Genomic DNA, 144,179 nt, shown 5'->3' on the forward strand with positions numbered 1-144,179 from the left:
GAGATAGCTTTGACATTCCTTGTAGAATGCCAGTATGCTTTAAGCATCCTTGTTTCTGGTGATGACTGGGTTTTACTGGTGCTCTAGTTCCTACCTATATTGTGTCTCAGCAAGTCAGCTCTCAAAGCCATTGCTAGTGAAGAGCATTTTAACCAATGCTCTGGTCCATGATGCACTTAAACTGAGGGTTACATTCTGGCTGCAGAAATCCTGTTGGAGAAGGTGAAAAAAACAACTTATTTGTAGCTGAATGGTTTGAGCACAAAGTTGTTGTACTGGTTGTTTATTTGCTATGTAAACTGAGAAATATGAATGCCTGAGCTCTGCTTTTTTTCTTCCATGGTTGTACTTTTTTAGCTGTTTTGCCAAGCTCTTTTGCCTGCACCTGACAGGGTGTACTCTAGTGTGGGAGGAATAAGTCGGAAATGCCGCCCCAAAATATCCCTCTCTGTCAACATGTAGCATTTTTTCAGCAGATGCAGAAAACTGCCCTGTTGGGAAGGAGAGCAAATGGTCCACCCTAATTTTTTTTCTAACTGAGGGAAACATTGAGGGGGAAAAAAAGTGCCTGTGCAAAGGGTGTGGGGGGGGGTGAGGGAAAAGTGGGGAGTGAAACAATTCATATATTTACATTCTGGGATGAGGAAATGAATGATATTCCCCAACACTCCAGTTGATAGTACCACAGTGGTAGCTGATTAGAAGAGGAAGCATTTATGTTAATGATCTTATTTTGTGATTCAATTTCTTTCAAATTCTACCATCTGTTTTAAAATTCATGTTTCTCTTAGGACGCTAATAAGTACACGTGGTTTAATGCTGCATGCTAGTCACCAGTAGCTCTTGCTGATTTAAATGAAAATTGTATTTTGCCTGAATCTGGTCTGCTAGATTTGGTCCCTGTTGGAATTAGAGTTTCTGGAAACTGCTGGAGAGAGAAAGATTTATAGCAAGATATGTTTGCATGTCTCTTCTGCTTTATTTGGAAATGGTCTGTCGAAAGTGAGACTGAACTTGGTAACGTTTGGAACTGTGTTTTGGGCCAGGGGACTCATTTATGGTAGGCCAGTGTCTGGCTTTCTTCATTAGCTGCTGCATGGCAGTTTTCATGATTAAAAGTGGCACTGTTTGGGTATTTGTTTTATAAGTGAAAATTTATCTGGCCATTACTAAACACAAGTCATCCAAAATGGAAAGACTTGTGTTTAGTAATAGCCAGATAATTAATTTGTTGGTGAATGCGAAGTTTCTTCCCAAGCAAGGAAAGAAGTCAGTGGTTTTGAACAGTTTTGTGAAACTTATCAAAGAGGTGGGGGTGAATGCTTTGCATTCAGGTTTTATACAAAACTTTTAATACCTAAGACCTTCGATGGCTATGACACAAAACTAGTCTGATGGTGGAAGTTTGCAGCAACATCACACCCCCTCCCTTGAATCTAAGAGTTTAAGTTTTCATTTAAGACTTTTCTGCAATAAAAGAGCTTCTGTGAATTTGTGTGTGAAGCATTTATTTATGCAACTGTTCAAACTGATGGCAGGGAACAGAAGCAAATTATGGGGTCCTCAGCTCAGCCCCACAACAGAAACAGAAATAGAAACTATTTTTTGTAGCCATATGAATGGCCATCACTTTATCTAGAGTCTTCAATAAGCAAAGAATACAGTGAAATGCTGAATTTGGCTGGTTCCTGCAGATCTCTATGACTCACCTCTGCTAAAATTAGCCAATCTTCATTTGTAACTTCTTCTTGTAAACACAATTAAAAACCCCAGAAGACCAATGAACATCAAGGGAAGGTGACTTTTTTTTTTTTTCTTGAATGCAAACTTGAAAATTAATGCCATTTACTGGTGTCTCTGCTAATGCAAAAAGATGGACTGTGGATGAGCAAGCTGCAGTATTTTGTATCTCTCCCTGGTGTCACCTCAGACTCACTTCTGCTGGGTCATGTGTGAGAAGATAGAAACCCTAAACAGGAAATTTTGCAGCAGGTTTAAATCCCAGTAGACAGTACCTCTGTTCTATAGCCAGAGTAAAAATGTAAAAGTTAACATTAACCTTGCCATTTGAACTCATAGTGACAGACATAATCATTATTAGTTTAACCAAAATAAACAAACTTCAACAAGTTCCATATATATTTAAAGTTTATGCGTTTCTTTTAGTTGTTTTCCTGTACAGCCTTTCTCTCTTTGAAGATGATTATTGAGATAACAGTTTTTTCATCTGAAATAAACACTGTACCAGCCAAGAGATTTTTGTGCTACAGAAAAATAGACACATCTTCCCGAAACTGTGGATTCTTTTTCCTAAAAGAGTGACCCTTAACTCAATTTTAGCTCAGTTCAATTCATAGTTGGACATTAATATTAAGCAGCTGAAGAAGATCCCAAGATTTGCATTTTTGTCTTTTTTTAGAACCAAAAAAATCATCATGAATAATTTCATTTTGAATGTAGTAATAAAACTTAATCAGAAATAACTGTCCTTAATTCTGAATGCTAGAAATCGTATACAAGTCTTACATCTTAAAAAACCTCATTTGCTAAGAGGATTAGATGGGATCTTCTCATTCCATTTAATCTGCTTTACTAATAAAGTATAAATACTCATTTGAATTATGTCAGGCTCACTGTGCACCTCATCCCAAGGGATGCTGAGTGTCTGGGCCCATGTGGACCACCACAGATGTCCTGCTCCAGCATCACTCCTGCATCATTCCTGCTTTCTGAGCTGCCTGCTTTAGCCAGAGCTCTTCTGCTCTCTCTAGTCCTGCCTTTGGTCATATGCAGTCAGTGTTTCTTCCAAGCTGGCCTCCAGCACACTGCAGTTCTTTTGATGTTTGTGCTGGAAAAGGATGTTGCAGCAGATTTCACGGGGCAACAAGGCTGTGTGGGCATGTCTGTACTTGGGTTTCTACTTTGTGTATTCACTTGGGCCTTACATGTGTGCAACTAATTCTGTGTTTCAGGAGGCATTGTATAACATGAAGTGAGATAAAAACTGCAGGTGTTTGTGTCCTGCTGGCAGTCATGGGTGGGGAGAACAATCACATGCACAGAAAAATCTGGGATTTCAACGCCAGTACTGAGTGAGTCATGCAATGTAACTACAGCAAAAATTTGGCCACTCGAGGTGTCACCAGCCCCCACCATTTGATAATATAGAATGTTGGTGGAAAGGGTGAGAACTCTGCTTTGGCATGTGTCATAGTCAGGGGTTTGCAAATTATGACTAAAAATGATACTGTGAGGTGAGACTTGAAATGGGTGTGGGTGGGGAAACAGAGGAAGAGAACAATGTATTGGGGCACCCAGTGCAAATGGGACAGTGATGGCATGAAACTGCTGCTGCTGCCTCTGCAGTGAATTCAGTGAAGTGCACTTTCATCCATGATCAGGAGTAGAGAAACAAGCTGAAAAGCATATTTCAGGTAGCTCCATCCAAGCAGTTTTCCCTTTAGTGGTTTTTACATCACTACAGTACAGCACTGTGCCAATGAATGAGATTGATAGCTGGGTTCCTGGAACATGGTGCCTCAGCAATTATCCAGGATAGCTTGCCAGTTTTCCTGGGTCTGCCAGAAATAGGCTCTGAGCCACATGTGGCACCTTTGGAGCAGCAGGACACCCTGGAGGCATCTGACTGTACAAACAGAGGGGCACATCCAGTCATGGAGTGGGGAAACTGAGGATGTCATGAAGGAAGGAAACAGCTGGAAGTTGTTTGCACTGAAGAAGAGCTCACCTGATATACCATTACCACCAGTCTCCCCTCGAGATTTTCATTAAGAAAGTGGGAGCCGTTGCTTGAGATGAGATGGGCAGCATTGCTGGAGAAAGTCTGGCGTGTCACATTCATATTTTCTGAAAAATCCCTTCGTCCAGAATTTTTCTCCTGGGAAGCTGAGAAGCCTCAGAGAAAATGGAAAACAATATTATCTCATTTGATTCTTCTATGTTTTGCTCCTTTGGAATGTGTTTGGAGATTGTTTACCAAGAGGTGGTTGTTTCATTAGTTTCTGGTGTGAGTTGTTTTCACTCATTGGCCAATCAGTGCCAAGCTGTGTCAGGACTCTGGAGAGAGTCACGAGTTTCCATTATCATCTTTTTAGCCTTCTGTAAGTATCCTTTCTGTATTCTTTAGTATAGCTTAGTATTCTTTAATATAATATAGTGTCATAAAATAATAAATTAGCCTTCTGAGAACATGGAGTCAGAGTCATCATTCCTTCCTTCATCTGGGGGCAAGGCAAATACAATTCTGGTGGTGGCAGCTGCTCCTTCTTGGGACAGGCTGAAGGGAGTCATAGGTTTGGAAAGTCAGTAGCAGTGCCTTTGCTGACTGGGGCAGGTTGAGCCTGGGAATTTCCTCTGTGTTTGTGTGTCTCTGCTGCTCCATTTGACAGATGGCTCTGCTCAGACAACTTGTAAAGACAAATAGAAAAATACCCAGAGAGTCCTGTGTTCATCAAACCATGCACCTACTGCAATATTACAAACTTCTGAGACACCTCAAATTGTATTAAGATACTATACAGCATGCTTGATAAAATTTTATTTCTCTTCTGGTTTTTGAGATGCCAGAGTTCCCCTGAGGCATATTTACAAGTTTCCTTTGTAACTAGTACAGTAGGAAAACATTCTTTAATTAGTTAGAGAGGTTTGGGTTTTTTTTGCTTCAGTTGCAAAAGCTCAAAGCAAACGCCATCACAGAAAGTTTCAACATATTGATAAAAGCTAGTGGTGTTGGGGTTTGCATCAATTATGTATGCATTAGGAAAAAAAAAAGTTAGCCCTTTTTTTTTTAGTGAAGGGGGATGGGGGCAAGATTACTGCCTGTGAACTTTCAGTGAATAGACAGCTATGTAAACTGCCTCAGGAAGAGCACAGAGGAGTAAAACTGGCCATAATTAAACCTTGGTTGGAAAGTGTGAGAAAGTCCTAACTCAGAAGCACTCAGCTCTGGGACAAACCCTTGTCATGGTAACTGAGCAGTGGTGGTCAGCAAGAGGAAGGGGATTTGGCTCATGGAAGGAACAGATTTGGGTTCACTCCCTTCGCTAGCATCCTTGGAGCTTTGTGGTCTTCCTAAAAAGAGAAACCTCTACCGTGGCAGCTCTCTGGTGCCGCTTGTTTAAAAAAAGCAAAGAGCTGCTAAATCAAGTCAAAAATATTTTAACTGTCGCATTTTATCTCCATAGTAAGAGATTGAAAGTTTCCTTGAGATACAAACCAATAATGATCTATACAGTACTTAAATAGGTATCTAATAAAAGATATAATTATGTTTGTTAGATTGAGTCTTTTGTTAGCATGTCCCACATCATGCTGGGATGTGATCAAGCACGATATCAGGAGATGTGAAAAAGCCAGAAGAAAAATATTTTTAACCTGTTTAATTCTAGTTTGTAGCTCTGCTGTTGTTCTGTGTTTAAAGCATTAAATACTTCAAAGATTTCTTTTTTTTCTGGTCATATAAAACAAATATTCTTTGGTTTAGCCTGTGAAATAAGCAAGTGGATTTCAGCTAAATGAAGACTTGCACAATCACTTGCCACAAATTTGAGTGTAGTAAATGCAATTAATATTGTGATCTGGCTCAGAAGTGACCTTTCCCAGCCCAGCACACAGGCTTGCTCTCACAAATGTATTGCTCTGAAAAGCCAATGTGTGTGCTGGACACACTAAAATGAAAAATATAAGCTGATTTCTCCTCACCCCAAGCTGTCACCAAGCTATAACAAGTTATTACAAAAAGTGGTGCAGGTCTTTGAGCCTTCAGGGTTGAGGTGTGCTGCTTGCTGGTGTGCCAGCCTGCTGCAGGGACACTCTTGCAGCTCTTTAGATTGTGTCCTCCACCGGAAATTCCACACAAATGGCAGCACTTCCATGTTGCCAACTCTGCAGCCCTAGAGCACTTAGTCTGGAATGCAATTTATACCTTTCAGATACATTAGGAGGAGTACACAAATGCAATTTTACATGGTGTCTTGATTTTAAACATTGTGACACTCATTTTCATTCAAACCAGATTAAGATTAAAGCAAACAAATATTTTACATATGAAGCTCAGAGTTTACAGAGGTTTTGGAAGATGCAGGACAGAAAGGAAACTGCATGCAGACAAGATGTCACATGAGAAAAACTTTAAAGGTTTCTCTTCCCACAGCCCAGTGAAAAGCAGACTTACTCCACATGCATTGCCAGGACTCCTGTTGTACTGGACATCCTTTGTCCTTGAGAAGCAACCTTGGGAGCTGTCTCCAATGGGGGGCAAAGGGGTGCCTGATGGTTTTCCTTCCTGTGGCTTGAACTGAAGGGCAGGATGCAAGGATATCCCTCAATCTCACACCTTTCACAAATGTTTTCTTTCCAAACTTTGTTACCCTCTGGAAATGCTGGTGATGCTGGTCATGACCAGCCACTGCCATCCTCCATCTGGATAACCAATGGATTTTGATTGGCTTTTCTTCTGTGCTTGGTTTTTCTTCTGTGTGACCTCATTCAAGTTAGATGGGAGCTCTGGAGATCTGTAACTCAGCCTTTGCTCCAATATGACCAACATTTAAGTCAAATCAGGCACTTAGGATCTTGTCCAGGGGAGTTTTGAGTACCTGCAAGGATAGATTTGACATGTTCCCCAGGCATCCTTTTGCATCCTTAACTGTCTTCCCTGGAGGGGAGGGGAAAGAAAGGTTAGTTGGAATTTCCTTAGTGCCTACATGTCACCATTGCTTCTTGTGTTTTCCCTGTGCACCTTTGAGAAGGACCTGCCTGTCTCCTGTCCAGCCTTCCCCATCCTTGTGCTGGTGGCAGCCACTCCCCAGCTCCTGCCTCAGGCTGAGCATTCCCAGCTCCCTCGGTGGCTCCTCGTGCCCGGAGTGCTCCAGCACTCGCCCATCACAGGAGCTCCCCTCTGAGCCCCCTCTCTCCTCTGCACACACAGACAGCGTGCTGCAGCTACCCAGCAGGGCAGCTGGTCTCCAGGTTTTTGTGGAATCCTCTCCCCTACATGCTGAATCCCTTTTTGCATGAGCCACATTTTCCTCAGTCACACCCTGCATGGGTAGGCAAGATCAGCGCCTGCATCTTGCTGAGGGTGGCACTTGACAGTAGAGAAGTACTTCAGAGTAATATTGGGGTAATTTGGGGTGAATGAGCTCCTTCATCTTCTTGTTGGCATTCTATGTGTAAATAATATACATTTGACCTACCATTCTTCTAAACACCGGTTTGATGATGTTCTCTCAGCAGATCCAAAGGCTGTGATTTAATGTCTTTCCTCATGTAGCCAACATTTGACAAGTTATTGCTGAAGATGCATACTCTTTATAGTTTTTCTTATTGTTTTACTATTTAGCTCTGAACTCAGGGTGACTACTGACAAAAATAGCACTACTTTTAAATGCTCTCCAGTAGGCTTCTCCTATTTTATTTTTTTCCATAGGAAGTTTAAAACAGTTGCTTGTTGCCTTTTCGGTCGGGGGCAAAAAAAAAAAACACCAAAGAGCATATTTCTAACCCAATACCTCATCAAAAATATTAATAATAAAATGTCAGCATTGAAATACCAGCTCACTGAAGTCAATGGCAGCAATTTTCTTGCTGAACTTTTTTACACTCCTTTTCCACTAAAGGAAGGGGGCTGAATAAGACAGAAATGTGAGTATGTTGCCTGTGGGGAATTTAGTTTAATTCAGTGAAATCCTTCCCTGTGACAGAATAATGTCTTTCCTCTTCTTTTGAACCCATTTTCTAGCCTATTTCAATTGTATGTATGATCTGAGATTATGCAAGTGTGGTATCAGAGAAACACCTCCACAGTGGCAACACTTTGACTACAGGGTGCTTCCATTGATAAACTTGGCTGTCACCACTGGAGTGGTTCTATCAGGCTGGAAGTATCTTTTCCAATTCCTTTAATGAATCAGAGGGGATTGCCTGGAGGTAGAGAAATAGTGCAGGATGGATCCTGCCACAGGAAGCAATCTTAGTCCTCTTTCCTTGTTGCTTGCATCCCATGAGTAAACTCCTCCACGGAGTAGCAGTGGCTGTCTTCTGCCACAACTGGATGGACTTCAAGGCTGAGGAGAGCAGGCTGTGGACTGGGGAAAGGAAAAGAGGCAGGGGTAGGCTTTCCCCTCAGACAACAGCTTGGATAAGTCTTTGGTAACCTATTTACAGCAGACTACACTTGTAGAAGGGGAGGTAAATTATTAAGGGCACAGAGCTATGACTCGCCAATACTACTTACATCCAAAGGCTGAATTTGCAGCATCTGTGCTAAAACTTATCAATCAAACCCTTTTGGCTTGGGTAAATACTCCTGATGAAATGTGGGGGGCAAGAGGCACAGGAGATGGTGCTCATGCTGCAGAGTTATCCCTTGGGAGCTGCTTCCTGCCCCTGACCAGAATAAGCAGGCACTTTGAGCACAATGGTGTCCTGACCAGCACCCAGGGTGTGCCTCGTTTTTCACATCCCAGGCTACTGCAAAATTACAGCTCATCTGTCTGGGTCAATTAAGTCTGATATTTAGAAGGCTGATAGGTTTATTTTTTTGCTTTGTTTTGTTTTCTTGGTCAGATGAATCTTTTAGCCAAAGAGATAGAATCACTACTTTTCACATTAATCTTTTAAAAGTTTATTATCTGTGCCTATGTGTTGAGACCTCAGTTCAAAGCAACAGCAGTGTAATAAGTTGTTCCTGCTGGAGAGAAGCCAGGGCAGTTATTCAAAATGTAGTGAGAACTGATAGAATTTGGCTGCCTTAGTGCCTTGAAAGGCAGTCTTAATTTCTTTTAAAATTGAAAGCTAACCAAATCCCTACCTTTTGAGCATTCATTTTGCAGTTGTGAGGTTTTCCTCACAACTTTATTTATTGTCCCTTGGGCTCTCACTAAGGCAGGTATTTCCATGGAGCTGCCCTTGGCTGCCTTGGAGACCTGGCAATGGCAGCATCCCCAGGCCCTTCTCTGTGCCCTGGGTTTCACCTGTGTAAGGACATTGCTGGCACTGTTCTTTCCCTTGGCCTTTTCTAGTAAACTCATCTTTAACAGAAAAAAAAATTTAAAATGATAAAAAATCTTCAAGCAAAGCCTTGTTTCTTTGCCCTTTGCCTGGATATTTTAGGGTATGGAAATGTAAGCATATGTCTGAGGTTCATTAGGTGTGAACATTTTTCAAATCCAGATGTTATTTTAAACATTTGACATTGAGTTTTGGCTTGGGAGGTGTTCTACTGCATGCAGGCTCTGGTCCATCACAGATGAACAAAGCCATGGCAGACTTGAGACTGATTCTGTCATCCTTTAGGGTTAGTGAATGATAGGCATTGAAACCTGATTCAAAACTTGCTAAAACTGATTAATTAGTTGTAGAACAGAGTCTTTGTCCAGTGAAAACCTATTCTGAAATGTTATCAGTGTCTTTGATTATTGTCAAAGTAATCAAAGTGTCTTTGATTACTTTGTCAAAAAAAAAAAAAAGAAACATAAGCTTATATTCACACGAGTCTTTTTCTTGAAAGCCTCTAAAATTCTTCCTTTAGTATCAGGCATTGCAAAGTTGGAGAGAAAAGTAGCCAGCATTAAAAAAAAAATAGACATCTTTCATTTCATAAAGCTGTATGTTAATTGAAAAATCAGAGCTTTCATTGTCTCCCTAATTTAAATTACCATTTGTCATCCTGTCAGCATTGGCTGATATGAGCAATGGCTGTTACATATTGCTCTGCCTGCTACCTTGCAGGCACAAGGATTCATTATGGTTCCATGTTTCACCTCTCACATAACTGCTGCTTCTAGTCCTGCCACTGAGCTTAGCTGCCTTCAAAGCCTACCTTGAGCTACTGACTTTTTGCCATGATTTCCATCAGGATTTTTTAAAATAGGAACAGTGTGGTCATATCAGAAATTCAGTTTAATGGTAACAAGGTTTTGAAAGCTATGCTGATGGAAAAAACTAGAAGATGGGCTTTTCCCCTCTCAGGCTTGCACACACATTCTTCTCAGCTGAGGTCTGACATGCTTTTTCAGCAGTGGTGTGAAGTTTCTAAAAAAAAAAAAAAACAAAACCAGTAGAAATTTCTGGAAGAACCTAACAAACACAGAAATCACGAGCAAGTCTGTTTTCTAGGGTTTTTTTCCCCTATGTTATAGGATAATTGCTCAAGACTCTAGGACATGATTCAGATGGGACTTTAGAACTGGCTTTTCATGTTTGGATGGGATATGTAAGAAATCAAAATCTTCATTTTGTGCTCCAAAATTTTGATGTGTATCTACTGGAAAAGACAATTGTAGAATTATCACTTTATCTCTTACTAAATTAATGCTTAGGCAAACATTCATGCTTAGCTTTCAAAATCTTTTCTCTAGTCCCTCTAGAACTACCACTCCTTTTACACTTTTCTCCAAGCTATGTATAAATGTCTTTGTTTCGGATTATTTTTCCTCAGAGGTAACATTTTCATATTTTCAGGCCAAGGCATCATGTTACTGTCTGTCCTGCAACCTTCAATTTTTCTCATTGATGACTGGAACATTTCCAGGTTGAGGACATTTTGTAGCCCTAATAATGCCTTTATTTTATAATTTAGGACAGGATTTTAGATGTGTGTTACAAATAAATAAATGTACCAAATATTTACTTCTGCTTTGGGTTGGTGCTTGCTTTAAATCTTGCTTGTTTGCAGCCCTTTTGGTTCTCCACTGCCTAGCAGAACAATTACAGAGGCTGATCTACCTTGAGGGCTGGCAAGGGCTTTGTTGGCCCTCTGTTATCTCTTTCAGCAGGGGATCTGGAATTATCCCAACTCCTTGACACCCTGTTTTCCTGCAGTCAGATACTTGAAACCTCTCTCTGAACTCCGTGGTGCATCACAGACTGTGCTTAACCAGATCTGGGTAGTCCAATGCCTCTGGGCATCAGGAACCATCAGGCTTGTCCAAGAATACTAGAAGCTAAAAAAGAATGAAAATGCAGAGGCAAAACCAAGCATGTTTTAGTGTGTATTGAATTCTCAATTTGTACATTAGACATAAAATCCAGCTCTGACTGACTGGACATAATGCAGGAATGGGTGTGAAATAGCTCAGAGATAGAGTGTTGCTGCTCTCACCTGGGCTGAGCAAGAGACCAGCAGAGGCATTTACACTGTGCCAGGGACAGCTCAGGCAGGTGAAGCTCTGCAGGATGGAAGGGAAGCCTGCAATGAAGGAAAGGAAATCACCACCAAGCTTTCCCTCTTCCATAACCAGGAAAGATCTTGCCCTACTGGCCTAGCCCTGCATCTGCTTTTGAAAAACTTCAATTGACTATTACTTAGAGGTTGATTTTATAGGAGTAAAGTTCAGAATATAAACCTAAATGGCAGCTTCTTTCTGTTACAAATTCTTTAAAGCCTGACAGTCCTTCATCAAGTTGGTTCTCTGGAGAAGGGATTTCTGTTGTGCAGCAAGAGCTTTTTATTGAGAGCAGCTAACCTGAACACTGTGGAAAACAGGGTGTGTCCTGGGTTAGGGAATGCAGCCTGGGACTGATTGCAGTGAACTGGACTTGCATGGTCTGTGTCTTTCTGCTTGAAATCTCATTTCAGAAAGCTGTTCTTCACTTTGGGGATTTTTACCCAATATACCTCTGCCACTTGGAGACCAATTTAATCATGAACTTTCATATACTTCCTCTATACCTTGATTCTAACTTCTTGCAATCCCCTACTTCATTTTCAGTAGAGACTTTGGCTGCCTTTGACCTGAATTTGTGTTTTACATTCCTCCATCCACTCCTTGTATCTTCCAGAACTGTCCAGATAATGAGCACTGAAAGTTCATCAGGTGCTTAATCAATTGTGTTTGCACACTTAAAATAATTCTACAGACACTGTACTACCACAGTACCTGTTTATAACATACACTAATACAAAATATTTGCAAAGATCACATGGGACCATTTTTCCACTTGCCAAAGACTTACAGAAGTGGTAGATGCATTAAGCTCTCCATTTGTAAAGCAACATCTGTAAAAGATTATTCACCATGAGAACTAGATTACATCCGATATTTTGCAGAAATTTGTAATGTAAGCTTCCAACAGCACTCTGTTGCAGACTCTCAAGGATATGAGAAAACATAACAAGCAGCAGGCACAGCAGAACTGGCAGGAGCCCATGTGCTAGTGATGCAGAATTCATATTCAAAGATATTCTGGTACCTTATCTCAAAAGCACTCTTAAAGATGGACATAGTCTGTTTGAATTAGTCTGAGAGAATATTTAGATATGAAACAGTGTAACTAAGAGATGTTGACACTGGTTTAAGTAAAAGAATCAGAATAAATATGCTCGAGGACTGTGCTGGGGTTTGCTTTTCTTTTTAAAGAAAAAAACAATGTCTGTAGACAAGGGAAAACTATCAAATAGTTTTCACTTAAATACAGTAGTAGACTGAAGCCTGTTGTGAAAGGGTAATCAAGGATCAAGGTCAGGCTGGATGGGGGCTGAGAAACCTGATCTAATTGAAGATGCTCCTGCTCATTGCAGGGCAGGGTGGGCTAGGTGACCTTTGAAAGGTCCCTTCTGACCCAAAGCATTCAATGAATCTGTGACACAGAAAAATATCTGAGGGGGGAAGAAATGCCAGGAAAGGCCCACAGAATTATGAATAGCAATGAGGAAAGGAGAATTTAGAGAAAGCTGATCAGAAAGGCAGTTTGGGGTTCAGCCTGCTGAACTGTCTTGATAATTAGGCCAAAAAGAGAAAACGTGCAATATAGTGAAAAAGCTGATCATAGTTCAATTTCAGAAGCTGTAATATATCCAAGTCTTATCTACACTGACTTAGATTGTTTGGGTAGGCTATTCTCATTTATAGTCAAACATCTGCTTTATCCCAGTATTATGAATCCTAATAATCCAACAGGTTTTCAAACGTTATGAAATAGTTATCCATGTAATGCAATTAAAAAAGGCCTGGTGGTACCCTAGATTTTTATCCCTACTTTTCTCATATTCTCTGCAATTCCCCCTCATTCAACAGTAATTAATTTTTTTAATTAACTGTTAAACTACCCAAGAATATGAGTAAACTTTAATTAAAGTGGAATTTTAAAAATGTTTCCCAAAAATAATTCATAACATTTTTAATACCATTCTGACATGAAGTTTCCTTGAGTTACATTGGTTGTCCTCCTCAGGCTCCTAGTACATGTATTTTTCCTTGATTTGATGCCTCCCCTATCTCTTCAGATCCCTGTTTGACAAACACTAGGATGTTAATACACAAAAAAGAAATCTTTTGAGCCTGGCAAACAAAAAGGTTTTTAAATTACTGATGGTTAGCTTTTAATAATGAAATAATGAGGCTGTTAAAACCTTGTGGGATGTCTGATTAGGTTGTCCTCTGTACTGAAGGCTTTCACTATCCAGAATTGTCTGACATCTCCCTGTCTCAGTGGGTTCCTTAAAACTTAAAGAATAGCTTAGAAAAAATGAAATCATACCTCATACAGGAGAGTGACTTCTTTTCATTACAAAACGGTGATATATCAAGCAGTTGAAATGGATTTAACAAGCTCAAATTCAGCATGAAATGGAACAACATACTTTTCTGGCAAAGAATTCTAGGGTAGGACAGCAAAATTCAGCAGACTATTGCAGCAAAAATCTTCTGCTAGCCTTACACCAGCCCTAAAAGCAGCCATGCCTGCTTGATTTTATCAGGTTTTATAATATGGGTGAAGAAAACTGGAAGCTGAGCTTTGAGAAGGCTGCAGCACTAACCCATCAGCCAGCTGTGTACAGAGGCATTTGAGGGTTCCCTAAATGCCTGCCCTAACTGGCACAGCATGCACGGTACCTCCCTCACCCCCTGGCATTAGAAGAACCTAAATAAGAATTGTTTGCACAAATGACAATATCTGAACTCTTAAAGAATTCCTCTTCTGCATTAGGATGAAAATATTTAATATTCTTAGATTTTTTTTTAATACACTAATTTGTCCAGATGACTTTCTCAGGCAGCCAGGCATTTTGTCCTGTGAATGCCTGTATCCACACTCATCCTGAACCCTCCAGTGAGAGCACCTGGCTGCATTCCTCTCAGAAACCTGAGACCAGTGTTCCCACCAGCAGCTCAGCCCCTGAGGTCTGGTAAATTGGAGGCCACATCCCTCCTTCAGGTGAGAGAAATCAGGATGAGGGGAGCAAGCTCTGCTAACACCCAGCTCTCACCAGGACCAGTTTATGAACGCTGCTGCACAGGTTCACCAGGGCTAAATAGATTTGAACTCTGCTCCACGGCTTGCTGGAGTCCCCCTATAGTGCTATTAAGTTATTCACTAGTTACTTATTTAAGAGCCACATGTAGTGGTGAAAAGGAAAGCAGGAAAATACAGCTGATAGCTATTACCAGTATGTAGAGCCAGGTGTACTAACAGGTGGTTTAGAAAATTTCTTAAGCTCAAAGCCAGAGTGCACATCAAGAGCTTAGGAAATACCCTCTGAATGCTGGAGAAATCAGGTATTTTTGCAGTAAAGTAGTGCGCCTGTTTAAGTTAGGACACCCTGATCCAATTTATATTGCAAGATTCAAGTCCTTGTGGACTTTGATGCCTTTCTGGAAGCTGGGCTTTCATCAGCCAATACTGAGCTTGCTCCCGGGCTGGATGTGAAATGGGATGGTGCGTTTGGAGTGCTGGACAAACTGGGCGGTGTGACTGCTTCCTCTGGCCTCATTCTACTGCTTCCATAGCTTAAATTCTTGACTACAATGAATGGATAAAATAAGTATGATTTCATGGTAGCTGAAAACCATACAGATTTTTTAAGGAAAAATATGTAGTGAAAGTTTCATCAAAATAGATGATGCCTTAAAGAATGTTCAGGTAGTTTTCTCTCATGAACACTGCTTTAGATAGCCAAGGTGAGCTTTTTTAGGATGTGGGCGTTGCCTTTTTTACATTTTTGTCTACTTTAAAGAAAAAAACAAACCCTTTCATCAGTGCTCCTATGATCATTGTTTTCACCCTAAGACTTTGAAAGATGCTCACCACCCCTCCTTACAAGGCTCATGCTACAAAACAGCTGTTAAACATTTTCTGACCTACCTCTATCTCTGGCTTAAAAACCTCACATTAAAAACCAAACATTTTGGATTCCATGAAGAATATGACCATCCATTTTCTTCAAGAGTTACCTGGAATTTGGCCCTTAGACCTTTTTGTATGGTCCTCCAAATCTGCTGTCATCCTGTAGAGATCCTGAGATGGTTTGCTGTTTTTTACTTGTGCCCAAGGTCTTCTTTGCTATCAAAGTTTCTGAAGCATCTCCTCCTCAGTCAGAATTAATTCCTGGAAGATTGATTGTGATAACTTCCTGCCCTCAGCCCAGATACACTTTCCCAAGAGATGCTATTCTTCCTTAATTATACTGAAATTGCCAATGTTAAATTAGGTACATACAAACAACAGAATGTCTGAATCCACCCTCCTACTCTTGTGTTTCCTAGGAATGTGCTGCAAATACTAATACCTGTGAAAAGTTATTGGGAAATGTCTTCACCTCCCTTGCTGTGAAAGCTGTAGAGCAGAGACAGAAAGGCCCGGCCACTGCAGGGACCACTATTCGCATGAATTTTGTTTTCATATACTAGTGAATACTTCCCTCTGCAGGAAGCTTTAAGCTGATAGCAGCCACAGTCTCTGGCAGTGTAGAAAAATATGCTCAAAGCCTGAAACAGGATCTTATAGAAGATATTTGTGTTCTTATATTCTTGAAATTTCACCCACCTTAATGCAATACCTAAGATTTTCTCTTCATTCCCATGAGCAGCTACTCGTATTCTAGAATCCTAAAAATTCGACCTTGTTTGACAGTTGTTGCATTGTTAAATGCTTCTCCATGGTAGTTGTGCAGCATCTGTATTTTTGGAAAAGGCTTGTCCCATCTGGGTCATTCCTGATAGCAGGTGCCATCCCACTGGCTTGAGCACTTCTTTCATGGCAGCGAGGGCATGGCTCCTGAGGTTAAGGGTTACTGATGCTCTCTTTGATTAAGCCATTCACTCTTTCTGTCTCCTAAATCTGCCACAAACAACTTGGAATGACTTCTAGCCATGGGGCTCCTTGTCAGTATGGTGAACAAGTGGCTGGCAGAGAAAGGAGCTCTCAATGGCTGCTTTAAACCTTCCCTTTGCCTGGCTGTTTGGGGCCTGTCCAGGCTCTAAATGCAGGAATGTGTTTGAGACTGCTGGATCATTACCTGTTTTCTTTCCTTTCATCTAGGTTGGACACTAAACAGTGTGAAGAGATGATAAACTGATCATTCTTTGTTATACATGGCAACTGCTGTCAAGAAATGTGCTGAAAGAGAGGACTTAGAACAACTGACTTCTTGGGGATTGCTTTTACCTCAAGAGTGTGCATTAACCCAGTATCTTCCAGGTGACTTGCTCTTTAATGCCGTTTCATATTTAACATTTTTTAATTTCCATTAATTTACTAACTCTTGTTGATTGTTAAATAGGACGCTAACTTTGGTTCCCCCATCCCAAACAAGGTAGTAATAATATTAGAGGGAGGAGGGAAAAAAAGGCAAAGAGATGAAAATGGTAACTGTAAGAATAATGACCTCCTTTTCTTATTTAGGGCAAATTTTTGATGCGATGGGTGTAGCTCAAAGTAAAAGAAATTTGCTTCACCAAAGTCAGTGACCTCTACTTTCAAAGAGGGGCTTTTAGTTTCTACACCAGTTACAGAAGAGGGTCATACACCAATTTACTTTTTACATTATACAAAAGTATGTTAAAAAAAAAAAAAAAAGGCAACACTGTGTTCACTGTGTTCTGTCACAACCTTTTTAGAAGAAATACATGGTGGTTTATTTTCCAAAGGTTAATAAGCTCCAGTGAGATTTTTATAAGCATGAAAAATATGTTTGCAATTTTGCACACTGATTAGAGATTTCTAATGATGTGTTCTATATAAACTTCAAAAAGCCTGAATTACAGCAACTGTGTGCTACTGCTGCTTCAGCTGCTCATTCCTTTCACCACTGTTCTTAGCTGTAGAACAAAGACAAATTCTGCCTGAGGGTTGTATTTGGCTGGCAGCAACCTAGCACTCATTACACTCAAATACTTGATAATGGTTTAGTACTCACATATGTTGGCAATATTGAAAAGAGTTGCCACAATAAATGCTCGTGTTAATAATAATGGATGGAATTTGCTAGTTTGTAGCAAAACTGGGGGGGGGGGGTTTGCCTCAGTTGGAAATCTGATCAAGAAGGGTGTTACACACCTGAAAAATGCAATCCCCTGGCTTTCTACAGTACTGGGCATGCCTCCTTTTGTTCACTGAGGAGACACTTTTGTTTGCATCTCTCCTTCTGGTATTCACTGGTATTATGCAATTTTTGTGCACCTTGGGCCACAGCTCCCTTCATTAGCTAACAATAACAATTTTACCTTGGTTTGCTGGGTCCAGATTTCCATGAGAAAAGCAAAAACCTAAGTCTTCATCAAGACACTTGAAAAATAAAAGGAAGCTTATTTCAGCAGTCTGTAGACTAGAATTCTCAGGCTACCAGGAAAATACTTTTAAATTACCCACCCTGTATCTTACCAGCCTTATACTGTATAATTCTATCTCAAATTGATTTTTCTCTTGGCCTTAGGAACCACGGATTAAACAAGTTCCCTGCTGCCTTTCCTCATGAGTCTTTAGGAAATCCTAACCTGTTAACAACGTTCACATGCGATAAAAGCTAATCAACTAACCTGCCTTCCAACAATTACTTTTCTTTTTTAAGTCCTCACTCAGCCCCTTAATCACTCTTTCTTTTGTTCAGGAAAGCACTGGAGCTCTGGCCAAAGGTTGTTATTACAGAAGGCAAAGCGAATTCTGCAAAGTAAGTTTGTGAAAGTACCATGTGTAAAATAATAATTTATTTTTCTTTTACACACACCAAGTATGAACAGCATAAATTTAATATAAATGTTAATTCGCATACAGAAGTCAAACACATTATTTCAACATTAGAAATTGCAACATGTAAAAGAATTATTAGGTAGCTAATATCAAATGCAAATGAAATGAAACTGCTGTAACTGCATCTAAATTAACAGCAAAAAGGACAATTTAATATGGTGATGAAATACACTGAACCAAAATACATAGTGGACCACAACAGTTGATTGCTTTTAAGAAAAATTATTCAACTTGAAATCTTTCCATTGCATTGTTTTCTGTCTACATAATATTCCTTTCTGACAAACAATTTTCAGATACAACAGCTCACAAACAATACTTGCAGAGGTGAGGCCCTTAGACATTTTAACCACCTGGTCCATTCCTTGTCAATGAACTGAAACTAGGTATAAAATTCCAAAAATAAGAATGGTCTATAGTATTAGTTTCAGATTGTTAAGAAGGTTTAAAAAAAGGTTGGTTTATTTTGTCATTCAATAAATAAAGCATTTGACTGAGAAATGCCAAATAGTCACAATAAAAATAAAGATGGCTCACTCAAAATGAATTACATATATCTGATTTTAAAAATCAAAAACTATTTTCAGTTTAATGCTGAACAAGGTTTTTTAAGAAGAACACGGCCTGATTAGAAAGTGAGCAAGCTGCTGTTCCACATGGCTACCACAGGCAAGCACAGGTGCTGGTTTCAAGGGACAGCCTGGATCAAAGTAAGGCCTTTGTGAATATGAAAGCACACGTTTGTCCCAACAGGGAGGTGCTAACAACAGGAAACACAACCTAGTGAGCTGTACATAAAAGCACATGTAATCTCTATCTGTCAGGATTTTTTTTTGCCTGTTTTTGTCTCCAAGAATTAACTAAGGTATTGAACCTTAGTGCTACAACTACAGCAATGTAGCCTGATGGTACAGTCATGTAAAGTCCTTCAAAATACCAGTTTTCCATCAATGTACTGCTAGAGCAGATGCAAAAATTTTATTAGACATGTTCTTCCTATCAAATTTTGCATCAAGTTAATGGAAGCAAACTTGCAGATGGTGTTTAAGTCTCATATTATGCAGGTTTATGATTGCTAGAATGGTGTTCATTGTTTTGTTGGTGGGATTTTTTAAGATTTGCTTAAGATTTATTACATACAATAGAAGCTGAAAAAATTCTGTGTGAAAATACAAGAATAGGAATTGTGGCAAATTGTTTCAACACTAAATATAAATTACTGCTGTATAGGCTATTACAGGTAATAAAAATCTTTAAAACAAATTATATTTCAAAACCCAAATTTAATCAAACTAACCAAAACAATTTAACATTCAATTTCACTAATCTTTAAATTGAAATGCTTAATACACATGCTTTGAAGAATTATTCATCAATAAACATGGAATGTGAATTTCCAGTAATTATGTATCAGTGGGGTGTTCTTTTTCTTTTCATTACAAGATCCAAAGCAATAAATTCCAAACTCCTCTTCTTCAGGGATATTCAAACCAAGTAGGGTGTACAGTTGGCTGTGGAAAGAGAGGGGAGGGGGGGGAAAGTGACTTTGATTTCAGCAAACATATTGCATTATCAGTTTCAAGATAGACTTAATAGTGAAGATAAAGGTACAACAAAAGCATTCAGAGTCTTATACCAATACTGTGCTCTTCCCTTTCCTCTGCAGCACTAACACTAACTCAAAATAATTAAGAAACTGTTTAGTCAAATGCTCAAAGGGTTTTTTTTCCTGAGAGCTTTATAGTTTTAAGAGACCCCATTCTTCAGGACTGAATGCATTTTCTCCCCATAGACACACTCACGCACACTTTTAAGTGAACTAAAATAATAACCCTTTGTTTCACCTTCACTGAGTGCAAAATATTAATGCAGACAAGTGCAGATTAGGCCATTGTTCTGAGCTATATTAGCTACGTACATTATACATGCCATAGCAGCTGTCATTCATATTGCCTATTTACCATATTTAGGTCAGAGTCTACACTCAGCTAAGCACCAAGTTCTGCCTGATGTACTCTGCACAAACAAAACCCAAATTCACTGTGATCATCAGTGCAGTAGAAGAAAACATGTTAATTATATCCTGCTTTGAAGTGACTGACTCTACGGAAGGCAGGTAAGTTATTTCACAGATAAAGTCAGTCCAACATTGTTGTGTCTGTCTAACTTAATTCTTTTCCAAGTTCTCTTACACAGACCAAGATTTCCAAAATCTGTGTTCCCTGCCCATTAGCAGCAGCTGAAAAATAACTGAACCTTTGGGAAATGTTTTGTGTGCCTGGGATTAAAAACTTCCAGCAGTAAAGTTAAGACACATCCATTAATCCACATTAAATGGATTTAATGCCATTTTCAAACTGCTTTGTAAGCATTCTCACAGCACTCCAAAAAAAAAAAAATATAGGGAGGTCTCAGAAGTGACAGATATACATACTTAAATTCATCCACAATAGCATATTCAAAAAAAAAGTCAGAGGAGACAATAGTATCTTTTACATGAAACTGTGTACCACTTTTGTACATAAACTTATGTACCACTTTTGTTCATAAATTTAAACCCAAGCTGGAAAGGCAAATAATTAAGAAATGAGTGAAAAAATAACTCAAGAGTCATTTTAGGAATAAAAGCCATGACCTTCTTTGTGCTGCACAACCAACAAGACCACCAGACTGTGTGATCCTTCAACAGGTATAGGAGAGGTATGGTCTCCTTTGGAAAAAGCAACAGAGAATCTCTGCAAGCCACTTTAGAGCTGTGTCTGTGAGGAAAGTACAACTTCTCTAACAAATTGTGCAGCTAAGACAATGTCTCTCAGAGGGTAAAAAGCCACAATGAACAATCCTGAGAGGTTTACTCACCTTTACTATCCCACCATGCTGCATTCAGGGACAGCAATGTTATATATGCTTGCTCAGGGGCTGTAAGAAAAACCATTATGTGTAAGTCATCTGATAAACATTTCAGACTTCTAAATTCATACTGTTAAAAAATTTCTTATACTACATTCTGAGCTTTTCTAAAGATCACAAAAAACTTCCAAACCATGAATTACCACTTATCATCTCTATTTGTTAAACAAAGCCAGCAACTTCTGTATTCTTTCCAAACATCCTACCATTTGTGGCTGTTGACTGTTCCCTGACAGCACAGTTTTCTGCTGTCAGGGAACAATCATGTTTTCTAAAACTATCTTTTTCGAAATATTCAGGTGACACCAAGTGGTTAGTTGTTGTAGTGCTGTCTGCTCAGGTCTGCTGTGTACCAGTACTATATAATACTTGGTAAAAATCAAGTATTCTGTAATGTGTGAAAGGAAATACAGAAATACATACCACAAAAAGAAAAATTAAAAAAAGCCAGAATGCCTTGAGATTATTAATCAAAGCAGCCCTTTCTCATTTACTTACCTTAGAACATCTATATTCTTTAAAAAGAAAAGTAACAGCAAAACCCAACCTCCTGTACACATCATCAAAAATTAAGTGGCCAAAAAATTAGGCTCCTGTAAGAGAAGTTACTTACCAAAAAGAATTAGCCCCCTATATCATCTTTGTACACTCATGTTTATAGTAAGTTGCTTCCAAGAAACACACTCAGACTTTTCTCAAATCACTGCTAGTTATCAAAAAACCCACCCCAGACAAAACCCCCAAACCCCAAAGAAAAACCATAACCCATACATCCATCAGCAGCATCATTCAACACTTCCATGAGAAGAAGGACTCTGTCACATCTAGCAAATCATCTTTACCTGCAGATATTCTTTCAACACAGAATATACATTGAACTGGAACAGAGACAACTTCTTTAGATTAGATTGGGAAAGGAAATTGTACTTCTAGATTCCCTAAGGCAGCATCACAACAATGCCAAATCAAAAAGGGTTTTTTTAATCAAAGATGTGTATCTTTCAAAAGTCAGCTTTGTACACATTTGCAACAAATCAGGGTTCTGCATACTCTTTGCAGGCCCCAAATCTTCACAAACCAGAATGCACAGAGGCCATCAAAAGAAAAAGTGTTATTCAAAGATAACATGACAGCACTACTAGCACTAGGCCATTAAGCAGACAGCTGTAAAAAGCAAACCTGGTATTTGGGAATTCTGCTAAATACAAACTCACATTAACTGTGACTGTATGGCACAATCATGTGCTAAAAAGCTTTAGAATTCTATTAATTTAAATCCACTTTAAAACATTTTCCCTACAGTTATAATTTGTAATTATAACTGAGGAGATAAAAATCTCAACACATACTTTCTTCATTTTTTTTAAAATGGTCTGTGTCAGGATTTGCCCACAGCTGTGAATAATCACTCCTAATCTAACTTTAATTGTTCCCTTGATTCTTTCCCACAGAAGTACAGGAGAGAAAATAACTTTAGGTAATGAAAGAAGCAAACTGGGCAGGTACATTTGGTCAAGAACAAAACCTGCAACTGTCCTTATTCTTCTTTTAAGAAGAGCCTCACATCACTATTTTGTGTTTAGTACCCTTTTTATCTTTGTGTTTAGGATTACATGGGTTATAAAGGTGTGGCCCTAATTTTCCTAGCTAGAAAAATATGGAAACAGACACTCAACTAATCAAATGCTGTATGTACAAAACCTGACACAGATACTTAGTCACTTATTATTCAAAATCACTTTGTCCATCTGAAAGCATCACCTTCTAGAGGTGTCCCAATAATGTAAACCAACTGCTGCTGAAGTGGACACAATGTATAAGGCTTTGTGCTTCAGAGCTTCTTCTTCCTCTAAGACCTTTTGGCCACACCAAATCCAAAACCAAGGAGAAGAAAGAATGTAAGCAAGAAGAAAAACCTTGTTTACATTTTAGTCGTGCATTGCCAAAAAGAAAGGCATCACAGCCAAGCCTGAAATAAGTCTGCTATGAACTCATCCAAAGGAGCAAAGGAGAAACCTCACCACAGCCTACATACATCTCAAGAGACTTGAAGAACAAGTGTTAAGTAGCAGTATGAGGAAGAGAAGAATGGTAACACTATTTTAACAGTGTACTGCAATCACTTTTCCAATTCACCAAAATTAGAGCAGGTGAGGGAAAAAACCCAACCAAAGAAAAAAAAATCCCACCCCCCTGCCCAATTTTATAATGGAAAAACTTTCCTCTTCTAGTAGTTGCATTCTGATTTTTAAAAAATGTAACATATATAAATGAAGATGCTAGAACACAGACTTTCAAAAAAATTTTCAGCACTGTAATCATCTCACAGATGACCTTAAACCTAAGTTACTTACATGTCATCTAATTCTTCCTTATACATCATTCCAGTAGATGAACGTAAGCAAAAATTAGCCTGGACTGTTTAGATACTTTGAGTGTTTTCTCAGTGCTTTCATCTCATGGTCCAGACTCAACTGACACAAGAACCAAGCCTTCTGCAGACTACTTTATACAAAACACACCTGTGCACCAAGATATGTATGCCAAGGACCATTTAAAAGTAACTTTTCTAGCTCCAGTTCTTCATATATAATCAAAAATATTTATGCTTACCTAGATGTAAAAGTGTGAACTGTGCTGCCAATTCCTTTGCATCTTCTACTGTTGTACAGAGTTTTTCTGGCATGAAATAACTCTGGGAATCGTCTGCAATACTAGAAATGAGCACCTTGTACACCAAGAGTATTTTCCCATCCTGACTTGTGGTTGAATACAAGCAATATTCTGGTGGTGCCCAGCTATTTTTATGGCAAAAATAATCCAGATGCATTACTGCAGAACTGAAGTGACTCAGCTTTAAAGAATACATGCTAATTGGAGTAAGCTTTATTCCTGGAAAAATGGGATATGTACTTCTTTCAACTTCAGGAGGGCTTGGACTGTGCTGACCATTCAGACGAACTGAAAGACTTGCTGGTTTCCCCAAGGATTTCTGAGTACCATCTTCTTTGTTAGGAAACCCTAAGAGGTTTTCAGAGCTGGGACTTATCTGACCATTAAAATGCTGCTTCCAAGAACTTTCTTTGTTAACTGGCTTTGCCAGGGTTACCTCAATGCTAGCTCCATCAATGCACTTTCCATTCATTATAGACATAGCAGCAACTGCATCTTCACGGTGGAAAAAATGAACAAAAGCATAGTCCCTCAACTTCTTCACACGTTCAACTACTCCTGGCTTGAACTTGTTGAATTCAGCTTTGATCTTGTCCTCTGTAGTAGATATCATTAGATTTCTCACATACAAGACTTTGACTCTCTGCATAGTTTCTTCATCAACTACTTTCTCAGGATCTGCCCAGTCTACTTGAATAGTATGACCCCAGGGCTGGAATGTTCCTACAGCAAAGAAGCATTATATAAATAAGAAACATGCAAAGGAAAGCGGAATCATTCTTATCACCTATCTCTACAAAAAGAAAACATGATGCATACCACTAGAAACTGGGTTTTGTTGCCTATATCTACTAAATTTATCTGAAATTGTTAAAGTAAATGAGACTCTGCAAAAATGACAAGTGCTCTGTTACTTTGGGTTCATTAAACACCATAAGCTGTCAAAACAAAGACTTTGTGACATGCACATAGAGACACACAAAAGGAGATCAAAAGTAATGGATTTACAAAGCTACTAAACACAGCCTCTTCAATAAAACTACCACTTTAAAAAGCATGGGCAACACTTGGAAATAGTAATGTAAATGTACAGCTTCAGCACAACCCTTACTCTATGTTGCAGCAGATGCCAGAAAACTAAAAGAAAATAAACCAAATATGCTTTGTTACTCATGTCAACCCATCATTTCGTGTATCATAGTGGTTTATTTCTCCATTCAGTGATCTGGAGGTATTTCACCCACCACTTTGCAGATATATAGATACATTAAACATACCAATTACATGTTGAATATATTCCATATTATTACAAGTATTATATAGTATTAGGATACTTGTAATATATTTGATATTTTGTATATTGTATATACTTTTGCATATTTATTTTCTCTCTTTTTCTGTCAAAATTATTTTCTAGTAAAATACTAAAGACCTACCTTTTTTAAAATATGAAACATTCATGTATTTCATAGTGATGAAAAAAACATTACTCATGACAACCCACAGAAAATATGAGGCACATTCAAGGCATTATCCTTTCCGAGCTCACTTTTAAGAGAATTTGAATGCAGAGCCTTGAGCATGTAAATGAAAACTGAATGTGTGCCCATGCAAACACATACTGGCATAAACACCTAAATTACATTAAACTGATGTCTATTTTTTAATTGTCAGAACTACCTAAATTATAGCTTCTTAAAAAAAAAAGCTTAAAAAACCCCACAACTACAAAACATAAAAAATAAACTCATCCTTAGCCAACAAGCAATACTGCAGTTTTGAAACTCTCAAAACACCTTACAGAATGGAAAACAGATATGATCCACCATGTCATCCCCCCCAATGTGGAAATAGATACTCTCCATAAAAACTCAGTTTAATTGCAAACAGGTTTACCTGGGATTAGTCGTCTTCTAGCCATTGCAGCTGCTCTGTGAGATTCATATTCTACAAAGGCAAAGCCACGATTTTTAGTTTTGTCAGTGGCATTTGGATAAACAATGACATCCACCACTCCTTCTGTAACTTTTTTCATTTCATTCAGTATTTCTTCTTTCTTCTTATCTTTAGGGATTGCTCCAATAAACAGTCTGCAGTTGTCCAAGCTTACGCAGACACCGATAAACTTCCCTGGACGAATTTCATAATTGTTAAGAATCTTGATGGCCAGCTGGGCTTCCTCCTTAGTGGTGTACATGACAAAAGCATAGCCTCGGTTCTCCCCACTGAACTCCATCATCAGTCTGAGCTCATAGATCTTCCCAGCTCTCTCAAAAACAGGAACCAGCTCATCTTCATACATATCACGCGGAATCTTACCCACAAAAACTTCACAGCCACGAGGTGGTGGAGGACCTTCCCAACCTTAAAATAAATTGTCCAACAGCAACCTTAGTACAAATGTACATTTCCCCCATATCCACTTTGAATGTGGGAGTTATTTATTTGTGGTCTCAGCAGAAAACCAGCACATTCTATTATGTCTTATTTATTTTATGTTTCAATTTTTAAAAATGACAGAAACCCAAAGTTTGCATTTCTTTAAATTCCATCTTCTAGGCTTTTTTCCAATGTAATCTGTATGACAACACACTGAACATGTTTATCAAAAACACTGACAGGTTTACCGAGAATCTCTACTTCAATAATTTTATGCCCCTTACACTTTTATTTCAGTTATTAATAAAACTGATATACCTAAGAAAGATACCTAGGTAAGAACTTCAGTTTTATTTTCTACTACAATGCCTTAAAGTTACAAAATGTTTCTCTGCACTTCTTGCCCCATATTTTTATAAATTTTACTAAGGTCCCCATTGCAGCACTTTTTTTTCCTCCTTGACATAATTCAAAAACTCCAAACATTTTTCTCCCACCTTCATTCATCCAATAAAATGAGACTCCCTAAGAAAAGCAGGATACAGAGCCAAACTTTCTGCAACAGCCAAAAATATGGAACACTTTTACTCTAGAAACAGACCACAGTTTTCACAGGCAGTAGTGGATGATAGGAAAAAAAGAAGCAAAAAAAAATTTCCACAGAACAAGTCAGTCTCTGGTTGACACCCAAAAGCTGCAGAACATTTGTGCTTCTCTCCTTAAGCTAAGGACATTAAAATATTCTTTCATATCTCTGCCATACATACTGAAAGATATGTTCAAGAGATAATGTAAAGGTGTATTTATGCATTTAATATTATGGAGTTATGGTCTTCAAATGCAGCACTCCATTTTCCCAAAATAATAAAAAATTTAAAATGTTTGTTTGGCTTTGTTTCTTTTTTTTTAATTAGACAAACAACTCCGGTAGAAGTTTCAAAGGCAGACACTCAAATCATGACTAAAAGCTTTTTCTAAAAGTTTGGTGAGGAAGGTTTTCTACAGGAGAAAAAGCAAGGAGTACAAAGATGGTAGAAAAAACTATACTAGTGTGAAATGACAAAGCATAATGAGGCAAGGTGAAAAAATAATTACTCTCGACAAGTTAAGACAAGAAGATAATTAAATAACGTACTTTGGTTTGAAGTTCAGAATAAATTCATATTTAGATTATTTTGTAATTAACACTTTTTCCTTAATGTATTGTCAGAGAGTCTGTAATTTACTTTTGAAAAAAATTAACAGAATTGAAAGATTTTTGCCTTCTCACAAAATCATTTTGCATCTGTAAACCGTACAGAAAGAACTACATGGCACACAGGGAAGCTCCCAAGGCATCAGAACTGACATGCATTTTGGAGTCACACTCCATGACCTACCCAGGAAAAAGCCTGGCTCTGTTCCACACAGCATTCCAGATTTTTATCATTTTCACCTTTATAAATATCTCTGACCACCCGAGCTGAGGTCTGACTGGACATGGCAGCTAACACCATTTGCAGGCCAGTACTGCCATCACTCACATCGTGCCAGTCCCTTCCCACATAAAAACACAAAACAACTGTACAACATTTAGGAGCTCCATGACAATGGCAACTGCACACCCCAGTAGAGCAAAAACTGTGCAGGAGTAATGAAATTAAATAACAATCTATTTATTTATTAACTAGATAAACTTTTACCGTCCCTCTCAGCCCAGTAACTGATTGAACAGTGATTCTCAATAAGCAAAAGCCACTTACCACACAAAAATCCCCCTTTCATTTTAAAGCTGCATACTAACCCAGCAGTACAGCACATTACTGCCAACTGGAATTAGCCTCTGACTCCTGACTTAAAAAAACTGGTCTGTGCCACAGCTGCTGTGAGGGACATGTACTTAGCAGAGCACACATGGAAAGTCAGTCAAAAGCATTCCCACAAGTAGCTGACAGAGCTTCCTTGACCAGGTACTTGATTCACTGCTGCACAAGAGAAAATGGGACTCCTATTTTTGCAGCAGCTCAATCAACATTAGACATAATCCTCCTACTGTTAGTGTCCATGTCATCTTAAACTTCCATGTAATTCTAATGACTCACATGCCTAGTGACATCACTGGGTCCACTGCTTAGATGGCAGCAGACATAAAACTATGAAAATTCACTTTCAGCTTTTTTTTTTTAAACACTGTACAGAGACATTTTTCATAAGTGGCATACACTAAAAAAGAACTGCATCAGGTAAAAACCTGTAAATTTTTAGGGCAATTTTCAGCCACATCTGCTGAGAATAGAGCTGACAGGGAGACTATCCTTTGACAGCAACACAACCTTATAGAAATCACATCCTAAACAAGGAAAATTCATACTGAAACCCTTCATTTATAAAGGTACTGCCATTTTCTACAAGCCATCTCAAACATCTAAGCCTCACCTGGCCCACAGCCATTTATAGTAACTCAGAGTAATTGCCCACTTAAAAAAAATGCATTTTCGATGTCCTATGAAAATACATGAAGATTTGAAGAAAAGATATATGCCTATGTATGCCTAACATCAATGATTGATGGAAGAGGTACCTTGTCAAACCCATCTAGTTTCAGAATATATTAATAAAATTAACTTTGCTAAACAAACACACTGAATACTGTCTAATGCTCTAATTAAAAGACATTATTAAGTAAAAGATGTATAATAATTTAAGAACAGGCTGAAGTTAGTGATGTCCTGCAGTTCTTTTTCCAGTGCCATTTTCAAGAGTTTCACAGGGCTTCCTTTTGCTATTTTATATAGGCTTAGTAAAAGTACAGACAAAATGTAAAACAGAAAAACCCAGAGAAATAATTTTGAATTAATTTCCAATTTTAATGCAGCTCTAACTTAAACTCCATACAGCAATGAGTAAATAAAGTCCATGCTTATGAACATAACTTATAAAGACCACAAGTGAGAATGAACTGAAAGAGCAGCACAAAAATTTTCCTTCTTTCTGCTTATCTAAGTGCATAATCTGATTCAGAAAGAAGAGTTATTGTATTCCATATCATACAACCAGGCTTAGTAGCAAAATTCTTGTACACTGCTGATGTCAGCAACACTGGAAAAATTATTCAAAATAAAAGAAATATTTTATCATCATCTCTGAAACAAAATGAGTTAATCTTCACTGGTGCTCTCTCAGAGAACAAAAGTTAAAAAAAAATGCTTTGGCCAATGCAAGTGGTGAGGTGTAAGAGAAGACAATAAGTAGGTTAGGCCTCTGTCACCAACTTGTTTTTCCCTTCTATGTCCCTAAATGTTTCGAAGCATGTTCTCAGTCATATGGAACACACACTTGGCTTTGTGAACTCCACATCTGTTGTGCTACCTGCCAATTTAAGGTAGTTTTAAAGGTGTGATTTTTAAGTCCACCAAAAGCAAATGTTCCACACAGTCTAGCTCAAGAGATCTTAAATTGTTGAAAATTGTAAAACACACCAGGACCCTTCCGATACGTGTTGAGTTTCTTAGACTGCTTCCTTAAGCTTCTACCACTGGTCACTGTCAAGACACACAACACGAGGCTCCACCAATCTTCAGTCTCAAAAGAAGAGCTTACCTGGTGGAGGACCACCGAATTTTCTTTGCCCATTTTGCTGAACCATGCTGTATCCAGTCTTCTCCATGAGGGCAAGTAAAGCTGCCCCATTTTGAGCACCGCTTCGGATCTTGCCACATCCATTTGCTGCAGCTTTACTCTCCTCATGCATATCTGCAACAGCTTCAACAGAATAGCACAAATATTCCAATTCAGCAAATGCTGAGTGGTTGCGTGCATACAGAAGCTACCAAAATACAGAAAACCACTCATGCTATACTTGCCTATTCACTGTAACTTTGTTTAGCATGAAGCTTCAATCCTACACCCAGCCACTATCTCCTGGGTACTTGCTTTCAGCTCGTTGTTCCGTAGCTGGGATAATCTGGACCTTTACCCAGCGACAGAAATATGTCATGTAATCGATTATTACACGATCTGTGCTCAAACTCTCTTAAGTGCTATCACAGCTAGCACAACATAAGTAGCACAACTATTTTTAAGAACGCTGCCCTTCAAGTAGAAGAATGAATTCTTTCATAAAATACGTCATCACAGTTGTGTAAGGGACCAAAAAGCTACTCGAGGTGACAAGTTCCAGTTTCTTATTATAAGAATTCCTATTACAAGAATGCCAACTATTTCAAAATTGTATTTTAGTATTGATACACTGGAGGAACACCTCAAATCCATGCCAAGTCACTATAAAGAAGTAAAAGAATTCATGAACATAAATAATTCTGTTAATACCAATATATAATAAAATTAGGCAGAACAGTCTGGCAAAACTAAAGATTTGAAATAATCCTGTCTCTGGAATCACTGTTCTCATGACTTTATCCATTTTCACAATTTCAAAAACTAAACCTTATCAATATGGTTGCTGCTGCCCTATCTCCTATTTCTCTGGCATGCCAAGATCTCACCCAACAGCTTTAGGTTTCTGTCACCCAAGTGATGAAAACAATCACACCACTTGGCAATTACCAATTTTACTAGTCAAGCCAATAAAAAAATCTCAAGTCAGATGTTTCTTTCATTGCCTCTTTTAACTTCTTATTTACTCTTTTCCCAAAATTGTCTTCCCTAAGGTCTTCTTAGGCAAGCAATCTTTTTCATCACTTCAATCCTTTGTCCAAATGCAATTTCCAAGTGCTATGCCACTTCTCGAGAAATGCTGCCCAAAACATCATCACCAGAAAAATAAAGGTTCCACTGTCTGTTCTTCAGTGCCCCTTACACTTTCTTCATCTGCAGGCTCAGACTCCAAAAGACAATGTCCTGAGACATCAGCAGCTTAGATTTTATAAGAAAAAAATTTAAAAACAGCTTAAAGCTCACACAAACATTTTTTAACAACCCAGTACTATCTGCTCAACAAAACTGAAGTTTTTAAATATATTGTAGACCAAATTTATGGAGTGATGAAGTGCCTGTTCCCCTACTACATTTATGGATGTTATGCAAGGATATTACTATTGAGAAGTGGGGCTGCAGCTTATTCTCCCCCTCATACCCCAGCTTTAACATTTCAAATGTGCTTTAAATCAATGTCATTACTTTTAAGTGGATTTTTTCATAACAGCCTTCACATGACAGACCTCACAAATCCTTCAATTAGAACAGTGTTAACAGTTATTTTTCCCACCCTTGGAAAAAAATACTTTTGGTGGGGATATAATATTTTGTCTTTTCATCAAGCTAGTATTCACTTCAGAGAAGGAATCCAAGCAAGTAACCACTCTCAAGAAGTTTAAATTGTATCTGTCACAGGGCACTAAAAAAGCCAAATTTTTAACAAAACTCCTGGCTTCATCAAAAGTAGATTCCAGAAAACAGCAGGGCAGAGCACAAAAAAAAAAAAAAAATTTAAAAATCTCCCACAAGCACAAGCAAAAAAACAGTGTCCCATCTCCTTTCAGCAAGTGAATTACACTTACTGTGTTTCACAGCCTACAAGCTGCACAGTGATTCCGTAATTAGGAAACCTTTCGGCAGCTTCAGGCCTAACAAGGTATGGAGATGACAACGAAGCTGGAGCGAGGGGGAGGCAAACTGATTTACTGATTTTCCCTTTGTCGTCGTTATCTGCAAGGGCAGCACCGCGGGAGCTCAAAGGAGCCAAGCGGCCCCGAGGAGCTGCCAGAGGCCCATGCAGAAGCAAACCAACCTCGGGCACGCCTGGGGCACAAACGCCAAGGACGCGAGGAGGCACGGCTGCATGTGGGACACTAATGGAAGACAATAAACTCAAAACACACACGCACACCCCACAATGCCCCCCGGAATCTCTCTGCGCTACTCCCGCCGACTCGCACTTTCTCTACACCGCTTCACCCTCATCGCGCTGCCTCCGCCCTTCCCCACGGCACGGCGAGGACCCGAACCCACCACTATCGCCAGGCAGACGAGGCCAGGGCATGACTCCCCGCTGTCCCGTCGGGAGCCGAACGCCACAGAGCGCTGCCCGGCTGCCGGCGCTGTCACCGCCTCATGCGCCCGGCCCCGCGGGCACGCATGGGGTTTCCCTCGCTCTCAACCCGCTCGGCCAATCAGCGGGCGCGGAGGGCGGGCACGGACACAATTGACAGGCGGCGCCAGCCAATAGCAGCGGGGAAAACGTGCCCGGCACGCGAGAGCTCTTTAAAGCGGGCGACGGTTGGGCGAAGAGGGGGGGATGTGTCCGGCGCGCGCGCGCCGCAGCCGCCGCTGGAGCCGTTGGGACGGCGCGCGCCGCTCCCGCCCTCAGGGCGGGCACGCGGCGCCGCCTCACGGCCCGGCGTGCCATTCCCGCTCCATGGCGAATGGGGCCGGGTCGTGAGCGCGCCCTTAACGTTTTCAGAACCTGGCTGGTATATCTTTTTTTGTGTCCTGAGGATTTTATCTACTCCGAAGTGGCATATTTGGGCCTTTAGGATGTGATCTGGCATGCACTCGTTCTTTAGGGAGTGTTTAGTCTTGTTCACGTCTGTGTTGATAAGTAATACCAAAGTGAAGTATCACTGAATTAAAAAAGGAAGAGACCTCTGGAAAAGCCAAATCTAGCCTTGGAAAAGACCTCTGGAAAAGCCAAATCTAGCCTTGGAAAAGACCTCTGGAAAAGCCACATCTAGCCTATGAACCAGCACCATCATGTCCACTTGACCGTGGCACTAAGTGCTGCATCCCGTCTTGCACAGGGATGGTGTTGATGACCTCCCTGGACATTCTATTCCATTCCAATATTTGATCCCTTCTGTGAGGAAATCCTTCCTAATGTCCAACCTAAATCTCCCCTGGGTGCAGCTCGAGGCTACCTTCTCTTGTCCTGTCTCGACGTGTCTGGTTTCAATCCCTGTTGGCTCAGTTAATGTTTCAGTCTCTTGGAAATGAGCCCCATGAGCCTCACAACAACTGCAGCCGCTCCAAGCCAGTTGGGTTGGAGGCCCTGCAGTTCTAGCCCTGCTCTTGAGCTCCCATCACAACTCCTTAGGGCTCATGTAGCAGGGCACACATCAAATGTACCAGGGTTAATATGGTTTGTGGGATTAGTTTGCAAGTTCTTCAAGTTGTTATCATAATGTTGTGGCCTCTTTCCCCCATTTAGCAAATTAAAGTCTAAAAACCAATATGCTTTCACCAAAAACTTCTCCCCCTCCCTTTTCCTAAGGTTTACATGCTCAACTGCACTTAGTAATAAGGCAGAGAATCCCTGAAATTTTACCTTCAGGACATGCAAATTCATCTTTATTATGAATATGTTCTGGAGCTTTTAGCAATCTCACTTTAAATCTGAACTGCCACAGAATTGCCACATTGTCATATTTGACATTTAGTCATTTGAGTTTGCTTAATTTTCGAAGAGAATGCATGTTGTGCTTTTATTAATAATGGCATGTTACACTAATTGTGTAATTTACAGATGGTATGTCTCCATTTAAAAGTTCTGAATGGCCAACATACCAAAGCTATTACCTTCAAAATTAAATTTCACCACCTTTTCATTTGAGGTGCCTGTTTGGTTATTTTCTCCCCCTACATCTAAATCAGCCACAAAGCCTCTCTTAGGAATCAGTTTGGGGTATATTAAGTCAAATGTCAAATTTGTGACATTTTGACTGCAGCTGTGTGTCCCTGTTACCTTAGAGACTGCTCAATCCCTGGCTGAAAACTCCATGTGTCTCAGCTGTTATTGGTGGTGGGAAATACTGAAGGAATGCAGGCAATCTCTTTTAGATGAAAAAAAAAAGAAAAACACCAAACCCACGATTCCTCAGCATTTTCTTTGTATTTCATAGAAGTGACACCTTACTGAATAAGTTGCCATGTACAGCCATTTCTGGAGTACAGCAGAAGGTCTCAAGGAAAACACACAAATTTGCAATCAGGTTTTTCACTTTAAGGCATGAATAAAAGAGAATGTAAAAATCACCGAAAAGTATTCCATGTTTATAATCTCTTATTAAACATCAAAAGTGAACATAGGAGCTAAAGACCCTTCCCTTTCTGAAAGAAATTAATGATCCTTTTCTTCCTCTGTTGCCCATGTGCTAGTTGGGTATCAGAGTTCTCACTGCACCCTTGCCCACAGGTGTGAGCTGCTTTTCTTTGATGATCTGACTGTTCACTATAATTAGGCTTTACTAAGGACAACTGTTTATAACCTGTATTTTTCTTGGATTTTGCCGTGACTCATAATAAAATCTGAGCTGAATATTTGAACTCTTTTTCTTAGTAAGACATAATTTACAGGGGAATGTAATATTTTTTACTAAATTAAAAACTATATCAGATAACATCGGGTCTTCAGAAGAGATTTTACACAACTGAAAGTTTTATTCACTTGTTTTTCCTTTTATGAAAGGATGGGAAAAAAGAACCAGGCCCAAAACATGTTTTAGTATTTATCACAGCATTTTTTTTATTCCTCTATTGAATCAGTACCTTAGGACATAGCTGTTTAACTTTCAAACCTGATAAACAGAAACTTATTGTAGGATTATTGTACAAGAATTACAGCATAATTTACCATTATATTATTATTGCAAATAATATACTGTTTGCCCCAAAGCTTTATACAGTTCCTTTTAACACTGAGTTTGTTTCCTCACTAATGTCTAGTTGAAACTCTCACAAATCTGATGGATGAGGAATAAGGGCAGAGTCTTGCCAAGATTATGACATAGATTCCTTTGGCTAGATTTGAAAATGTGAAAGAGGTCTTTTTCTTACACATTTTATTTTATAGCACTGCACCAGACAGTGCTTTTCCTTCTAAGTTATTTTAGGTAGCTGTAACACAGAAATCCTTGATATTTAACTTCTGTTTTATTGGAATGCTAGCAAGTCCCACCATATATATTCCTGGAGTGGGTTATTACTGCAGTTGTAATATACTTTAATAGAAGCATTAGATTTTTTTTGTCAGAGTAAATTTTACTATGGCCTGGAGCAGAAAAAGAGGGTATGTAGTATTTCTCTGCACCCTGACAGGTTTGATATGTAGGTAGGAGAAAAGGAACCAGACATCCTTTGAAGTTTAGACAAAGGTCTCTGTAGAAAACCTAGACATAATATGATTGTAAATCTAATTATAGTAAACTGTCTGGAAAAACTTCATTTCAGTCAATCAGTCCATTTTATTTTGGGTTTCACTTTATCAAGCACTGCAGTGCTTGTTTATTAGGATCCTCCTAACAAGGCATCCTAGTGCCTAAAGGGTCTTTTTTCTTGAAAAACACGTTTTGTTCTCATTCAGCTTTCTGCCTTAAAAAGTTGGAATATTTTTTAATAATAAAATTACAAGATCTAATATTGCTGAAATGAGCATCTGGAGGGGGGAACAGAATATCAATTGTAGAAAAAAAGTAATACAGATTTTCTTTTTTGGTAAACCACTTCAAGACAGATGCCACATGATTTTAACATGCAATGTTAAAGGATATACAATGAAGATGAAAAAATGGATCCTGGAGCAAGTTCTTTCTTCACTTTGATAAGTACAAATGTCAACAATTGCACTGATGTAAACTGAATTAAATCAACTTTAACCAATATTGCTGAGTGTGGAGTGATGTAAAATGTGCATTAACAAAGTGTATCAAATCTTTTGTCTTGTTTTTCCCCTCATTACGTCCAGAACCGTTGCTTTCTGTTTTCTCTAAACACTTGGGCCCTTCACAACAAAAGCCGTGCCTTTATCACTGAGCAAAATGGCACTTTTCTGGCAATACAGCTAAGCCTGAGAGGGAAGGAGCAGAAGGGAACTGCTGAAAAAGTAACCACAAAGAGTTGGTAGAAAAAGTGGTGAATGCCAGGAAAGTGGAGTGAGGAAAGGACAGGAAGCAGGGAAGGGCCAAGGGAGACACAGAAAATCCTGTCCTACAGCGCTGTGGTCTTTTGATGTTCCACCATCACAGAATGCTTTCCAGTCTGCTTTTTAAGCAGATGTTTCAAAAGCATTCTGAAACAAAGATATATCCTCTTCACCTCTGTGGAGGATGAATTGAAGAGGATTGTCAAGGAAATGGCTACTGCCTCAACAAGCTTAAAACTAGAGTTTTCTTCAGAGAAAGATGTGAAACACAAAGAACTACAAAGCAGGCTTCCTTCTTCACACCACTGGTGTCTCAGTCCTCACCGAAGGGATTGGAAAGTTCAGACACAGTTCCCTGCTCAATGTTTTATTTCTCTGAAAATATTGCATGGCAGTTTCTGTGAAAATCTTAGAGCACATCTCATCACTGAAATTAAATAGGTGTTAAACTGTAAAGTCTTTGGTCATGCTGGATCTAACCTAGACATTAGGTGGAAGTTTATCAGGGAGTCTGAAGACTTTTATATCACATTAGCTTTTGAATACTAAATAATTATGGAAATAAATTACATTGAGTGCAACAGTGGACAACAAGATTTCATTGTACTTTTCCTAAATTTAAATATTTAAAATATCTCTTGACTAATTTGAAAAGTGGAAAGAGTTCAGTGTTTCTTTAGGTTGCTCATACTTGGCTTTGAATTCCTGCTTATACTGAGAATCCTAAAAGGCATTGATATATCCAATTCACATTTTCTAAATTTGCAGTCCAGCTGCTGTGAGCTGCTAGGTAGTTTTTAAGTCAGGAAACTCTGGACTGTCAATACCAATTGTAGTTGAACAACTTACAGTGCTTCTGTGTAATTTTCTTTGTTAGAGATATAGTGGTCTGCTTGGAGACACAATTAAGAAAGCCTGAAGCAATGTTAGCTGTCATTTTGGGTGTTTCTTTCATTTATATATATACACATTTTTATATATTTGTCTCCTACACACACACAGAATACCACAATTTCTCTTTAAGGTTTCTTATGGTATTAAGTAGAGCTAACAGAATGATTTTTAAATGCTTTTCTGTATCTAGCTATTGCCTGTCCTACAAAACCTAGTGACTCAACCAAAACTGCGGTGAAAAACCCTAAGAATCACTAACTACATCGTGGGCTATTATATACTATAGTAATACCTATAGTACTAACTATAAAATCAGTGTTATGCAGCTTAACTGTTCCTTCCCGATTTCTGGTTAGATGGTACAGCAGTGAAACAGGAATTCAAAACCAACCTTCCTAGACCTACTGAGAAATTATATCGACTTAGTAAATATCTCTCTTACTCGTTCTTTAAATGCGGGTTCCACAGTTAACTTCTCAATTTGCTGGAGACGGTGCATTTTCCTGATTCTTAAGAGAGCCACTAGGTGGGAGTGTGTTATCTTAAAAGGCGCTTGGTCAGCCGCGGCAGTTGTCCTTTTGGAGGAGCTCCGCTCCTCTTTCCCTGGCAGCCGGGAGATGCTGCGACTCTCTTCACACCTCTTCAAGTTGGTGGTGATCAATTTGCCATTCTTCGACGCTCGTCTCCACACTGGACGCTGGGGAGACGCGGCCTGCCTCGCTGCACCCTCTGGCCCGGCAAAGGCAGGCAAGGCAATGAGCTGGGGCAAGCAAAGGCAAAGACTTCATAGAATCACAGAGAATCCTGAGTTGGAAGGGACCCACAAGGATCATTGATTCCAACTCCTGGCCCTGCACAGGACACCCCAAGAGTCACACCCTGTGCCCGAGAGCATCATCCAAATGCCTCTTGAACTCTGCCAGGTTTGGTGCTGTGACCGCTGCCCTGGGAAGCTGTTCCAGTGCCCAACCACCCTCTGGTGAAGAACCTTTTCCTAATGCCCAACCCAAACCTCCCCTGACACAGCTTCAGGCCATTCCCTCAGGTCCTGTCACTGGTCAGCACAGAGGAGAGATCTCTGTGTCTGCCCCGCCTTGACCACTCACAATGAAGATATAGATCACAGTGAGATCTCCCCTCAGTCTCTTCTTTAGGCCAGCCTAAGTGACCTCAGCCGCTCCTTATATGACTTCCCCTCCAGATCCCTGACCATCTTCCTGGCCCTTCTTTGGACACACTCTAATAATACTACAAGTGCCATGCTTCAAAAAGTCTGTCTCATATCCAGACAAAGAACACAAGCTAATTATGTAGAAAACCCCAAGGACCCTGGGGAAAATAGATTCAGAGGATCACCTTGCTAACATAAAAGCTAATAATAACATATTTTTTAAAAACCTTTGTTAAAATATATTAAAAGCTAGGCATTTGACAGAGATGGAACTGAAAGGTAAAGAAAAGGTCTTTTGAGGAATTAGGCTATAGGAAAAAAAAAGGTTGTAGCAATATTCAACACAAAAGTGATAGAGCAGTTTTCAAAGTAGGCTAGTTCTTTTTTTAAAAGAACAGAGCCTCCCATTAGTTCTAAACTGAGAATACAATAAAAGGTACTTTAGCACAGATGAGTAAATTCCAAGTAATGACTGAAGGATGTGTGTGTTCAACTCTAAAGACCCAGGATGATACTGTTGGACTAAGAAGTATAATGGGGAGTAAATTTTGGAGGGCAGCCATGGTACTAGAAAGATGGTGCCAAATGAGCTGTTTCCCAAAGTACAACTTTGTGGAAACAGCAAAAACTCTGATTTTCACATCAGAAATATCTGAGCTGTAAGACTGTAAGTGGAAAAATGTACTGCAAATGATTATTTATTGTTCCCTGTAGTACAAGAAGGGGAGGGACAACAAATTTTTTTAAAAGTGCTTTTTCATATATCATAATTTGCCTTGCCATAGAGCCTTTCATTTTAGTTTATCAGGCTGATAAACTAAAAATGAAGTAAGGTACATTCACACAGGGTAAGAGTATTAAACGTGATGAAATGAATGAAAGCTCTAAAGCTGGAAGTTTGCAAATTGTAAACTTCTGAGAAAATATCAAGAATCCATCTGTACCTGTACCGTGTCCTCAAGTGTTCACTGTTACACATCCATGGAGAATGATACTTTGCTGAACTGACTTCCACATGTTGCCAAGATCATTCCCAGTTTCCTCTGAGGGTAAAAATCTGGTCCTCATCTATAAGCTCGAGGTGCTCAAAGGTAGCAAAGTTATTAACAGTGTTTGCTTGTCTTGCTGCAGCTCTGGATTGAAAGTCCAGTTTTCCTAAATAATAATGGAAGTAGGTTTGCTCACAGAAAAAAAATCTCAGAAGCCACATGAAGGGAGCATTGCCTAGACCAACAGAACATTAGGTAGAAATAATGGTGGCAGTGCAAAACCATCTGTAGACAGCTAACTGTAAAGATGTGAAAAACTACAAAGAGAAAAAACAAAGCTGCAAAGTTTTTGATGTGTATGATTCTTCAAATCATAATTCTATGTAAAGTTAATTATTACTAGGGGTTCATTTCTGACCATAGTATTAAATTTTCACAGATTTTGAAGAAGTCAGGGAATTGGTGGCAATATTTCATATTTAATTTTGCTCTCCATGAAGACAGTAACAAAGCTCCTATTGGTTTCAGCTGGAGGAAACATAACCCAGTGATGCTGTTGTAGCAAGCCTGTAGTGCTACTTAATTATAAATGTAATGCTATAACTTTTAACTGTGCAGTCCTAATTATGCAAGGTTTTTAAAGGAATTTCTCTCATGATTTTTTTAATTAGGGTCAAATATTTTTTGTAAAAATAGATATCTTGTTCACATCCCATGTTCCCCTCCTGCTCAGTTATATACTGAGCTCACAATTAATGTCACAACTCCACTGTCTTTCCCATAAGAACAGACTGTTGCAAGCACAGATTTGTATTTAATTGCAGCATTAAGTACTGTCTGTTAGAGAACTTTCAATGCAAACATTCCACAAAATGAAAAATGCAAACTAGAAAATTACTGAGGGAAAGTAACTTCTATAACTGGTTTGGGTGGATATTTTCAGCTTGCTAGTAAAAATCTCTTTGCAAGTCATAAAAACCTCATTATAATTTTGAAATACATTTCATGACTATGCACCAGCTCTACTGCCTGTGCAGTTCTCAATGCTTTAACAGTCTTAGTTACTGGAATTGCTCAAAGACATCAGAAATAGAAATGCTCTGTTCCTTGCTGGAATTTCAGTTTATCAGCCAAGCAGAATTACTGCTTTCTCCAGGCAAGTTTTTGAAAAGACATTATACCGTGTCTACACCCTGTCTGTCAATACATGATGAAGTTGTCATTCTAAAATAGTTTCTTGTACACTGGAGTGGCTCTTTCTTGCATACAGTGCAACCAAACGTCCTTGCTGCCAGAAACTGGGAGTAGTAACTAAAAGAATACAAACAGCTGTCTTTACCATGCAGTCATCCCTGATAAATGACTGAGGTACTGGATGAAGAAATGTTATTTTTACCTATTTGTCAAGGTCATGTCCTAGTTTATTACACATTTGGATTTCCAGAGGAGCTGAGGTTTGTTTACATCCCAAGGTTGATGAAAAGATGAGTAATGGGTTGTAGTAACATGACTGTGGATATCACAGGCTACATCTTCATGTATACTTCAGGCCATTGCAACCTTCCACACTTGACAGTCTGAAATGATCTGCAGCCCTATGTGAGACCTTCAGGCTCCTCTTCCAAAATTTGAAATACTTTGAAAAGGACTCCTGAGATACCGTCAGAGCTGCAATCTGTGTAACTCACCCAGGAATAAAATGAGGCTTGGGATGGAATTGAAACAGTCTGAAGTGTATCTGCACGATTCAGATCTCCTGCTTCAGGTGAGCAGGTGTGACTGCAATGCAGGACAGGGTCACGAAATGGTATCTGCTCAGGCTCCAAAAGAGACAGAGCTGGGATAGATGGTGCTGTACTGAACAGTTCCCTCCCCCTAGGGCTAAGTGCACTGTTCCTTTTTTCACAGCCATGCTGTTTCTGGTTCTGGAGGCAACCAAGTCATCCTTAGCTCCAGGCTACGTACACAGTGCATTATCATGTCATTTAGACACTAAATGAAGCGGTTGAAACCAGGTGCCTCCCTTCTCCTTAATATTTACTTGGAGCTACCTACAATCCAGTCTACAAATATAAATAGCAAGTTACTCTGTTTAATATCTAACCCTAATATTTCCAGCAGGAGTCTGGGAAACTCGTCATTATCTTCACACCCACATTTCTTCATTTTTTATTAGAACTAATTATTAATTTTTTTCCTTCCATGTAGTAGTAGCAGACCCACCCCTCCCTCTGTTCATGTGCAGTACTAAATGGCATTGTGCAGGTACTTTCTGCAAAACTACAAGGAACATGGGTGCAAATCTCAGCCTATGCACAAGCAGAAGGTGGCTTGGCAAGTTAAGCAGAGCATTACCTTTCATTTGAATGTATTCTTAATTCCATACTATAGTATGCCTTCTTAGCCTCACAGAGCTCTGGTTTCACAAGCACAGAAAATGCCTTGTGAGGAGGAACCATGCATTTTATTTATTAGGTATGTCCAATGCAAAAAAACCTACAACTTTATGCAAATATCAACCAAGTCCTGGAAGCAGCCAGAAATCAGAGATGATTATTTTCATGGTTATAGAAATAGGAAAGAGTTAAAAAAGAGGCACTGTAGCCAATAGTTTGGGAGGTACAGCAGGTTATCTGCTTTAATTAAGAGGATTTGTTATAATAAAAGCAACAGTGCAGTAAAGAAGCAGACCTCTGATCTAACATAATAGTCTCTCCCTTATTTTTTAGCTGAAAATGTTATGAATGACTTCCAGAAATGTCCCAGGCTTAGCAGTTTCTGACTGCATCTAGAGATCTGTTTCCCATTCTGAACATCATGGGGGCCAATAGAGAAGTGACACCCTGCTTTGGGGATCCCAGAGGAGCCTGTTCCAACACAGAGTGGACAAAGAACCATTTTGCCCTTCTAACTCAGTCACAGGTGTTGCCTGAGTTGTTAAAAAAAGAAAAAAAAATCAGTAATCACTGTTGTAACGATGAGACCAAAAATTTAAAAAAGTGAAGGGTAGCCACCCCATTTTAAGGGAAGGTAAGTTAATCCTTTTAATCTCTGTTCTATCATGCAACCCCCGTGCAAACCTTCTAAACTCCAGCTGGGCACAGGAAGGCAGACACAACAATGTGCCCTACATCTGAGTCTTCAGGCACGCGCTTCTGCATTCACCACACTTAATATGCCCTGCCCTTGCAAGTAAAATAAACCTGCATTATCTACCTGCCACATTCCCACTGCTTTGATCAGACCAGGCACCAAGTTGTAGGTGTTGTGATATAGTTGTAGGGGACTGTGCAGCTGATTTGCTCCAAATCACACTAGCACAGAGCAGTCGCCAACAGTTTTGCAGTTTACAGACACACAATACAGAAGAGGCAACTTCTGAAACAAAAGCTACACAGCTAAACAAAGTTCTCTTATTTAAAGGGAAAACTTAAAAACACTACAGAAAGTCTAACAGAAAGTTTTCTACCCTGTGAGACACAGAAGCAGTAACTCCAAATCCCCGGTTTAGTGACGGACAGAACTGTGGCACTGGAATCAATGTAATTCTGACTTAAGCCTCCTAAAGGTTTCCCAACTTGCCCCCCTTCTCCCACAGTCTCTCAGCTCAGGACCATATCCTAAATGTTTTCTTGACTTCCGAACTGAAGCTACATCACACAAGACACCAGAAATTATGCCTTTAAAAGCTTTCAAATACTTGTAGTGTTCCATTCCTGCAGGAGAGGAGATTGTTTATTCTACCAGCACAATGCTCTGAAAGATTTTTGTAAAGCTGACAAGAAACTGGAATGCACTACAGCAAAGAGCTTCAAAACTACTAAGCGTTTCTATCTTCACTTCTCATTGGAAAGCTCATTCATGACAGCCAAGTACTCAGGTGAATCAAGTCCAAAGCTATTACAAAGCATAATGAGGAAATGCTCCGAGTCACCCGAGAACTTCAATTTCAGTGGATAAAGGAGATGCTAACTAATGACTGTCTAACATAGTTCTGTATCATCCAGTGGTATGTGATGATTTATTTAATGTGAGAACATGCAACAAGTAATACAGCACCACATAATTTCTAGACATCACAGTTCTTATGTTTCTTGTTGCTGCATTTTGCATTCTAAAACCTGTCTGGACGATGTCAAGTCACACACAAGTTTAATTCCCTCTTCCCTACCCCTCAGCCTTTAACAAGTATTACTATGATTTTGTTTTCATTAAAAGCCTCAACAGTATTTATATGTAGCATTCTCCTTCAGCACAGGAGAATGCAGAGTGAAATCAAGCAGCAGATGACTGTTCACCACAAAATGAGTAATCATTTATGTTCCAAACTAAAATAAATGTAACAGAAAACCAGAAAGCACAATGTTCTAATGTCTTCATTTAGTAACTTACCTTTTTCGTTCATTTCTTTTAAACAAGGATTTTCTAAAAACATTTTGAACCTTACTCATTTTATTTTTGTTTTCCTTGGAAAGCCTGAAGTGAAACATCTATCCTTTAACCCTGATGTCTTCACTACTTGCCTTTTCCAGTGGCACAGAAATACTCCTTCACTCCTCACACTCCTTCATTACGTATTCTGGTTTAACCACACAGCTTTTCAAAACAGTCTCGACTATAATGAGCTGTGGCTCTGGATTTACACTCCCCATCACCATCACTTACAGTTACTGATGAACAATTTCACTTCTAAGCACACACATTTCCCCAACAGCTGAACTGCTCCACAGTCTTCTGTGTTTTTCTTATTATAACTAGCTCCTTCATTTCAATGGCATCACAGTTGAGCTCAAGTCTGAAATGCAATGCTCCAGCTAGTGCTTATTTTTACTCAAGTAATTACAGAAAAAAAAGTTGACACTGACATTTACCAAAATATTTCAGAGCACAAACACCACCCGCTGAGCTGAACACGAAAATTCATGCCTGCTAGTCTTGTTTTTCTCCTCACAGTATGACTGATTTGACTCATGCCTGACTTTAACAAAATTTCCAGATCTTTGCTAGAGCTACAGTTGGTAGGAAAGATGCCTAAACATGCAGCTGAATTTCTGCTCCTATGCCATTATTACTTGTCTTTGATGAAAGGATGCAGCAAGACATTCTAGACCATTTCATAAGTTTAAAACTTTATATGCTGAAGGAAAATTCTCTACTAAAACATCTGAAAGCCTGCAAGGAACTGCTTTCATTTCTTTTGTAGACACCTATGAAAATCCCAGTTTAGTCAATCTGGATGCTTTTTTCTCCACAGTGTTAGCAGTGCAGGAGGACAGGTCCTTTGATACCGAAGCTAGAGCAGGAATATTTCTCTGCCTTCCAAGAGTCCCATGGTGTGATTCGGTTACTGGTCATGACCCTGTTGTTTATTGTATATGTGGATTGTAAGAATTACTGGAATTCTTATAAATCTCAATTAAATAAAAGGTAAAAGAAAAGCCCACCTGTAATCAGACACCATGTAACTGCATGTTAATGGCTTGTTCAGTGCCCTACCGGGATACCTTAGAGTAATGCTACAGCATTATACTCAATTTCAAGAGGTCAGTAGACATTTTTAAATGAACAAAATTTATATAATTACAGTTATGACTACAGCTCATGCCTTATTCACAGCAAGTAAAAAAACCACATTGGGGTTTATGCAAATATTACTAATGCATGTGTAATGAAAAAGTAACTCATGTTAATTAAAAAACACCTTAATTTCAAAAGTTTACCAGAAACAGTTACAGTGAGCATTGCAATCTTTCAAAGCAGAATAGAAGTTGTTTACAAGGATCCAGCAGTAATTGATATCCAGCTGCTCGGAGCTGGGCTGCCGACTGAACATGTGAAAGCTGGGCTGAAATCCCCTATTTGATGGCAGCAGGAGTCATGCTGCTCTTTCCTATGAGCTGGAATTTCACCCCAGTCTTTACATTCTTTGTCGAGAATGCTGGTGGAGCAGCCAGAAGATGATGATTAGAGAGTAGCTAAGTACACTCTCAGTTCTAAAAATCCAACCTTCAAGCATCTGTAAGGTCTAGGGGAAGGAGGAGGGGGTTTATAGCACAGTTAAAAGGAGTGTCTCTAAAAATGGGCAAGTGGCCATTTCAGCAACAGAGCTGATGGCAGGACACTGCACACCATTAGAAGAAGTAAATCTGGGGTTGAGTCTTTAGTGAAGACACCATCATATTGGCCTTTAACTAGGAAGGAAGGCAAGCACAGCATGTGAACAAGTAAGCACACGTATGCACACAAGGCATTCCAGGAGCTAAACAATTTCTCTGCATACATAAAAAAACCTTGCTAAGAAAAAAAAAAAAGTAGCAAAGGTTTTTAGCATTTAAATAGTTGCCTACATGAACTCGATTTCAAATCCAACAAATCCAACTTTACACATTCTTGATAAACTGAAAGGCCTCAGCATTGAAGATGAAATGTTTCTAGCACCAGCTACTGCCTTGAAAGTGAATACTTACAAGAGATGAGTATAGGAAGACATGTTGTCTTTCACTGAGAAAATGTTTTAAGGCAATATCCAAAATGACAATACAGCCACCATAGAAACTGCTCCAAATGATCCCTGATACTTTACAGCACCTATGCAGGTTCCACTGCTGAGGAAAGATCGGAACTAAATTGGTGCCTGTCCTCCTCCTCCTCCCTGCCATGTGCCCTGGAATGCTGGAAATGTCCCAACATCTGTACATCACTAGTTGACATAAAGCAAGCAAATTTCTTCCTATAGCTCCTAAATCCCTCAGTAGCCACTTATATTAACCACTATCACTGGCAGGGAAACTGGTGAGGAATTGCCCTCTTTCCTTATCACTAACCCAATTAAAAAGTTGCTCAATAACGTAGCAAGTGTTTACACAATTAATGCAAATGACAGATTTCTGAACATTTCCCCAAAGGGAAACTAACTGGTCTGGCCAAATGTGCTCCCGCAGCACCCAGCTCAGGGTTGGTTTTTCTTCTTTGCTCTCAGAAAAGAGTCAATTTACTTGCATTTCCACCAAGGAGTATTTTAGGAATGGAGACAGTAATTTCTGAATATACACTATATCTATAAAAGGAAGAGGTAAGCAGTTTGTTCTCCATTTCCATAATTTTGTGGAACTCCATCATCCATTTTTATTAATAGTTATGGCACCCAGGTATGCAGCTAAACAACTGAAGAACATGAAGGATGTTATTAGAATCATTTTTGGCTAATGATAAGGAGCAGAACTGCATCGCAACCCTACTTTTTCCATGATTTAAAGGTGTGTTAAAATGTACCGAGATTTTCAGGAAATCTGTTATTTGGCTTACACAGTAAGCTATGCCTTATGCACCGTGTTCTAGACAAAGTTGTATTTTAAAATGGTGCACAAAGTTAAAAAACTTTACATGATGCCAGTGAGTAATGTGTGCTTTCATAAATACAGTAGTATACATCCTATTTACAGACGCTGGATGGAAGACTCCAGGAAGGCTGTTAGCCAGCCATCCACAGAAAAAAGGGAATGAAGATGGTGGGGAGTGTGGTGGAGGGTGCCACACCTAGGCAGACTATTGACGCTAGTCCCACAAGCACCGACGCGAGGACGCTCCTCTGGTCCCGAATAATCATCTTCACGGTCTCACAGAACTGGGAAAAAAAAAAAAAAAAAAAAAAAAAGGGCAAAAGATGAGATTGAAAGAGGAAAGCTTTGGCTGCAGAACTGTCAATACCCACTCTCTCGGGACAGAGCAGCCTCAGCTCTCACACAGGTTCCCCGGAGGGAGGGGAAGAGCTGGACTGGCACCGCATCACCCCCAGCATCAGCCCCGGTACTGCCTGTGGCTCCGGCTAGAACCTGTAGCTTCAGAGCATTTTAGAAGCGTATTAATTGTTCTACTAATTCAGCTTCGCTTTTCTCGCCGCTTGAAGCCAGCTGAGGCTAGGCTCGCCGCCGTCCCGAGCAGCTCGGCGCCGGCGGCACTGCCCGCTGCGGGCAGAGCGGCATCAGCGGCGGCCGGGCCGGCGGGCGGGACCGGCACCCCGGCCCGGGGCCCGGGGCCGGGCCGGCTGCGGGGAGCGGGGCCGCCGGGGGAAGGGCAGCGCCGCCGCTGGCCGGGCCGTACCTTGTCGGTCTGGAAGCTGACGGGGGCTCCGTATCGGCAGTAGGTGACGAAGTGCTCGCAGTTGTTCCAGAGCAGGCTGTAGGCCGTAGCGCCCACCAGCTTCTCCGCCCGGCGGGCCGCCTCCTCGCTGCCCAGCACCTGGTCCTCGAAGAGCCGGTCCATGTGGTTGACCAGGATGCTGCCGCCGTAGGCGAAGTCCTCCACCGTGTCCACCCGGACGCTGGCCGTCCTGGCGATGACGCCCAGGATAAGCCGTTTGTTGGTCACCACCTGCTGGATCTGCCGACGGTCGCCGGTGATGGAGGGCAGGATGTCGGGCATCAAGTGGGCGACGCGGTTCTCGCCCAGGTAAATGCCGAAGTGGATGAAGAGGGTGCGGGGCACCTCGAGCAGGTCTCCTCGCTTGAAGCAGCTGGTGTCGTAGTAGCCGGGCGCAGGCGGTGGCGTTTCCCCGCCGGAGCCCGCGGGCAATGGACGGATGTGGACGAGGAGCAGCAGCTTCTCCAGCAGCAGCGAGGCCGCTTGTGGCACCGGATTCTTCATTGTCGGCGGGGAAAGCCTCGGTACCTCCGAGCAGCTCCTGGCCCCCGGCGCCGCTTTTCTAGGCTACCGGCGGGGCGGGGCGGGGCGGGCACCCGGGCCGGCCCACCGGGAGAGGGGCGTGTGGGGAGCGCCCGCCCCGAGGACCGGCGGGCTTCACTGGCGGGCGCGGCGGGCACCCTCAGCCGGCCCGGCGTCCCTCGGGGACTGGGGATGGCGCGGTGCCCGCAGCCTGGAGCCACCCGCAGCTCCGCCCCGTCTACGGCCCGCGCTGCCCAGGTAGAAGTGCACGGAAAAGTGCGGGTGAAGCCCTTCACCCGCCCCGGGGAGAGCAGCGAGGGGCTCCCGGGACCACAGCCGCTCCGTGCACCTTCCCCCGCCGGCGGGACCTGAGGGGCTCCGGGTGCCTGCCCCGGCCGTCGCGGGGGACAAGCGGCGACCGGATCGGATCGGGGGGGCCGGACGGGCGGCCGCGGTGCTCGCACGGCGGCGGGACGGGGGAGGGAGCGTCTGCCTTTCCTGAAAGGAAACAGGTCTCCGAGGATAGCGGCAAGTCACATTTATAAATGAACTCGCCCCAAAGGTCCGCCAGCTAAGAAAGAGTGGGAAGCGGCGGAGCGGCATTCCCGTGCGTTCAGTTTCATGCTAATCCATTATGCAAATGGGTAAATCCTGGCAACGGAGCGCACAAAAGAGCAGCCCTGTCAGGTCAACAATGCCGCCAGATCGGGGCTCGGAAGTTTCAGTAACCAAGCAGGTTCCCGCCCCCTCGGGGATGGCGGGATGATGGATGGGACAGACATTCATTTTACCTGGAAGATGACAGGGCGCGGAGAGTGGCAGGGGAGGCGGCCGTGGCTGCAGCCTTTCACCGAGTCCCCGCCGCCGCGGCCCGGCCCGCTGCCATGGATCTTTGTTCGTGCCGCTGCCGCTCCGGCTGCAGGGGGGAGCTTTCGCCTCTGAGAAACGCGGAGCGGGTGGAGGGAGGGGGAAAGAGAATATGTGTGTAAGAACGCTGGAGAAGTTTGGTGGAGCACCTTCCTTTAAACTCGGGCAAACACTGCAACCTCAGGATGCCAAATACGAAACGGGGAAGCGGGAAGAGGAGCGATGGTGTGTAACAGCTTGGCAGCTCTCCACAGGCAAACCGCGTTGAAACAGTAGGTTATTTTTCTCTCCTCAGTCACTTCAAACTCTATGGAACACGAATGAGACCTCTAGACCACCCCAGAGCTGTACAAGCCCTTTAGTCACACCAGCAAAGAAGAGAGTGTTCACTATCCCTTTTCTTTCCATTAGCAAACAACTCTGGTATGATTTGGAAGGCAAAGGGGATACAAAGGACCCAGCAGGTGAGAGCCTTCTACCCTCACAGATTCTGAACCCAGGTTCAGGATCTTGTAAACATAAAAGTTTATTGATGTACCAAAAGCAAGTTTTCCCACTTCCTCAGTAAAGAAAATATTTCGGGGGAGGAGGTTACCTCACTACTTGTCAACAAAAGACAATGGCTGGTGCCCTTCTGTTTCCTCCTGCTTGGAGCAGAGAGCAGCTCCCTGGAAAGCTAAGACTACCCTCACCTTGCTTCATCTGCAAAGAGCCCCTCCACAAGCTCTTGTTCACAGGCCACAGTCCCAGCACTACTAAGAGAGTGATCAGGCCTTTGGGATTTTCTCTAGAGTCTCAGCCAAATTTTTATGCAAGAGGCTTACCCCTCTCAAGTCCCCTACTTCAAATCACATCACTTACAAAAGAGAAAATACCTTTTAGATGTAGCTTATGATGCTTGTACAGGAACCCTGCAGATTAGCCACCAGACACACAATTATATAATTAAACCAAAGTATTTTCAAATCCAGCTGTTAAAAAACATTATTTTAAAGGTTTGAGGCTTTTGCTACTAGTAAATAAAAGTGGGGGGAGGAGAAGGAAGAACTTCTCATTTTTAACTAGTGCATTTTTTTTAATGGATGAGGGGAAAAGAAATTTAAACACCTCATTTTCATAAAGGGTCTCACCAATTTGGTGATGGTCACAGCAGGCAGCCCAGAGCTGGAGGCACAGAAGGTTGTCAGACTCCACAAAAAAGTCCTGGCACAGAAATATTCCTGTTTCCCTCCTGTGTGGATGAGCACCATTCCTGCCCTGCACTGCTTTCTCAAGACTCCCCCTCTCCCCTTCCCTAAAGCTGTCTAGGGAGTGTCTGGATGGTCTTTGCTGAAACAGGCGGTAGAGATGCTTCAGTCCTACAGCTCAGGTTTCTCTTCCCTGTCCAAAGGTAGGTAGAGGAATTCAATTAACTCCCTGGCAGATACAGACACTTCCCAATGGGATCTTTCACATGGAGGCAACCTTTGTTTATTTTCTTCATGCCAGTTAGCTTTAATCCCAAAATCACCAGGGTCCATTTCAAGTAAATCCAGAAAGGAAAGCAGGATGAAACTGAAGAAGTAGTAAGGTGAAAGGTGTGACACTTCTGCTGTGTAATTTCCTCATACCTCAGGGACTGAAGAGCTTCCTCTCTCCCTCCCCCCAGCCACTCACTCACTCACTGGCCCAGAAACCCCAGTGAACCAGCCCAAAAGGCATTACAGAACAGATGGGTCTGTGGAATCCACTCAGGTAATGAAAGCTTTGCCACTACCTTGCAACCGTTGTGAGCATTACTGTGTGCAAAGCACTTAGTACAACACATCAAAGTAATTCCCGAATTAAACCATTCAAATTCTTAAAAAGCAACCTGCAACCCAGCATTTTCTGCTTTCAAACCCAAGGGGCTGCACTTCAGTGCAATGTAAAGTATACTTACCATAATTTTGCATCTGAAAGGGGAAGAAAACAAGAAAACATGTACTTTAATGGAAAAACATCTCTACTGGAGATGGCAAAACTAAAAATATACATTGTGCATCAAACACTGGCACATATTCTTAGGTGACTTTTGTACTTTAGTACACAAATTTAAGTGGGAAAATCACTCTGAAATATTAAATATAAACCCAAAACCACTGAGGAAGTATTTGTTTGGACTGTTAAGTGTCATGGAACAATTTAATGATAAAGGCTATGCTTTATTTTTGAGAGTTAGGCTGAGATGCAGTAAGGGAGCTGTGAGAGGTAAGAATGCAGCCTTTGTTTAGTAGTGCAGATGAGCCAAAGTACAAAAACTTCAGTAAGAGGTGTAAGCCAGTTTCCATTACACTGAAACTCCTGTATTAGAAGGAACCTTATTTTATGCACTAGACATGACTATTTCCATCCTGCTCTCACAGCTAACACAGTAGGGAAAAGGCAGGAAAGGCGGGGAGTTGGAAGGGTATGTTCTTGCCTATATGAGGAACAGACCTGGTTTAACGAGCAGGCAAAATGAATTTTTTAACTTACTGAAGTTAGACCAATGCTGACTGCATACATGCTCACCTTTATGTGTATTTTACCAAACCTCTCTCAATTAGCTTTACTTTCAGCAAGCTTTACTTTCAGATGATCTGGGACTGCTGAAATAAGCAGAGGTTCATGAATTCAAAACATGTTAAGATACTGAAGGAGAGTAACATCTTTGAATAGGGGTTTTTGGAGGACATAATTTGCAAGAAAAGTATCTGAAGAGCAAAGCCATTTGGTTTAAGCTGGTGTGCCGAAAGAAATAATGGACAGAAAACATGTTTGTGAAGGATTAGTTTAATAACATCCAAAAGGGCTACTCCAGAGATAAAAAAATAACACCTTTGTATTCCAATATCCAATCCATTTGAACACTACCATTCCTTTCAGCAAATTACAGCTTCCATTACAGAGCTCTAAGTGACCAGCTCTCCAGTAAATCGTATTATTTACTTTTTTGGTTTTTATATTTAACAAAGATTAGGGACAGAACAGAAAAAATCTGAACCAAGAAGGGAACCAGCAAGACAATGCATGAAATTACAGGCAAGTGAAACAACTCCAAACAAAGAATTTCTAAACTAAGTATCACTCTCTTCCAGAAGAAGAAACCACATAAACAAGTAAAACAAATTTATACTTTATTAATGTTGACTTTTATTCAGAAACTTACTGCATACACATTTCCAGAGTCACTTAAGCAGCATATTGAGTGAACTGCAAAAATTTACTGTAGCCTTTTTATCCTTCTAGGTTTGCTACTGAGGTCTATCACTTTTTCTTTTTTACTTCTCTCAGTATGCTTCCAAATTATTAAGGAGAGTTTTCTAACAAACAATGACTGTAAACATCATAAAACCTGCATGCCATTTTCCCTTTGAAATTATTAACTTTGCCTTTTTTCTGCAATGAAGTAATGACTCATTTTTTACAACCTGACAATCATGTTCTACACATGGACGGTACCTATGACTAGCTCAGGCAATAATTGTTTATATAGATAAAGCATTAATTTATGATGCTTTCAATTCAAATGAACAAAACCACAGAAAACGTGGGAACAATTCACTGCATAGTCCTCATTAGCAAGCAAGAGGCTAGGAAATTAATAACAGTGATATATAGCACTGGAAATTTAGGAACTAACAGATAGGTTAGGTGACAATTTAAAAAGTACTTATTTCCATAGTTTTTTCTGCTATTAGTAATGTCTCATTTTGTCAGCACTAAGCAATTAATACAATCTCCTCAAAATAAACAGAAAGATTAATTTCTGAATATAAAATGCCTGAACACATGGAGTAGTATTTTTACAGCTTCTGCAGAGAAAATACATTCATCAGAATTTCCACCGTGCTATTGTCCCAGGAAATTTGATACAGATTTTTAAATCTTTTCTTAATGAGATGAAGAAGTTCAGAAGTATCCCAATTTGAACATGCTAATCATATTGTGCAGGAAGGGAGATGGAGAGGTGATAACTGGGAGTCAGAATAAAGACAGAGTACATACATTTAACATAGTTTTTCTTCACAGCAGAAGACACCTTTTTGTGGGAAGGGCAATGCAAATGACAGTCAAATAAACTTAATCCAGGCATTACTCTGCTGCACAAATCAAGGATTTAATAGCCCTGGAACAAAACCACCCAGCCCTGCTTCACCCCTGCCAGGATTACACCACCACAAGAAGGAGTGAGCAGGCAGACTCTCCTTTCCTCATCTTCAAATTTATTACCACACTAAGATCTGCAATTTACTACTACTCAGTGCTTTCAACTGAAGGATTAATTAGTAAAAGATATTGGAAAATGCAATAAAAAAGTCTGTCATTAACCAGACAAAGTGCTGGAAGTTTGGTGGATCACCACCAAAGGTCAGCATTTATGACCAGTCACTGTATAACAGTACCAATTATAACTTTTCTTTATTGCCCAGCAGGGAGAACTGTTCCCCAGTACCAGACAGTGCTGCCTTCCCAGCCGTGCAGAGCAGGCTACCCAGCCTCACTCACTGCACAGGACACACGCAGCTGACAGGACAGCAGTCCCAGTGGTTTCCAAATAAAGGATGAGAGAAGGAAAAGCGAGATGGACGGAACAGGAGGTAATTTCCATCTTGAAATAAAGATTATCTTGCCTTGTAATTAAATGTTATGTTGCAATTTGATTAATTCTATTTTTCAGGAAATAAATTGATTCTTCATCCACTGTATTATCTAGACAGGAAATGTTATCAGACACAGACAAAGCTATTAGTCTGGTATTACTCAAAACATTTGCCAATCTGTGCCATATAGCTAAACCTGTGAGAAATAACTCAAATTTCTACTCTTGAACTTTAGAAAAAATTCTCATTCAAGAAGCCAGTTCTTGTTCATAACATGCTTTTATACCACTTAGTGTTAAAAGCATATATATTAAACACTTGTTATTCTATCAGTGATTTTAAATCAGGAACATTTTTAATCTGGAAATCCAACAGCATCTGTCCAAGTGCTTTACCCTGTAAGAAAAAAGAAACAAACCAACATTTTATTTTACTATCTAAACATACTATTTTTTAAAAGTTTTTTTTTTTCTAATGGTTTCATATGAGTGTTTTTCCTGTAATCAGGGTGAGAATTCATTCTAAGTTTCTTGAGTTTTCAAGCATCCAAATTTGAATAGACTGAACAGTTTCTTCCATTTATTTGGCACCTACTGCTAAAATCAATTAATTTGGGGTTCAATTCTATCTATTCATACATAGCATCAGCTCACTTTGCGAGCAGTCTTCTTGACTATGCTGAGATTATACACACATGAGCATTTCTGAGCCTATGAGACAGCTATGTAAACCATAGCATTGCTCAGGATCTCATCTTCAGGTTTAGATATTTTAAATATTTAATACTCAGATTGTACATTTGCAAAAAAAATTCTTACTTTCAGATTCACATGAAATCATCAATACAAAAGACCTCATATCCATCTGCTTTTCATGTTTATACACATTATTTATCAGTATTTTAACTATAGAAGGGATAGGCTAAATGAGTTGTCCTACAGCATGGTTCCTGTATATACTTGGAAACAATCAGAACTGTCTAGTAAATCTGCATTTTTCAAAATGAGAAATAAGTTTCTGATATTAAATTCTGCAATTAGTTTATGATAAACTAATTTTGCTGGTGCATCAAAAAACTGGTGGTCTTTAAATCAGTACTGCTCTTTATGATGTGCTATCTTATTAGTGCACATCTTTTTCACCAAATATTCCAAATCTACTTTCCTATGTTGTTTTCAAACCTTACAAAATTAAATAAACAGTATCTATTAACAGGAAATTAAAAGGAAGTAGAATCAAAGCCAAACCTCACAGTTCCAGCCCAAAAGCTGGTTATGAAGACACCCATAAAAGATGACTTAAAGATGACATTAAAATGATGGCTTTGATACATGCCTGAGGGTCACTTCTTAGGGATGCTATACCACCACCACCAAGGGAATTCTTCAGAACAAAATTTAATCCATGGATTCCAGGTAACTCGTATCTGTAAAATAAAAACTGCACATTATTTGTCAGCAGATTTTGGAAGAAACACATATAGAAAAAAAAAAAATAGCATGCAAAATTTTCATGCTTCTGATCACATCCCACTGCTGAGTCAAAGTCCAAAAAGTAACAAGATTAACACAAGGCCTTGCCTTCTTGTTCCTTTCTCTTACTCCAAATTACTAGCCCTTAATAGTTTTAAAGCTGGACCATAAGGTAATAATTCTCCTCTATTCAAAAATCGCCGATTTCTAACAGGGTTGTTCCTAGAGTTCTTTCTTTCTGTGAGTTAAAGTTGCTATCTGAAAGCCAGAGGTTGAAGATCCAATATGAACTTGGATAACACAAGGGGCAAAAGAAAATATTTGTATTAGCTCCTAGTTCTGATACTGAAAAGTACAATCACTTAATTCCTGGAACTCACTTTTGCTAACAAATGCTGCCAGCTAATTGGAAAGACACCCTCTTCATTACTGAGAAACCTCTGTGAGTCACTACATCAGCTCTTACGACAAACAGATAACTTTATGGCAAATTCAAATCAGAGCTTTCCTGGAGCCATGCACTTTGTTCAGATAAAACTTTATTTTAGTGTGACAGACCTATGTTTCTGTTCCATCACCACTGTAAGCATTTTTCCATCCTTGCTTTTGACTGGTGCAGTTCCAATTTGGAAACTTCCATAGCAGTTTGGCAAATGGCTCTGTGGTTTCCTATTGTTTCAAATTCCATAAATAGGTCTACAGTATATTTCCATTTGCCTCTCCTTGCAGTGTTTTGCCATCTTCTTTCTATTGTTGGTTTTCTTTGGTTTTGCTTTCCTTCAATATTTTCTTCATCCAAATACCTGATAGCTTTGCTTTAATTCCATAGGAAAGAATTTAAATCAGAACATCATCAAGCCATGAGGAATTAACAAAGATGATATCCAATTTAAATCCTGCTTCCTCCAACATCACTTACTTTGCTTTAGTCACCTACCCGATCTTCATTTGTTTGGGACAGATTCTTTACATCTTTCCCCTAAAAGAGGCACAATTTCTTGCAGTGCTCTTACACTGCTGATTTTATCACTTTGAGGTTTATCTCTTTCAGCTCCTTTTGAGCACTGTGAAAACCATGGCTGTTGCTGGTGCTCACTGCCCTGTCTGCCCTTTTATCTTGGGCATATGACCTAAACCTCTCATAGAAAGAGATGATTCTGCTGAGCAGCCTGGCAATCACTTCAGTTCTTGCTGTAGAAAGCAAGAAGTCATCAGAGTGTCCATGTCTGTCTCCCAGGCAAAAAGTTCCAATGAGTTCCTTCAACTTTTTCATTACCCCACTCTTCTTTAGTGTTAATATTATTAGTTATTATTAAGAAAAAAAAATGGTGTTGGTGTTCTGTTACCCTTTCTCAAAAACTAGTTGACAGGCACCATTATCATGCTTAAAGACAAATCCACTGCGAAGGCAGGAAAGTAGATTAATCTATTAGTGATCATTTAGACAACAAGAATATGAAGAATAAAGCAATTCTACAAGAAGTTACCTACCTAATTTACTAAATTTAATACCATAATCAACTATATGGCACAACCCCACCAAATCTTTTGAAAAACTAAATAAAAATTTCCAATCACCACATACCACAAAAGCCAGAGATCTACCAAAGCAAAGCACTACACTATGAATATTACTCTGAAAAGCTGGCAAAGATTTCCAGGCAGCAAAGAATTTCACAACTGGAAGACGTCTTCTCAAGAACTAGACTGATGGAATTTTGATTCCTAATAGCTCATCTCTCAAAAGAAGTGTCATGAAAATCAATCAGGAGAAACAAATCAGGAGAGAAAGTTCAGAGCATATAAATGCAGATACATGTAAGTGGAAGAATTTCATTTCACTTTCTGCAGTAGTTTTGGCAGAGGAAATATGCAATACAAGCAACAAATCTTAATTTGGAACACTATTACATGGCATATTCATTCTGTTTACTTTAAGAAACTATTTACAGTGGAGTAATGTAGCTAAAATGAGAATTACAAAATAATATATGATGGCCAACATCTTCACTATTTTAAGGCTTGTCTGTAGCATATGAGCATCCAAAATATTTCCACAAAGAATATAAACTTGCACAATAAAAGGAAGAAAAACCACTATAACAATTATAATAGTCTTAAGTAGCAACAATACATTGACCAAAATGCTGGCAGGCATTTACTCAGCATAATGAAACAATTTAAGCTTAATTATCTAAGATCTAAAGGGAAAAAAAAATCTAATTGTACAACTTAATTAAATGTTTTAAGAGCTGCTTTTAAAAACAGAGAAAACAAATAAACCTTTCAAAGAATACTGTATCTGTGACAAAAACCAGTAAGACAAGGAGTATTCACTGTTCTAGCTGAATTCCTACGCTTAGGCACAACGGAGTGCCTGATTAACTACTTTCTTTAAAGTGCTGTCCATAGTATTCAGAGAAGTAAGGTCTTCTGGTCAATCTCCCATTAAAAAGCACGGATATAATAATGATATAAAATTATTTAATGCATTTAAATCAAGGAAAAGACATGATTCTTTTCATCACCAGAAAGCAGGAACCAAATCCATAGGCTTAAAGAAGTGTTTGCATATGAGAGATACAGAGAAATATTTATTTGTCCTAACAAATGTATGTAAGAAAAAGCCATCTAGAAGGATCAGCATCCACATTTCTTGTTCTTCAGCTCCTGGTGAAAACATTGCATAGGAAGAAATCAGCTGGCAATTTAGAGTATTTCTGAGCATTGAAATGTTTTCAAAACATTACATATAACACATTTCAGAAGATGAAAATAGAAAAACCTTACAGGATAGTTTTACTATCCTTCTTAAATTACTGATCTAGTACCACTGCATAGAAAGTTTCTTGTTCTGTATCTTAAGATACTTGGATCTGTTAAGAATGTACAGCAGCACTCTACTGTGGGAAGCAACCACCTGAGGATTGAAAGACCATATTTTTCTATTATTTTACCTGCAGATCTGGAAATTCATGTGTTTTCAGTGTCCTCTACCAAAATAATCCCATTTTTCCTCTGTTTAGTACACCTATTTAATACCTCTAGTGAGAAAGCATGAAAGGCAGCTGGTTAATAGACTGTTCTATAGTGAGTAAGAGCCATAGTTGGTATGTTTATAGTAGCAAAACTAATACATAGTTTTTAACTACTCACTATTTAAATAAAAGAAATGAAGGAAAATCAGACAGTAAGACAACTCTTTTTTAATGACAGTTAAAACTAAAAAATAAACAAGTATTAAAAAAGAAATCTGAAGCACATGAACATAATCCTTATAATCCTAAATATTTCCACAAAAGGTTTTATTCTTTTTCCCCAGCAGCTTTCCAATTTACTCACAGAGCTCCATTATCACATAATTAAAGGAAGCCAAAACCACAAACAGATAATCTAATTAATCAAACTAATTTGGCTACATCCAAAGAGAGAAAATTTCTACTTCTATTTATGAACATAAACAGCATTAAGGAATGACAATGAATCCACTTCTACTATCATTAGGAGGAACAACATTGTTTATTTCTTCTTGTCTCTGCTCTGTTTCCGAGGAAATTAAATTACAATTCTTAGTATCACAATTTATTAGATACATAGATTTGTTAGCACTTATGAAACAGTGGGTGAGATCTGCACTGAGCTGCTTATGAAGACAAAACCAGCACTTACAATTCAAAGATCAGAGGTTAAAATAACTCCAAGCTCTCTCTGAGCTTTGAGCTGTACCTTTCTGACTCAAGCTTTCTGAACAAACAAAAAAACAGGCAACAGTTTATCCACTACCCATGGAAATACATAAAGGATTTTAGCAAAATCTCCTTATATGCAACAGAACTGACTTTGTATCAAAACATGTTTTAGAAGACCGAATATTTAGTGGCAGTATTCAGCTTTTACTTGTTTTCAAAGAGATAAAAAGGTTTAAAATCTGTTGACTATTCTACTGGACATCCTTAGGAGAGCGAGCTTCATTACCTCACGCTACAGCAAGAGCGGTCTATGTTTCATTCAGTCCCCAGGAAGGGCCCTGAGCATCAGTCATAACACAAAAATAAGAATGTTATCTGCTGGCAGAGAATATTCTTTAGTAGGTGACTATCACATAAGTGTCCTGTTTAGGATGTATTCTCTTTCAGATTTTAAGAGAAATTAGCTATGTTTTTTCTTTAAATTCTGGCATGGTATAGATGGCACAAAAGTGGGTGAGAGTGAAGTACTAGAAGGAATATATTAAAATGCTTTGCAGAAACAGGGACAGTATGAGGCCCATTTCTGATGGATCATCAGGTAAATTTGGGCTCCAGACCACAGTGGCTGTGTAAATGTCTTTCAGGTAGTGTTTTACAGATTTCTAACTCTCAGTTCAGCACTGGCTCAGAGGCTTGGGAAGCTTCAGTTTTTAAGGCTCCTGCAGTTCCCAAATGGTGCAAAACCAGTGGAAAATAAATTTCTCAAAGGGCATTGGAAGCTGTTTCTAGTTGGTAAAAACATTCTGTACTGGCACAAAACAAAGGAACAACCCCAACACTACTATGCTAATTCTGAGAATTTAAATGCCTTCACTACACGGATTCACGGCCTTTGTCCAGCTTTGAGAGAGGCCCAACTTCATGCTCTCAGTGACTATGCTCATGTTGTCATTTAAAAAGGCAAAGGAAGATACATTAAAAAACCCAAAGAGAATACATATAAACTCACAACATTTATATTAACATATTTTAAGATAACCTCTGATACCATCATGTATCTACCATACAACTGTGGGATGCACAGCGAGCTACTCACCTTGTTACTAGTTCTTCTTCTGGTTTCTCATGCTCTAAAAGGTGTTGAAAGTAATTCTGCAGGGCTTGAGCAGTTAAAGTTTTCTTTAAGTATGGATAGTAGAGGGGATGCCGTGCTATCACACCTGTTAGGCATTAACTGGCATTAGATGAAATAGGAACTGTTAAAACCAATTTGTATTTATCCTTTCAAAACCAATTTGAGGTCCTCCGCTTAACTGAAACTGTACATATGGATCCCCTTTAATGAGCTCCTGAATAAAAAACACAACAGTATGACAGCTCTCCCTCTGTCAGTAGAGGTGTAGCATGGAGCATGACACCAAAGAATGCTAAGTTACCACTAAGTGATCACGGGATTTTTTTCTGCTGCAAACAGTCCCTGCCACTGAAAAGACACCTAAAGAACAACAACATCACAACAAACAACCCACAGGCAATTCTCTTCCCTTAAATGGTTTGCAAGACTTAGATATTTAAGTAATCACAATTAACCACAACAAGGAATGATCAGTGACCAAAGGTTTGGTCCTTGCCCCACCTCTTGCACGGGATTCTGATGTAAGTATGACAAATCGCAATTACATTTTTACTTCTGTAAACATGCTTTATAAGCTTCAGCTAATTTTATGCTGAAGCTGAGGTTCCAGAGCAGGATCAGGAAAACAGCTTTGTATCACTGGGACCTTTCTAGCTGGACTTAAATTAGAGGTTAAGTTTGTTGTTGTTAGTGTTGTTCCTTAGAAAAGCTGCAGTGTCCTTGTATCTGAAGCAGTCTATTACATATACTTCATTCATGACTTGGCATTGCTACACTGCAACAGTGATCAATCATGGAGAAAGAAAAAGAAAAAATAGGAAAAAGAGAAAAAAATCAACATTGCTTCATTCTTCAACCCAAAAAAACTAGTTTCACAAACAAGGACAAGAAAGCTATATTTCTGAATACAAATGAACAAAATTCATCAGTTTTAGCAGGACAGCTAATAGCAAATCAAATCCCAAACGCACCTTTAATTCATACTGAGCTTTGAACACCACACGCTCTCATCTTCCAACAAGTAAGAGAGCCAATTGTTGCATGCAGAAGTAAGGAATAGAAGGAATTATTAAACAATGCAAGAAGCAGCACAATCAAGGCAAAGAGACTGCACACTGAAATATACCATTTGCATTAGCAATATAATAAAAACATTCTTGTATGCATGAGAACAACTTTAGTGTTTCCTACTAATGTCAATGTTTTAGCCATAGACATGTTATAAAATTAATATATGAAAATATTATACATGATCAGACAACCAAGAAATTATATGATCTAACATCCATACATGAAGGACTAGCAAGTGATGTGTAAAAGACACTTTAAAAAGGCATTTCTTAACTTCTGGGAGCGCAACTTTCCAATCCAAAACAAAAACTTTCTTTTTAGTATGACATGCTAGTATTTTTTTTTAGTACCTCAGATTACAGCAGCTGCTAATCAGAAGACTACAGATATTTCATCAGTAAATCCATATTCAATACACATTCTCATTTGTTTCAGCACAATTATAAAAAAGGTCAGGTGATGTTTAAACAAATTAAGACTAGCACTTGATATGTAACTCTTATGTGAATTTGTTTCATCACTTCAGAAAGCAAAAGAAAGAAAAATACCTATGTTTGCAGAATTGCCTTTATCTCCACTTCTAGTATAGGCAAGATCTTCTAAGCGGTAAGTGTGTGGACCACTTGGCAGATCTGTACAACAAAAAATCAATTCATTTTAATAGTGCTACAAATAATTGCACATTTTGAAGGAGTAACTGTCAGTTTAGGTTCATGTTTTTTGCATTGTTTGCAGTACTCTGAAAACATTTCCAGTCCTTCTTCTCACAGGAGCACCTAGAGAAAAAAAGGGAAGACTGAGGGGCCAACATTAGGAAGTTGATCCCTCCTGCTCCATCTCCCAAATCCCTTTTACTTTTTTACAGCCAAATGCATCCCCTTTTCCATGACCCTTCAATATGGCTTCCATCTTGGCCTTAGCAATGCAGGACCTCTGAAGGAGGGATAGCAGCTGCTTGTCTTTTCTTGGCTAGCCAGTAGCTTTTGTCCCCTTAAGACAGAGATTCCTGCCTCCAGTGCAGGTGGAAGATACCTGCAGTTGCTCCTGTCCTGACTGAACAGACGTTACAGAATTATCTGCTAATACCTGTAGAAAAGAGTAACAAATTCCTTTTCAAGACAATGCATCTCTCATTTGCATTTGCAATATACAGCTTCTTATCCACATGTATAGAAGAAACCTAAGATTTCTTTTTCAAGTTACTACTTTTGTAAATATCTTTATAAGAAAAGGTATGCTTTCTACGAAGCCAGTCTCAATTGTCAATGTCTGAGTATTGGATGTTTAAAGAACATGGAGGTTGTTGCACTTCACTGAATGAAGCTGGTACAAAATAAATTATCCATCTATGCATCAAAAAGCAAACCCAGTGCTGTCCAAATCCAGCATTTAATATTGTGGGATTCTTACAGTATATACCTGAGGTTTGATGGTTGTTACACAGCACAGATCTCCTGCAATTGTAGGAGGTTATGTGTAGTAGGCTGTCACCATCTACCTCCTGTTCTCTAAAGTGAGAGATGAAGCACCCACTTTGCTAATGAGCTATTCATTGATCACAGCATAACACTGCAACTTGAAGCATGGGCTATATGCAAGCTTTAGGCAGCAAGAATCGAGTAATTTTCAGTCAGTTCTGCTTCTGATCCAACTTTCCTACGGCCGTATGAACTCTCCTTGGCTTTTCAACCTCACCATCACAACAGACTGACCTCCACTCCTGACTCACAGTAAACTTCTCATCCCTCAGTCCTTCTCTCCTCTGTCCCCTTCCTGTCTTTTTTTCCATCCTTCTGGACACAAGTAGCAGTTCTCCCCCTCTCTCTGCTCCTTAGACACCCACAGGGGGAATATGCAGGGCAGGGAAGTAACAGCCTTCCTGCTTTGTGGCAGCTTTGGTGCAACTGCTGCTGATGGCAGCCAGAAGCAGCAAGTCACAAACGTCCTGAATTTAAAGGAATTGATACAAGGTCTTGTAAATCAATTATGCTGGACTAACTTCATGTTGCAAGGCACAATGCAATGTGAAAATACATCAGTCTGTCCCTTTTGTACTATATTGCTTCTGCTGAGAATACCAACCTATTTGGGTTGATTTTTTTTCCTTTTTAAATTTTGATTTAATTTTAGGCAGTAGGAGACCAGTATTATAGATCTTATGCTCCAAATGCTGGCCTGAGGGATCACTTAGAGCTTAGTGCACCTACCATGCAGGCATGAGTAGGTATGTACTCTGTGAACTGCATCAGGTGATCAGGTAAACCCAGCCCTAGCCTAATCATCCTAACCTTCAACTGCTTCCTGCCCACAGGAAATTGCTGACAAAGACTGAACCAGGTGAGCCAGGCTGACCTGGGTAAGAGAGAAACTATGTCCAAGTCCTACTGGCTGCAGTTTTCACTGACCCTGTCTGTGGCAGTGGCAGCTGGACAGATCCCCCAAAATCCATTTGGGTATGGGGTAGGAGATATATTGGATAACAAAAATGGCTCAGTAGGGCATGACACATAATTTGTACAGTGTATCTGTGTTTGGTTGAATGAGATCAGTCAACACCCACAGGAGGAGCTCTGCTGGCACATGTGAGTGGCAACAACAAGGAAAACATAATGAAGAACTAGGGGCTCACCACAGCAACCTCTTCTACTGGCACACTTGCATCAGAAAATATTCCCACAATCTGCCCAACAACTTATCACCACTGAACTGCTTTAATTAAGACCTAGAGTTTTATAATATATATTGGATCTCTGTGAAAGGTGAGCTGAAAGAGTGATTACAGTCCAGTCTGGCACATCAGCTCCTCAGTGGTAAAACTCACAGTAACATGAAATATGAAGAAGTTAAAGCATACAGTGAGAAAGAGGAACACAGCACACTTGTTTTGAGCTTGAAGCTCACAATCTTCTCCACATTCACTCGCTAGCAGAAATGTACCATGAAATGTGGCAGAAAATATTTAAGGGTGTATTTATTTAATTGGGGAATATTTTTTGTGATTAAACATCTCCACTGAGAGTGGATCTGAAAATTCACCTAAAGCTCATTGCTCATTTTGGACAAGACCACCACACTTCCTACACTAGAGAAATCACATTAATTTTCATAATTTCATTCAATATACCATTCAAGACAAAATGTGGTGCTTTATCACAGGCTGAAATTTGACAATATCTAAATTGCATAAGCTACAGAAATCTTTTCTCCATCAGATGTTTTACACAGTCAGTCTCTGACAATCTCCCTTTAAACAAAACCAGTTTAAGTCAGTGTTTCTGGTATTCTCACATATTATTACCCTAATTGATTTATCTTTCATGATCTGTTTATCAGGAAATTGTTTTCATTTAATAAACATCTTAAACAAATCTACAAAAGAATTCCCTTCAAAGCTAGGGAAAATGGTAAATACAAATTCCACCCTCTCAGAAGCACATCTAGCACATATTTTAAATCCATTTTCACATATTTCTCTTATCTATTCAACGACAACTAACAGTCCCTCACCCTTGAGATAACCATGAAACTAAGAAAACTACTTTCCTCTCTAAATGCTTACAGAAAATGCTTTAGCAGAGGCTATTCCTTTTACAGTCTAACCCATTTGTCTTTCTCATCCATGCTGTCCTACATTAAGCCACAAAAGTAGGTAAGTATTTAGTCACATGCAGAAAACATTTATATTTACAACCAAGGGCAAAAGTTTAGAGATGCTTCTCAGGGGAAACAACCAGAGAAATTCTGCTGTCTCTTAAAAGTGGAATTTTGCCTGAAAAAAGGCCTGAAGAATTCAGTAGCTAACCGCTGGTGTCAGGCACCTCTGAAAGTTTTCTCAAGTTATAAGAAGGCAGTAGGGAGTCCAACAGCTTTTTGTTTCTCCCATATTTAGCACTGTAGTCACCCTGAAAAAAACCCCCAAACCCAGGACTTTTGCTAACCCTTTCATTAAGCCAAATAATTACTTCCTATTCCTTAACTTGCCCAGTCTGATGGTGCAAATATCACTCTGCCCTCCTGAGAACTCCCAGGGAGCTGAGAGATGCTAAGACATTAGATTTCCAATAGATATAAGAGCTGAAACCTACTTAAGACTTTAAATTTAGTTTCCACACAGCACAAATCATTCTATTGAAGAGATCGTTGAATAGATGGGGAAAATAAACACATGCATGGCAATCAGGCATCCACTATCAGTGGCTTTCCTTTCAAATGGCAATAAACACAAAGTCATGTACATATTTCAAAATTTCTCTATGTGATACAAACATTCCTTACTAACTCATATTAATTGCTACACTGTTCTACTGCTAGCTTTGAGAAAACACTGCTCACCTTTATCTGGAATCCAGAGTAAACCTTAACATATAAATGCCTTAATAGCATTAATTTTTTAAGTATACACAGACTTTAATACCTGAATTACTCTTTCACCATCAGTATTATTTTCAGAAAATTTTCCAACTTGTAATTTTTAGGCAGAGTCATCTGATTGAGATTTTCAAATACCCAGCCACAGCTTTGAACTAATTCTCCCAGTTCTCTGGTAAGCAAAAATAAGATAATGAAGACTGTTTGGACCAAAAGGGAATAATGGAGCATGCTATACTTTAAGAAATACCATAAATAGTTCAGCCATTAGCAATAATAAAAATTTTCAGATGTCCAGCGCTTTCAATAATTGCTTGTATGAGCAACTCTGATTTAACATTTCCTTTTCATTGCAGACATCCTGATCTGCTCCGTTCAGCTCACTGGTTAGCCCTTCTCAAGGTTTTTTTTCTTCTCAGAGAATTTGGTTAGACAAGTCTAGCAGCAGCACAGCAACTACACAATCACACTGGATTATTACCCCAGTATAGTTTCTTTTAAAGTCACCAGTTCCAGGCTGATCCCAGTCTTGTTGATTTTGTGAAAGCTGCCATATGGAACAGGAGCGAATTTTAATTATCTAAGTCCTGTGAGTCCATAAATCATTCTGTTCATTTGTCCTCTATTCTGAACGCTATTTTGATGTAAGATAAACCCAACTATTCACAGCACTCACAAAAGCTAACATTACAGTATACTTTGGAATCACTTTGAAATTTCAAGCCAGCTTTACATGATCTTCGGTTGTGTTTAAGGCTTAGAGGTTTTAATAAAAATGTACTTCCATACTTCTTATAGTCTCAAATACTACACGACACTTCCAAGAAAACAGTTTACCTTTGCAACAGCCATAAAAATGTATCACATAAGGAGGCAAAATGTATTTCAGAGACAAAATCCAACACAACTTACAAGGATGAAGATAGCAGATGATAAATTCTCAAGTACAAAGATGAACATACCTTTCAATTCACTGCTAATCTTAGGTGGAGCAAATGAAACCACCTCATCTGATGTAAACGTGAGATCCTCCTCAAATATCTCAACATGCTGCCCATTTAAAAATAGGTTGATCTGTACAAAGAACACAGATTTTCAAACAGTCAAATCAGAAATACATTACAATGTGAATAAATAAAGCACATTCCTAATTAAGTACTGATCTAGCACACTTCCAGTAATAGCTTTATATATAAGGCTCTGTTGCTCCCTTTTAAAAGGTCACAATACAATAATAATTCATTATAAACCTAAAAGAAATCTTTGTTTAGGGAAAAATGGTATAAAAAACCCCAAAGGAATTCTTTGTCCAGCTTGGTATTTTTTAAAGGAAGACAAATCTCTTTCCATCTCACTCTATATACGGCAACATTGCATGTCACAACTCTTGACAGCCGAATCCCAAAACTTGAACATTTCCACCTTTTCCATGATGCAACCCTCTTCTTAATATTGCTGTCTGTATTATAGACAAACTTCTCGCTGCATTCTGTGTTTATCTTCAAATATATTTTGTGAAAGCTGCTAAAAAAATACATCAATACAGGAATTTTGGGCTTGGTTGTTGCTCAGTAGCAACACTTAGTAGACTCTAAGTCAAGGACTTTCCAGTTTCCCATGCTCTGCCAGCAAGCAGGTGCACAGAGAGCTGGGAGGGAGCACGGCCAGGACAGCTGACCTGAACTGGCCAGAGGATATTCTACACCAAAGGGCATCATGCCCTTTACATAAACGGGGAGAGTGGGGAGTTGGCTGGGAGCTACCGATCACTGCTGGGGGATAGGCTGGACATCGGTCAGTGGGTGGAGGGACACTCTACAGGTGTGTCCCTTTCTTGGGTTTTATTCCCCTCTTACTTTTTTGTCACATCCCTTTTTTAATAATACCAGCAACTACTACTTTGTTTTAATTATTAAACTGTTCCTATCCCAACTTGTGTAGCTTAATTTTTACCATTTTTCCAATTCTTCTCCCTGTTACACTGGGGAGGGGGGAGGTGAGAGAGTGGCTGAGTGGCACTTAATTGCCACCTGGAAATAAACCCTTTTTCACGCCCAGCACAGGGGTTAATGGGTTGAGATAAAAATAGATCTGAGTAGACTATATTAGAACAAATTTCTTACAAGCATTTGTTGCATTAGTTTAATAGCCACTGGCCACAATGACTTATTCGCTCACCAAGTTGATGTGTTTGTTCCTTAAGTTCAATTATGTACCGCCTTACTTGCAGTATGTGTTCTCTGTTACAATGTTTATCACCCATGGAAACTGGGCTGAGGTTATCAAGCTGTACTTTGTAACACTGGCTAATGATATGATATAATTGCTGGTTGTGAAACTAATCTGATATTTGCACTCAGCATTGCTGTCATCCGTGTACTTGGGAGTCATCTATCAGCAACCATTGATAATTACACCTTTTACCTTTTCTCTTTGGAAACTCAGACCATGGAGGGGACACACTTCCTTTCCTCTTCCCCTTATCCTCCAGCCTAATTACAATAGATCTTGAGAATTTTAAATATCCTGGGATGTTCAAAGTAGCACGTTCCTATCATTATGTCTCCACAGAATCAATTGGATTGGGAAAGATCTCTGAGATCATTGAGTCCAACCTATGATCCAACACCACCATGTCAACTTGACCTAAGTGCCACATTAAGTCTTTCCTAAACATCTCCAGGTATGGTGACTCCACCTCCTCTCAGGCAGCTGTAGTGTGTGATAAGGTCTGCCCTGAACCTCCTATTCCCCAGGCTAAACAACCACCGCTCCCTCAGCTGCTCCTTGTGAGACTTGTGCTCCAGATCCTTCACTAGCTTTGCCAGCTTCTTTCGATGTGCTCCTGCACCTCAAAGTCCCTCCTAAATTGAGGGGCCCAGATCTGGACACAGGACTCAAGATGTGGCCTCACCGGTGCTGAGTACAGGGGGACAATCACTGCCCTGCTCCTGCTGGCCACACTATTGCTGACACAGGCCAGGATGGCACTGGGCACACTGTTGGCTCATGTCTTGTGAATGTGTTCCAGGTCTTGTTTAAAGTTTAAACAGATATTTAAGACCATTTCTCAGAGATCAGCTCTGGATAGAAAGACTTGGGGTTGATGGCTGATGGAAAACTCAACCCGTCAGTGTACGTTCACAGCCCATAAAGTCAACCCAATACTGAGCTGCATCAAAAGGAGTGTGGCCAGTCAGCTGCAGGAGGTGATTCTCCCCCTCTATTCTGTTCTTGTGACACCCCACCTGGAGGACTGTGTGCAGTGCTGGTGTCCCCAAAATACAAAGGACACAGATCTGCTGGAGCAAGTCCAGAGGAGACCATGAAGTTCATAAAAAGACTGGAGCAGCTTCCCTTCAAAGACAGACTGAGGAAGCCTGGAGAAGAGAAGGTTGTGTGGAGACCTCACAGCAGCTCACCAGGATCTGAAGGGGCCTACATGGAAGCTGGAGAACAGCTCTTTGTCAAGAACAGTAGTGACAGGACAAAGGTAATGGGCACAAATTGAAAAAGGGGAAATTTAGTTTAGATATTAGGAGGAAATTTTTCACTGTGAGGGTGGTGAAACATTGGAACAATCTGCCCAGGGAAGTTAAGGATGTTCCCTCCCTGAGGTATTCAAAGCCAGGTTGGTTAAGGCCTTGAACAACCTGGTCTAGTGGGAGGTATCCCTGCCTGTGGCAGTGAAGGTTGGGACTAGATGATCTGAAAAAGAGCATCTCTTCAAGGAAAATGCTGTATGCCACCCAGATAAGAGCACCACAATACAGGGAAGAATCCAGTTCTTGAAAGAACAATTAGCCATGCTAGTACTGATTTATTGTGACCTAACTAATGTGCAATTAGTCAGGTCAGATCCAGATGAAGCCCAATTCCCGTGACCCACAGGACAGCAATTTGTGTGCAGCACATCATCACTGTATCCCAAGTGACTGGCAGCAATGACCTGAGAGAGACAGAGGCACCGGCCATGGATCAAGTGGCTCAACACCTCCAACAACATGGGGAAAAAAAATGTCTTGCTCCCTGATATATATATGGAGCAGTATCTCAGCTTTTAACAGTAATCACCCTTTTGATCAAGAAGAAGGATGTAGAAGGTACACACACAGCAGGCTACCCTTCAGTTTTACCTGTGGGACCACAGATAGGACATGAAGAAGTGGGATGGAAGTGAATAATGGCATTCGTTACATCTGTATTGGAGGACTCCCAATATGAAAGATTCAGACACAGTCAGGTTAAACTTCCAGAACAAAACAATATAAATGAACTTAGCTGCAGCAGCTATTAGTGCTCAGTTGACAGAAAATGCAAAATAACTACTCAGCACTCTTTCTTAAGATTGTCCTTAAAGAATAACTAGTAACAACTTGCCTTCAGTAGCTTTGCTGCAATTTCTCCCTATGTAAAAGTTTTAGGTTACCTTCAAAGCACACATGGAAAACAACTACTATTTGAACTGGTGAACTGAAATCACTGGTGATCTATGATAAAATCAGTACAATTGCATAAAAGCAGTGGAAACAACAAACAAGACACTGAATCCAAACTGACATCCAGAAAGCTGTTACCTAACACAAAAGAAAAGAACCCACTGTAGCAATGTTAACATAACTCATAATCTGCTTATGGAATTTTTTTTTAGTTTTAGGTCAAATGCTGATCTAAACAAACTAGACTCTTTGTAACTGAACTTCTAATTTAGAAAATCAGTTAATTCATGCCATACTCACTCTGTAATCTCTTACTGAGCAATATTTTTTAAAATACAGCTAGAATGTTAAATCAAGGACTTGAATCACACCCTGTTTTTACCCTCAATATTACTGCAGGACAACAGTGATAGGACACACTGCATTTTGCTGACAGCATAGCAGTGCCTCTATCAGATTAGTTACACAGAGCAAGGACTCTGATTTTCTGTATTGAGAAGAGTAAATGAGACACTTTCCTTGTTAAATTAGGTTACTGTTTAATCTCATCAGCATTTTACCAAGTCTGGAACACAGTGCTAATTAAGTTAGTTAATACTGAATTTGAACAAGACATTGGTAGACTAAACTTCCATAAAGATAATAATGTCGCACTAAACTTGGCAAAGACAAGCCATTTGTATAAGGCAACACATAAGTGATGATCAAAGTAAGTAATTCAACTTTAGACAACAAGAAAGGTGGGGGTTTCTTTGATGTTATTCCACTGTGAAGAGTTTGTAATTAACTTAGATTTAATAACTAAATTGCATCCTCTGTATAAAGCTGTGAAATGAAAATATTTTCCTTTAATGAAGAATACTACTTAAAGAATAGGGCTGGTTGTGCTAAGCACTGTATGAATGTTAAAGAATGAAAACAAAACAGTCCCTTTCTGATCGTGTTGTTTTGTTTGCTCCCCCCTGCCCACTTTTTCACTTGCTGCCTGTGCTCCCAAAGCTTCCCAGAGCCACCCTAAGCAGAAGCCTGCTGACCAACCTGTGACCTGTTAGGTCACAATACCTGTGGCCTAGCATAGACCAACATTCCAGCCTTGGGCCACTTTCTTGACAGAGGATGCGTGAGCAGGCTTTTACTGAGTATTACGATGCCTTGGCATGAGAGAAATGCAGTAGGTACAAGCTACTTGAAAAAGAAAGGCATATATCTAGTTTTGTCTGCAGTTTCCAAATGATAAATTCAATACCTGACAGAAGAACAGAGACAATGTTTATAAATGCAAGCACTTTATGGTTTCAGCAAAAGCAATTTCTTCAAGTTTATCTTGAAATCTTTGAACTAGACAGGGGTATCTGCATCACAGAAAAGAAGTAGGCCCTAGATGAATATGTCATCTTACACTGCAATGTCTCACCTAGGCCACCTATACATCTGAACTGTGAATTCTTGGACTGAAAGAAACTATTGCTGAGAACTAAACAGGGGCACAGAGTCACAGGCTCCTTCATGACAGCACAATAGTAGCACTGGCTTTCATAACTTGACAGGTTTTGTAATACAGGCAAGAATAGAAATTACTACTATTTTTATAGACCAGTTATAAACCTGTCCAATCAGAGGAAATGCAATGATTTTAGTATTTATTTCCAGTAGTATACACAAAATACACCACACCCCAAAAACTCACAAGAAGTATCCAAGTTCACAAGATTAATGTTCCATTCTCTGAACACCCAACTGCTTACTCCTTAAAGAGACTGCATTAACCTCCAAAAAAGTCTACAATTTTCTTAAGCACTCTTTGCAAATGCAGTAAAAATAATTCAAACCTACAATTCCAGGAACCTGAAAAGAGAAGCTCAGTTTTGATGTAAGATGTTTCAAAATTTGCAGTAATTAAAATGGAAGGTTGGCACGTTCAACTGTTGCAAAACATTCTGTGTGAGTAACATTAGTCTCTCAGGAAATATTTTTTAATCAAAGTCACCAGACTACTTTGCAGTTTTATTACTGAAAGTCACCAAAAAATGCCAGAATCAGCAGGACTTTTCAAATTACTTCCAAGAAAACAGAACTCAGACTTTAGGCAGTAGGTCTTACCTGAACATTGCTTTTGGGATAATAGAAGAAAAATGGCTTCAAAACTGGAGACCTAGACACACAAAACAACAAGCATAAATGCATTTACCTAGAAATTAATGAAACTTGCAGATCATACACCTTTTGGACTATTCATACACCAAACACGTGGGAAATTAAATCCATTCAACCATGTCTAGTAATGGTTTTTCAACAAACTTTGGAAAGCCTGAAGAGTGTAAAAACTCCCTAAATTCCATTATTAGGAATGTAAGATTTTGTTTAAAAAACTGAAAAAAAATTTACTGAGGAAAAGTAGGCAAAACAGCAAAAATATTTTCTTGACAAAGGATGTACTTCTTGACATTGAAGTCTACTACACTGCCATTAGCCCCACACTGATACCTAGGCCAGCTACACAGGGCTACTGGAAATACAGCCACAGGTTCTTCTCCCACCTTCATGTGCAGTATTTGCTAAATGACAGGAAAGTTTTAGATGAATAAGCATCAAAAGGTGAGGCTATAAATCAGCACAAGATTTTAGCCATATCTAGAAAGTGAATCAAGCCAATTTTTCTAAACATGCTCAATATTGCTGTGTTCAGCTCAGTCATGAAATGGTTTCATGCTAAAATTTTGTGGGATATTCTCGCATTTGACCTTACATTTCTAGGTGAAGTGAACTCATACAAATGTAAATTTGGTGGGCCCATATTCCAAACTACCAACTACAAGAGAAAACTGGTCCAGAAATTTGCATGTATTAATGTGGTTGAGCTACTGCCTTGCCCCCAAGTCACATTTCAAGCTTTCCCTACAGCTCATTAAGCAAAGACATTGCTATGAGCTGATCAGAAACCTAAGTAACTCACATTTAATTCAATAAAGAATTTTACTATTTGCATACATATCCTATTATCAATTATTAAGCACAGTGACACAGGAAGATTTAGTTGCTTCTGTGGCTGCTGTCCCAAGCTGGGGAAGCTTGTGATGGTGACTGGTAGGAACATTATAATCACACATTGCAACAAGTTAATGGTCAGGAGTTAACTTACACTCTGGGGCGCCCTCCAACAATTGCAGTGAGGCCAGGGGCTGGAAAAGGAAATTAAATTCACAAAAGAATGGTTAAAGCCTTCTTCAAAACATCAGAGCTTGCAGCTTACCATAGCTTGAATTTATCCATTTTTAATAAATGCAGGGAAATCTCTGCATTTATTACATACATTCCCATAAACTGACAAAACGGAACATTTTATACAAGTTAAAAGGCAAAACACGTAACTATGAATTTTAACAAAAAAAAATTTAAATGTGCAAAGTGTGAACTAAATCTTTAGAATCTTCTTCCAAATACTTTGTATATGAATGCCAGGGAGGTAACACATTTGATAAAAAAGAACTTTGTCTTAGTTTTTTTGTCATTCTTGCTTTATTTACTTTCAAAGAAAGCAGAGAAAACATTCTGAGGAACCACAGTTTCCTTTAGTATTTAATGACTTTGCTCACGTAGATTAACTGTTAAATTTGAATCACTCTCTCTAGCCTTTAAACTAACTTTGCTTTTTTAAGGCGCTGAGTAGTGCAGATCCCATTCTCTCTCTGTGGTACCGAGGCAATTCAGGAGTTTAAGGCACAAGCCCAGATCTGTGGTTAAGTCAGCACTGTATTATCAGGTTGCCAGGCTCTGTCATTAAACCCATCTGCCCAGCTCAGTATTTCTGAAAGAAACAGTTCTGCTCTCCTCATCCTGAGTATAGCTTCTCACCCTTCTATCTGGCATGGACAGCAGGAACACATGATGCATCAGAGCTCCAAACAGGAGGAGAAAGAAACAGTAAAACGCATACATTACATCAGCCTAGGAATTAATTAACAACTATGTTAAACAGTCCCTTTAAAAGAAGTGCTGTGGAAAGCTGTCCACATGGTATATTTGGCCAAATTAATTCTGGCTAAAAAGGGCCTCAGACTTTCTGCAGGTGTGAATGCTCTCAGTTAGTGCTCCAAGCAAGCTAAAAGCCAGGTAACTGTGCTGTTGTGATACTAGAGCTAACAGTGATGAGCTCTACTCCACAGCAGGCTGCTTTAGCTCGGATTCAGTGCCTTGTCAATGTGGACACATACTAGTGGCAGCAGAGATTACACAGCCTTGCCACACTCATGCTCATCAGAAGCGACTTCCCCTAAAAAGTCTATAATGTTTTATAGTACACAGAAAAAAACACCTTCAAAAGAAACAGCATCACAAACAACCATCTCCTGCTCACTATGTACTGCTAAAAAGAAATGTGGTGGCGGACAGAAAACAAAAGAATCCCTTACGTAAGTATTACACAATTTTAAATAATCCAGTGACGTTTCAGCCCTATATATCTTACCTGTGCAATCATTCAAGCAGAACTGCCACTCAGCAACAAAACCAGATGCAGAGATTTTATTGAATTATGTGCCTAGTTTGTTTATTTAGGTTGCTGGGAAAGGAGGGTGGATATGGTAAGGTCAAGTTGAAAATACGGGTCCATAAAGCTAGTTACATTATCTGTGGATGTCATATGGGTCACTTCCTGCTAGGCAGCTGAACTGCTCATTAAGGATACCAGAGTTTGCTCCAACATCAATTTCAACTTCCTGAAAGCTTTTAAAGAAAGCTCTTCATTTGCTTGCTTTCACACAAGGGACCTTGACTTCTACAACAAAGTAGTTCTCAACAAAGACAAGAAAACAGTCCAAGTGAGAGCAACAATTGCTCACACCTCGAGGCTAGGATAACCGTCTTCTGGTGGTCTTTCTGAAGTTCAGGAGCACAAGCTACTGTAACAGCATATCTGTCTTTGGAGCTACTACAGCTATCCCTACAACTGCAGAGCAAAGTTATACCTTTGTGCAAAACTATAATAGTGTTGCACCAACATCCCAGGAGCAACATTTTAAAGTTCTATGCTATGATTATTGTTTATGTAAATATAAATATGATGGAAGCAATATAAAGTCAAATTTAATTTTTATCTATATGAAATTCCTAGTTAGGGCTCAAGCAGAGAAGACAAAGCAAATCTTCAATTACTGATTGTAAGCCACAACCAGTTTGTTAATTCTGTAAACAGCACACGAGCACTACACCTCACCTCAACCCAGGTCTCAGATTCCTATTACATTCCTCCAGTAAACCAAAAGAAGGCAATGGAAGGTGTAGTACAACCAAGAAACAGTGAACCTTGTCACCGTGTTTAGATCTACCTTCTGCTAATTAAGTATGATTGCCTTGGATGTCCCCAAGAAAACTTATAAAAATATCTCCTCATGCTGGAATTTATGCTTATGTTGCATTGCCTGTTTAAATATCTGTACAGATGCTCTCCCTCCTTTCTGGAAGGCTTATCTTTATCTACAATAACACAAACAATTTGTCCTACTTGTTAAGAATATCAATCAGTCTCAAATGCAGTCTCAAATCCCTAAGATTCTCAGCTAAACTGAAGCTCTTGATCTATTTTTGCAGAAACTTCACATGACCACTTTTTGTCATCAGAGCTCCATTCCTTAGTGCCTCAAGGAAGATAAAAGTATTGTCTCCTCTGCTACCACTGAACCTCTTGAACATGTTGCTTCACTTCAAGACAACGAACTCACCACCACTCTCTGCCAGCTTCTGTGCCTCAGAATGGCATAAAACTGATGCACTGCAGATTGGAGTGATTGCCTCTAGATGGGAGACCTTCCTTTCAATGCATCCATATCCTGTTCATCTGTAGGTACAGTGTTTTTTTGGTGTCAAACTGAGTATCATGACACTTATTTCGACCCAAAAGCCTTCTATTTTCTCACAGTGGCTGGGGACCAAGCCTAAGAACTACAAATTCTCCAGGTGGCTGGGCATTTTAAACCAATGAGTACTGGGAATTACACCACTGGGATTCCACTGTTTTTATTAACTCCCAAATATATTGCACGGTTGGAAAAACTTAAGGCAGTAAGAATGGTAAATGTACTCCTTTCTAGGTGACTAAGCTCTGGTATGGGACTCTTCCTTCAGACTCTGTGTTTAAAGGTTTAAATCTGCACTGAATCTATTCAATAAATATATTATTAGTTAGAAAGTGCTTTTCTTTCATTAATCTGCACAATTTTTCATACAGTCTTATCCTGTCTTCTCATTTTATGACTCCTTTCTCTAGTCTAGTTTATGTCTTACACATTTTCAGCCCAATTATCTTACAAAAACTAAACCATCATCCTCTGTGTATACACGTCCATATACTTAATTATTTGTCAGGTTTTCTTCCTTAGTTCATGATTGTTTCAGCACACCTGCAGACTCCCACATTTTGGGTCCAATGGCAAATTTGATCAAAATACGAAGGATGGAGAGGAATCTCAAGAATACCAAAGCACACTAACATCCCATGACTGGCACTTCCCTGTGAGCAGAGATGCAGGAACAGATATCCATGTAAATAATACGAGGTGAAGCCCAATCAGGACACAGTCCTTGCTACAAAAGCTTGACAATTTCTGGTTTCCCATGTATGTTTTATCTCTCCAGCTGCCTCTCAATCTTTTTTTTATTTTCTCACCCTGTAAAACCCTTCTGTGGATGGACTTGCAAATACAAATTCTTCTAAAAATCCCATATGATGTGCTGGAAAAGAAAACATGATAAATTTCATGAGCAGAGGTAGCAAGCAAACTAAAGAGTACTTGGGAAAACCAGTGTTGCCCTCAGTTGGGGAAATTCAGGGGAATGGATCCATTGATAACCAGCCCTGATAAAAGATGCATAAAATTAGCCCAAATAAGCACCTATTTCAATATGTAGAACCACCATCTTCTAATACCTTATAATCTATATCATATATACCACGCCCTGTAAAATGCCCTACAGCAGAAAACACCCTGGTTGGAACTTGTAATCAACCTATGAGATGCAAATTCCCAGCAAAACAAGCCTCGTTCCTTCCAACTCTCATTATTCACCACTAGATTTACAAATGGCAGAAAAGCCAGATGGTTTGCCTCCTTAGTATTCCCTCTATCCTATTCCAATCCTACTTGAATGGTCACTCCTAATTTTGGATAATTACTACTTATTCTTTAATCCACTTCTGTAAAAAAAAAAAAAACCCTTCTGTAGAATTCCATATATTTTTCCACAGAATAAAACATTATGCAATATACAAAGGATGCTAGACTGCATGAAGCATTTTGTAAAATGTTTTGGAGTAAAAAGCATGAAAATGCTCCAACTACTTGTAATCTAAAAAGCTTCAAGCACTTTAAGTTTTATTAAACTTAAGGGCTTTTTTTTGAAGTTTCACAGAATTTCAAGATACAGCAATGTCTCTTGCTGAACAGCTTTCAGCTTTTGACCCTTATACTTCCAGTGATTGAATCAGCTCAACCAATAGGTTATTAATGTATTTACCACACATTCTAAGGAATGAAATAGGTTTTTATATATAAAACCAGACAAAGTAGTCCACTTGTCAAGCATTATTTTTTTAAGTGATCACACTGGAGAAATCTGAAGTCTCAGGTTTTATGCAGTTCTTACAATATGGTTGAGCACCAGTATAAAATGCATACAGCCTTTTTTTACAGGGGTCAATTGTACGTTCTTAATTATTCTATCTATGTCCTCTGAAAACAGCAGATAGTTTATCTTCTGCACTATTATTCTCAAAAAAACAGGGACTGCAGTAAACTGCTACAACAAGGACATTTCTAAAAGTATCTTCCAACACACTCAGGACATCAGTCAAAATATTTACATATACTCAAGCACTTTAAAATCTCAAGTTGTATTAACCAGCTGTCATCTTAGTGTCAAACTCCGGTCATTTAAATGTGAAATAAGGGTCAGCACATGATTTCAGCTATTAGTACAACATTTCTTAGCTACTGAACCCCCGTTAAACTATAAACACCAGATTCCCACAGTAAGGCTCTTCTTGAGCCTCTTCTCTACTGCATTTCACTCAGAATAAAGTATCTGAATTAAAGAAGACGACATAAAGACACTGAATCAACAGACATTATTTAAATTCTAACCATTTGGCTGACTGGACTGTACATAATGAAGAGATTTTCACTGAGTAATACAAACCAAGTCTGTGTTTGCTAGCTCTCATGAAGTGAGGGTGAACTTCTATGGACTGAATGTTGTAGAACTGCACTGAACTCCCATAGGTTACTACAGATTTAAAAATCTGAGTCTATGTGCCTAGGATTCTCCACTGCCAAGCATATGAATCTCACTTAACAGGATACCTGTGAAGACCCCACTATTAGAACAGAACTGTACAAACAGATTGAACGTTATTTTTTTCAGGAGACCAAGATGCATAAAGCCAACCAAACCTGCTGCTTGCTGATAAAAAAAAACCTGGCCATTATCGACTTTCAGACTACTGAGGACTAAACAAAGAATAATTTTATCAATTAAAAGGTTAAACTCAAGTATTAGCTGCAAAAAAATATTGAAAGATGGGATAAGGTGTGCTTGGCCTTTTTTTTAATAGTATGTATCCCTTTAAGTTCATCAGAGCAGCATAATCTAAATGAAAACTGATTAAGCATTTGAACTTGGGAACTAAATACCACACTCAACAGAAGTTTACAATAAATGTCTTCCATTCCAAACAGAAAATAAACAACAAATCACTCTCCAACATGACATGTCTATATACAGTAACTTCAAATTCTTCTCTGGGCTTAAGTGCCTCATCTGCAGTTTTATTAATACTTCACAACAATTTCTGTGAAAGTATGCCAATGTGTCCTGCTAGGCTTTACAACTGGAATTTAAAAAGAATTAGGAAAAAAAGTCAGGGAATAACTATGAAAATCTCAGTCGTTCATTATTGACTATAGAAGCTTCTTGAAAGACGCACCATCTCAAAATTCCCTCTTGCAGGTCTCACTCCTTGCATATATTGCAGAGCACAAACACACACAGGTTTCAGCCCATTTCAACATATAGACAGCATTCCTTTTTATGCAGAGGATACAATTTCATAAGAAATTGGGAATTTCATATCAGCACAATGCCTTTAGATGGTTCTACTAGTGTGGAGGGGAGAGGGAAGGAATCACAATTTAAGCACTCTTAAATTGATCAGAAGCTATGCAATGCTCTCCTTTTATGAGACCTGAGTTTTATTATCCCTGACATATACCAATTCCCAAAAATTGTATCATATCCAAAAGTCACATGCTGCAAAGTAAGTCAGAAGTTACTAAATACCGACATTAAGACTAAATTTACTAAAAAGCACATCTGATACTCAAAGACCTAGCATCCAGTTTTAAGTCTCTGAAGCGAAGCATTCTGAAGATCACTCCTCAACAAAATTATTATGATGTGATTTTTAATTACAGGAAGGAAAAGAAGCCATTTTAATTTTACTGTTGTTCCCTGCAAAATCTGAAAAGCCCCAACTGAAAACTCCCTCCAAAGTTTATCAAGCAAATAGGTAAAACATTTCTACTCAAGTGATTTAAATTCAGCCTAAGTGAAAAACACCAAAAGTAGGCTTTTAGGACTGATTATTAAAGAAATCAACACCTATTTTACATACAAATTGTAATTTTCATATTAAGATAGTGCCCAAAAAAAACTACCAACCAACTCCAGCTGACAACTCCACAAGTAGTGACTAGCAGGCTTAAATCACCTGATGAAACACCAGAAGTGACAGTGCTTCTGGATTTCACTACAAAAGATGCAGCAGGAGCTCTTGTGACTCTTCACACTTATTCTGAACCATCAAATCTCATTTCTCAATCTCTCTTCTCCTCTACTCCCCATTCTTAAATTTTAGCCAACTTAAATTTTGGTCCCCTTAAATACTGGTGGAGTTGCTCTTCAGCATTTCTTACAGGGAAAGCAGAACCAAGGACTCTTGATTCACATTCTTTTGTGCGTATGCTTTCTTTCACTATCTCAGGAAACCATCTGTAAAGCAGACAGAATACTTTCCAATGCTACTAAGATGTTAGAAAGCTTAGCTGATCATCTTCACACAGCTTGCTAAAGGTTCTTGGATGAAAGGTGCTACAAAGGAAGATTATTATCTGTACAACTGCCTACACAGCGCTTCAGAGTGACAAGCACCAAACTGCTACTGTTGGGAAAGAAGAATATAGTTAGAAACAGTACTCCTCAACCACTATAAACACTCCAAGCAGAAGAGAAAATATTTCCTTTTCTCCAGTACAGATCTAAAAGTGTACTTTGTTTTTTAAAGGTCACTCTTAAATGTCCAAAAGTAATGGAACAAAGTGTTTCAGTTCAGGTGACATCACTTTACAAGTCATCAACTTCTCCTTCCTCCCTGGTGTCCATTATAAAAGATTTGTAATTTGTTTCTGCTTTTCCTCTGTTCTACTTTAATTCCAATACTTCATTAAAAGGATATGCAGAAAAAGAAAGAAGGGTTATTTGCAATGACTCTCATAGTCACTATCTCACCTCCTGGAAGTGAACTAACATGGGAGGGTTGGGAGGTGTATGACCAAGCTGGCCACCTTTGAAACACAGGACTTCACTGTTTAAAGGATTTTCATATGGAAAAGCCACTCATGCTTAAAATCTCACTCGGTGTGTATCCCCAGAGCTGCCACCATTTTGGCAGAACAAAGCCACCTGCAGTTACATCACACAGATCCATGTGCAAAGCACAAAGCCACATTTGACAGACATGCTCTATCCATGTAAGAGACAGCAGCCACAGCTATTTTTATTCAATGTCCAGTGAGAAAAAGTGGTGTAGCACTGTACAGAATGGGACCTCAGGTGCTCACTGCCCAGAGCACTTGCGCAGGGCATGCAAGGCTCAAGTTCTGGGCTCTCTGCCTGTAGACAATCTGACCCTCTCATGAGGGTGACCATACTGCCATGGGGCATGCTCTGCCCCTCCCTGAAGCTGTGACACTCCAGAGAATTGTAATAATTTCCAAAAATGTCCTAGTCAAATAGAAGGGAGGGAAGAAGCTCAGGGAAAAGGGGAAGGGAAATGAACACCAGGTGCTGTTACTGGAGAATTCACCCAGGACAACAACGATCTCAACAGTCTTAGTTCTGGCTTCTGTTCCCAAGATCACTCACCCATCCCTACAAGTCTTGTCTGTGGACCTGCCCATTTTAAGACAATTAAGCATCAAGAATTCCTTGTTCGGCTCTTCACAGCAAGGTCTGGAATTCCACACGTCTGTCAGAAATTAAGCATCGTTAAGCTGATGCAGTTATTAGTACTCCACTAATTACTGTTAGGCAGTGTTGCAAAATTCTAAATCTCACTGAAGAAAGAAAATTAAAAACATTCTTCTTAATCACAGCTTTAAACATACTCCACACCAACAAGTAGCTTACTAAGCATTCAGATCCCAAATCTGACCCTTCTCTGCTTATGTAAGAGTTTACAGGCACAGGTAATACAGAAATTTACCACACAACAGCAACTGAAACAAGTGACTGTATGAAGCAGTTCCAGTATATCTTCCACAAATTAAAAAAAAAGAATGACTATGCACTTGGAAGCATGTCAGTAAACAGCCCTGATAGCCTTTGACAGTAGTCATTTTTGTCATGGAGGCCAAAACCCTTTTTGCAGTCCTGTACCTGGCAAGGAAAAGTGCTATTTATCACTAGATGCCTCGGATGATTCCAGAAATAGCCTCTTTCCCACTGCTGGTCATTAGCAGCAGCTCTAAGAATTGAAACAGATTTTTTTTTTCTGAGAAAAACTTCTACAGGATGTTCTAGAAAGCTTAAACTGTTCCTTTTGGAAACAAGCTCAGCACTCCAACCATCATCCACACAGACTGCCTAACCTATTCCACATAGGAATGCATTTGTTTCATCACTGAAAGCCCTGATAACAAGAACTGAAAGTTTGCCAGTCACCTCAAGGCACAGAAGTTCGCATGTTACAGTAACTCAATTTCAATTCTGCATATTTCACCCAACCCACGTAGGCAGATTTTTCATTTTTTCATTCTATAAAGATCTGTGGTAAAAGGAAAAAATCGAACCCTTACTAAAACCAACACTTTCAGACTTCAAACAAGGTTTAAATACACAGCAATTGCTTTATAAAAGAAGCACAGATTAGGAATAAAGAGACAAGTACAGATCCATTAGTTCTGGACCTTACAGAAAAGCAATGATTTTAAAATCCACACAGCTTTCTTTAATTCAAAAGGATGTTTTCTAGGGCACTGTCTATGCATGCACAGAATAAATAATAAGAATATATTTTTACTGTCTTGGTCTGCTATCGAGAAATCACTATGAAAAAGGAGAAACTACTTCAGTTATGATTTCCTAAGTAGTTACAGAAATGATAGTTTGGTGCAACTGAAAATACTGTCCTTCATTCATAAGGAAAACTTCAAGCTTTTATAAGCAACTTACATCTATGGTAAATGCTGACCTGCTGATCAGCCTTCAGAACTGCAACATTTTAAACTATTATCTCAATGAGTATTTACAGTTAATTCTACATGATCATCTCTTTATTGTAGACACAAAAAAAAAAAAAGAAAAAAGGACCAGCATGTGCTGACCTTGTCTCTATAAATACAGCTTTAAAGAAAACCCCAACCTGCATTAAACTGTTCTCTGCAAATAGAAAGACTATAAACACAGAATGTGAGAATGTGCACACTTCTGCACAATTTTTAACCAACTAGCAAAAAATTCATTCCTTAACTGCAAGGCAACACTTAACTATTTCTCCATTAATCAGTATTTTAGATTTGCTACAGAACTTCAGAGTTTCAGGTGAAGCCCATGGAATTTCATTTTGAAGACCTATGTAAATCCTAGATATAGTCTTCATTAAGATATGCAGAAGCCACTGCAAAATATCTAAACTCTGGTCCTCAAATTAGGCTGTCAAAATTTAAATTCTTTTAGAATGGATAATAGAAGTGGGATGAGTACTCATGATTTATGCACAAAACACATGAAAGAGATTAGAACTCAGATAGTTATAGTGGTGACACCTAAGGCCTTGGGAGTAGAAAGGAAAAAAATTTGCTCAAAATAATCACACAGTAGGTCGCCCCAGAAAATTTAGAGAAACCAATGACATTTACAAAAAAAAAAAAAAATGTGCTCTTTTTTGGAACAAACATTTGGCAAGTGATAGAAGCACAGATCGTTTCACATTACATGATCTTCAAGGAAATACTTAAAAATACACCCTCAAAATTAGGATGGACTTAATTAAATTCTAGTGGTTGGATTTTACCTCACACATCAATTCAAAAAGAAATCTTGCAATATAACACAAAATCAAATTCTGAGGACAGAATAATTTGAGGTTAGACTTCATACTGCAGGATGAGTTAAGTTGGGTATTTAATACGCAATGGGAATTAAGATGCAGATTGTCAGCACCATCACTGCAGTATTAAATTTTTTAAATTATACCTGAATCTTGTTATTACTTACACAAGCAGCTATACATTAAACAGTTGAAAGTACAGTAGCATCAATAAAAATCCTTTGTAGCAACACCAGATAATGAAGTATGAAGAGAACCTTCAGAACTCTCAAACTGCACATCTCTTCCTAAACTGCAGTGTTATAGCTGGACACAGTAGATTTTTGCCAGTTGAGTAACACTCAGAAAAGTCTAATAGCATTACTAAGTTTTAGGAACATGGTAAAAAAAGTAAATCACTGTTGCACATCAGTGCAGTCACATGTAGGAAAACAGATGGATGAGAAAAAGGAAAAAAATAGGACGGAACAACAACAGCACGGGAAGAATAAAGAATCTAAAAGGAATATAAAGGTGAACTTTGAGGACTTTCATTTTATCATTCTGCTAATGTCTGTTGCATTTCTACACCGAGCTTATACACCTTTAAAAATTACTATTTCACTATGAACAACATAGAAAGCCTAATATGACCAAGTTTTTGGGTGCTAGTCATGCTCAGAGAATAAAAAGAAAAAATAACTTGAAAATTCTTAGATTATATGAATAATTACCCATGCCAGTTCCAGCTGGTGCAATCTCTTTGGAGAAGATTTCTACAGCTTCTCTTTGTTTATGGTGTACAGCAAGCCAAATAACAGCTTCCCGAGGTCCCTGCTTCAAAAAGGTTGAAATTAGATTAGCTTAGATGCAGAACATTGGTTAAATTTACAAAACTGAAAAATAACTGTAGCTCAGTATTTGAGTTAAATCATTCGTGACTTTTTATCCACCATCACTATCATTTGCTGCCAGCTTTTCATTATCTTTATTTTGGAACACCATGGAATCAACTATTGGGTATTTCAAGTCACTACGGCACTGTGCCTGTTCTCCAGCATTCTCCAAGAATCAAGTACTGTAACTAACAATACCAAATTCTTGGCTTCACTGTCAGTGGAACTGGCAAACAAAGTTTGCTCTTATTCTAAGAGCATTGAAAGTACTCTGGGGACAAGTTAGAGAGCCAGGTTCACTTCTCTTAGCATCAAGAAGGAAGCAGATCTGTCCAAAGAAAAGAACTCAAACCTAATCCTTGGGAGATAAATGTGAGAACAGAACTTGTAAAAACCACCATGTTTTCAGAGAGAAGAGCAGATGCTCCCACTAAAGATAAACCAAATGTGCTCCCTACTCTAGCCAAAACACCTGTCCTTGCAGATGAGCACTGTCTCTCATTTCAAATTTTACTTCTCCAAAAAATTCCGTTTTCAGCCACTGAAGGATCTACCATTGGAATCAATACACAAAAAATATACAGCCATACAACCCAACAAGTGCAGAATTTTAACATTCAGTCTTCCTAAAGCTATCAAAAGTCAAAAGATTTATTAAATTACTACAAATAATAATCAACTGGAAACATTCTTGCAAAAAAACATCCTCATGCATTCACATCTGCTTTCTGGTTCTAAACTGTAGCATATAATCAAGATTCCATTTAAAGTTCCATTTTACCTCCTTGCCTGCAAAGGCAAGATACAAATGTCTACGAAAATCAGCTGGATCCTTTTGAAGTGGATGAACTCAGTATTAAAACTGGTATATATATATAGGCTGAAGAAATTAATCTTACTGTATCAGAATTAAAACAAAAAAACCAGCAAAACAAAGTCTCAACAATATCATGGAAATCAATTAACAAAGGGTTAGCAGAAAACTAACAGAACATATACAGTTTTTATGCCACAAACTCTAATGCCTGATGTACTATTAAAAAACAGCTTACATGAAACATATCCCAGATTTCCAAACCACAAACTCACTGTCACAACTCCTTCCTCCCCAACAGAACAGAGGATACTAAAAATCAAATATCACTAAAATTACTCAGTGCTGATTCAGGTCCCTTTCTAGCTTAGGCTGGGCTGGTGCTGACAAAGTGCTATCAAGAGTGACAGGCAGCAAAGTCTGAGAAAAAGAAGTGCTTGCCACCCTTTCCTATTTCTCAAGGGTATTTTGTGTTGTCAGGAACAGTCAATCCTCCACACAGCAGCTCAGACTAGAGGCTTACCTAAGGCTGGGAGACACAGTGATTTCACAGCTGCAAAGGCTAACCACTGCACCAGTATGAGAGATGTGCATGGGAAGTAGTCCAGCCACACCACATATCAACACTGAGCTCCAAGTATTGTTCAACTTACCCTGTCTTGGTATTCATGTACATATTTGCTTCTTTGCTTCAAATTTAGGTAGCAGAACTTTCAAAGCAGGAACTATTTTCCTTATGTGTGAATATACTGCCTAACATAGTATGGCTCTGGTTTTGAGTACTGTGATTTGTAACCCAAATAACCAGGTCTAAATTTGCATGGAGGGACACTGTAAGAAAGAGTGTTTAAGTGACTACACTACCCCTACCTGAAGCCCCAATGAGTAAATGTTCTCCTTGGGGTTCTATGACTTTGTATTTTACATGGAAAAGCCAGCTCCACTCCCCAGTCCTTTTTCTCAAACTACCATGGCTGCTTTCCAGATGAAAGCTCCCCTGGCTAGCTTCTTCTAAAATGCTGGAGGAGGCATGAAAGGCAATAGAGTCTGATTTCCTGTATTTCAGCCTTAGCTCTCACATCCTGTTTCAGGCATGGATAGAAGCACATACAATGGTGATAACACTCTGTTTACTTTTAATATAAGAGCTGGGAACTGAGGCTGGAAACACAGAAAGTACTAAAAATACTCTTCCACTGAAAAAATTTCTTTAATGTACTATAAGCAAGGCAAACTGAACAATCAGGAGGGAGAAACTGCTCTACTTCAACTCATTATTCACTTTGTACAGAACTTCCTATACAACAATTCAATTAAAGAATACATTACATTGTGTAATGATCAGGAGTTGGTACAAACTGAACACAGACAAGTTGAACATCTGGAACATCTGTTCCTCTCTTTCAAAATTTTGATTCTGCACTCTTTGTGAGACACTTAAAATGGCAGGTTTTATGGTCCTAAAACGAAAGAGACCACATTATAAAGCTCAGTCCTCAGGAGGCAACTCTTGCTGCTTTGCTGAAGGGAATTGAAACTCAAGCACTGAAATTAATTGCTGCAGCTATAACTTGACCAATTTCTAAGAACACTCAATTTCACTAGTAAGAAGTCCACTGTCCTTCTCCACACCACATTCACATTTCCTTTAGATACAAACTGTTGGATAAAATGTCAGCACTAGTAAGAAACTCAGAGCTGAGTTTTGCCACATGTAACTTAAGAGTTTTGCAAGGCTGCCACTGACAAAGAAGAATTAAATGCTACTGTTTTGGAACAAACTAAACTATCTAAATATTTAAACTGTGTCTAAGTGAGGACATGATTTACAGTCTTCCTTCTTTAAAAAGGACTTTCATTCTCTAGATTAGGAAAACAGACCATGGATATCACAGCTGCAGTGGCTATGGCCATCATTCATATTCTTACATATGCACTCACAGTGCAGAATTACATAGCTGAAGATTATTTCTTCAGTACTATATCTAGTACTCACAGAAAATTTTGAAATTGTGCAGGCAACATAAATGCTGAGATTTCCTGACTGCAATATTTATAGTGCGGTCTTTTTGCATTACATCTAATGCAATTTAAGTTTATGCCACAGAAGTTATTATAATATGGTATTTCTTTAGGAGACCATCAGAACAAAGTACAACAACATTTTTGTAAGATTTTGTATCAGTGCTTCTGGAAGACCCAATACTGCAAAGACCTTGTCACTGTTAATTTTCTACATTAAGTAGTGACAGTGAATTCTTTGCAACATGAAGGGGTGAAATTCCCAAGATGATAATGACTTCCTTTAAAGTTGTGGAAAAGATAACAATATGGAAAGATTAAAAGAGGTCAGTAAAAGTTTAAGAACACTCCACTGCATACTTACACCTTCTATATTCCTTCTAGCCTGAGGTCCATATGTATCTTCAGACCCTAAAACCTGTATGTTAACTGCACTGTAATCTTCATACCCAAGCTGACTGAAAATAAGACGAGTCCTGCAATAAATGATTTTTTTTATTAGTAAACGGTCTCAAAATGATTATCTGAAGTAGCCCTGTGTGGACCACAGAAGTTAACTTTGTCAAACAGCTGTATAAAAGACTTTATCAGTTGAAATACTGGAATTTTTAAGGATATATATTTTGCTTGGTGAAACAAGTAACATTTTTTGCTTTGGTGGAACATTTTGAGCATGCTGCTAATCTATCACTGTTGTCATAAACATAACCACAGCAATAATGAAGCAAGGTACAGGACATAAATACAAGATACAATTTTTTAATTGCTGTAAAGAGATGGAAATGTGTTCACACAATAGAAATGAGTCCACCTTTATTTTTGACGAGATAAAAATAAGACAATCTCATTTAAGGCAACTGAATTTGCAAACTGTGTCTGTACTAAGTTATTTTAAATTATTTTAATTATTTATTATTTATTAGATATATATAAATTTATATATCTACAAACACTACAGTTACAGATACTAGAGCTGAAAATACATTCTGTGGGTCATTTCTAGCCCTTTCCTGTGTTAATAATGCAACAAAGAATCATGAACATAGAAGGACACCAGAGATATTTCAAGACTTCTTCACACACATATTGCCAAATGCCTTCTGCTTTCAATAATGAATAAACAAGTAAAAGGAGAAGTACACATGAAAGAAGTAAAGTAAGTCATCTTACAAGCTGCCAAAGCTGTTCAATGTCTTAGGTTAACAACTAATTTGATCTGTATCAATGAAGCAATTAAATTTGTGCGCCTTCTTCTGCACTTGCTGCCACTCAACTACTGGACAGAACTTAACCTAGAACAGACTGGAAGCTGGGTAGTTGAAAGATCACATCCTTAGAACATTCTCTTGAAACAGAGACCCAGACAGGCTCGATCAATGGCCTAAAGACAACTGCATGAAGTTCACTCAGGCTAAGTGCTGGGTCCTGCACTCGGGTCACAGCAAGCACAGGCAGCACCACAGTCTGCGCCAGGGTGGCCTGAGAGCTGCTTGGCAGAAAGAGACTCTCACATGCTGGCTGACAGGCAGCTGAACACAAGCCAGCGTGTGCCCAGGAGGCCAAGAAGGCCCGTGGCATCCTGGCCTGGATCAGCAATGGTGTGGCCAGCAGGACCAGGGCAGGGTTTGTCCCTCTGTACTCGGCACTGGTGAGGCCACACCTCAAATCCTGCGTCCAGTTTTGGGCACCTCACTTTAGAAAGAACACTGAGGGGCTGGAGCACAGCCATAGAAGGGCAATAAGGGTTGTAAAAGGTCTAGAAAACATGTCTTACAAGGAATGGCTGAGGGAGCTGGGGGTGCTCAGCCTGGAAAAAGGCTACACTAAAAGGAGGGTGTACTGAGGACGAGGCCAACTCCTTCTACTGTGCCTGCAGTGAGAGGAGCAGAGGAAATGGCCTTAAGCTGAGACAGGGGAGATCCAGATTAGGTATCAGAAAAAAAATTTCCACTGTTCAAGCTGTCAGGCACTAGAGTAGGTTTCCCAAGGAGGTGGTGAAGTAACCACTCCGGCAGGTGTTTAAGAGATGTCTGGATCTGGTGCTGGGTGATATGATTTAGGGATTACAGTGATGAAGCTGAGTTGATGGTTGGACTTGCTGATCTTAAAGGTCTCTTCCAACCTTGACAATTCCAGGATTTTATGAACAGAAACCAGGAAGAAAACCTTATGTTAACGTATCTGAAACAGCTACAGTTGCTGACAGAGCATCCTTTGAGAGGGATCAGAACAGCTTAATTCTTATTCTCTATCTGGACTGACATACACCAATCTTTTGCTGTGTCAAAGAAACAATTGCATATATTAAGCTGTTTAAGACTACATTTGAGATGCAGAATGTGTATATTGTAATTTTCAAAACAGAGAACTAACCCACTAGCTAATGGGCTAGAGACCATTTTTCATACCAGTTAATCAGCCCTCAAGTACCTCACTTCAGCTTTCCTCTGATGATTATGCAAGAGAGCACAGTATACAGGCTGAATTAATTTTCTAGATGTCAGAGATAGCAGCAGCACTACAATCTGTTTCATTCAAAGATACAAATATAGTCCAGTCTGAAATAATGTCCAAAAGCAAATATGAAATAGAAAACACAACATTCTACTTTTTTCCTAAAATAAACATCTAGGTTCCAGAAAGATGGCCTTCCAGAGGCTCTGAGTCTTTGTATTGGCCACTTTCTGATGGGTTTTTTTTATAATTGGATTTTCTCAATAGCTCTTGGACAGGAGCTTTTAGCATTTGCAATTCCACAGCCCCTATCAGCCTGCTCTTATCTGCCATATCTCTTGAGGGAAGTCAGACAACTCCTCCTTCACCACAGTGCTGCACACAGGCACATGAATAATCACTCCAAGTTCACAGTAAACCTTGGATTTCTGACTTTTCGAGTGTAGTTTCTGCAGGAGTCTACAACAGGATGGGGAAGAAGCTTTATATAAAACATGGCACAAGGAAATAGATCTCTTAACTAGAAAGACTGGAGCTACTGGAATAAGCACTGAGAGATTCCTGATATGGAATTATATTTAAGAGGAATTCCTCCATGCCCAAATATACTGGCATGACAATACAACTGAAAGTTTATCACTCTGTCTTGGAATTGTAACTCTGTCCTAAGAAAAAAAAACAAAAATCACTGGGTCACATTTTAGAAAGCATGTTTTAAACACAAACTCAGTAAACTTCCTATATTTCATATCAGTAAGGCTTTTCATAAAAAAGTTCTGTGAAAGCTGATGAAAACTTGTTTCACATGGGTTTATCTCTGGTATCTAATAAAATTTAATCTCAACCACAGCTTGTTCCTCACTAAATTCAGTCTCTCTCCAGCCACCTATTTTTAAATGTATTTGACACTTTTCTCACTCTGTCCAACCTAACCGAAGTGCAGCTACATATTGAAAACAGGTTTCTTGAAAAGGTTACTTAAGTCTTGAAATGTCATCCCAATAGGAAAACTATAATCTTCTAGGATTCTTACAAGGTTAGTAATGTTGCCATCATGGGTCACTGTTCTATTTTCATCACATCTGGAAAAAAAAAGGAGCAAACCAGATCCCCTTCCAAGACTCAAATACCAACCTTTGCAGAATAGCTTCTGCAGTGCGTTTTGCTTTTTGAACTGCCTTTGGGCCTCCCACCGGACAGACAGCAGTAGCTCTGAAGCCATCAAGATAAGTGGCATTTACCTAATGATAAAGAGATTATGAAGTTACATGGAATTCAGTATTGACAGGCTATAAACACTCTCTGGCAATCATTATCTATACAAATACATACTTTTTAAACAAAGTAACAGGTTTTTGCATATAAAAAAAGGTTTGCCTTTCCAAATTTTCCCCCTCTTTCTTTTACTCTTAGGGCAGAGAAGATGAGGATAGTGGTAAGTTTTAGCAGTGTCTCCAAAATTTAAGATCTTGTAAATCAAAATATACCGTTCACATCAAAAAATGAGGTAATACCTTATAAAATGTTGAAGGAGGCAATCCTTTTGCTCCACAAACTTTCACTGCTCCACCATCAAAACCTAGAGTAGTTAAAAATCAGTACTTCAGCTTCTTCAATATAACTTCAAAGACATTCTTTTGTGATACATATTAATCAAATGCATTTAATTAAAAAGCAAATCATTGATAGCTGTACTTCCAGAGAAGAGTAAACCTTTCAGAAAACAGTCCTTCCTGCCTTAGAAGGCACAGCAGCAAACTGGTGACTGAATTTATGTCTGCCATGAGCCTTTTAAGAGGGCGATTGAAATGTTTATTCATGCACTTAAAAAATACTTAACAAAGAAAGCAGCCTTAGGACATTAGACTCAATAGTTACATTCCTCTTAATATCCAGTTATTGCACACACACACACACACACAGAGCATACAATTTAATGCAGCTGGCTGGAGTGGACTGCAATCCCTCACTTGGTAAAGAATCAAAGCAAGATGAGAAACCAGCACGAGCTATTGGCTGAGAGCTTAGTAAGGGAAGGGTAACTTAATGTTAGCTTTCTTATCAATAACAGAAACAGTCTGAATATATTTGCCAGGGCAACAACCATGTTCAGTATTAGGGATATTATTGCAAAAAGAGAAAAGCAGAAAATTGCTGGGATGCCATCAGGTTCAAGCTTGAGGTGGAGAAAATCAGTAGGTGCTACTCCTTGAAAATCAGCAGTGCAGAATTGGCACCTCATGTTTTAGTGCCAGAATTATAGTGTAGTTCACCTGTGACTAACCTGTGTTTGCAAATATTTAAGAAGCAGTTCAAAGCCTTATATAAATACTCTGAAAAGATCAGAGCCTATCTAAAAAAGTAAATGTCACTAGTACAAATTTTACTCAAATAACATCATCACTGTCTCTCAAGACTGACATGAGGTTAATTTAATTCTCTAAATAGAGAACTGCATCCCTCCATTCAGGGTGAAGATATGGAAGAGTTTTATGTTCCAGGTGAAAGCATAGTACAAGAAAACAAATACCACAAAACCAAATGCATAGCATCCATTGACAAAAAGAAAACAAGCACCTCTCAGCTCAAACCCTGCAAGTAATCCAACAGAACAATAAAATCAGCAATATAAACAGCAAAATTAGATAGCTTGCCTCTTTTTACTGGTGTACGTGTCAAAGCACTTCAAACTAAAATATTTAAGCAATCTGCCCATTTTCCATCTGTTATATTTCTAAGAGGACTAACTGAAAGTTCATGTGAAAGTTCATTTTAAGTTCAAACATGTCATATCAGGTCATTTGCAAGCTAAAAGTTCATAGGAAGGTTAGGGATTCTTTTTTTAAAAAGAGAAAGACTAGGGGCTAAAAGCAGCAAGCTGGCCTTATCAGACAGCCGTTTGTTGCATGAGCTGAAGATTCACTGTACCATGTTATGTACTTTTTTACTCAAGCAATATATGCTTTATGTTACCACAATTTCAGTTTTATTCCAGTAAGTTTTTAATTCAAGATTTCGATTGTTCTAAGCTTTAGAAAGACACCTGGCATTCTGTCACAAGTAAGTTTCATTAGAAGGAAAAAAATATAATATAGATCCAGTAAAAGGCAAACTCTAGATGACTGTAGATAAAATTGTTTTCAAGCTGTCTTACTCAAATTACAGGTCTCTGAATCTGTTAAGCCTGGAGTTCTGGAGTTTTTTTGTTTTCTTTTTGAAGCTAAATTCTGAACATACATTATATCTATCTTTAGTTTACTGGCTGTTAAGTGTTTTGAGGATTGCAAATGGACTTTTTAAAAAAAGATTCTCCGGTGGAAATCCTGTACCTAATCATTCTTCTAGCATGATCCACATAAATGTCTAAGAAAAACGCCATTGCCAAGCAGTGCTTTGAAAGACACAGCCTTTCATTGCTACCAACACTTCAAATGTCCTAAGTAAAACCATGTACAAAACATTTTTTGAGAAAAAAAAAATTAGCTGCAGTTTAAAAAAAATACTGAAATCATAATGAAGCTGTCTTGATGTTGTTCTCACTGAATAAATAGTTTAAGGACTTGACAGGTGCAAGGCAGGCATTAAAAAGTAAAGCAAAAGGAGCAGTGATCAAAAATATAAAATAGTCAGCCAGCAAGATAAATAAGATTACATTTAAAATTTCTAAAAGAATTTCTAGAAGAAGTCCTTGAAAGTATCAGTTTAATACAACATGACTCTAAGGAACTGATTTAACAAGAAATATGCAGAGACTAAATGGAAATTAAAGTAGCTGCTTTTGTTTGATAACACACTTCATTGACACAGATTATCATTACATGAAAGAGGACTAACCTGGAATTTCAGTGATGGAAACCTGGGAAAAGTCACACGTAACATCTGGTAAAAGATAGCGCTGAGGATTGCCCAACTCATACACCAGCTGCTCAGCTACAGTGCCAAAAGAAATCAGTCCCCCTGTGTCTGGTGGTTTGGAAAGAATAAAGTCTCCTTCAGAAGAACATTCTACAATGGGAAAGCCTATGTTGTGCCTAGAATATAAAAACATTAAGAAAAAAGCCTTATAAATACGAAGGGAAAGCGAAAAGAAATATGAACAACAAAGCAAAATTTCTTAGTAATGGCCAATCAAGTAAAACCTGTCAAGAGTTACAATTTATCTGGCTGTTTCTACAGAAACATAGACAAAAAAAAAAAACAAGCCTTGAACAAACTGTTCAACTGAAATAATATGAGGATATAGTCTACTGTCTGGCAAAGAAACATAGATATAACAGGAGATTCCACCTGCAAACATGGGTGTAGGGAAGGGAACGGAGAAGGACACCGCCAGAAACAGTTCAAGTAAAAAGCTGAAAGAATTACAGGACTACGATTAAAGATGTAAATTTAGAGTAAAATAAACCATGGTTAATTCTGGCCCCATTTGGCTACAGCAGCACACACAGCATGATGGTGAAGACATCTAAACAAACCTTGCACTCTGATTTGTAAAAAGGCAGTCAAAGCAGGGAGAACAAACCGTGCTGGGAACCTCAGAGATAAAGAGAAGTAGGAAACAGGAATAATCACACCTACAAAGGATAACTTCACACGTTAATAATAAATTATACACAGGAAAGTAATAACTAAAAACAGGAAGACATATGAAAGGAAAGATCTTCAGCACACAGAAGACAGAACTAACAGAAAATTACAAGGCACAGCAAAAAGAAAAGCAGTGAAACTACAGACATGTTCATAAATTAAAATATTCTTTCTCACATTCTCACAAACAAAATATACAAAAAGTGATCAAAAAACTCATAATAGGAGGCACATACTGGTCATTACAGTAGCAGGGTAGAGTTTTCAGGATTATGTGGACAAGATCCAGACATCTGCTTTTCTAGCTAAAAGGCTTTCATTTTTTTTACAGAGAATTTGAGCAAAATTAAGAACTTCAAACTTTTCAGAAGTACCTGATAATTAAAATTAAGAATGCAAAGATTCTTCTGAAAATTCTACCTGGCTCCCTTCCCTCTCACAGGAAGCCTGAAATTTGTACAAGTGTCCCACAACATAAAATAAATACCAAAAGCGGAGTTAAGGAGATACAGTCCCTTGCAAAAGCTAAACCATTCTAAAAAGGTCCTAATAATGAAAGGTGATGAACTTTACCATGCTCGTTAAAGCCAATGACCTTCAGGTCTTCCATACAAACTTAAAACCAGTTAATCCCTCAATTTAATTATTTTTGGGTGGTAGTGGTAACAATGTGCTGAACGTACAACTGAATTGGTTATCAGCAAAGGTTACATGAACATAGTTTGTATAACATAAATCCACAAAGTCTGAAAGAAAGTAAGCAAAAATACCAGTGAACTCTTAAGGGACATATGTAAAAGTTCATGGGAGTTTGAGCAGATTCCTTATCATCAAGAATATTCAAACATAACTCCATTATTTTAAAGAAAGGATTAAGACACAAGATCTGTTACTAGAGATCAGCAACTTTTAACACTTATAGCAGACAAAACTGAAAAGTATGGTAGCTGGTGGACACCACATCAAATCAGTTAAGGTAATACTCCATTTGACTGGTCTTTGAAACTATTTACACCACTAAAAAGATATAGGAAACAAAACCAGCCTGCCCTGGTGAATGCAAAGAACTGAATGGAATTAACAATTTCATATACAGGCTCTTCTAGTGGGGGGGTGGTTGAGGGGATAAAGAGAGAGAAAAGATGGTAGTAGAAGTATGTACTACTCAAAATTTTGAAGTGTGACATAGAAAAAAACAACAGCCAAAAAAGCCCTCAATTCTTGGTCTAGAACATAAACATCTGGGAACAGACTAATGTGTAATTATCCTCATTTTAGATGCAAGGAGACACAGAGAGGAAGCATCATGATTTGGCCAGGATAACAAAGCAGGATCAGTGACTGAACAAGACTAGAATTAAGAAGCTTTTATCCTCTCAGTTCCATGTTTGTGTGCCTGACCCTACCACCTATCTGTCCTGTCTCAATGCAACAGCACCCAGTGCCCTGCTAGCAGGCTCAATGCAGCTTGATCAGATCAGATCCCCAGAAGAGACAGCACTCACATGAAGACAGATCACCCAGAGCAGTCCATGTCCCTGCACTGACAGCCAGTGTCCCTGCTGCAGCCCACTGGAATCTCAGCCATCAGCACTTGCAACTCTTACAGTGCTCTCCAGTGATCTTTGTCTTGAAGAAAGAACTGAACTGTAGATACTCAACTTCCTACTCTGAACCACTGAGTCTGCTAACATTGATTCAACTTCATTTTGCCCAACTTGCACTCTCAAAACCCCCAAACCATTAAAAAACAAGACCTAAATGTAATAGTGAGACAAAATGAGAAATTTCATCCCCTAATGTGATCAAAATACAGCAGATATTGTTTCCCCCCTGTGGTACACCACCACCCAATGAACTTTTCTGCATGGCCAGTTGGTTGCAGAAGATGTGCTTTTTCCCCCAGGTTATGCCAGCCTTGAAAGCTTCCCTCACTTTTTTAACAGTTCACAACATAGAGATGCAATGATCTGGGTAAGAAGCAACTGGATTCTACCTGTATTGTAACTGGATGACTGGGAAAATACAAATATCCAGTATTATCTTGTAGCAGATGGCATTAACAACCCACATTAACATACACACACTTAAGACAAAAATCTATTTTGTAAACTGCTAAAAGACATTACTTAAAATTACTTTCCACCTTGGAAACAAACTGGTCTGTCACTGCTAAGATACAGGCAAATGACAGCTACTTAAAGGCATAAAAAGCTCTTCAGCAGTAGCAGTTGCCTGGCTCAGGTATACCACAGGCAGTATAGTCACACCATCACCCTGACCATCACTCAAAACAGCAACTCTTTACCTGATTAACTCGTAGGCTTTGCTGAATGACTACACACCACATGACATCTGCTCTGTGGGGAACATGCCACCTTTAGGCTGTCCATAACCCATAGCCAAGCTGTCCTTTTGTATAGTGTAGCAGGGGAGTAAGCACAGAACTATGAACTTTATCAGCAACTATGGTCACAGCATCCAAAGGTACCTTGGCAAAGTGGCATCCTTCATCAATTAAAGAACTGCATCAGTTTAGTGACAGAATTCCTATGCAGGATGAAGCAGTAGCAAGCAATGGAAACAATTCCAAAAGGGAACTAATACAATTCACTTTAATTAAATTATACAAATTAATAAAATACAGTACTAGAAATAAATATCGAGTACTACTTTTAAAATATTTAAGCAGTTCTTTCAGCACAGGGTCAATATACACAAGAAACACACATCAGTTTGAGGGGAGATGACAACTACCATTGTTCAGTCCAAAAGGTCCATTTCAGGTTGTACGTTTGCCACTTAGCAAGTAAATCCATTATAAATGAATGTATATATAATATAGACATTAATAAACCAGAGCACTGAATGAGACCCAGCTAAGATTATACCTCAGAAAACCCCTCCAAACTGGGCCTAGATAGGAGTTAACAGTTAAAGCAGGTCTCAGTGAAGACCTACAGCACAGGAATAACCAAGTTACAAAACTGGTTTTGCTGCTGAAGCCTCCATCTCATCAACTTACTCTTATAGCAATCAAGAATCTGAGTTTTCTGTCAAGTTCTCTGCCAGCCAACAACTTACTCTTGGATTAAGTTTTTCCATGTAAAATGTTATTTTTTCTTCAGCTTTGGCTCTCAGAAATGTTACAGTTTACGGGCATGTCATAGGTGATAAATCAAGCTGTCTAAGCAAGGATCTCCTCCCTGTCTACTCTGGAACACTACTCAGAAGCCTCTGAGGAGCCATCAAGATGAACTTCCTCCTTGTTTTGCCATACTTCTTACACCATTTGCATTACAAGCAAAGTAAAATCCATGACCAGTACTTTGGCTCAGGGAAAGAGACATTTGAGATGGAACATGTATTTCTCCCATCCAAAGTGTCAAATCCCTCAAGTACCTCATTCTAGCCACTACTGCTCAATGGAGATTACTGGCAACAGAAGATGGGACAGGGAGTGGAGTACATTTACTTGCAGGGGAAGTTGCTGCAAGAATGGAAACAAAACCCCATAGCAATGCACAGTGGAAGTGAACCAGGATCCAAGTAAGCTGTGGTGTGAACTTTCAGCTCTACAGCTAATGCAGCTGCCTGGGACGTGACTCAGTGAATGTCACACCAAGGAGAGCTCTGAGCCAAGCTTCTCAACTCCTTAGCTATGCATTTTAACCAGAATGCTACTAGGCAAAAACCAGAAGCTCCTACCACTTCTAGTAGCGTTTTGACAACAGGTTCGAAACTGTTACTACATCAGGCAAGATCAGCACAAACTTACAAAGCAAAGGTATAAGCATCTCCTCATGTGTAGGTACCAAAATGTTTCCTAACATGCAATTCTGCTCGAGGCAAGACTTAGTGGTTGCATCACTTATCCCCTCTGACTAGGGTATTTCTATGTCTTGTACCTCCATTTCGAATGGCCAGACAATTTCAGGCTATACAGACCAGCTGCCTGGTGTTCTCACCTGCCTGGAACAGAGGGTGCTAGAGAGAAAGTAACATTCCACACTGCTGAATGGGACTTGCATGCTGGATTTTGTTCTAGTCTCAAATTAAGAAATCTGCATCCAGCCCTTAAGAGTCTACAGCTATTGACTTACCCTTTTGGTCATCCCAGGCCAGAGGATTATGCAGTCTCAACCAATGTACTCTTGGCTTAGGGCAAAATGTCAGTGTTTATCATCTCCTCAAAATGATTATCTACTGATCAGCCTTAGTTTATTCTCTCCTGCATTTCAAAACAAAACAAAACAATGTACTAATCACCCACTGGCACTAAATAAGAGCAAGAGACAGCAATGTCTGGGGACAAACGAAATTAAATAGAGATCTGTGAATTATCAGCGTAGTTCTAGCAGTACAGTTCATTTTCACACACGACATGAATTCCCCACTGGAAGCTGCAGACAACATAATGTAATGTCTGCTAACAGACATTAAATTGGGAGCAGTGCTGTATTATCACTTCTGCTGACCCTCTGCTGATGTGTATTACTATACAAATAACAGAAATGGACTAAGTGTCTTTTTTGTTAACACTAACTTAAAATCAGACTTTAGGAATGCACATTACTCTTTCTATAGACTATGAACTAATGGTTTCTTGCACTTTCTCTGCTAAACATCAGAGAATCCACGCAAGAGTCAAGCACCCACCCTCTCACTGGAAAAATAAACAGCACCTATCCCCTCTACCTATCTGCTGTCTTCATGAAAACTGGACAAAACCTTACAGCTTCAAGATTCCCACCTATATCCCAAATGCACTAAGGAGATACACACAGCGCAAATCTCAGTGCCTTAGGTGAACACAAAGAAAGCAAGTTCAGCTTCCATCAACTAAAGTAACTTGGAGAGTCACAAGCTGGAACATGCACTTCAATTGTTTTACATTAAAAACTTACTTTCAGGAGACAACAAAGGAAATTAAAGAATAGCTTAGGTTTTAGTAATTAACCATTAAATGCCCACACAAATATTCCTGAGATTCAAAGCACCCTTTTGCAGTGGAGTTCCCAGAAGTATCTGCATCAAACATTTCAAGAAAATTAAAAACAAACAACCCCCCCACCCACATCAAAAATCCACCAACTATGTTGGATGAATGAAGTGGATTCAATCCAGTGCCTCAATACTCACCAAGACATGATAGCAAATGCACAGAATATAAGCTCTAACTTGTCTGGCTTCATTTAGATTAACCAAAGTACTCTTGTTTACAAAGGTAATTATTTCTGCTTATGCATAAACAATAGACAGATAAGCTTTATAAACCTGAAATGCAGCAAATTCTTTGGGTTTTGTTTACAAGTTAGAAAAAAAACATACCCATCAGTCCTTCTTAGACAGAACAGCCCCATGGATTACTGTTCTTGGAGAGAAAAAAACCCCAAGGACAGTCCAAGAAGTGACCCCAGTTGGAGGCTAATGAAGCTCACCCTCCGCAGCGAGGTGTGAGGAGGAGAGAAGCTGCCCTCCAGTGTTCAGGTTCCACACACCAGTGTAAGTGCACGGGATGGGTTTTCTGCTCTTGGGCTGCAGAGATACACTCATGGAGTGGGAAACCCCCATGTGAAAGGCACATTAATGATAAACACAGATTGAACTTGGCTTCTTCCCCCTCCTATTTACTAATTTAATTGGGCCGGTTTGGATTTAACATTAGATACCACAGACACAATGATTTATTGAGATGTAAATTATTTTCACTTATTTCCAGCAGACTGCTAAAAATGTAATTTTTTCTAAAGGAGGGAGAAATCATTAACAGACACAGTCATGTAACTTTTGCAAACTCTGTCAGAGCTCTGGTGAACTATTTGCAATATAGTTAGTGGCCGCAGGTATGGGATGTTTTGGTCACTACTGAGACACCATGTTATTATTGTACATTATTATGAATGCATTATCTGAAAATAGATTCAGACTGTCTAAACAACGAAAAACCCCAAGCCAGAAAATTTTGTAAAACTCAGGAGAGAACAGGTTACTACTAAACTATTAAATAGAAAACACATTTTTCTGCATCCCAAGACTCTTAATAATATCTGCCCTCCATGCTTTTGGGCCTAAATATAGACAATCACTATTCATCAGGAAGCCAAAATTTATCCAAATAATCTTCTCCCTGCATTCCTTCTCCCCATATTCTAAGTGGATGGGCTGGATCCCAATTCCACTTCAGTTAGTGAAGTGGATCTCCACTCTACAGCTCAAAACCTAAAATCAAAGCTCATACATTATTCTGGTTTTGACTGATTTTAGCAGCTTATCATACAGGCTGATGTGTCACATTATTTTATTTCAAGAATTTCATCAATTACCTGTCTAAGACTCAAAAATTGCCAACAAACTGACTAGTTTAAGGCACCATAATCAACTTTTTAGCAGACTTAAACTGAAGGTAAATAAGCAACTGTTATATTAACACAAATACAGTCATGTATGGTTTCAGGGTATGTACACATATCGAAGGGGACACGGTAACAGCAGTATCAGGTGTTAAACCTCTATATTCTTTAACAGAGATTCAATTCAGTCAGCTGTCACAAGTCTACTATGATTTTAGACAAAGTTCTGTGATTTTACAGATACAAAACTATTAGCTACGCATATTTGTGTACTTAAACCCTTCTGGAAAATTAGCTACTCCCACTCCAATAGCTCACAACAGCTTCATATATTCAAGGTGCCTTTCTTTTTAAAAGCCAGATGGACACTCTTCACAGAAAAATCCTTAAAAATAAAGATCTAGCAAACATTTTAATAAGAAAATTACTATTCTCTTTTTTCACTTTAATTCTTTTATAAAGCAAGGTCTTCTGGAGTCACAGTTACAAAAGATTTTAAGAAGTTTCATGATGCAGCACAATTAAATGACTGGGAAAGACATCAGAATAGGAATTCTAAATTTCCAAACCAACTTGTTACTATAAACTCTCTGCTTTGATTTCCCATAGAATACAACAGTGAAGAGTGAGTGCACTTTGCTCAGTAAACTTCCAGTAGGTGAGAAGAAATGTCCAATCCTGTTTGTTTCAATGCCATACATGCATTCACCTTTAATCAGCAGCGCTTAGGAACTCAGAAAAGCAGCATACATCTTTTAGGATCACACTCTGAATCAGCAGCAGAGGAGAAGACAAGGAGAAGAAAAAATCCAGGGAGCCCTATGGCTCTTCAGACAGCAGGGCACAGTCCTGCTGGGTCACCCACCTGGACCAGAGTCAGCCTGAGTGCAGGAACACACTGCATTAAAGCACTCTTCTCTCCTGCACCTCCCTGCTGCTCTTCATCCTGCCTTTCTCATGTGTTCCCCAACTACTTTTAAAAACAGGTCGGTAAAAAGCTGGCTCCCTCAGCAGGCAGAACAGCACACATACACGTAACTCTAATTCAATACCTCTGAACACAAGACACACACAGAATTTTCTGGAAGGACTGACCATCCAACACATTTGTGTTCATTGGGTTATTCAGCAGGACAGAACTAAGGCACATACTCATACCTACCAAAGCAAATTATGTGAAATTTTGACTGACCAGCAAGCATCTCTCATCTAACCAAAGACTATTGTAACAGCATCCAAAACATCAATAGTGACTTTTCTGATACAATCATACATGAAAGCCAATAATAAATCTTTTCAAAAAGCAGAGGATACTGAAGGGAACAGGAAAAAAATAGTTTTAAAGGGGAAAAAAATAATCAAAGGGCTAATTTGTTTTTCAAAATCTGCTGAAGTTAACAAAAGAAAGACCCTGTCTGACCAAAAAGGAAAACCAGAACTTGTAGAAAAGTAATGTTGAGGTGGCAAAATATCACGAGGCCCATATTGTGTCCCCAAAAATAAAAAGGTAGAAGCAGTTTTCATAACACAGATACAGGCAGAAAACCTCATCTTTAGTCCACTACAAACATGCATGCTGGTCTCAAGTTTACCTACCAGTCTGGTACTGTGTGCCAATCAGTGAATATTCCACCTGTACACTGAGCACCACATTCAATGAGATGACCTGCAAGACTGGGAAAATGGCATTAAAGTAACTAAGTAAAATGCAAAAATAAATTTTTACAAATTCAGCTTTAAAATACAATGGAAATAGAGCTAAATTAAAAACATGCCATTTTCCTCCACAAGTATCTAACACAATTATGAATTATACATTAAGCATAAAAAGGGATCCTGAAACATGAATACATTGTTTAAAGGGCAAATTTTTGCAAGAATTTTCTTACACAAAATGAATACCTAGATTGCCTCACACCTAAAACCAAGTTCTCCTAGTCATATCAAATCTTGATCTAAAATTCAGTATCTTAGTAGTCTGCACTGTGTGTAACTAAACAGACAAAGACCAATTTTAAATGAAGAGAAAAAAAATTCACCTCTGCATTTATATATTCACTATGGTGTATTATAATTATGTATTACTATTTTCTAATTTTGATTGTGATAGTCCATAACTATTTAACAGAATTATGGGGAAAATCTTCATTTCCATCATCCCTCAGTGGAGCCTGAATGAATTTCTCTCCACATTTTTTCCTCAAGCAGAAGTTCAAGAACACTAACACTAGAGTTTGCTCAGGCTAAGGACTTCATATAATGAGTCTTCATAATGAGGACTTCAATTCAGATAAATTATGCACAACATTAAATTAGGAGGCATAATTCTACTCCTTTCTGAAACACATTCCTAACCTTAGGACTACGACAAGGATTTGTAAATGGGAGCACGACACTGAGCTTCAACAAAACCATACCTGGATGCTGCCTTCTGACCAAACCTGCTTTTCTGCATCTTTCAGAGTTAGCCCTGCAACCACTCCAATTATCAACAGTGGCAGCCAGACAGAAAAACCTGGGAATCAGTGGCCTGAAGTATAAGATTTCATCTCTCAACACAAAATGAACAGCAAGAGAAAGTTAAGCTGTTAAATAAAATCTTTCAACCCTTTCTTTCTTTTCTTATTTTAAGCTGGTTCCAGAATGAAGTTTCTATAATTTCAATTCCAAGTGAGAGTAGTAAGTGAGCATTGAAAAAACTCAAAACCTAACAAAAACATGCAAATAAATTAATGCAGTGATAATATGAAAAATTAGTAGGGGCTGAAAAAGCTGCTACCTTGACATTATGATATGAAATATAGATTTACCCCATTTCTTCTTATATCATTTACCTTCCTGCAGCTAGCAAGTCATAGTCATCCCTATTCCAGCCAAACTAGAAGAAAAAACAAAAATATTTTAAATGCACATAAGTTTCATACAGTACAAAAAACTGCACACAGTATGTTCATTGCTTTGAGTAACAATGCATTGGATATATTTTAAATCTAAATAACAATAACTGGCAGGCACTGTACATGGATTTGAGTTCCTATACAGCAAATCAGCAAAAAAAACTTCTGACATGCTCCAGTTTTGCTCCCATTGATACACCACAACAGATTTAAACTCTGAAAGTCATACCCTCTTCAAAAAAACTGGAAGGGCAACACCCATATTACTTAAAAGTGAACAACCTACAGGTTTAAAAGTATAGTACCTATCTTGCATCACCTGGACAAACCACCGTGTCTTCAACTTCTGAAAATTATCAGTTCCTGGAGTACTACCAGTCACCCTCAAAAACTGGACGTATGCTTTCTGTTTAATTAGAAATTTTAGCTAGAGTCTTTTCCCTGAGTTCAACCTGCAAGCAATACAGTAATTGTTTCTTATTTAGCACTTTGCAGAAATCTTCCTAAAACCCTTCCTACATAAATTAGATAAGGTCTCTCAGGAGTAGGTAATACACACTGACAGTTGTTATTTTGTGAAAGTTAACAACAAGGAATAAAGCAAGAAGTCATAATGGAAATTATAAATGGAAAATTAATTAGGCAATGTTTGAAGTCAAAAGAGTATGATGTCATAGAAAGTATAACTAAACACATACCCTATTTTTTTAAATACACACCAAAAGAAAGCTTCTATATTTGGCCATGTGTGATCCTTCACAAAAATTCATGAAAGCCTATTAAAAATACTTCAGAAAACTACATACTATGCCAGTGTAATTTTTGAATTTCAAGGACTTTCAGAAATGCTGCATTGAAACTTGACTACTTTAAACAAAACTGCTTACCCACTGAACAGAAAACCCCAATGTTTTACACCACCTCACATGCCACCCCCCAACCAGAGTGAGCTCTACTACTGACACTTGGTGGTGAAGAAAAATATACTTGCACACCAAATTTTTCAGAAAGGCAAGGGAAAAAAATCCAAAACAAATGGTAAGAGTTAAATATTGGTGAAAGAGGCTAAGACTTCCTGAACTTCACCTGTACTTTCTAGTTCAATGGTAACAAATTAACAAGTTAACAAATTTGCCTGCAATCAATCTAGGAGAAGCGGAAGCTGACACTTTTCACGCATGTAAGAAAAAAAATACAGATGCTCATTATTTTTATTTAGTATCTACATTTTCATAAGGGACAAAAATTGTCTGACAACTGCTGAATATTCACTCACATTTATTCATTAGCATTTGGAAATTAACTTGTACTTACAGAATGAATGAGCGGTCCCAATACGATCCCACTGTCGACACATCTGCCCGTCACAACAATATCAGCCCCAAGGTCTAGAGCTCTGCTTATTGGTCTGGCTCTAAAAATGACAAAACACAGCATAAGTACTTTCATCTTTTAAAACATCAGTTCCCTGACACACACACAGGCTAAAAAAACACTTTAAAATTGCATAAGAAATCAGTAAAATCTACTACAACAACAAACCTGTGGTTAGGTATGTACATCAAGAGTATTTTAAAGAGCAGTCATCAGGGCACTATCAGATTCAGGTACCTACATAACATAACTGGAACACTTCCCTTAATGTCCATGGAAACTTTCTTGGATAAAGTGCAGAGTGGGACATTTCTAAATAAATTACAGAAAAGAGTGCTTTTCAGAGATTCATTAACCATTTAATTTTCAGTGTGTATAAAGTGTATAAAGATGAACATTCTTCAGGGACAAAACCTGGTGACTTAGTCCTCCAATTTTAAACCTTTCAGGTCAATTACCCATGTGATTTAAGAACTCACAATATTGTCCAACTTTCAAGAGCACTGTGCAAGAATGGGATCACCAGGACCATCAATTGGAAGAGATGTCTGTGACCACTGTCTCATTTCTCAGTAATCTCCCTTTACTAGACCTGATTCACACTGATTCATCAGAAGTGGACGGTGACAATGAAAATGCAGTTTCACAAAGAGGTAGCTAGAATACCTGCATTCACAGACTTATGGAAACCCTAAGCATCATAAAGGAGGGAAGGGAGATCTTTCAAAACAAGTGACCATCCTGAAAAACTGGTTTCCAAAATTTCAATTGTACAAAGCCTGACAGAGTTCAGCACAACATAACAGAACCTCCTACAGCACTGACCACATCCCAGTACTTGAATTCCCTGTTTGCACTTCTCTAGTGACAACACAATAAACTACTCCATTCTGCAACAGAATACTCAGCATATGAAAAAGCACTTTTGCAATTGTTATAATTGAACTAACACTGTTTTGGCTTCAACTAAAACCTGATAATTCAGGTGGTGTACTGCTAAGAAGTCATAACTTACAATGTTATAACTAAAACTTAGTTACAAACAAATTTTTTTTCTGGTTGCCTGAATTAATTCAAAGGTGAACCTCATCTACTGAGTAGTTCTAACTGCAAAGCAAAATAAATTCCTGTATTCAATGTGTTAAAATTAGTTGCTCATAATAAATACACCTTGCTAAAATAACTCACCCAAGATACACATTCATGCTGTGAATATTCTCTGGAAATTGTTTGCCGCTCTCTAAATCGGTGACGCCAGCTCCTTTTAAGTTGTCTTTCTGTTAGAAAACAAGCAGAACACACAAGCTGTGAGTATTTTGAAGTTTCTACTGTTAGCCTCTCTTTAGTATCAAACAACAGATCCACATCATAGCAACTCTAAGCCAAGTATAATTATTAAAAGTATTAACAATACCAATCCGGTGAATGGCTAAAAGCCTTAGATACACTTTTAACCACAACTCTTCCAGCATGCAGAAAATTAAGGTAGTCTTTAAAGAATGTAATGTTCATTTATATATGACCAACAACAATGATCTGGTGTATTTCCTAGGCTTTAAAAGCTGTTTAATTGCTATAGGACTAAATAAATCAAACCCTGCAATCAGAAATGTATCTGCCACATCAGCAATGGTGTCATGGTCAGAGAACAAGGTTAATCCTACAGCTTCATATGGTACTTAGAATAAGCTGTGTTTCGGGAAAAGTAGGGGCAAGGGGAGGGTGTGGTTTTGACCATGAATTAGGCATTAGCTTGGCAATCCTGTGGACTGAGGGGACAGTGAATGCATAGACACAACACCCATGTAAACTGTAAATACTAATTTACAGGTGGGATCTCTAGTGTGGGGAAAAAAACCCCAAACTTCCACTCTGAACTAATTTGGTATTCTAAATGACCGAAATCCTCCAAACCACAAGAAACATTTACCATATTTCATGTATCAACAGTAGAAGTTGTCTGTAGACCATAAAAGCTGTGTCGTTTTGTTCCTGTAGGTTATGTACTGGCAACAGCACAGAAAACAATGCATTTCAGATCAGACATGTTCATAACAAGCTCAAACAACAACCACTGTTGTACCAGTAATGAAATTCTGGCCCACAGACAGTAATCTCAGCAGGGCAGAAGTGGCTTAAAAGGAAGTCCAAGCACCACACATAACTTGCAAATAAGGAATCTTACTTGACAATCTCCCACATTCAAGAGCATGCAAGAGGTAACAGATCCTATGCAGATAAATCATTTTCCAAGTTACAGGCAGAGATTTAACCACACTGCAAACCTCTCCTCTCTTAACTACTATTGTGTACAAACTCTTTTCCCAGTAGTTTTTCGGGTATGGCCAACCTTTTTCTGCAGATTTCATAGATAAAGTGCAATTCTCTAAATTAAAAAAAAAATCCCATGTATTTAATCTTTCAATTTTTTTTTTTATATTTGAACTTCAATCCTCTCACTTAACATTACCTTACTGGCTGTAAACTAATTACTTAAAACCAGAAAACCAACTATCTATAAACAAAGTACCATCAGGAAATGCCTGTAAACCACTAAAAAAGCTAGAAGGGATAAACATTTGAATGTGTGGTAGCTACACCACATTCAGAAGAATTAACTGGCATGATTACCTAGTTTAGACAGAAGCATTAAATAACTGCATGTAATAGCTTCTCCTGAAGAGCAGACAGACCTTACAGAAGATGCACATTTTGCTTCAAAAAGCTAAACAGAAGATGCAGAACCTTATAAAATTCACCCCCACTGTATACCAAACAGCAGATGTGCCAAGAATTATATTTATGAACTAAAAGAACATAAAAGATTATGAAGAACAATGCTTCTGATAGTAGAAGACTAGTGCATAGAGACACACAGGGTTCCCATGGGACAGTAAATGCCATCTTCATGCTATACAGACTTGAGCTACTAGGGTGTAAAACACAGTGAAATACCTCACTCATCAGATCATCTCCAGCAACAACAGCTATTTTCAAATCAACATCTGCCTTCTTTGCCACCTCCTGAAGGGCAGCTGCACAAGCAAGTGGATTAATTCCACCAGCATTACTGACGACACGAACACCTAACAGAAAAAAAACAAAGGCAAATAAAGTTCAGCAGCATCAATAATCAATCACCTGTACTTTAAAAAGTGTGCTGGAGCACAAGGAAGGTATCATCTTTGCAAGATAACAGACATTCAGTCAAGCAAAATACAAAAACCACATTAAAATAAAACCACATTTAACCTGTGAAAGGATCAGAATAAGCCAGTGCAAAATTGTTTAGAGAAAAATAACTCCTATAGAAACTTCTCATCTATCCTTTATGAATGGAAGGAGAAAGTGACCAGAAAGACACACATAATGAGGCAGACAGACACCATCAAACACCTCCGGCAGAACAGCAACAGACACTGTGAAGCTTTGCTAATGTAAACAAACAAAAAAAAAAACAGTGGAAAATCATATTGTAGAACTACGTGGGAATTTTGAAAAACTTAAAAGACCTTGAAAACACCTAGCTCTCATGCTTTAAAAAAGATCTGTAAAGCAATCTACCATTCACAGATTGAAGCTATAGTAAGAAATACATGGAAATACACGTATGTATTTGCAATTGCAACAAATACCTTAAATCAACCCAATTTCACCATCAGACCTGTACCCCACATCAATTACAATGGGATTTTTCATAGAATTCTAGAATAGTTTGGATTAGAAGGACCTTAGAGATCACCTAGGTCCAAGTCCCCTGTTATGGGCAAGGTTATTCAGGGCTCCATCCACCCTGGCCCTAAACACTTCCAGGGATGGGGCACTCACAACTTCTCCAGCCAACCTGCTCCAGTGCCTCACCACCCTCACAGTAAAGAGCTTCTTCCTAGCATCCAATCTAGATCTACCCCAGCTTATAGCTATTCCCCCTTCTTCTATCACTACATATCCCTGCAAAAAGTCCAACTCTCTTGCAAGCCCCCTTTAGCTACTGCAAGGCGCTGTAAGATCTTCCCAGAGCCTTCTCTTCTCGAGACTGAACAGTCCCAACTCTGTCAGCCTGCTTTCCTAAGCAGGTGCACTGAATTAACACAGAAACTCGTGCAAGGAGTAGCATACCTTTCCTGTGAATATCGTTTATATAGGGAGCCATGGCAGTGGAGACAAAATCCGGAGTGTAGCCTAAAACCTGAAATAATTAAGAGCTGTAACCATTTCTTACACGTAGGTCAACCCAACCCCTCTCCTTGGTTAACACAGAAAACAGCGAAGAACCACTACGTCTCAAATAATACCATCATTTAGGTAACGATGGGAAACGACACGAACACTTTCACCAGATGAAACTGAACAGATGCAAATAAATACATGCGAATAACAAGTATACTTAGGAAACCGTGTCCCCGAGTCCAGGTATGTCTTAAACAGGTTTCGGGCGCGATTTGTGCTGAAGGAGAGCTCGGGAGGTCGCAAAGTACCAGAGCGCGCCCGCCCCGGCCGAGCCCGGCACGCTGGGGCCGGACACCGGCTCTACTTACGGGAGAGCGGGCCTTGGCGGCCGTCAGCAGCGACATGGTGATCTCGGAGAGGTAATCGAAGACGAGGAAATCCAGCTTCCCTCCGTACAGCAGCTGCGGCACTGCCGGGGCAGGCAAGAAGGCACCATCAGCTCGGGGTACCCCCGGTGCCCACCCCTGGCCCCGGTGCCGGCCCCGCCCGGGCGTGCGGCGGCGGCCCCGGCCCGGCCGCTTGCGCAACGGGGCTCTCCGTGGCGCTGGGGCCGCCGCCCGCCGGGCTGACCCCGGTCCCCGCCGCCCCGCCGGGTCTCCGGGCCGCCCCCCGAGCAGCCGCTGCCGCCCCACCGCCCACCTGCGACCGCCGTGTCCCCCCAGAAGCCCGAGGCGCAGCCGATGCGCACCGCGGCGCCCGCCGGGGGCTCGCAGCCCGCGCTGCGCCGGCGGCTCCAGCGGGGCGGGCGGGCGGCGGCCCCCAGGAGCCGCGGGCCCCGCAGCGCCAGCAGCGCGGCGCAGCTCATGGTGCGGGCAGCGGGAGTACGGGCACCGCCCCGCCTGAGGCTGCCCGACACAGGCTGGGGAGGAGCTGGGGCCTGCGGAGGCGATTGGGAAAAGGGGCGGGAGAAAGTTCATAAATCCCGGGTGCGCGGGCGAGAGCGCTGGGAGGTGTACGGCTGCTGCCGGGTGTGCTCTATGCGCTAGTCAGCTGTAGGGCAGCGATGGGTCCGGCTCCGGGCGTGTCCGAGCAAGGCCTCTCCGGCTCGGGCTGTGCCTGGCCCCGTGCTGGACAGGGTCGGTGGCGGGGCTGTCGCATCCCCAGGAGCTGCGGGCCTGGCGAGAGCAGCCGTGTCTCTCCGAATCGTGTGTCGGGGAAAGCCTCGGCAGGAGAAGCCCCGTCATGAGGCTCGGGATAACATCAGAAGTGTGTCAGATAGTCCGGTTATGGAGTCCTTATGAAACCTTTTCCTCCTCGCCTAAATACAAAATGTGTTTATTAAAGATTAAGATTTTCGCACGTCTCTGTACTGACAGAAAGAGTTTCTCAGGTCCTGGACTGAATTTCTAGTCTGTGGACGTGAGGAAAGTGTCACCACGCCAGGAAATCCCTCGTGTATAAGGAGGAACGATTTCCTGGTGTCTGAGCTGGAGGCTGTCTCTGGGTATCTGCACGGAGAGCTGATCGTGTACAGGTGCTCCAGAGCCAATCCTCCGTGTCTGGCATCAACGAGGCTGCTCTGGCACAGCAACAGCTTGGCCTTCCCTAACAAGTACGCTTCTATTCCAAATGGATTTTAATTATATCTTGCAAATGATACAATAACCTATGCAATAACCAATAACACTTTGCAAGAGTGATGAAAAATAAAACGTTTGGTGTAACACTGACAATGCTAAGTACGTGGTGATGATGAGAGGGGGTTTACTGATGTAAACAACAGCCATGTTGAAAATAAATAAGTACTTCTGGAAATTGTCTATAAGACAATTCCAGTTAGACTATTTTCAAATTGTGATTAGAAATAATACAGTTGAGAGAAGATAGGAAATAATCATGCTCTGATCTCAGAATTTGGTTCCTATCTTATTTAGCAAGATACAATGTTTTCCTATGGCAAAGAAGGGCTATAAAACACCATTTTATGTTCTCAGTGCCTGAGTGATGAACAATTCCTGTCCTAATCTATTAAAGAGGCAGAACCAAGGAGGTCATAAAGAAAAAAAAAATTGGTTCCCTATACAGATTTTTATTATTACACTATGAAAGTATTTTATTATTATGTTGAAAATTTGCAAGTTTTGAGTACCTATAAAGTAGTAAGCATGCAAATAATCACAGTAGGGGAGGAAAACCAGCAGGTGGTTTATGCATATTCACCTCCAGGTAATTTATGTATATTTGACTCTAGAGAGTTTTGTCCTAAATATATATTTATTGTAGCTCCTTAAAGTCAACTTTGAAGCAAGAATCAGAAAGAGCACCATCTGGTACAAAATACATGGCTACCCGTATAAACATAAAGACAGATGCTTTCTGTAAATAAACTTTAAAGTGTCTTCCACGTGTGTTTTGATGCAGAATGCATTGCAGTCACATGCCAACATATTGCAGCATGGCAGGGGACGGGGCTAATCCTCTGCAAGTCATGCAACCCTCTCAAACCCTGGGGTGAAATTCAAGTGTGGTTCACTTGGCTGGGACACTGTTACCAACGTGCTGCAGTCCTGCCTTCTGTGCTTGAACCCATCCAGGATAAATGCCAATCCCTGATAAAGAGAATCCCTGATTGCCCATGGATGCAAGTCAAGGTTGCACTGGAATGGGTTGGGGCACGTTTTCATGCTGCAAAGCTGAACTCGTGGGTGTGAGCAGGGCTGGCTGCCGAGGCCAAGGGCCCGGGGGCTGGTAGGTGGCTGTGTCTGACTGCTGTCCACACCCTCCTCGCCTAAAAACAGTCCCTGGCCCCAAAAACAGCCTGCTGCTCCCTGCAGCCGGCATCCTCTGTGCCCTTCTGCCTCTCTGGATGAAGCAGGCATTTTATCTCCGTTAAGAAATAAATATTCACATGTGTGTGTGTACCTTGGTGAAACTGCCTTGGAGTCTAGAAGGTGCTTTTTTCTTTTATCTTCTCTCAGGTATTTTCAGAGCATGGATTTTGACAGCCACTGCTCATGGTTCAGGGGAAGAACTGGATCTTGCTTTGTCAGAAACCATTTCAAGGTCCTTATGGAACCTTAAATACAATTTTAGCAAATTTGTATATGGATGTTGACAGCTGTGTGAGACAATTAATATCCAACATATATTTAATACTAAGACACACCCATTAGTTAATATCCCAAAAACACAAGGAAAGGACTTAGGATCATTTCCATTATTTGCAATGGTGCAGTGAAGTGATAAAGAGATCAAAGCCTGTATTCTGTCAGTTCCCCCAGTATGGAGGGGTTTGAAAGCTGGCTTGCAAGCAAAGCTGAGTTAATAGAAGAAATAACAATTGATGATTTTTGAATATATCTATAGTAAAGAAAAAGACAAGGCTGTTAGCATAGAAACACATTAGAAAAAATACATGAAAAAATTCATGAAAATTTTTGTAAACTAAATTATGTGTGTAAGTAAATGTATATACATGCCTTATTAAATTTCTGTAAAACTTTTGCCAATTATATTAACGCTAATTGCTTTGCACCAATAAATATAAGTTATTATAATATAATTAATGACTTAAAATCACACTTTGTTAAAAGTATATAAGCTAGAAAACATGCAGAATAAAAACTTTTTTCTTCTTAAACACACGTGTATGTATGTCACATCCAACCTAACAATAACACCCCAGCGAATGTGTTTCTTACTCAACTTAACTTGTCCTTAAATAAGTACACTGCTTAATAAGCTTATTGAGATTCTAGAAAAATCATCCATTTTGCTGACAGAATAATTTATTCACTACCTCTATCCCCTCCATTTCAGAAATTATTTTCTTAAAATATACTGAATTTTCATTACCATCATCATTCCATCCTGAGCAGTAATGATTAGCTCAGAGCCCATTATTTTACACCTTAGGTTAGGATTGTTTGAATGAAAACACAGGTAAATTATATAGTGGCTCTTTTCCAGGTACGCTTGGGAAGCAATGCTCTGTGATGGTCAAGTCTTTATTTTGAGGTTTTTTTGAGATGATTTAAGAGATTTTAGGAACAGTTTATTGCTCTTTGAGCACACCAGATGGCACTGTGTGGTTGTCGGTGAGGCCCAAAAGAAACCACAACGAGTAACAAGCCTGTGTGGAATTCACAGGCAGGAGGTGCTAGTAAAGCGACTGTATTTGTCACCTGTGTAGGGGATTTGGGTCAACAATAAAAGCTGTCACAACTCACTCGCGTGATAGGAACCCATTGCTTAATGTAAAATTTTTAAGAATAAGCCAGAATTCCTCTCATCATTTGTGAGAAGAAAGCAAGAGAAAGAAAAATCTTCTGGCTTTATTTTTTATGCCAGAGAAATAAAAAGACTACAGATTAAAGCAAGAAGAATAAAGAAGATTTTTTTTTTTCTGCTTATGATTTACATGTAGAAAAATCTGAGATTCTCTTTCCCTCAGTGACCCTAAATGCTTATATTTACATTTAATCAGCTATTGATGTTTCAAACATAAGCCTGTACTTCTCTTCCTGTAAACAGATTGGTGCACCAGCATGGAGCACAGGTAACGTGTAAGAGAACTGTGGAATTCATTCTTCTGCTTCCATCATCCTGAATTAATGGCATTCAAGCCTAATCCTGGAAGTCAGGGAGGACAATACAGAGGGCATTTTTCCAAAACAAATACACTTTCCATTATATTTCTAGGATTTCTCTGACAGTCAGGCTTTCTCTGATTGCTTAAAAAGTACAAGCAAAGTATTTTCCAGAGGTTTATTGTGAAATACATTACATTTTTGCTGTATTTTCTTTAATGTTATTGTCAAAAAATTCCTGTCCAAGCTAGTAATATCAGCCTATATGTTTGATTATTGAAGTAGACTCTGTTTAGTTTATTGAGGCTCTGTCCTCTCAACTAATTACAAAATACTCAGCAAATATTTGAATTTACTACTTATCTCATTCCCTCAAATTAGTGCATCTCTTTGTTTAACAAATAAGTTCACTGTTCTTGCCCTCAAGGTAAAGCATACACTGCAATCTCTCTTCTGAAGACAGTCTGAATACCAACCTTTTCTAAGTGAATCAACAGCTGAAAACAGTTTCTGTAGATCAGTAAAGGCAGGGAATTTACTATATTGCATCAAATACCCCTAAATAAGCTCAAAAATTATGTTTCACTGGACATGGTTTAGGGCTTTGTAGGAGATTTTTAGAATTTCAAGGTATAACATCATGTACTACAGGATGTTAGTACTGTAGTAACTAACTAACATTCTGAAAAATTTTAGTTAGTTACTAACTAACTAACTAACTAACTAACTAACTAACTAACTAACTAACTAACTAACTAACTAACAGAAAAACCTCAGTTATGACAAAACAGCAGAATGTTATCAGAGTCAGGATGGTTCAGTTATCTTCTGAACCATCCTGACTCCATTCCTTTATATCACATTCTTTTTTTCAGACATAAGATCACTCTTAATACCTTAAGTTTTGAAACAAGTTTAAATAAAATCTGTAATGCATCAAATTAGGCCAGCAGAACTAACTAAACAGAAACATAATAGGATTTTTCAAAAATAAGATACTAGCTCATTCAAACCATCAAATATCTGACCTATAGATATGAGGTGTCTTCAGAACTATTATGATGATTAGGTGTCTTGATTTTTGGCCTTTAATTTTAACATATTTTTTTAAATTTGTTTGTAGTGATATTTAAGTCAAAATAAAAACTATGTATTAAAGCAATAACCTTTGGTTATTCTTTGCAAAAAAACAAAGCATCTTTTATGTTATTAAAAGTGCTGATATGAACAGTCATGAATCACTGCAACTTCCATGTTTTGATTTAAGAAAATACATTAGCCTGTAAGTATTAAAGAATACACTCTAAAGTGCATATTCCCAGTGTGGAGGCAGCAAAATACCCCATAATTTCTTTCCAAAATGAAAGGTTGTGCCTGACATGAAGTACATACATTTCTTACTGTTCTTCACTCAGTTTTCAAAGAAACAACTATTTCCAGCCAGTATTTGAGCAAAGTACCTGTACTGGTGTCACAAGTGTAAAGAAATTAAAGGCTCTCCCCTGCACAGCAACTGATTTTGTTTACTCATTTCACTTCAGGAAGGGTGAGGAAGAAATGTGCTGCACAGAGTGGACTATGCAATTGGAAAAAAATGTTGTCATTTACCTTTCGCCCACATTTTGAAAATTGAAAGAGAAAGATAAGTTACAAAACTTTTTTTTCATTTTCACTTTAGTGCATTTGGCTTTCTCACCCACCATTGGTGTAGCTTTGCTACAAGGCAGCTTTTTACTTGTCTCTAGTTCTCATCCTTATTGTCACACTTATTGTTGACCTAGAAAAGGGGATTTTGCCCACTAATCTGTTTAGTAATGCAAGCAGGGTGATAAATGTTGGTGATAAATAGCAAAGTGTTGTAGGGATTTTTTTTTCATAACTTAGTATTTGGTATCTTTCAATATTTCTTTATTTTTAAATAGGAAAAATATCTTCTGGAGCATCAAAAAAATGCAAGTTCATTGCAATTCCACTGAACACTTTCAGTCAAATAGTAATAAAAGCCCATTGGAAATCTTAAAACATCACTAAACATTTCTAAAATGTTGTAGACTGATTTCTCAGGTTACATGCTTAAGGCAAGTAAGTATAAGCTTAAAAAACAGATGTTTTTCCAAGGCAGCCATAAGGATATTCTGATATTCAGGAACTAATTTGCAGACACAAACATGTTTGTTTTTCTGAGGAAGGGTTTTCTATGAATGATGGGCAGGTGTTGGCTAGTGTCCCAGTGGCTGACAAAAAATGCTAATCAATACTGAGTTGAAGAAAGCTCTTTCAAACAAATAATGATTTTTACTCTCTCCTCAAAAATAAATTGCAGGAAAAGAGTACACTGAGTTTGAGAACTCTTCCTTCCATCTGTGCTACCAGGAATTGTTCCTCATCTGTTACCAAACCAGCAATCAGACTTACTGGAAAGAAAACACTGACCAGAAAATCAACTTGGCTAAATTAGGCTGGACACATCTGAGGGTACAATTAGGTCTCTGGCACACTGGTTTGGTAAGTGGGTCAGCTGTTTTGCAACCAGGACCCACCAAGACAAAATGGTATGTAGAAGAGGAAAAACACCACATAGTCATTCCACTAAGAATATGTATTGCTTTCAACTTAATTAAAAGTAGGACAAAGATCTTTCTAAGTAATGAAAGGTGTAATAACAGAAGAAAAGAAAAAAGAAGCAAACGTATGAATTGATTAATTATTCATGACCATGTAATCAGTAAAGCAAACAAAAATTTCCTGAGGTTTAAATATTTACATCTTCTGCTGAGAAGTACCACAGTTGTAATGACAAATACAGGTAAGCAACACTTATAATTGCAGTGTGCAAATATTTGGTAATCATTGAGGCAATGTTGAAAATTGACTCCTTCATGAATGTAAATATGATAATTTTGTGTAACATAAGCATCTGACTGAAAATTCAGTTTTCCTATTCCTAAGCCATTTGTAAGAATAATGATCCTTTTGTTTTTCCCACCAATTAGACATTTACCTTGAACATTGAAACTCTATTTATGCATTGTTATTATGTCATTATAGCCATCCTCATGCTTTAACTATAAAATCTTGGGGTTTTAAACTCAAGATGAACTAGGTTTTTACTGCCAGAGTTCAATGTTGTCATCTTCTCTGAAATTCTTGCCTAGGAACACAAGACAGTTTTTTTTTTTCATTTTCTGCTACCAAATATTCTTCTGATAGAGTTTCAAGCCTATATGTGCTACTTCTAACAACAAAAAGGAAATATGTGTTCTTTATTCTGTCAGAGAATGAGGGATACCTGAATTGTGCTACATAGTTCACCTAGTGCATCACAAACAGTACGTGCAGTGTACATCTGTGTTCAAGCTGTTACTTAACAAAGTTCATACCAGCAGCCCACTCATGCTCTCTTGCCATATCTAAGGGAGTCCTGCTGGTGCACAGCCTCTGGAATGGTATCTCCAGGACACTGTGGACACTTGTGTCATGAGCTGCAAAGATGAAGCAAAGCAAGCTCGGTGTATGAGCAGCAGTGACAAGGAGGTTCAGCCACGGTTTCCTCAGTCCGTGTTAACAGCACCAGTGAAGCAACAGTAAAAAACACAATAGCAGATTGACTTCTATCCAGTCCTATTTACTTTATTTTCACACTTTAGGAAACAGAAGTGACTCTGTAAAAGGTGGAAACGTCCTATTTGTATCAGTAAGGTCAACAAGAGCTCATTCTGCACATAGCTCTTGAAGGGAATTAATAGCCAATTTGGAAAGACAAACCTTTAGCATCGATCATCCTTTGGAAAAGACTTTTGGCAGCCTGGCGACTAACTCACTGGTGATCAGTGCAGTTACTGGAAAGCTGACACTCAGGCACAATGCTTCAGCCTCACTTGTGTCACATCAGATTGATTTTTAGCATCCTAAACACTCACATTTCCTTCTGGCAATATGTGGGTGCATCTCTGAACATGATGGGAGCCTTCTGTTTGATCCGATTTGACCAGATTGAAAGAGGATATACAGGTCAGGAACTCTCCATGTTTCAGGGCATAATCATAGCTAATTTTCTAATAATCTGGTTCCTATATAATGCTTTTTTCCCCTTTTTAAAATCCCTATTAAGCCAAGTTGAAGAATTGATCCTGCTGTACAGAGACAAAGTCATTTGCCTGAAATCACAAAGCTCACCCCAGTAACAACAGATCTATCCCTGAGCCCCATTCTCACCATTCTTCTCATCATCTGGTCAAACATGTAACAGAGTCAAAAGCCTCATTCAACACTGCCTTTTCACACATTGTGCTGTACAGGCACAAAATCAGACTTTCTCTGCAGAAGCCATAGTTCAGACATTGGGTCTGGGTCATGAGTGGAAGGGTGTCAATGCTCCCAATACAGAGAGCATGCAAAAGGACATACTAAAGTAATTTGCTGGAACAAAGCCCATGGCAGAAGACAGGGCTTGTCAGCACTCTTGTAGCAGTATCGAAGAAGGCAGATACCAACATTAGCTCTCCAGCAAGGAAGCATTGACCAAAGTCATTGGAATGGACTCACTGTTTTGAAGGATAGGGAACATTCATTGCCTGTGAGAAATACCACGGACTTCTTTTCTGGATATGCCACTGTCCAATGACTTCACACCTTTCTCTGCCTCAGTTTTGTCATCTACAGAACTGGGAAAATGGTGTTGAGTCTCTTTGCAAAACATGTAGAGATCTGTGGTGGGAAAGACCTACTTAATCCGAAAATATCATTTGTTGTTAGGCAATTGATAGTTGGTGCAGATAATTCAGATTGCTACTGTGGCTTTTCCCTGTGCTGTTAGAGTGAAACCTCTGTCAGCCCCTGTTACAAAACGATGTGTGAGTTTGATGATGTTTGTGACGAGGTGTAGCGTCTCCATGCCTTATCTCACCTTCCTGCCTCCCCTGAGAGCTGGCTGGAGCAGAGATCAGGCGACTAAGCGCAAAGCGGGTTCTGAAAATGGGAGGAGTGTATGTGCAAATTCTGGGAATCCACCTCAGATCCCTACCCCACCTCTTCCCACCACCTCCCAGTGCCCGCCCCCAGCTTCAGCCTGCTGCCTTAAACTGCTGCCCCCTGCGCTGGGCTGGACATTCTCGGCTGCTGAGTGCGCCAGTGGCCCTGGTGGGACGGACACGATGGGGCTGAGGCTGTGCCGCTGGGCTCCCCTGGGCTCGCTCCTCGCCCTGCTCCTGTCCACCAGCACGGCGGTAAGTGAAGGGACAGCCTGAAGGAAACTGCGTGCTAGCGCAGAAAGGGGTCTTGGAGAAAATCCACTAAAAACAGCCCTCTTTTCTTCTCTTCAGTACATTGCTACCAGAGAAAACTGCTGCATACTGGATGACAGATTTGTAAGTACCTGAACAATTTTCTTTTATCTTAAGAATGTAACTAAAGCTTTTCTATGCTGATTATTAACCAGCGTTATCACTTGAACCCCATCATTGTTTTCTGTACTTATTAAGTGTGCTTTGCTTAAACCTGTCATTTACTGATAGCAGTATATGCTTGGTAAAAGTGGATGAAAGCACATATCCAGCAGATGCTACAATAATGGCATGCACTGTTTTCTTGCTGCGTGCATGTAGTGCCTCTGAAAATTCAAAGTCTGCTGCTAATGCCTGCCCTTTTTTATCCTTTATCATTTGTGCCAGCAGTGACTGAAAGTTCCTCTGCCCACACGTTCTGCTCTGCTTGCTTTGCCCCTGAAACATTGACAACTGTGTCCCTTTACTCCTTAGGGTAGCTTCTGCCCAACAACTTGTGGCATTGCAGATTTCTTTGCTAAATACCATGCCACTGTGGATAATGACCTGCTGGAAATGGAGAGACTTCTGCAGCATATTTCTAATGCCACAGTAACAGCAAACGAACTGATCCAACACATCCAAGACCTCTATCCTTCAGAAAAGCAGATATTACCAAGTGAGCACATAAAAATAAGCACACAACTGAAAAATATTATTTATGTGGTTTTCTTTTTTTAATTTTCCTAACTACAATTATTTTGTACCTTTTCTGTTTTACAGATGCACTTGATGATTACACTCAGAGGTCCAGGAAAATAATTGAAGAAATTGTCAGATATGAAAAGACTATATTGTCTCATGAAACTACTATACAGTAGGTATCTTCCAGTTCTTTTATCAGTGACAATTCAAATTGTTTTCTTTCTGTTCTTTTGTTAAGTGCCAAAAAGCCTCTCTCAGAAAGGTTTTTTGTGCTCTTGAGGACAGTTCTGCCCACACTGGCATTAGTAGCTACCTAGCAAGACACAGAAGGATCATGAGGATCTGATACTGAATTCTCTGCTCACCTGGACAAACTGTTAATTGTGCAAAAAGTACAAGATAAGAATTGCCATGAAGCCTGGCAATATTTTTATTTATGTTTCCCCTGCTGTGCCAGCTCTCCCTAAATTTCTTTTCATGACCTTTGGAGGTCATGAGTTTTTGCTGTAAAGCAGAGCATGTGGAATGTTTGTGCAATCATTTACTCTGGCCAATTTTGTTGCATACATCCATGAAAATTAGCTCAGTTACCTAGTTCTAAACCATAAGTAACTATAAACTTAGTGATAGTCTTTTATAAGTAAACATTGGAAATAGAATTGAAAACATCATTAATCTTACTAAATCTTAAGGATATGTTTTTTGACAGACCTCTGCTTCTATGACATTATGTCAAAGATTTTCTTAGGCATTCTGACACTTTCAGCAGTTTATTTAGAGCACTTATGTTTTACAAATACATCCATAGTTGAAGAGGAGTTTATTCTTTACATCAGGAGAGGAAAGTAAAACTTTCCATAGAGTTATATTAATACATTAATTACTGGTTAGAGTTTTGCTGGTTGGAGTCAAGTTTTGCATATGGTTAAGTTTTGCATGAGGTTAAGCCTGTGCTTTCCCATTTTGCCTGTCCTTAACTCTGAATACCAGTGCAGAGAGACGCACCCCATTTTACAGGGATGCATTAGATCCATGAGGCATGTGTCCAGGGGAATGAATGGGAATTGCACATTCTCAAACAGCAGGTACAACAATCCATTTTTGTGTCTCTCTGTCCAGACAGTTGACAGACACACATATAATGAACGGCAACAGGATCACAGAGCTGAAACAGAAGATTGCCCAGCTTGAGTCACTCTGTCAGGAGCCGTGCAAGGACCGGGCTGAAATTTACGAGACCACTGGAAGAGGTGTGCAGAATGTTCCCTCTGTGGTGGAGGGTTAATTCACTACGAGTGCTGCTGCTTGGCATCACAGCAATGATTCACTTGGAATCTTGTGGGTCATAGACTTCTGCAAAGATACATAAAATTGCACATTATAAAGCCAGTCAGTACAAATTAGATGATCGGCAGGCAAGGATTCAAATGGAACTTAGTTCTTGCTTGGCCTCTTTGGCCAAAATACGATTATCCCAAAATGTGTGCTAAACACAAGGGATGTGACTAGAGTTTCCATGGACCTGGAACTAAGAGAAGATAACTCATCAAATTTCTACTAAGCCATGTTGAAAAAAATGTAATTATTCCATTTGGTCCAGAATTAACTTTCTTTGTTGCTGTGGTAATCAATGCAATGACTATGTTTTACACTGCTTAAACTCTACATGAGACTAAATTCATCTTCACCTTACACAAGTCCTGTGACCCTCAGTAGGGTTTTTTATGGCAATGACATTGAACTATGTGGACTCAGTGGCTTAATTTGCAACAATGGTATTTAGATAAGTTGCATTTCTTGCACTAAAAAAGTTAAAATATAAAATAAATGTAAGGATAGAATTGTAGCTAGATTGGAAATGATCTTTGGAATATCTTTACTTCAGATTGTCAGGACATTGCAAATAAGGGTGCAAGGAAAAGTGGACTGTACTTTATCAAGCCTCAGAGAGCCAAGCAGTCATTCCTAGTCTACTGTGAGATTGACTCATATGGCAATGGCTGGACAGTACTACAAAGGGTATGTCACTTATGTATTATTGCTGTAAACAATCTTTTTGCATGAGTACTGTTTTTATTTACCTACATACGATACATATCTTTTTGACTGAGGTTTTTATTTTTGTTTTTGGTATTCTTGGTTTATTTCTCCAGAGACTGGATGGGAGCGAAGACTTCAGTAAAAATTGGGTTCAGTACAAGGAAGGATTTGGACATCTGTCTCCAGATGACACCACTGAGTTCTGGCTGGGCAATGAAAAGATGCATTTAATAACTACACAGTCCACTCTCCCATACACCTTACGAATAGAGCTGGAGGACTGGAGTGGCAAAAAAAGGTATTTGCTTATTTTGCTTCTGAGAATGACAGCTTAAAACCTCCTGCTCCCACTGCTGTATCAGTTTGTACTGACAAAAGGTTGCTCCTAAAAATTTATGAACTCTTAGACCAGATAACGTGTGCGTGGAACTGCTTTGGCTCCTGAGCTTACAGCTGTGACAGCAGTCACTGGGTGTTGCAGTCACGTGGGCCTGTCATAAGGCCACATGCTGTCAGCACTCATTTATTAGGCAGAAAGAATCTGTTTCTTCTCTCCAAGTTTCTTTGTCTTACATATCTTATGGACTACATATATGTGTGTGTGTGTGTGTGTCTGTGTGTGTGTTGATAATGTAGATATTTCATACATCACTAAAGACTAGTAATCAGAAAATATGTCGGGTACTGGAGCACAAAAGTTGATCGGATGTATGTCACTGAACTGAGGCCCACAGTCACATAAAAACAATTCGTTCTGAAATGCTAGGATGCAATAAATGCCTTTTCTGCAGTTTTAGCGCTGATGCATTTTTCACTTGTGCATGTGCTGGGAATGCAGCATGCCCATGTTGAGCCCTGCCCTCTATTCTCAGCACTGCTGACTACGCTGTGTTCAGAGTGGGGAGTGAAGAGGACAAGTACAGACTGACCTACGCCTACTTCATCGGGGGTGATGCTGGGGATGCCTTCGATGGATTCAATTTTGGGGATGACCCAAGTGATAAATCCTACACCTACCACAATGGCATGCGGTTCAGTACCCACGACAGTGACAACGATAACTATGAAGGCAACTGTGCTGAGCAGGATGGATCTGGGTGGTGGATGAATAGATGCCATGCTGGCCACCTCAATGGCAAATATTATGTAGGTAAGTGTCTTCTGAGTGCTTATATCCAGGACACCACGTTTCAGTGACAAAGGGAAATGAGTCATGTTTGTAGAGTACACTTTGCCTTCTGGATTTTCCAAAGCTGGCATAGTCCGTTCTTTGCAATAATTGTTAACACCAGCGGTAGGAATTTGTTACTGCTCTCCATTCCAAAGTGGGATAATCAATCCTGAGAGAAACAAAACAGGGGGAGAAAGAGAGTGAACAGAGTCTGTTAGATCATCCAGGGGTGCCATGGAGGTGTCAGGACCAGAAAAATGTATGGGCACTATTTTAGAAAGCTACCAACTGTTTTGCTCCAACTGGTGTTTCCTAGGTGGTGTGTACACATCAGAAGATGCTGGTCCTGCTGGATTTGACAATGGCATTATCTGGGCAACCTGGCGTGACCGGTGGTACTCCATGAAGAAATCTGCCATGAAAATCATCCCATTCAACAGACTGTCAGTGGATGGACAGCAGCACAGCTTAGGCAATGTCAAACAGGTTCGAGCACAGGGCCAAGGAGATATTTAAAATTAACACAGAACATTCCAATAATAGTTGAAACACTTCAGTAATAATTTTAAATAGTGAGCATGGACAGCTGAAGTTAAGCCCGCTGCATCTTAGAGAAGCTGGCTTTTTTTATTATTTTGTCACAGTAGTAGTAGTCACATTAGTACTTTAATTTTAGTGCACCTTCTGCATTACTGTTTCTTTTAATGGATGGATAAATGGATAATCTCATGATCAAGAATAATCCCTTGCTTTTGTGTATATTAAATGCTGCATTTTTAATTTCCAACTAATATAACTATGTATGGACACTATCAACATGTCATCCATCGTAGCCTTATGTACTTCTTTCATTAGAAGAACATTAAAATACTCTTTTTTTTTTCTGTTTTAGGTTGGAGATGCATAAAGAATGATTTGAAAAAGACCAGTCTGAACAGGAAAAGCAAATCTTTTCTAAGACGCTGAACTTAACAAACATTACACAGTTCAGTTTTGACTACAAAGCAGCATTGACTGTAAGATACCCAACCCCTTCCCTGAGCAGTGCTTACCTTTGTTGATGGTTGGTTTTTTTTTTTCTGTACACATTCTCAATAAATTTTTGATTATTACAAAAAGGCCTGAGTTTGTGGTCTGTGGTCTACAGCTGGCCAAGCAAGGCAATGAAAACTTTTGATAGGTGGATCAAACCTACTTGATTCAGTCATTCCTGAATTTCACACCAGCAGTTCCTGCTCTTTGTTTAGACTGATGTGTTCAACCTATTTCTCCATAAATGTGGCAAGTATCCATAAGTTTTCAAGTTTTCTAATAAAGTTGTTTGGTGACATAGATCAAAGTACATAGCAAGTTGAAAGTAGCCTACTTTACTGCTGAAGACTATTTAACTTAGGTTACCACAAAGTAATGAATACATTTTTAGTTGGGATGTGCTAGGTAGTATCAATGACCAAGAAAAGGTATTTTACTCCAGACCATACACATTAACAAGTTTGTCAAATTTTACTTGGAGTAAGTTACATTTACTATATGACACGTAGTAGTACACAAATATTTTAAAATTACTTCAACGTATTCAGTGCCATGCAACCAAGAAATATTAAAATTTGCAGCAGAAATTGATTGTATTTTACTTGCATTTTCTTTCTCTGGACCTGATAATAATTTCCCATGTGATCCACATCAGCAAATCCACAGCACAGGTCATGACCAACAAAGAGTTTGCAGTGCTGTCTGAATGTATCTCCTCAAAATCTGATGAGTGCATTTGAGGGATGTGTTAGCAAACCAAATTAGGTTTGTGAGCAAATTGCTCAACAAAAGATACACCCAGAGCTAGAAACTATAACTATCTCAACTGATGCCTTAAGTAAAATAGGAAGTGTATCCTGGTCTTTATATTTTTAGCTACTTATGAAAGACCAGAAGTTTGCCTGGTACCTCTAAATAGCACATTCAAGTGCTTTATTTTAGAGACAGGAGGACATTTCAGTGATAAAAGAGACCTTACAGTCAGTTCATGCTGCCTCAGCAGTTTTCCAGTTTTGATGCCCAGATGCCTCCTGAGGCTGGTGCTGAGCATCTTTCCTGAATCTGAGTCTCCACATCACAATAAACTGCCAACTCTCTCTCATTTTTATTAAGATTTTGACATAGTTGAATTTTTTCTCTTGGGCCAAAATTTAAGAGGAAGACAGGTTTCTCAGGAGAGAAGAAGACCTCATTAGCTAGGGTCAGATAAGGTTAACAATGGCTTGAGAAGAGGAATGACCCCTCCACACCACTGAACTGGTATATTTGCACAAATCTGTTGCACTCGTCCAACCAGCCATGGTGCACAGCTCCCTGCCGGCCTTGACACTCAATTCCTCACCAAGCAAAGCAGTTTTCCTGATGAACATTTTGTGCTGTAAGGCCTCTCCTGTTGCTCCATGGAGCTGAAGCAGTATGTGTAGAGAGGCTGGAGAGAAGGATGGAAGGGAAGGGTTGGCAAGCCCACTCTCCTCCTTGTTCTGCCAACACCACTTGAGTAACATTGGTTGAGTCCCTTCCACTTTCTGTTTTCAATTTATGCCACCTATGACATGACTTTAGGTTGATATTATTTATATATTTGCAACATGGATTTAAAAAGTATTCTTTTCACCTCTGTATTTACACTCTGCTAGATGAGAATTGTTATTGCCTCTCCTGGTTTAGATTTTGGCTGCAATTTGATGGCCATCTGCTGTAATTACACACATTTCATGGATATGAGTTGGCATTTTATGGATTGCTCACCCTAACTAAGATCAGCTTGTGCTTCCAGTTGGTTTGCTGATGGGTATCTTTAAGTTTTCAAACATCATTTTCATCTCTGGAGAGAAGCATTTGCTCCAGTGCTCAGAAGGGTCAGAATCAGCAAATCCAAGAAGCCTGATCTTTCAATGAAGTCCTATGCCAGAGTTAATCAGTGAGTCTTCAGGGTCCCAGCCTACTGTTGTGTTCTCTGGGCCCTGGAAGAAATCTAGCAACACTTGTGCCTCTGAAAGCTCCTTGTTAAGGTATCCAATACCATATTTATCAGAATGAGGCTGGAAAAGACCTGGTTTTTCTAACTCTTAAAATAGAATAATGCTCTCAGTATTATTTTTTGCAAGCAAGTACATTGCAATTGAACTTACTGCCCCTATTTTGTATGCTGAAAGCTGAGCATATTTCTCTTTTCTAAATAATTTCTTATCATACATGACCCTCAGACTGTAGCCTATAGTAAAAGTTACCTGTATTTAGAAAAGTCTGTACCTCTCACTTTATAAAAGTTTATTAAAGGATTTGGTAGCCTTTGTTTCACACCTTGAGCTTTCAGTGACTCTTCCAAAGACCACTGGAGCACAAAAAAGAAGAATCTCACTCCAAAAGTAAGGGAAAAAGAAAAACTGAATGAGGAAGATGTAGAGGAAGAAAGAAGCAAATAAAGTGGATTGACTGCAGGACTTCTGGGTTCCTCAGTTCTGGGATATTGCATTGGGAAAATGTGGGACAAAGTGCTGGGACTGGCTAGTAATGACTTCAGAAGTGTTAGCATATGAAGAGAAAGTGAAGATGAGAGCTGAGTCTGAAGGAGAATAAAGTCTAAGACAAAGCATCCAAAGGCAGGTTATGAATGAGCAAGCAGGAGGAGCAGAAGGCACCACTTGGAAGCTGGTGGTGGGGCAGCAGACACAGAGGGTGCTGGGCAAACAAGGTGAGGCTCACATCTAGGGCACACAAACCACCTCTAAACCCTAATACTGTGGCTTTTAGCCAAAAGCAGGGCAGATGAAGTAGTGAACTGCACTTCTGTCCTTTGATCCTGAATTAAAGTTAAATCCAAAGTTTGTCTAGCTCTTGGCCTCCAGCCTGTCAAACAAACACCGACAGAAGTGACTGAATGATTGCAACATGAAAGCAGAGGTACAGGCTGAAGGTCAGGCACACAGATTCAGCCCCTGACTGTAAAGCCTGAGAAGCTCCTCCTTCACCCCAGCTTCCCCCAGCAGCTGCCTTCGCAGCAAGCAGGAAACCCCTCTTAGCTTACCTAATGTTTATGATCAGATATCAATTATTTTCCCAGTCCCTCTAGCCTTGGTGGCTGAGTTTTACTTGGACCAGAGTTAAGTTTGCTGTGTTTGAGTGTCACCAGAGAGCTGTGCCATCCCCCAGGGTCAGAAGAGGTCTGGAACGTGCTACTTGCCATGTCCCCTGTTACCCTGGTGACCAGTGCCTGGAACATCTCCTAGCAAATTGTCACATCCTCTGTCACCGTGGTTGAAAAGGCAGAAATTCTTCTGCTTTGTGTGCTCTTACTACTATTGATTTTTAAGGCCCATTAAATTGCAAATATAATGTTATTATTGATGATCACAAAATCAAGCATTGACAAACTGGGAATAGTTAGAACCCAAGTGGCACATCTCATATCTGCATTATGAAGGATGCTTTAGTTGTGGCATAGATTCTAACACATATAGGTAGCAGGACAGGGTGGGGCACAGTGGTGCCTTACTTACAGCTGATACCCTGCAGAATTAGGGGCTATTCCTGCCCTGATCAGCCAGTGCCTGTGGGACCAGAGGAAAGACACTCATGTGTCCCTGAGCTGGCTGCCAGCTGTTCCCCCTGAGCCCCGTGGTGCTGGCACAGAGAGGCAGCTGCCAGCAATGGGAGCTGCACTTAGGGCGTGCTCTGAAGGCTTCAGGCTATCAAAATGGATCCCAAAAATTAATAGCTGCTTTTGGACTTAACCTTCCCAACAGGTTTCTACAACTGTGAAAAGGGGAAATTCATGGCCAGGGAATGAATGTAATATATCACAGGAAAATGCTTAAAGCTTTAAGCAGTCTGCAGAGCATCACCCTACAATGAAAAGAGTGCACAGCTCTGGGCAGATGTTTGCCTGTGGAGCACCATCCCCGTGCTCAGTGTGAGGCAGAAGGGGTTCAGTGGAAGAAATATCATATATGATCCTGTGGTAAAGCACAGTCCATGACTGTATGCCCAAGGGGAACCCACAAAGATTGCACCTGCAATTCCTGTGCTCCTGAGCAGGAAGATCACAAGCTTTTTCACAAGTGATCACAAATTTTTTCACAAAACTCACAAGAGATTTTTCACTGGACTTTTGTGTCTATTATAGAGTTAAAAACTGAGCTTTTTTGGACATTCTCCATGGACCTCAGTATATTTTGTTCAACACCAACACGCAGGCAAAGCAATGACTTCCTTTTTCAAATATCAGCTCTTTGTTTATGCAGCCAAATGCCCATCACACTGAGTGTGTGTTTTCCAGCAGGTAAGCACTGCTGGATCCCACTGGCTCTGACACACATCTTGGTTGGCTGTCCAGTTACAAGAAACAGTTTTAGACAGAATTTTTTCCTGGAATTCTTGGTGTTGCCCGCATGTTGGTGTTGAACAAACTTATCTGGAGCAAATAACACCAGAAACTTGTGCAAGAGGCCTTAAGTAATCATTGAAAGGGGAGGGAGGCATGTGGTGTGTTTTTTCTACAAACAGAAGGGAGCATAATGATTAATCTCAGCTTCACATTCAGGTTTAAATTGCACCAAAAGACTGGCAGAAAGCATCCTTTCAGTCAGAGCTGGTGCTCTTCTCCTGAAGATGATACCTGTGAGGATCCTCAGTGTGCTCCTGTGCCTCAGCATAGCCTGGGTATGAATTTGCTTACTTGATTCTTTTTGTATCTTTCTGCTTTGAATAGTAAGCATTTATTTAATGTTCATTCATGACATAGATACATTTTGTCTATCACCTAGCTTGTAAAATTCAGTGCACACACATATGCAGCAGCTTAGTGTAACTACTTCACTGATGAAGTTTCATCACTACTTTTGGAGTATCTAGACCTCTATAGTTTTGCTTAACTCAGTTTTGCTGAATTTGCCAGGCTTCAAGCGCAGCAAAGCAAATCCATTTACATGAATTCAAACATTCATAGGTGATGCTCTAAGTGTTTAATATAACTGGCTGGATGCTAGTAGCTCCAGCCATTCAGGAATTTTCATGTTTATTGGGATGAATTGTGCTTTCCTTTGGACAGTATTTCAGTATAGGAATGCGCCCCTTTCATTTCAGCAGGATCTTCTACCTACAAGTGACACACAATTCTTTTAGTATGAAAGACACATTTAAAAACAAGGATTCTTGTAGCAGCAACATCAGCCTAAACTACAGCTAAGTAAGAATCAAATTTTTGATAAGGAAAGAGATTAACTTGATTTTCAACTGTGCTAATATAACCTTTTTTTTCCCCCATTGAGGACTCAGTCCATAATCTTATGTTACATTCTTTACATTTTTCTTTGTGACTGTTGGTTTGGGTATTTTTTAAAATAAAGTGCCTGTTTTAACAAATGACAGAAATTATATGAAGCAGCTGAGACAAAACAGAAGCAGTCATATTGGAGTTGTCAATGCCTAAAGGGCATTTTTGGATATATGTGCTACTTTTAGGAGGCACTTGGGCCAGATCAAATCATTAATTAATCAAACTAATGAATTTGAATCTGCTGATTTTAATAAAACATTCCAGTTCCTCAGAGAGGTTCTGACCCTGGAGATTAGAATTAGGATCACTTTCTCAGCTTCAGAATTAATCATCAATCATAATAAGTAGTCATTAATATTTTCAAGCATTAATTATAATGTTTGAAAAGCACAAAATGTGCACAGAGGATTCCAGTCAGACTTAATTACATCTTAAACACAGGTTTCTTTAATGAAAACAAAAAAAAAGGGGAAAAATGGTCCTTTACTAAGTGATAACACTGCAGGAATCTTCATTGTGTTTTGGCCTGGAATTAACTTGTATATCACTTTTTCTTCTCAGGTTTGAAGAAAACCTCAGCGTATTTATTTTGCTTCTTTCTATTAACAGAGTGAAATCCATCCACCACTGAAATTATTTCTTTAATTGTGTTAGTAGCTTTCTTGCTCTTTCTGTCAGGCAAAACCCTGTTACAAGCTTCCAGTTAGCAATTGTGATTAAAATCAGAAACTCTAGTGGAAAAATCATATATCTGTAAGCTACTTTTGTGTAGACTGAAGGTGATGAAGTGACAATAAGAATTTTAGAGTGTTGCAGCTAATAGGAATAGTATTTTTAAAGTATTTATTTTTACTTTTCCAGTTTCAGTCTAATTTCAAGTTAATTTTATATTTACACACAGGACAAAATATTTCTGTGGAATGATACGATCATAATATATCCTAAGCATCACTAGCTCTCTACATGAAAGCATTAATTTTAAGAGATGTAAAGCTTTATTCTGACTAAACAAACGATATAATATCTTACCAGAAATGTTGGGTGTGATGCTTACCAGATGGCTGTCATAGCCACCCACGAGCTGTGTGAGGACCTCAGCTTTGTGTTTCTGCTTCCTTGGCAGCTGTTCACTGAACCTTGCTTTTACTTTTCCCCTTTTTCCTGCTGGCAGGCACAAGATGGGAAGACTGCCTTTGAGCAGGGGGGTGCAGGAGTGCGTGGTCCCAGGATTGTGGAGCACAAGTCCCCGTCCAGCTGCCAGTCTGAGAAGAACTGGCCCTTCTGTGCAGATGATGACTGGGTGAGCCATTGACACTGGGGGGAAGGGGGGGGCTCAGCTGGATCAGCAGCTGGATCAGCAGCTGGATCACTACATCAGGTGCCACAGGCCAGCACAGGGTTCAGCATTACGACCGAGGTAACGCTACAGGTCGGGGCAGCCTGCACAGATCTCCTGTGGGAAACAAAGGAGAAAAGGGGGAAATGAAGACAAAATAAACAGGGAGAAGTTTGCAGTGGTGCAGAATGAGAAGAGAAAGTAAGTCTGGAAAAGACAGATTAAATAAACAAAGGCTCACTGTAGAAAAACATAAGAATTGTTTCTTCTCAGAATTTTGGTATTACCACATTTGGAGTTCATAAAATAAAGGCATCAGAAAGAGAATTGTGATAAAAAGAAAAGAAGTAGCTAGAAATCACATACTCAAATCACTCACTAGTTAATTTTTCAGGAAGTCAGATTACAAGATGCTCGGTAAATGTTTCATAATGATTGACCAGATGTTTTTGTACATAAGCTATAAATTCCTCTCTTTCTTGCCTCTTGCATCTCAGTCCTTTTCTATGCTACATTTATTTGGTGACTTCTTGGCAAAGAGCTTAAGTCCATCAGAACACTAAGCTTTTCTGAGGAAAACTTTGCTTAAAAATGCTAGCTTCTAACATCCTCCCTCAAACTGGATGACAGACTTCTTACAGCAGACCCTTAGGAAATATATATGTATCTACAAAAAAAACCTCACCCATGAGGAACAGAGGAGAGGGGAAACTAAAGGTTTACTTGTTCCACACCCCACAGTTACAGCAGGTTTCTGAGTACATGCTTCACAGATTCTATTGTACAAGATGTTTACTCCTGAGGATTTTAGCACAGTTATTTCCCTCTTTCAATTCTAGGGTGCAAAATGTCCATCAGGATGCAGAATGCAAGGACTGATTGAAGAAAAGGACCAGGAGTTCAGTCAAAGAATAGAAAAAATCAAGAAACTGCTCTCAGATAATCAAAACAACTATAAGAAGTCCAATCAGATAATTGTGGAAACTGTAAATACAATAAAACCAAACCTGGACAGTGCTCAGGGTGAGTATCTTGGGCCCAGTTTTATTATCCATTACTGAATTACTGCTTTCTTGTGAATAAGCCATATGTAGTGAAAATACAGGCTGCACTGGATATTATTATCAGGAAACAGAACAATCATATTAACAGACTTTTAACTAGTTAGCAAAAATTAATTTAATCTGCTCAGTACTATGAGAAATATGTTCTCAATTATGTGTTTAATTACATATTTTAAAATATGATACATATTTAGGAAAGAAAAGCACACAGGCATAGCTGACTGTGAGGCATTTTTATTTCAGAGCTTGATGAGACTTATGGTCGCCTGTCAGGAGAAGTGAGACGGAGAATTATGACATTAAAGCAGAGAGTTGTCACTCAAGTGAACAGGATTAAAGCTCTGCAGAGCAGCATCCAGGAACAAGTGGTGGAGATGAAGCGCTTGGAGGTAGGTGGTGCCGTGCACTTCCCATGCTCTCCAGTGCTTAGCTGCAGAAAGGGGATCTGTGCATTGTGGTGAGCAGTGCTCCTGCTGGGAGAAAACATGGTGCAACTCTCGCAGCACCTGACTTGCTGAGACAAATCCCCAAATGAGTTGCTGTCTATCCATCCTGGTTTTCTACTTCTGCTCTGTAGGAACCAGCATGAGTCATGTGAGTTTCTAGTCCCATCTGCTGCTTTTCTCTCAGGCCACAGCCGTGATCCCTCTGCTGATAACTGCTTCTGTATGAGGCGTTTCTCCTCCTGTAAGGAGCTGCTGAGTAGTTAGAAAAGGGATGTGCTCTGTCAATCCCCAGTGCTGCCACTGCTGCCCACAGCAAGGCTGGGTATGAGAACCTGTGTTCCCAGGTTGCAGACAGTTCTTCTGATGGTAACGCAAGGAAAAGTCATGGCACAAACAGTGGTTTTTATCAAAGGCTCATTTTGATTCCTAGAACAGAAATCCATCATTTTGGTCATTTGAGAAAGCAATGGTAACCCCATGACAGAATCTTCCACTCTCAGCTGTAGGTGGGAGGTACTAGGGCAGCTCTCATCTTTCCCCTGCTCAGTAGAAGATATCCTTGCTTGAGAAAGTTGGGAAAGCTCCCTAACCAAATTTCTTCTCTCTGGTTATGTAGGTGGACATTGATATTAAGATACGAGCTTGCAAAGGAACCTGTGCTAGAAGTTTTGATTACAAGGTGGACACAGAAAGCTACGACAACATCCAGAAGCAGCTTGTCCAAGCCAACTCCATCAACTTGCACCCAGAGCTTCAAACAATTCCCTTGAGCACACTGAAAATGAGGCCACTTAAGGACTCTAATATTCCTGATCATTTTAAGCATAAGCCTCTCCCAGAAATGCAAGCTCTGAACATAATTAATGACATCAAGCAGATGGAAGTGGTATTAGAAAGACCAGAAGCGGACACGAAACCCTCCCGAGGCGACAACTCGTATCGCACGGCAGAAGCAAGGGGGGATGAATCTTCATACCCCAGCAAATTAGTTTTTCCCACTCATGGGAGAGAAACCCTTAGTCTGGAAGACAAAACCTCCTCCGCTGTTCGTAGATGCACCAAAACTACCACCAGAAAAGTCGTCTCTGGGCCTGATGGCCCTAGAGAAGAAGTATTTGAGAAAACAGTCTCTTCTGATGGCTCAGACTGTGCCTATTTACCTGGAAATGTTGGAGGGGAAGGGACCACCTACCATTTTAGTGGTGCAGATGCCGTGCACAAGCTAGAGACTGTATTCCCTGAGCTAGAGTCATTTTTTACCCCCGACTCTCCATCCGCTGCTACTAAGCACGTTAGTGGATCTAGCAGCTTCACTACCAGCAAACACACAGGCAGTAGCCACATAGGTACAGGAGCTTATGGGGGAAAAGTCAAATTTGGAGACTTAGGAGAGGAGGAAGAAGATGACTTTGGAAGACTTCAGCCATCTGGATTCCCATCTGGCAGTGCAAGTCACTCCAAGACTGTAGCAACCAGCTCTTCTAGTTTCAAGAAGGGAGGCTCTGCTTTTGAAACCAAATCAGTAAAGATCCGTGAAATAAATGAGCAGCTAGGTGGGTTGGAACATGATCAGAGTGCAGAGGATACCCCAGACTTTCAGGCACGCAGCTTCAGATCGTCAGGAGGGAAGCGAAGGACACCCAGCACTGGGAAAGGTAGTTATTGAGGTAATGGAGCCAAACTCCATCCATAACCAAACTGACACATTGATTTTAGATACTGTAGTACAACAGTGTGATGATTAAATGCAAGCACTGTGTCTGTTTGTTACCACCTCAGAAACAAAAGGGAAAATATTTCATTAATACTCAGGTATTACATAGACAATTCACAATGTAAGAAATATGTAAAGTTTTCTTTCCTGAATTCTTTCTAATGTTGCCTGTCACTACACCTAGCATAGTCCAAGAAGTGTTTAACACTTTTCCTCTGAGCTATGGGTATTTGGATTCCTCTGAACCTTTTATTAAATTTTGCTGATAACTTCTGTCAAACCAGATCAACTTTTTTTTTTAGACTGTGATGATATCCGCCAGAAACACACTTCTGGTGCCAAAAGTGGCATTTTCAAAATCAAGCCAGCGGGATCCAATAAGGTTTTGTCAGTTTATTGCGACCAAGAGACCACTTTGGGAGGATGGCTATTGGTCCAACAAAGAATGGATGGATCAGTGAATTTTAACCGCACCTGGCAAGACTACAAGAAAGGTTTCGGCAGCGTGGATGGCAGGGGGCGAGGAGAGTTGTGGCTGGGCAATGAAAACCTGCACTTGCTGACTCAGAATGATACTGTGCTGCGGGTAGAGTTAGAGGACTGGGATGGGAATGCTGTGTTTGCAGAGTATCTCGTGCAGGTAGGGTCTGAAGCTGAGGGGTACACCCTGGCCGTGTCCTCCTACGAGGGCACCGCCGGGGACGCCCTGGTGGCTGGCTGGCTGGAAGAGGGCACCGAGTACACCTCCCATGCCCGGATGAAGTTCAGCACCTTTGACCGGGACCAGGACCACTGGGAGGAGAACTGTGCTGAGATGTATGGGGGGGGCTGGTGGTACAACAGCTGCCAGGCTGCCAACCTCAATGGCATTTACTACCCAGGCGGCCACTACGACCCCAGGTACAATGTCCCCTACGAGATCGAAAATGGCGTAGTCTGGCTGCCATTTAAAGCCTCTGATTATTCCCTAAAAACTGTTAGAATGAAAATTAGGCCCATAGAAACGCTGTAGAAAGACAGGCCTTTAATGCGTGTTATGGCTACAAGTTGAAAAGATTTTTTTATACATGTATGTATGATGAACCTTTACCCTGTGAATTTGAAGGCAACTGAGCACATTTGGAGATTAAAAAAAAAAAAGTGATAAATTATCAACGAGACTTTTTTGATTTTGTTTTTAACTGACAAGGAAATACTGATTTAAAAACCCTTTTGATATGAACTTTGTCCATGTCTTTGGCAGCTCACACATTGACTTGAGTTAAAATTTTTTAATTTGAGTTATTTACTTTGTTTTAGGAGTATTAAAGAAGTAAAAAGATTTAGAAGTATGTTCACAACAAAATCCTGCCTCCACTGACGTGGACTGTGAAAGTCTAACCAAGTTCAACATTCACATTCTCCTTTCCATTTTAAGGGGACTACAATAGCAGTGGGAGCCAGGTCTCAGACAGAACCAAGGATGGTGTGGGTTCTCATTTTTGTCACACACCCAGCATGGAGTACACTTTGATAAAGAATGCATGCATTTTAGGACTGACTTGTAAGAATCTCCTAAGCTTTGATTTTATAAATATGGACATGGGTTGACCATCCCATTGATGAATCCTAGATAGCTTATCATGCATACTAGTAGCTTCAAAATAAGACAATTCTGTGATAACTCATCAAAATGCAACTCCCAAAGCAGGCTATTATTTTCTAGCAACCACTAAAAGGTTATGACTAACCAGACCAAGCAAGATGAGGAACTACCTGAATATTTCTCAGCACAGATGCCAAACAAGAATTCTTCTAAGGGGTTTAAATCAGCTTGCTGACAGTGAAAGCTAAGGATCTTCTAGAAAAAAGCTGGCTGCATGGAATATCAGTTATATTGGTCACACAATTACAGAAGACCACAATGTATTTACCTTTATATTTTATGGCATAAATTACACAAGTATTTACACTGAGTAATATTTCTGTGCTTCAAGAGAGAGACGTGAGCAAACTTCCTTACCTCTAATCTCACTGACGTGTTGCATACCATTTAACAAGATCATCAAATACTGGTAAGGCAGCTCACTTTTAGTCTTTTTTTCCGCACTTCTCAAATACAAGCACTGCTCTTTTCAGTGCTCTATTCTGCTCTTTTCAGAAAGATTGCTGAAGAGCAAAGACATCTTTACACTCATGTGTGAGGAGGGGTCTGTGCTTTTGGAAAACAGGTTTCCACTTGCACATTCAGTTTTTGTTCCTTAGCCTCAGTGGAAGCCTGCCTGTGTGGATGCTGAACATCCATGTGCTCCTCGAGTGAGAAGCTGCCATTATGTCTCTTTCTTGTCCTCCTGGGCTTCACAGATTAAATAAACACTAAAGGTTTCAGGTGGGATCCATCCACCCCTACTGATCTGGGTCCCTTTCTTTGTGGAGGAAGGCAGACCCCTTTGAGATGTTCATCCTGTCTACCAGGGCTGGGCAGTCTTGTCTTTGACTGCTCAAGGGAACACAGACTACTGGGTTTGATGAAATACTCAACCTCCACTACTCTGTGACTGGGGACATTAATTACTCCAGTCCCATCATAGGGATTGTATGAAAGCACATATGTGTGAAAGCAAGTACATGACCAGGTCCCAGAAAAGGACATATTTTATCCAGCAACAGTATTTGAGCCAAGGGACCAGTCACCTACTGGTTTGTTCAATACTCTTTCCACTTTTACTCCTTCTCAACTTGTTACACAGGTAGCTACTGTTACTTTTATAATACAAAAGAATAAAACTGCCTCTTATTTAGTGGAATGCATTTCCTTCTCCCCAGATCATGCATGAATACTTAAGAATAATTTGAAGAATACTTTAGTTTTAAGATTTCATTAGTTTATAGAAAAGACTTAGAAATAATCCTCCCCCTCTTTAAAAAAGATACAAAAGACCTTTGTAAAAGAGTGAAACAAGTTGGTTTTATTTTATCAGTGTTATTCTATAATAGTTAATTCTGTCTTATGCACAAATGAAAAATGGGAAAAATACACTGGTGAGTTATTTTCATTGGACAGCTTTAGATTTATATTTGACACAGCTTTTCACTTTAGGTCACAATATGGTTGTACATAGAGATTGGGTTCTCATATGTAAAGATAAGACTGAGTACCATGCTAAAAAGACAGCCACGTACAAATACTAAAAGAAAACTCCTGATTCTGTACATTTTGATAATGGTTAATGTGGAAAGTATGGCCGGATTTTCATGCTCATCTTCTTCATTGAATACCACGACCCTTTCCAGTTCATCCACACGACACCATCATCTGTGCCGTGCTTTGCCATGTCCCAGCTGTAGGTCCCTCCCCAGTAGTATCGGCCATTGGGGTTGGCTGAGTGGCAGCGGTTGTACCACCATCCACCACCGTCTTGTTTGGAGCACTGTTTGCTTGGGTCTGCAGTTAACCTGATGAGGGGAAAAAAATAAAAAGGCGTTGAGAGTGACATCTGTAATAGAGGCTAGCAGATCAACCGAGTACATATACCTGCCTGTGCACTGAAATTTTCAAACCATAATAAACAATTTAAGTCCTCTCTGAACTTTCTCTAAGGGATTGACCATCACAAGCACTACACAGTGCACTCAGAAGATAAAGCAGCTAAGAAAAATCAAAATTTAATTGCACCTCTTGGGGAATATAATTTTAGTTTACTTATTGATAACTGTGATTATTTGCAGTTCATAATGATAAGTACAATATCAATGAAATTTAAAGACAGAAAGCAATGAGAAATGTATGTCTTCCCCAACCTAAACAATTCATTTATTCATGACTATGTAATCAGGTATTAAGCACAGGTTAGAGACACAGTGCTCTATTATATACTTTACAACTGAACTCCTGTCTTCTGAGTAGGCAGAATATTGCTTTTTAAATGGACATGCTACCTGCCTTTTCCTTCAGGATCCATTATATTTTTATGGAGTAAGTACCAATATTCCTGCTTAGTGTCCTCAGCACTGCTGCTGTCAGTCTCTGACTATGAATATATTGCATCCAGATTTGCTACCTGTTTGGTTTTTTTGTTTGGTTGTTTTTTTTTTGTTGTTTTTTTTTTGTTTGTTTTTTTTTTTGTTGTTGTTGATAAGTCATTCATGAAAGCAATAAAATTCAGCATGTTTGCTTCTTACTTGGTTGTAGACTGTCACTAACCTAATATATAGTTTTACCTGGCTTTTGGCTATGCCAAGAGAACTCCATAGACATTTAGCTGGTAACTTGCAGGGACATGCTACAAAATGCTATGAAAACTAATGGCAAATTACAGAAATATTATATATCCAGCTCTATTTTTATTTTAAATGTCAAGTGCAAGTACATACCATCCATCATTGTCTCTGTCATAAGTACTGAAGTACATGCCATTGTGAATGGTCATTGTCCTGTTTTCTCCATGCAGTTGGGAAGCTCCGTCCATCAGTGCATTGCCTGCAGTGCCTTTGTAGTTACTAACAGAAAGCTGATACTTGTTTCCTTCATTCTGTATGGTGAAACCTCCATAATGAGCCGATACTTTATCCCCATTCCAGTCCTCCATTTCAATTAGAACTTCAGTGGGCCCTATTTTGGTAAGCTGGCTGATCTTGTCATTTCCAAGCCAATATTCACCTGAGAAGCAACAAGTGAGAGCTCTGTGAAACCGACTTCACAATTTACTTCAAGGCAACTTTATTATTTGCCTATAGGTCTGCTGGAGCGGATTAGTTAATTTTAAAAATATTTAAGAGCTTCAAAAAATAGAAGAAAATGGTTTCAGTAAGAACAGCTCTTTGCATTTTGTGCTCGGTGTTTTACCTGGTGTATCACAGTAGTTCTTCCCTCCACTCTTTGCAACATTTCCAAATCCTTTTTTATATTGATCCCACACTCTTCCGAAATTAACACTGCCGTCCTGGCGGTTCTGAATCAGAGTCCAGCCTGCAGAAGCAAGAGTATTTAGATTAAATTACCAGTACAAAAGGAGCATCTGACACTAAGATACAGCCCTTTTAACTTCACCTCAGGAGCAGAGGAGCATATGGCTTCCTTGCAGCATGTCCTTTCACTGCTTTTGAGCTCAGCTTTGCCCCTTTTGCTCACACTTAAGTAGAACCTTGCTTCATAAGGAAAGGTGGAAAAAGCAGAACTTGAAGGACAGCCCTGGTCTTTTGTCAAGTGACAGGGTAAGAAATGAGCCAGGCTGTCGTTCTCTGCCCACCTATGCACCATCCATGATGGTCATAGTGAGATACATACACAATTTATTTCCAGTTTCACTATAGAAGTATCCTATTCTGCATTAGCAGATGAACTCAACAAGACTTCTATGAACAAGTCAATCAGATTTAATTATCAAGTAATTACAAAAGATAAAATTTCATATTTCTTTTTATAAAATACAAATTACTAATTTGATTTTTTGGTAGCATTGGTAAATCAATATTATAACAACATAGTTATTTCACACTAACCTCCATTGTCTGTTTCCATGTCACAGTACACTCTGTATGGCTTGACAAAAGGATCTGGCTGGATGAGGTACATTTCAGATGTCTCACCTCCCTTTCTGATGATATCCTCACACTCTGCCAGAATAAAACAGATACTAGTACTGAAAGATCTGTGAACTTGAACAGTTTTCTTATCTTTTCGTTTGGTGTTATATGGGAACATTTTAAATTATCTATAGATAATATTTTACTTTCATTTTGATTTCTGTAATACATCAAGTGAAAGAATAATGGAAGAAAGAATACTGTACTACGCAGCTTTTCCAAAGAGGAATTTCTGAAACTTCAAACTAAGTGATGCAACACTGTATACCTTACAATGACTTTTTGAACTAGGCAAGCTTTTGAAAGAAGAACCTTTCTTGACTGAAAGAAATCAAGAGTACAGCTATGATAGTCACAAAAGCATCACTTCCACCTTACAAAGGCCCTGAAGCACATATTTCTCTAAAATCCAGCTGGTCACTTATGAAGACTGATATTGGATAAGAGGATCTTTGGTCTGACCAGCATAATCCAGAAAAGATTTATTTTTTTTTCACCTAGGATTTCCATCTTTCCTAATACCCTAATCAATTGTACAGGCTTCAGATGCATCAATTTGCACAGTGACATAAACTGGAGAAAAGATGTCATTAGAGTTGAATGAGTACCTTTTCCTGAAACCACAGGAATATTACAGGAAACAGTACATGGGGAACGGCAGTAGTCCACCTGGGTTGCAATGGCATTTTCCAGTTTCTGTATCTTTTTATGTAAAGAATCCACAACTGCACGAAGGACCCTGAGGCTAGATGGGATGTTATTGTCCAGATTATCCTTTATATAATTATACTGCAATTCCACTTCTGTGTTGTACTGAGATAGTAAATCATCATTGTCTAGAAGAGCAAAGAGATGAAAAGCAGATTAGTTTTCAACATATTTCCCAGTTAGGAAATGAAGAAGAGCAGTTTATAAGTACAATTTGAGATGCCACTAGGAAGGAAGGCAGGAAGGGCATTTCTTTTGCTTACTTTTCCACAGTGTGCAAAAACTGTGCAGATACTCTCAGGGAAGTGGTCCGTGTGTACTGCTGTTTCTTTGCTAGCTAATAGGTTTATCAATGGTGCTTTACTCTGCCAAAGAGTAGTAATTCCCTTCTTTCTGGAGAGCCATGGTGCCAATCCAGAGGTTGGTCATAAATGGATTGGATGGATGTAGGAAAACAGGTAAGGGGAACATGTGAATGAGGGCTCATAAGAATCTTGCCTTAGCATGAAATCCATTCCTTCGCCTCTCTCAAAGGATGTTTTTTAAGATTTAAGAGTTCACGGTCACAGAATCCTGCTTTGCTAGATAGTCCATCGTATTTTTCATTTTTTAAAGAAGTCCTACTAAAAAGTAATTGTAGGAATGCCAATAAAACTTCAATACCATCTACACTAGTAGTTCACAGAAGTAGCATACCTTTTCTTTGTTTTTGTGTCTTTACCAATTTATCTTCTAGAACAGTCACATATTCGTGGAAAGTTAAGGAGCTCTCCGAAAGAGAGTTCACTTTAACTTTTAGATCATTAATAACTGGTTTCACTGATTTTTCCTGTTTTAGCAGTAGAGTTCGCAGCTCACATCCAGTTGGACACAGCACTCCCTTAAAAGAAGGAAAAAAGGCTGTGAATAAAAGTAAAGAAGTTCTAGACCCATTCGTGAACAGCCATACCTTTGAACACAGCAAAGAGTTTGTCATGAGAGAACAGGTATTTAAGCATCTAGATAAGCTTTAACAGACTTCATTTTTTGTTGTGAGCCTCCACACTCAAACTTGTGCTCAGTCACTAAGATGCCTCTCAGCAGTGCTGCAGCTTGCATTTTCCAGCAGGGATCATGGCAAGGCAGTAAGGGGTGTGCTGGCTGCCAAGCGTGCTCGTACGCAGTGAGAGCTGCAGCGGTGACTGAGGGCAGAGTAGAATTACATTTTGAAACGAATTTTAATAAAGACATGGAAGGATGGGGTTTTTTTGGTCCCTAGGTTTCCTCAAGATTGTCTGAAACTGAATCCAGCACTTCTGCAGAGGTTTTTCCTGTCCTGAACAATTACCTATGCAAAACCAGGCAGAAGGCACAAGCTAACCCACAGATACTTCCTTTCCTGGTTTACAGTTCAACTCTCATCCCCCCATCTTGTCATTAGTAGGCTGACTCCGCCGCTAATCCCATGGACTCTGACACATCACCCCTCTGAATGCAGTCCCAGCAAACCTAAGCAGAGCGAAGAAAAGCTGGTCTGCTTTAAATGAATGGCCGTGCTTTATTTGGCACGGGAAACTCCCGCGTGGGGCGCGCTAGGAGGAAAGGGCACTATGTCACCAGCTGCCTCAGCAGCCAGACACCCACCAGCTCGTCCAGCGCTCGCTGGCAGCCCCCGGCATCAGGATAGACGGTCCGCTCCTTCTTCTCCTCCGCCTTGCCCCGCTTCGGGGGCCGGGGCCGGTACCCGCTGCCGCTGATGGGAGGCGCCACGGGCCGCAGCGGCGGCGCCGTCTCCACCCTCTTGTCCACGGGGCGGTGGCCGCGAACGTCAACCACGGGGCTCTCATCCTGCACGGCCAGGGAGAGAGAAACTCTCTGAATGTGGGATTGCCGCTGCCAAACGGGCTGCGCACGGTGGAGCATCCGTTCAGCACTCTTTAGTATTTTAAACAGCAAGGAAAAGCGGGGAATGGAATGAAAAAGCCATAATGGCAATGTTGTATGACATTATGTAAGTCGTTGCCATTATGTAAAGGTCATTGCTATCCCCTCCCGTGTAAGACTAGTCACACTCTTCACACCTAGATAAAAATTCTTCAAACCACAGTAAAATTATATTTCAATAACAATTTTTGACCAAGGAATAAATCTTACATAGTTCAGCGCTACTAAGCACCATGAAACTTGAAGTAGTAGGCTACAAAAAAAAATTAGACATCCAGGGGGCTAAGAAGTGTATTCAGCAGCACATTTTCAGTGTCGCAGTTTTTTATTGGGCTACAGGAATATTTGTAAGGTCTCAGAAAATCATGCTACTGTCAAATACATCATCAGGTCTCAAGCCACATACCAGCTGTTAACTGGTGAAATTAGGAAAACCATTTAATAACATTTCTCAGAGTAGGTTTGTAGAGCTCTCTGACACATACATTCCCCATATCTGGCAGAAACAGCAAAGTCTAGGAGGATGAGCAAGAGACAGGCCTGGTCCCTAAGCACTGTTTCAAACAAAACCATTCAAATTAATAGTTGTTTGAGCTGCTGAATCAAAACCTACAGCCGTTTCCAATCCCACTGAGACTTAGCTCCAAATAACAAACTTTTGAAAGGATCCAGCATCAGAGGCTTCAAGTAGTTTCAAAAATAAGCAGCATACAATACACAGAATTGCTGAAAATTATTTAACACATTAGTGTTATCAGTAGTAAATGTGCAGACACAAGTGCTCAGATTATCAGAAAGTATGACCAATTCAGTTTTTACAGGGATTTTCAAACAATAAAGAAGTGCACAAAAATTCTAAATTGTGTTTCCCACTGAAATATTTTACTTAAACAAAAATATATATATTAAATCATTATTTTATATTTATTCTCATTGCTTTTCCTTCTGTTTCGCAACTGTTACCTCTTAATTTCCAGTGTTAAGCTGTATAAACTGGTAGTTTGTTTAGTTTCAGGTTTTTAATGTCTACTGACTCTGCAGAAAAGATTTAACTGTCTTTGAGACAGGATATGATTTATTACACACTTCTACTCCTTTATACCTAATACTAATTGTCACATCATATGTCAACATTGCTAAATTAGTATCCTTAAATAAACTCAGCTAAATAACTAATCTTACCATCAGACATTCTTCATTCCCTGCAGAAAAAGAAATAGAAAGAAAATATCTCCAAACTCAGAAGATAGCTATTGTGGGGTTACGTATAAAAAGTTAATTTTTTGACCAATTCAATCGGAAAAGGAATATGCACTGGATTATCTTTTCCCACAACTTCTAATTTAGCTAACTCATATAAGCTGAGGAAGTCATGGATGCAATTAAATTAAATTAATTATTAATAACTAATTATTAATCAAGATCAGTATTACAACCTCTTCGTCATAGTCAAGAGAGCCCTGGGACTGAACGGAGGACACACAGAGCAGGAACAGCAGGAGCAGTTTCATGGTGCTGGCTTGCTTGAGCAGCTCAGTGATCTCCTCTTTTCATCAGCTCTGACAGGGACAGGTCACCTCTGTTCTTTTATATATATGCAGCAGCACTAATTTCCAGCTTCACAGCGATAGGGTCAACCCTTCTGAGCAATCAGAGTCTCTGTTAATATTCAACTCTTCACTCTGTGCCTGAATACATCAGTTGTTGAGCAATTCCTCTGGAAAACTCTTATCTATATGTCCCAGAGACCTCTGTTGATGCTGGCATCAAATACATGTTCAGATCCCTAAAAGCACCTCCTGCTCAGATTACACAAGGTTATCATTTTCTCAAAAATCACAAGTGTGTTAAAGCAGCTGGAAAAGGGAATGGTCAAAGAAAAAAAAATTATTAGATGTCATGTTGTGATGGCTTCTTTTTCTTTCCCTACTGAATGTTTCAGAAATATGCTATTAAATGTGAAGACAACTCACATCATACAGATTTCTGCCTTTTTCTAAATAGTTTCATGGTGCCTGATAGGTATGCAAATCTTTGGGTCTTTTAACACAAAAGTGAAAAAAAAAGGTATATTATATTCATTACATTAATAATTTTGCATAAAATCAATGTTTTGATTTATTACAGATCAGATGAATACTGTAAGCATAAGCCAATATTATTCCATTAATATAGCCTTGTGATATTGTAAATGAACTAAAATAATTCAATTTATATATTAATTTGCTAGTTTTCTTTTTTAATACAAAAATTACATCTTTCAAATATTATTTGAATGTTTTAAATAATCTTTTAAGGGAAAACAGCATGAAGTTACTTGAAATCATAGCGAAATACTCAAACATACTTTCTAATGTTTTACAGGAAGTTGCATATCACTGCTCTCATATTAGCAGAGTTTCAACATTTCAGTGTGTTTATAACCTGTGATTTTCTTTGTCATTACAGATGACTATAATGTACTGAATTAAATTAAATTAAAGTGGGAGCCAGCACACTTTTCTGAAGTCAATCATATCAATGTCTGAACCAATGAAGGGATGCAAACTGTGGTCTGAGCTTCCATTTCAAAGACTGCCTTGATGGAGAGGAGGATTTTACGGGAAGCAAAGTTAAGAACAGCTAAAATTTATTGGTTAGGCTTTTTCCTGTATTTGTGCTGTTGTCAGAATTCTAGTAAACTATGGAGATTTGCAAAATATGAAACCTGTTTAACCTGACTGGTTTAATTATTAAACAGTTTGGGCCCAAATCAGCCATGGCTCGAGGAGCTGAAACTCCACTGAATTTGATCTCCAGCATGAGGACATCACCAACACTATTAGATTTGGAAGAACACAAACTTCTCCCTACAGACACTAAGAAATCTGTCCAAGGCCAAAAGTAACATAATTAACAAGTTATCACCACTTGTGGATGCTAGCCAAGATGTTATCATTGATTTCGGGAATATCCTAACTTTAACTACAGTTTTCCCTCCATTTACCTCTGAGGGAAGTTCAGCCACCCTCATCTTACAGATGGAAGGGATCTAGTCCTTGAACTTTTGCCCAGGGCTTACAAGAAGCCTGTGGTACAGTGGAACTACAACTAGGTCTCACTATTCCCGAGCTGGAAACACAAATTATCCCAGTTCAGTTCACAAAAATCTTAATTAAATATTAATAATATCAAGTGATATTTGTGGTAAATCTGACTTGAAATGATCAGCATGTTCTGCAGTAATTTATGGTGTCCTCCTCCAGGCATTAAGCTCC

At 39.4% G+C, this 144,179-nt stretch overlaps 6 protein-coding genes across 6 annotated transcripts; 2 read left to right on the top strand and 4 right to left on the bottom strand.

Moving 5' to 3' along the window:
* Window positions 1-19,414: 19,414 nt before the first annotated feature.
* Window positions 19,415-29,694, bottom strand: RBM46 (RNA binding motif protein 46). Its single transcript, XM_063157991.1, has 5 exons — window positions 29,533-29,694; window positions 25,471-25,938; window positions 23,515-24,297; window positions 20,851-20,910; window positions 19,415-19,502 (listed from the first exon to the last, which is right to left on the bottom strand). Exons 1-5 carry the CDS (start codon window positions 29,681-29,683, stop codon window positions 19,477-19,479), a joined length of 1,488 nt encoding a protein of 495 aa, XP_063014061.1. The 5' UTR covers window positions 29,684-29,694; the 3' UTR covers window positions 19,415-19,476.
* An 11,390-nt stretch (window positions 29,695-41,084) lies between these two features.
* Window positions 41,085-47,532, bottom strand: LRAT (lecithin retinol acyltransferase). The gene is made up of 2 exons (XM_063156329.1): window positions 46,961-47,532; window positions 41,085-46,484 (listed from the first exon to the last, which is right to left on the bottom strand). The coding sequence occupies exons 1-2, from the start codon at window positions 47,501-47,503 to the stop codon at window positions 46,332-46,334; spliced, it is 696 nt and encodes a 231-aa protein (XP_063012399.1). The 5' UTR covers window positions 47,504-47,532; the 3' UTR covers window positions 41,085-46,331.
* Window positions 47,533-51,508: 3,976 nt separating this feature from the next.
* On the bottom strand, window positions 51,509-108,955 carry LOC134418945 (uncharacterized). Its single transcript, XM_063157972.1, has 20 exons — window positions 108,790-108,955; window positions 108,459-108,559; window positions 108,040-108,109; window positions 106,876-107,006; window positions 105,109-105,197; window positions 103,861-103,960; window positions 102,484-102,527; window positions 101,246-101,323; window positions 92,544-92,740; window positions 90,224-90,288; window positions 89,844-89,950; window positions 86,620-86,731; window positions 83,258-83,357; window positions 72,306-72,345; window positions 71,267-71,318; window positions 65,690-65,801; window positions 60,908-60,991; window positions 59,250-59,373; window positions 54,328-54,418; window positions 51,509-53,388 (listed from the first exon to the last, which is right to left on the bottom strand). The coding sequence occupies exons 1-20, from the start codon at window positions 108,953-108,955 to the stop codon at window positions 53,314-53,316; spliced, it is 1,938 nt and encodes a 645-aa protein (XP_063014042.1). The 3' UTR covers window positions 51,509-53,313.
* An 8,827-nt stretch (window positions 108,956-117,782) lies between these two features.
* On the top strand, window positions 117,783-122,974 carry FGG (fibrinogen gamma chain). Its single transcript, XM_063156330.1, has 10 exons — window positions 117,783-117,904; window positions 118,001-118,045; window positions 118,436-118,619; window positions 118,724-118,817; window positions 119,765-119,895; window positions 120,531-120,664; window positions 120,799-120,983; window positions 121,558-121,835; window positions 122,173-122,342; window positions 122,749-122,974. The coding sequence occupies exons 1-10, from the start codon at window positions 117,833-117,835 to the stop codon at window positions 122,761-122,763; spliced, it is 1,308 nt and encodes a 435-aa protein (XP_063012400.1). The 5' UTR covers window positions 117,783-117,832; the 3' UTR covers window positions 122,764-122,974.
* Window positions 122,975-127,412: 4,438 nt separating this feature from the next.
* Window positions 127,413-133,881, top strand: FGA (fibrinogen alpha chain). Its single transcript, XM_063156331.1, has 6 exons — window positions 127,413-127,550; window positions 129,338-129,466; window positions 130,342-130,525; window positions 130,810-130,955; window positions 131,629-132,667; window positions 133,029-133,881. The coding sequence occupies exons 1-6, from the start codon at window positions 127,500-127,502 to the stop codon at window positions 133,736-133,738; spliced, it is 2,259 nt and encodes a 752-aa protein (XP_063012401.1). The 5' UTR covers window positions 127,413-127,499; the 3' UTR covers window positions 133,739-133,881.
* A 1,766-nt stretch (window positions 133,882-135,647) lies between these two features.
* On the bottom strand, window positions 135,648-142,500 carry FGB (fibrinogen beta chain). The gene is made up of 8 exons (XM_063156332.1): window positions 142,359-142,500; window positions 140,623-140,826; window positions 139,696-139,879; window positions 138,900-139,127; window positions 138,208-138,321; window positions 137,552-137,674; window positions 137,080-137,365; window positions 135,648-136,161 (listed from the first exon to the last, which is right to left on the bottom strand). Exons 1-8 carry the CDS (start codon window positions 142,431-142,433, stop codon window positions 135,933-135,935), a joined length of 1,443 nt encoding a protein of 480 aa, XP_063012402.1. The 5' UTR covers window positions 142,434-142,500; the 3' UTR covers window positions 135,648-135,932.
* Window positions 142,501-144,179: the final 1,679 nt, after the last annotated feature.

This window comes from Melospiza melodia, chromosome 5 (genome assembly GCF_035770615.1).
Source record: "Melospiza melodia melodia isolate bMelMel2 chromosome 5, bMelMel2.pri, whole genome shotgun sequence".
Classification (NCBI taxonomy): Eukaryota; Metazoa; Chordata; class Aves; order Passeriformes; family Passerellidae; genus Melospiza; species Melospiza melodia.

Bases quoted from the DNA above. Each gene is read 5' to 3' on its own strand.
- FGG (XM_063156330.1), top strand. From the start codon at position 117,833: ATGGGGCTGAGGCTGTGCCGCTGGGCTCCCCTGGGCTCGCTCCTCGCC. The intron at 118,620-118,723 runs GTGAGCACATAA...TCTGTTTTACAG, and splicing joins AGAAAAGCAGATATTACCAA to ATGCACTTGATGATTACACT. The intron at 118,818-119,764 runs GTAGGTATCTTC...CTCTCTGTCCAG, and splicing joins TCTCATGAAACTACTATACA to ACAGTTGACAGACACACATA.
- RBM46 (XM_063157991.1), bottom strand. From the start codon at position 29,683: ATGCATGAGGAGAGTAAAGCTGCAGCAAATGGATGTGGCAAGATCCGA. The intron at 25,939-29,532 runs GTAAGCTCTTCT...ATTTATTTTAAG, and splicing joins ATTCGGTGGTCCTCCACCAG to GTTGGGAAGGTCCTCCACCA. The intron at 20,911-23,514 runs GTAAGCATAAAT...TTTTTCTTACAG, and splicing joins GTTCACACTTTTACATCTAG to CCCCTGAGCAAGCATATATA.
- LOC134418945 (XM_063157972.1), bottom strand. From the start codon at position 108,955: ATGAGCTGCGCCGCGCTGCTGGCGCTGCGGGGCCCGCGGCTCCTGGGG. The intron at 60,992-65,689 runs GTATGTTCATCT...TTTGTTGTACAG, and splicing joins GATTAGCAGTGAATTGAAAG to ATCTGCCAAGTGGTCCACAC. The intron at 59,374-60,907 runs GTATTTTTCTTT...AATGCCTAACAG, and splicing joins AGGCAATTCTGCAAACATAG to GTGTGATAGCACGGCATCCC.
- FGB (XM_063156332.1), bottom strand. From the start codon at position 142,433: ATGAAACTGCTCCTGCTGTTCCTGCTCTGTGTGTCCTCCGTTCAGTCC. The intron at 140,827-142,358 runs GTTGTAATACTG...CTGGCCGTGCAG, and splicing joins CTCTTGACTATGACGAAGAG to GATGAGAGCCCCGTGGTTGA. The intron at 136,162-137,079 runs GTATGTACTTGC...TCCCCTCATCAG, and splicing joins GACAGAGACAATGATGGATG to GTTAACTGCAGACCCAAGCA.
- FGA (XM_063156331.1), top strand. From the start codon at position 127,500: ATGATACCTGTGAGGATCCTCAGTGTGCTCCTGTGCCTCAGCATAGCC. The intron at 127,551-129,337 runs GTATGAATTTGC...TCCTGCTGGCAG, and splicing joins TGTGCCTCAGCATAGCCTGG to GCACAAGATGGGAAGACTGC. The intron at 129,467-130,341 runs GTGAGCCATTGA...TTTCAATTCTAG, and splicing joins TCTGTGCAGATGATGACTGG to GGTGCAAAATGTCCATCAGG.
- LRAT (XM_063156329.1), bottom strand. From the start codon at position 47,503: ATGAAGAATCCGGTGCCACAAGCGGCCTCGCTGCTGCTGGAGAAGCTG. The intron at 46,485-46,960 runs GTACGGCCCGGC...TTTTTTTCCCAG, and splicing joins TCAGCTTCCAGACCGACAAG to TTCTGTGAGACCGTGAAGAT.